We start from the raw sequence: 140528 nt of genomic DNA, 5'->3' as shown, positions 1-140528 counted from the left end.
GGCAGGACGCAGAGTGCTTCATTTGAGGGCACTACATACCCTGATTGATACAACAAAAATGTAGCCATCTATGCTGGCTAGTTTTATGTCAACTTGACACAAGCTAGAGTCATCAGAGAGGAGCGAGCTTCAATTGAGAAAATGTCTCCATAGTAGATAAGCCTATGAGGCATTTTCTTAATTAGTGATTGATATAAGAAGGCCCAATCCATAAAAAAAAAACAAAAAAACAAGCTGAGCACGGGGGTGTGGGGGGGGGCCCTCAAGGCTAGCCAGTGAGTAGCACTCTTTTGTGACCTCTGTATCAGCTCCTGTCTCCAGGTTCCTCCTGCTCTGTTGATCCTGTCCTGACCTTGATGGTGAGCTCTGAAGTGGAAGTGTAAACAAACCTTTCCTTCCCTGGTTGCTTTGGTCCTGGTCTTTCATGACGGCAGTACTAACCCTGATTAAGACACTATCTAATTTCAGAAGCTCCTGACTGACCAATAGAACAGTGGGCCAGGGAATACAGGCCAGACCTAGCCAGTGTCCCTTAGTGTTTCACACGTACGCATGCATACACACACACACACACACGCACACACGTGGAAGACAACAGCCATATCTTCCAATCTTCCGCTCCAAGCCCCTGCCCAGAGCTAGCACACAATCTACTGAGACAGCCCAGCCAGGGGGTAGGAGTGTATATGGCTAGGGGTGTGGCTCAGTTGATAAGAGTGCTTGCCTAATATGCAAAGCATGAAGCACTGGGTTTGACGTCCAATAACATAAAATTTGTGGTGGTGCACACCTGTAACCCCAGCAGAAGTTCAAGGTCATCCTCAGCTATATTACAAGTTCAAGACCAGCCTGAATACATGAGTCAAAAGGGGAGAAGGGGAGCTGGAGAGATGGCTCAGTGGTTAAGAGCACTGCCTCCTCTTCCAAAGGTCCCTGGTTCAATTCCCAGCTCCCACATGGCAGCTCACAACTGTCTGTAACTCCAAGATTTGACACCCTCACACCAACGCACATAAATTAAAATTAAAAAGAAAAAGAAAAAAGGGGGGAGGGGAAGGGGGAGAGAGCGCCCTGGCAGCCCAGTAGATATGGTATACTCACACATACGACGTGGCTAAGCCCCTGTCACCACTGTAGAAAGAGGCTGAAGGGGTTTGCCCAAAGTTACATGGTATATAAACACCCTGTCTCAGGTTCTTTCCACAGAAGTTTCTCAAATAGGCTGGCCATCCTAATGCTCCTGATTTTAAGATGCACCCAGATGGAGTGCCCAGACCTTCCCTCCGCTTTGGGAGCCCTTAGCCACTTTGCCCAAGCAGTGGAGACCCAGCAACAACTTCCCATCCTCATCCACAGAACATCAGTTTGTAACCAACTTGGGGCCTTTTATTTACAACGAAGGCCAGAGTGGGTGTGGGCAAAAGGGAAATGGGTGGGTGTTTAAATACTCGGATGGGAGGCAGAGAGGCAGTAGTGGGGCTGGACTAAGGATTGCCATCTCAGGGTCCTCACCCTCAGCAGGCACCCAATAAAAATAAGTCCAGATGGTAAGGACAGGATGAGGGCCATCAGAAGCCTCAGCCCGCATGCCCGGAGGGTGGGATGGCCAGTGCAGAATGGCATGGACCAAGGGCAGATGCTCCAATGCTTGCTCTATGGGCCTCACCTTTACTCCAGTGCTCTCCCTTCCCCGAGCCCCGCCCCCCTCACTGAACTTGTCTTCAGGACCCCTGGGTTCCAGACAAGGTCCTGAGAAACCTAACCTCCTAGGCTGGGACTAGAGTGCATGTCCGCCCAGAGGGGACCCTGGATGCTAGTAGGCACCATCCAGGCTGGTTGGCTCATGGCCCCTTGATGGACCCAGGCTCTGTGAGGCGAGCAGAGGTGTAGGCTGAAGCTCCCAAGCAGGCAGCAGGCTCACAGAAGCCTGGCAGCCCCCCAGGGCCTGGCAAGCCAGGTCGGCCACCCACTCCTGGAGCCCCTGGGGATCCTCGGTCTCCATCTTTGCCATTGATTGCCTGGCCAGGCCGGCCTGGAAGACCTGTGAGGAGGACAGGACAAACATTGGGAAATGGTTCAAGCAGGGAAAATTAGGCCAGGCTCCCACACAGAAAACCCAAGTGTCTGTGGACCATTAACCCCCAAGCTCAGAAACAGAAGGGCGGCTGGACAGGACCAAGGTGTTACCTGGGATCCCTGGGGGCCCAGGCATGCCAGGATGCCCGTGTCCCATCTCTCCTCGGTCACCCTTCTCGCCACGCTTTCCTGCAGAAAAAAAAAAAAGGAGAGAGAGAGAGAGAGTCTTTCCCCAAACTGACAACTACTTCTCCCACTATTTAATTTGTTTCACACACATCGAAATGACCACGGAGGGCTGGTTAGATAAAGGGGAGTCCAGATAAAATCTGGGAGGTTATGTATCAGATAAGGTTTACTATAGGAAACTGTCCAATAATAACCGGCATTTACTATGGACCAAGCTGCCGTTGCCCAGCTGGAGCTCCCGTCCCAGAGGAGCACTTACCCTTGGGCCCAGTGTTGCCAATCTGACCCACTGCTCCCACGATGCCAGGAATGCCTCGGGGGCCAGGGTGTCCAATGGGTCCCTGTTTGCCTGGATATCCGGGGGGGCCGGGGGGTCCTGGAAGGCCCACCATCCCAACTGCGCCTAGGGCTTCCCGCTTGGAACTCACAGCCACCTCGGCCAGTTGCTCTGAAGGGAAGAGGAGGAGGAAGGGTCTCACATAAGCCGGGAGAAGACAGAGGCCCTGGCCCCTGGGCCCTATGCTTACAGACAGAAAAGCCCAAGTTGAGTTTCCCCTTCCCAAGGCCCTGTTCTATGGAAGAGTCTAGCCAAGGCTCCTCAGTATCCCGGAAGCAGAGCTGGAGTGCGCACCAGGAACTCCAGACCCTCAAGCAAAGACGCATCCTGGTGAAGCATGGCTGGGGATTGGAGTGGGCTGGGGGGAAGGAGGGGCTGCGGCCCTCCCCTCACCTTGAATCATCTTTAGCACTACATCCACGATGTGCTGGTCACTGGCCGCTCGGCCCTGAGAGCAGAAGATGCAATTCAGGAGGAAGTCCTGGCTGCCAGGACCAGCCACTCCCTCAGCCCATTCCCTCAGGGTCCCATCTTCCTCGCAGCTGTCAAGCCCACATTCACTTGAGAGCCCAGTCTCAGAGAAGCCAGATCTCTGGGAACTGCCAGCTTTGGGCAGTATGCTGCACCCCAGAGAAAACGCTTTCCTAGAGAAGCCCCTAGCCCTGGGGTCCACTCACCACTATGCCCTGTCTCCCGGGTTGTCCTGGCACGCCTCGATCTCCCACCAGTCCTCGAGGCCCGGGAAGCCCAGGGTAGCCCTGCACTCCTGGGGCACCAGCATCTCCGCTGGGGCCGGGGTAGCCTGGCTCTCCACGGACTCCTTGCTGCCAGGGGACCATGTGGCGTGAGAAGGCATCCAGAGGGAGGGGACCGAGGGTGGGGAGGAAGGGGGCGGAGAGAGGGCAGAGCCAGAGGAAGGATATCTTCCACTTGGGAGGGAGGGACTGGGTGGAGGGAGGGGTGGGGCTCACCTGTCCCTTTGGCCCTGGTTCACCCGACAGGCCCTGAAAACAAGGGGAGCAGTCAGGACGCAGTGGGACCCTGGGCCAGCCCCCCTCAGTCCTCCGCCCGCTCCAGTGTCCTACTCACCCTCTCTCCTTTCTCTCCCGGAAGACCGGCCACTCCCGGGTCACCCTGCAGAAAGAGAACCTCCTGTCAAGCCTCCAGCCATGGTGGCGATGATGTAGGGTGCAGAGTCTGCTGGAGTGGGCAAACTCAACACCGGACGCCTGCCAGCTGGGCTGGGGGCGCTGGGACTCACCACTCCGCCTCGGGGCCCAGTCTTCCCTGGGGAACCCTGGGAAAAGAGATTGGAGCCTAGTGAAATGTCCTTGTTCCTCCAAGCCTTACCAACCCCATGGCCCACCGCAGCCCAGACTTGAGCCCTTTTTCCTGGTGTTTTCCAGTTTAATACCTTATCTCCTTTGATGCCTGGCAAGCCTTGGGGTCCTGGAATTCCTGGGGGGCCCTGTTCTCCCTTGGGGCCCTGAGGTGGGGGGGGAAATGGAGTAAATCAAACAAGGAATCCGGCTGTAAACCCACTGCCCCCTGCAGCTGGCCAGTGTTCACCTGTCGTCCTTGAGGGCCTGGCTGCCCCACGGGTCCCCTCTCACCCTGATCGCCCTGAAACGGAAAAAGGAGGTCACATCTGGGCACTCAGCAGGACGAGCCTTTTAAGTCAGGCTGGACTGCAGCAGGACAAGTGCCATCCATTCTCATCACCAGCAAGGGTCCTTCTTATTAGTTTTTTTTTTTTTTAACAGACATTCATTTGAGGCCTTGTCAGGGAGGACCCAGTGCCAGCTGTGGCAAGGATCCTTAGGGAGGGAGGGACCATTTACCTTCTGTCCCATGATGCCCTGTGGACCAATTTCTCCTCGAGGCCCTGGCTCCCCCTGGGAAGAGAAAGAGTAAGCAGCAGGTGTGCTGGACCCTCCTTCCCCAGGGCGGGGCTCAACCTTCCCCACCCTTGGATCGGCTAATTGGCTTCGATTTAAGGCGGCTGGCCCAGAAAGCAGAAAGAGCCTGCTTTTGGTCAATGGAACTGACTCAAGACACGCCCCAGGTTTGGGCCCCATCCCTCCGCCTCACCCTGGCCCTACACTTGAGGTCAGGCACTCAGGCCTAGGAAGAGCAGAGCTCTCCTTGGGAGAGTAGATGGGGTTACTCACTTCTTTCCCAGGGGGGCCGGAGATTCCGGGGAAGCCCTGCTGGCCTGGTTCACCCTGCAGGAAAAGACAGCTTTTATGTCAGCCTGGTAGCTGCCAGTCAGCCCTCAGCCTTGGGTAGACCCAGGAATCCTGAACAAAGTCTGCAACTAAATATAAGCAGTAAAGGGCGCAGGGTATCCTTGATCAAACTCTCTGGGCTCCATTGCTTTTCCTGAGTTTCTCCTCTGGATTCCAGGCCACATCCTGCTTCTTCTAAGCCAGGTTGAGTGGCAGCATGGTGACAGAAGGTGCTCTGGCCTAAGGGCCATGTGTCAAGCCTTGGGTGACAACCAGGCCTCACACCCCTTCAGCCCCCTCCCGTTTCTCACTCCCTGCTCCCCTAGTTCAGATAGAGCCGATTCTCCTGGCACAGGGTCACCTTACCTTGTCCCCAGGGCCTCCTTTTGTTCCAGGCTGGCCTGGCACACCCTAAAGAAAAAAGTTGGTCATGGTTTAATGGCCTGTCCTGGGGAGATGGGGGTGCACTTGCCACATTGCCTCCTTGCCCAGCCTACAGATTTTTCTCCCCTTTGGTGAGGAGAGCTAAGCAACCAAAGATCCCGCCACGGTATCATGAACTTGGCTGGTTTTCCATCCTTGCTCTGAGCCCTGATAGGAGAAGAATGGGCTTTGGGCAACGGCCTATCATCTATCAGACCCATGTCCATCAGGAAAGAGTAGCACACGTGTGCAGAGAAAGCAGCAGGCTTTGGCCACTCCGCACCCCCAGCAGGGATGAAGGTGGGCACTCACAGGCTGAGCTCCAGAAGTGGGGACGGAGTAGGGATGAGTCAACAAGAAGGCCAGAGACTAGCAGAGGCATGGTGGTGTGGAGATAGAAAAGCCACCGCCGTGTCGAGAAAGGAGGCCGGAGGGCCGGTAGCTGATAAAGAGGGGAAGTGGGCTGGGCTCAAATCATGGTAGTCACTGAACGCCAAGGTGAGCTACAGTCAGGTCCAAGATTGCAGCTGCCCCTTTATAACTGTTTCCTCATCACAGTGTGCGATCGATACCTATGAAGAACTAAACTGAGTGGTTTTGCTAGAGGCCACAGGGCGCCCCGAGGGATTCGCAGAGGGATGGTTAAATTCCACTCAGCCAATGCGGAGGATGTGGAACAGCCAAAGAAGACAGAAATAAGTGTCCAAATGATGCTGCAGGCTATGCCAGGCCAGGGGCTGCGCAGACAGTGATGGGGCGATGTGGTGACAGGACCTGAGTGAGTAGGATCAGCCACTCATGCCTACAGAGTGGTAGGCAACGGAATAGCTGGTTCTCTGAGGCCCCAGGAAGATCAGTTCGCCTGTGGGCAGCCCGGCTGGCGTCCACCGATACTCACCGCTAGGCCCTGGTGGCCTGGGCTTCCTGGCCGCCCCACCTGACCTGCACTGCCCTGGAGAGACAAACAACCGGAAACACAAGTAAGTGCCTCAACCCGAGGGCTCATGGCTCCCACCTAAGTGCAGGCCGGGAAACAGATCCAGAAGCAAGGAGACATGCCAGAAACAAACTGAGAGTTCCAAAGCCTCTAGGATTGGTGTGATGGGGCTCAAAAAGGCCTGGAGGAGGAAGAGGCCTGACCTTGCCCAGGCCCACCCCATGAGTGTTCCCCACTCTTGCCTTCATGCCAGGGATGCCCGGGGTCCCATCCTTGCCATCAATGCCTGGAGGACCCTGCACAGGAAGAAAAGTTCAAGAGAGACTTGTACTGGGAGGACCTGGGGTCAAGCCACGGATGCTAGCTATCACGTGAGCCTCTGTGGCAGCCACGGGGTGCAAGCAGACAGGCTCTCATCCTCTCAGGAAACACCAGCCCCCTGGGGACAGGGTTAAGAGGGACAAGCCACACCTTGCCTTTGTGTGGATGCTTTTGTTGAGAAGGCTCAAGCTTCCCACAATCCCTCCACGGTTCCCCACTACCCGCCGGTGAGAAAACTCTCCGGAAAAGAAAGCATGTTTGTCAAGTTACAGAGCCAGCAGCCTACCACAGAGTTCAGTCTAGACCATCCCCCCTCCCGCTGCCCCGGCTTCTTCTGCATCCAAGGATGCAGACAAGCTGACCAGGGCCAGGGCCTGGACTCGAAGCACTTACTGTTGTTCCCTTTGGGCCTGTTATCCCCTGGGGTCCTCGGACACCTTGGCTCCCCTGCAAAGTAAAAAAGCAGGTCACTTTTACAATGCTGAGCCTAACTCGCTGTGGAGAAAGGCACAGCTGAGACAGTGGCTTCTGGGTCCCAGAGTCCTTGTGGCATGGGCTAAACTGCAGAGGCTGAGTGGGAGGCATGCAAGATGTGCACCTCTGCCCTGACACTAAAGGAAGGCTGTCCAGATCAGCACCAAGCATCTGGGCGGGCCGGGCACTGCAGTGGCTTCTGGGAGGCCCAGATGTTCATAGACTGTGGTCACTCGGGTGAAGAAATAGTCACCAAGAGTGACGGGTGGGCTTCATATGGGGTGGGGCTTGATTTTTAAAAAAGAGCTATGAAGACAGCTAAAGGCAGATTAGCTACTTGCTGATGCTAAAGGATAATTGCAACCCTTTGTATTTTGGGGGTTTGTTTGTTTGTTGCTTGGTTGGTTGGTTTATTCGCATGAGGCATGTGCCACATCATGCTTGTAGAGGGCAGAGGACAGTTTTCAGGAGTTGGTTCTCTCCTTCCTCCATGTGGACCGTCAGCCCTGGAGTAAGTGCCTTTGCCCTCTAGGCCATCTCTCCAATCCTGATAATAAGGTGACTCTGTGAGGAAAAGTCTTTATTTATTCATTTTTTTGGAGATACTTTCAGAAGCACGTGGAGGCAAATGAGATGAGGCAAGTAGCTCTTGAAAACGTCAGAGGCAGGAGGCAGCGGCAGGCAGGTCTCTGAGTTTGAGGCCGCCTGGTTTACAGAAAGAGTTCGAGGCCAAGCCAGAGCTACACAGAGAAACCCTGCCTCGAAAAACCAAAAGGAAGAGAAAAGAAAGGAAGGAAGGAAGGCAGGCAGGAAGGAAGGAAGGAAGGAAGGAAGGAAGGAAGGAAGGAAGGACGGACCAGAACAAAGCAGTAACAGTGAAGGACTGTGGATGGGAAAGGGAGGTTGTGAGTGTGAGGTGGGACAGTAAAGGAGGTGTGAAAGAGGCAGTCACAGCAAATGTCTCACCAGGGACCTCAGAGATATCCATATGGGATTCTCTGTAGCAGTCTCTGCTTTTCTATGTATTTTTAAACTTGCAGTAAAAATACAGTTAGCTGAAACTTCTGTTTGTGGGTTTTCCCCCCAAGCAAATCGGCAATCTCTTTTCTTTCTTTCTTTCTTTCTTTCTTTCTTTCTTTCTTTCTTTTTTCGAAACAGGGTTTCTCTGTGTAACCGAACCCTGGCTGTCCTGGACTCTCTTTATAGACCAGGCTAGCCTTGAACTCAGAGATCCTCCTGCCTCTGCCTCCCAAGTGCTGGGATTAAAGGCGTGCGCCACCACCGCCCAGCATCTTTCCATTCTGCTAACATAGCACACATTTCCGCTCTACCTCAATCACCCCCCCACACACACACACACTTAATGATGGGTCTTAGCCGCTACCCACAACATTAAAGAGGAGATATCTTCTTATGATACATGCTGGCTTCTGTACTCTGTCACCACTACAAACAGTAATACAAAATTTGCCTGTATATATGTCATTTTGCCCAAATTTAAGAGCTGGTGAGACGGCTCAGTCGATGCAAGCCTGATGACCTGACTTTGGTTTTCAGAATCTGCAGGTGGACCGAGAGAATTGATTCCTGCTAAGTTGTCCTCTGGCCCCCATATGTGCTGAGGCACGCGTGTGCACATACATATCGTGCACACACAGTAATAATATAAATTATAAAGTTTAATCAGATATAATGGGCAGGGTGTGGTGGCACACTGTCTTTCATGCCAGCACTCAGGAGGCAGCAGCAAGTGTCTCTCTATGAGTTTGAGGCCTGCATGGTCTTGTAGGACAGCCAAGACTGTAGAGACTTTGACTCAAAGACGTTATTTTTGTTTGTTTGTTTGTTTAAGATTTACTCATTATCGTGTATATAGTGCTCTGGCTCCATGTACATCTGCAGGCCAGAAGAGGGCATCAGATCATGTTATAGATGGTTGTGAGCCACCATGAGTTGCTGGGAATTGAACTCAGGACCACTGGGGGAGCAGTCAGTGCTCTTAACCTCTAAGCCACCTCTCCAGCCCTCAAAACAAACAAAAAACAAAAAACAAAAAACCTATTACGTGTAACGAATTTTTTGGTTTGGTTTGGTTTGGTGTTTTTTGAGACAGGATTTCTCTGTATAGCCCTGGCTGTCCTGGAGTTCACTTTGTAGACCAGGCTGTCCTTGAACTCACAGAGGTCATCTGCCTGCCTCTGCCTCCTGAGTGCTGGAATTAAAGGTGTGGGACACCACTGACTGGATTAAGTATAATGGTTTTGGTCGGTTTGTTTGTTTTAAGACCCGGTTTCTCTGTATAGCCCTGGCTGTCCTGGAACTAACTCTGTAGACCAGCATGGTCTCGAACTCAGAGATCTGCCTGCTTCTGCACGCTGTGATTAATGGCGTGCACCACCATTGCCTGGCTAAGTATAATTATTCTTTGCTTGTTTGTTTGATGTTTGTTTGTTTTGTCTGTTTTTGGGGGGGTTGTGTGTTTTTTGTTTTGTTTTTGAGACAGGATTTCTTTGTGTAGCCTTGGCTATCCTGGGCTCACATTGTAGATCAAGCTGGCCTTGAACTCAGAGACCCACCTGCCTCGGGCTCCCCAAGTGCTGGGATCACAGGGGTATGCCACTGTGATTTGAAGATAGAATCGAGGTAGAATTTTATCACATTTGATAAATGTGTGATAAAGATCCATGTTTGAATTTTTATATCTGTTTTCAAATTGTCCTCCAGGTGGGGTATACTAGTTATCTCTGCAGTGACACAGGGAAGTGGGTTCCAGTCCACCCACTCTATTCAGGCTTTCCTCCCACCAATTCACAGAGATCACAAGTTCCAAGGACACAAAGGACCTCGTTCTTGCTAAAGATAAAGGTAGTTTTGTACCCCATGTACACAAAATGCCCAAAGAGGCCAGAAGAGCCTGGAGATGGTTGTGAGCTGCCATGTGGGTGCTGGAATTGAACCTGTCCTCTAAAGAACAAGTGCCCTTAGCTGCAGAACCATCTCTCCATCCCTCAGCCCCCCCCCACCCCCTTTTTAAAAGTTTTTTTTCAGACAGGTTTCTCTGTGTAGCCTTGACTGTCCTGGACTTGCTCTGTAGGCCAGGCTGGCCCTAAACTCATGGCGTTCTGCCTGCCTCTGCCTCCTGAGTACTGGGATTACAGCCCCCTTTTTAAAAGACATGGTTTTAACTGTGTAGCTTAAAGTGTGCTGGAACTCTCTTTGTAGACCAGGCTGGGCTACCTGTCTCTGCCTTCCAAGTTCTGGGATTAAAGTTGTGCACTACCGTACCCAGCTTATATATATATATGTGTGTGTGTGTGTGTGTGTGTGTGTGTGTGTGTGTGTGTGTGATTTATTTGTTTATTATTTGTACAGTAAGTATTCTGCTCACAGGTGTGCCTGCAGGCCAAAAGAGGGCACCAGATCTCACTATAGATGGTCATGAGCCACCATGTGGTTGCTGGGAATTGAACCCAGGACATTTAGAAGAACAGTGTTCTTAACCTCTGAGCCATCTCTACGGCCTCAGCTTATATATTTTTAATTTAAAAATTATTTGGCAATTTTATTCATGTATATAATGTATTTTAGACATTGTAATTATTATTCTCTCATCCGCCTCCCACTGCTACTGAACCTCTAACTCGTATGCCTTTTTGATTGGTGGGTGTTTATTGTTGTTGTTATTGTTATTATTATTATTATTAATTGGTGTCTGTGTTGGGGAACATACAAGTGTCAGAAGACAACCTTGTGGGGCTGATTCTCTCCTCCCTTCCACCTTTATTTAGGTGGGTTCTGGGCACTGAACTCCAGCCACCACCATCCCTTTTATTGTGATCAACTGGGTTTAATTAGAGTTGCCATGCATGAGCATAGCTGAGGCCATTTACCGGAATGTGGGCAACTTGCTAGTGGCTGCAACATGGAAGGAAATTACTCCCCTTCCCCAGGCAACTATTCAGGCTTCCCAAGCTACACCCCTTCCGCTTAGTTCTCTATGATGGTTTTTTGAGACAGGGTTTCTCTGTGTAGCCCTGGCTGTCCTGGAACTCTCTTTGTAAACCAGGCTGGCCTCGAACTCACAGAGATCCACCTGTCTCTGCCTCCCAAGGGCTGCAATTAAAGGCCTGTGCCACCAGGCCCAGCCAGTTTTCTATGATTTTAAAATTTCTCAGAAAGATGGGAGTGGTGGTGCACACCTTTAATCCCAGCACTAGGGAGACAGAGGCAGAGAGAGCTCTGTGAGTTTTAGGACAGCCTGGCATACATAGTGAGTTCCAGAATACCCAGGACTGTGTAGAAAGACCATGTCTCAAAACAAACAAACAAACAAACAAACAAAACCCTGCTCAGAAAAATAAAAGGGTCTATAAGAAGATGAAGAAGGAGGAGGAGGAGGAAGAAGGAAGGAAGGAATGAAAGAAAGAGAAAGAAAGACAGAAGGAAGGAAGGAAGAAACAAAGAAAGAAAGAAGAGTTAAGCGACTGTGACAGATGACTTGGGAACTTGACCAAATCCCATTAGTTGCATGGTTGATTTACGGGAAATTCCTTGTCTGACCCCAGTGGTGGCTACAAGATCAGATCCCAAGGCTTCTAGTGAGGTCTGAACACAGAATGCTGGCTAGGTTCTCACCACAGCTCATCAGACCCTCGCCATCCAGAAGTCACCCCCATCCTGACTGACAGATACATACACAAAAGCCTATATGTACACACACACACACACACACACACACACACATACACCCAGCCTTGGCTGGTGACAACCCCTCTTTAGTACTCTCCAGGGGCACTGACCACAGTAGGGATACCTGAGAACTTACCACATCCCCCTTCTCACCGGCTCGGCCTGGTGGCCCCCTTGGGCCTTCCTCACCCTGCCATGAAGGAGACAAGAGTCCAGGTCACATGAGCCTATGGAGACCAACACTCACTTTGAAGCCGTACAGCTCCAGTGTAAGGCCTGGGGACAAGAGCAGGCTTACCGGTGGCCCAGCAGCCCCAATGGACCCCACCATGCCTTTATAGCCACGAGGCCCCTGGGGAGAGGAAAAGATTGTGGATTTAGTCTCCTGGCTGGACTCTGAAGCCCAGAGTACTGGTCGCAGCAACATTTTCAGGGTACCCGTAGACTCACCATCTCTCCCTTGGGTCCTGCCATGCCTGGGTAGCCCCTGATGCCTTGGGGACCCTGTGGGGGGTGGGGGGGAAAGACAGTGAAAACAACTGCAAGGGCCCGATTCATCTATGCCTTTTCTGATCTCCCAGCCCTTTTCACAATGCCCCCTTTGAAGTGGGCAGGGCGCCCTCCAGCTCCTGTGAAGTACCAAGTTGCTCGGATGTAGAGCCCTACCAGGGGCATTTAAAGGAACAATGGCAGGCCTGGGCCTTAACCAGGCCTTCCGGTGGGCAGCTTTGGCCCTGTCCACTCTATCTCTGCAGCCAGCCTCAAGCTTTTACCCTACCCAGGCAACCCCAGGCTTTCACAGCTTTCTTTTTATAAGCTAGAGGTCAAAGCAGGTGAATTGTCTCATAAAAGGGCTCCCAAGATGATAAATAAAGGGCATAACAGTGAGGTGCTTCTTACCGGTGGACCAGGGATGCCTTGTTCTCCGGAGGCACCCACATCTCCCTTGGGCCCCTAAGAGCAAGAAAGAGCTGTCAGACTAACAGGCAAATACAAAACAAGCAGACAGCAGCAGCCTTTTCCAACATTGCCAGCCAAGCAGGGCAATTAGAAACCACGGAGGCCCAGTTCCACATGAAAGAGGGTCTCAGGAAGAGGCCCAATTGGTGCATAACCTCGGCCTCCTGCCTCTCAGCTCAAAGATCCTGTTCTCTCTGGACCCATAGGGAGAGGGAGGGGGGGCTGAAGGAGGAGGCAGATCTCTGTAGGGTTGTCTACCCATAATCCTCATGCCTGGCCCTTAGCTCCCTTACTCACCGGCTTCCCTTGGCGACCAGGCTCACCCAGGATCCCCTGTTTGCCTGGATGGCCCTGAAAGGAAGGAAGGCGGCTCAACCCCAGGTTCCCTCCAAGCACCTGTCCCACCCTCCCAGGGTAAGCCACTCCCTTCACCTTCACTCCTTGCAGTCCCTGGGGGCCTTTCACACCCGCTGGGCAGTTGGTTGGACACTGGAAAGAAAATTCTAGAAGGCTCTGAGGTCTCTTGCTTGGCCAGGGCCAGCTAGGCAATGCTTCCCAAAAACTCCCTCCCTGCCTCCCACCGAAAGCTCCCCTCAGTCTCTCCGGTCCCCCCGGGTTCTCACCAGGAAATCCGCACTCCCTTCCAGGCCCTGGATGGTCCCCGGGCGTCCCTGAGAGGAGAGGTGTAATAATAAGACCTGGCCTGACCCCTCCCCACTGCAAGGCACTTCCTAGGGAACACATGGCCATTCAAGAGAGTTGAGGACACTTACTGGTTTCCCAGGGGGCCCCGGGGGCCCTGATGGTCCCTCTGGTCCTGGATCCCCCTGGAAGCAAGAAGAACCCAAATTACAACACCATCCTGTCAGGGCCGTTTTCCCCTGCTCTTCCTCAACATCCAACCACTGTGGCAGCCTTCTGGAAGTGACCTAAAGGAGACTGGCAGGCGGCATCAGCCCTGTGCTCCCCAGGAAGACTTTCTGTAGTCCCAGGTTTGGCAGGAGAGGTTCTGCCCCAGGCCTGGAAGAGTTCCTTGTGGGCCAGAAGCAATCGAGAACCACCCAGAAAGCTGGCCGAAGACTGCCAGCCTAGGCAATGCAGGGCAAGAGGCTGAGTTAAGAGGACTGCAGAGGCTCACCTTGGGGCCTGGGGTTCCAATCTCACCAGGGAGTCCAACAGGTCCGGGTGGTCCCTGTGGGGCAGAGAGGGGGCTATCCAGTATGCCTCACAGCGTCAGCCACTTTAGATAGGAAGGTAGGGACAGGCACCAAAAGTCTCTTCTCCACTGTGACTATTTAAACAACTCCAGGGAGATACAGCAGCTTGTGGGGCCGTAAGGACCACACAATTCCAGACTCAGCACGCTGGCCTAGTCACGGCACTAACACAGCATGCTGGTTGTTCTTAGTGATGGAGGCTTTCCCAGAAGCCCTCTTCTCCTTCCCCAGTGCCCTGAGTACCCTGTCCTACCCCCTCAGAACTTACGGGAGGTCCAGCAAAACCGGGGCCCTGAAACAGAAGAAAAAGAAATCGGACTCATGGCTCCCCTCGGCTGGTCCTCTAAACCCCAAGAGGGTCCCTCCACACCCTTGTGGGTGGTACTCACTGGCAGGCCTGGGGGCCCTGGGAGCCCAGGCTGGCCCTGCAGGAGCAATGGAAGAGAGTAAGAGGCTGGAGCCTTCTGGGATACATATTTCTGTCTACCGCAGCCCCTCCAAGCTCCAGCTGCAGTTTGTCTTCAGTGAGCGCCCAGCAGCCACTTACTTACCTTGACTCCAGGGGTCCCCATGGGGCCAGGCTCTCCCTTGGCTCCCATTAAACCCTGGGGAAGAAGGAGATAGTAAGGTCATTGAGATGACCCCTGCCTTTAACTCACAGGGCATGGGAGTCTAGGGGGACTCTTCAGTGGGATGGAGACCTGGGGACCTTAAATTCCTCCTTGCCTTCCCCTGGTTTCCTTAGGGAGGCAGGCAAAACAATCATTCTTTGTTTCTTCTTTAAGGTTTATTTAATATGTATATTGCGTTTTGCCTGCATATACACCTGAAAGCCAGAAGAGGGCACCAGATCTCACTATAGATGGTCGTGAGCCACCGTGTGGTTGCTGGGAATTGAGCTCAGGAACTTTGAAAGTATAGCCAACGCTCTGAGCCATCTCTCCAGCACTTACTTTCTTTCTTTCTTTCTTTCTTTCTTTCTTTCTTTCTTTCTTTCTCTCTCTCTCTCTCTCTCTCTCTCTCTCTCTCTCTCTCTCTCTCTCTCTCTCTCTCTTTCTTTCTTTCTATGGGGGTCTTACTATGTAGCCTAGGCTAGCCTAGATCTTGCTATGTTGGCCAGGCTGGACTCAAAGAGATCAGTCCTGGGATTATGGCATGTGCCACCTTGCCTTGCAGTTATCCTTTGTTGTGTTGTTGAGATGGTAGCTTGCAACTCAGTGAGTACCCTAGGATGACCTTGAACCTCTGACTCTCTTTCCCCTGCCTCCTGAGTACTGGAATACAGGTTTGTACTTCCATGCCTAGCTGTGATGCTAACATTCCACCAAGCTTCATTCTGAGCCCAGTTACCCTCCTTTGAGAGACTAGAAACCAAGACTCAACGCCCTGTGGGCTCAGCCCCCGTCTCACAGCTTGAGTCTCGGGTACCCAGACATGAATCTGAGCATGGACCTGGTGCTCAATGCTTGCTCTTGGTAACTTCTAAAAGCCTTGGTTTTCTCATTGGCAAATGAATTAATAGCCTCACCTCTCTGGGTAGACATTAGCACTGGCATGTTAGAGTGAGGTGGGGAGTTTTGTAGTCTTTGCAGGGTATGGATGAGGAGTTGAAAGAGGCCCTGTTGTCTGAACCCTGGCCACACCTCTTGAGTCAGCAAGGCTGGCACAACTCAAAGATTTCAGAGTCTGCCCATGGACCCTCAAACTCCCACCAATTAGCTATCCCACCCTAAGAGGTCCCTGGGGACTCTGTAGTGATGTCCCTTCCCTGAGCTGAGCCAGAACTGCAAAGATGACAGAGGGAAAAGCAAGGTGGGGGGAAGGGGGGGAGGAGTAGGACAGGACACACAAAGGCATCCTAACCCCTAGGGGCCAGAAGTATGAGACTACCTCCTCACACCTGCCGACAAGTGAGACTACCTCCTCACACCTGCCGACAAGTGGGACTACCTCCTCACACCTGCCGACAAGTGGGACTACCTCCTCACACCTGCCGACAAGTGAGACTACCTCCTCACACCTGCCGACAAGTGGGACTACCTCCTCACACCTGCCGACAAGTGGGACAGTCCTGCACTTCACAGAAAGCAAAGCCCTTCTCTGGCTCCCAGATGCCAGAGATCCAAGGCTTCCAGACAGGGTCGATATGAGATAGGAGTGAGGTCACAGTTGTGTGACGTGAGGAGGCCTGATTCTCGCCACCCTTCTAACCAGACCATCGTGAGGAAAGCCAGGAGCAGCCTCCGGTACTCCCCAGCCTCCGGTACTCCCCAGCCTCCGGTACTCACGTCGATGCCAGGCTTCCCATCTGGCCCATCCGGCCCCGGTTTGCCAGGTTCCCCTTTGGGTCCCTGGAAATTAGAAGTCGAACAGATATTAGCCAGAGGAAGAGCATAGGAAGAGTCAAAGGCCTAAGAAAAAAAGGCACTCACCGGAGGACCAACTTTTCCTGGAGGCCCCTTGTCACCCTGCAAGACATAAGCTGGTGAGAAAGCATCTGTGGCTCACACTTCCGCCAAGAGGGTGCAGACTAGCCTGGCTGGCTGGCCCCAAAGAGCCTCTCCTCTCTCTTTTGTGCTGAGAACAGCAATTTAAAGGGGGCAGGGGCCAGCTTCCTTTGCTCAAAACAAAATTCAGCTGAGCACAGCCCTTTAGTTCCAGAGCTGGGGAGGCAAGTATAAGTCTGTAAGTTCAAGGCCAGCCTAGTCTAATGTCGAAATTTCAGGACAGCCAGGACTACATAAAGAGACCTTGTTTAAATTAAATTAAAACAAAAAATATATATAAGTGCATCAATACCATCTCAGGCAGCTGAGAGGAGCGTTTAGTCAAGTAGATTTTAGGCATGCTGATGTTGGTGGGGTTACTAGCTATGAAGTTCCCTGGCTTCGGGTTAGTTGGGAGAACTGATGCCTTAAGCAAATGAAAAAAAAAAGGGGGGGTGGGAGGCGAGCTTTTAGAGAAGTCTGAAGGGGAGAGAAGTAAGGTCGGTAGTGTCTCTCAGTCAGGAAAATCAGTGTCTGGGGCTAGCTTGGGGGTAGATTCAAAACTTTCTCAAAAAAAGAGTGCTCTCTTTCCCATGTGACAAAGGAGTCTGGGGGTGGGAGCCGGGCCATGGAGTAGTCAGATTTAGCCCCAGAGAGGGCCCCCAGGCATTCCGGAGGCTGGAGCCCTGAGCCGCAGCAGCGAGAACCTGGCAGGGGCCCAGCGCCCTGAGTTTGGGGGTGGGGGCACCAGACTGAATAGAAGTCTGTCCAAACTGTAAACATCCAGCCGACCTCCCGAGGGAGCCTCCAGAATGAGGTAGTTAACCCTCAGCGTACTGGGAGAGCAGAAGGCAAACCCGGGAGCTAAGAGCAAACCGGAGAGACAGGAGCGTGGCCCCTGCCGCTCAGCAGTCTACGCGAGGCTCCCCAGCTACCTTAAAGAAACTCGCAGTGCGCTAGAGAATAGCACCAGGGGTTAAGAGGAGGTTGGGGTGGGGGGTGGGGGGCATAAGGGAAGAGGAAGGGGGCCGGCATAAGGCCACGCTGTGAGCAGGGGCCCGCAGCAGAACAGCAGGCTCTTGTTGCAGTGCGCCTATGACAGACGCCCGCATTTCAAGGTTGGTTTGGGGTTTTCTCTGAACAAACAGTCTCCTTGTGGTCTCTGCAGGCGCCGCCTACTGGCAACAGGGGGCTCGAACTTCCAGGCCGTCCCCACCCCTGTGCTCACAAAGTTCTCCTTTGTGGACAGCCTTCCTTCCTCTCAAGTCTAAAGTTAGATAGATACTCACGTCGATTCCATCCGAACCAGGAACTCCTGGTGGCCCTGGTGGCCCTGGAGGACCCGGCTCTCCCGGTGGACCTCTCTGAAAACACACACAAGAGTGCAGCCCTCAGACAGTCCGCAGACCTTGCTCCCAGGAGCTGCTGGAGACCCCAAGAGCGAAGGTGACCAGGTCGGCAACTCCCCCCAAGGAAATGGTGCACCGTGGGGAGTTTGTTAAGCAACTACTGTGTGTCAGGTGCTGTGTGCCATCAGGCGCATTAATGAACTATTCAGGACTCTAGGGTGTGCTATTAGGGGTGACAGAAAGGCGGAGGGTAAGCAAACACACAGGAAAACGAAAGGTTCATGGTCACTGAGAATGAATAATAAAATGCAATGAAAATGGTTGCACTTTAGGTCCGCCGACTTCTCCTAGTCCGTTTGCTCAAATCACAGATGATGTGCAAGATGGTGCCTAGACAACAGTTGTCCTTCTAATTTTGTTTTCTAACCAACAACAGGTATAACAGTGAACTGGCACCTTTCTTTCCCTCGGCCCTGGTGAAATAAATGCCCACAGAGAAGGGAGATGTTAAAAAGGCAAGCTCGGACTCTTTCTCACTCAGTCTTCCCTGCGGCTGCTCTCATGGCGGGCCAGCCCCGACTCAGGAAGACATCCCTCGCGCGTGCCAGATGCCGGCGCCAGGTGCCCTCCCCAAGTTAAGAAGTGCCAGGCTGGCGCCCTACAGGCAATCTGTACCCCCACGCCACCACCTCTTGGAACGTGGGCCCAGTCGCACCAGGCCCAAGGTCTCGATTAGGTGCCACTCAGAGCATCCTTTCCCAGGCACCAGCCGTGTCTCTAAAGTGAGACGGGAGCGCATGGTCAGACACAGTGGGGGTGACAGACTGGGAAGTCTGGCTGAAGTCCGGGCCCCTTAGGAGACTCTGGGGGCGGAGGCTCCGCTGTCGACTGAATAGCCACCATTGTCTCTGCCACCACCTGGACTCTTCCCGCTGCCAGGACCCCAAGCTGGCTCCTGCCCGACGCTGCCTGTTTCAGGCAAGGACGAGCATCCCGGGACAGGGTACCTCTGGCTCCCGGGCTGGTCAACTTCCACTCACAGCGCGCTGCATGCCCAGTATGCACCCACCCAGCGTCTTTGTCCTCGGCTGCCCCTCGGGCAAGAGGCGGACGAGGTCCCAAGACTCCTGCATCCTAAACTCAGGCTCTGCACCCGGGGTCTTCGGTGCCAGAGAGGTGGATGGACTTACGATCTGAGCCAGGGCGAGCCCCAGCACCTGGACGAGAATGACTAGGCTGCGGAGCGCGGGCGCGGAGGTCATGGCGAGCGGTGGGTTCTGGAGCAAGGATGCGGGGTCCACAAACCGATGGCAGGGACTGCTTGCTCTTGGAGCCGCAGGCCAGACCTCCCAAATACGCGGCGGGGAGGGGCGGGGCGGGGACCTGCAAGCCTGTCACCTGAGAGCCCTTCTCGGAAGGAGGTGTCCAGCTCCGCCCGGCCAGGGGCGGGTCTTCTGCGCCCACCCTAGGTCTGCTTTCTGAGCTTGACTAGAAGCCTCAGCTAGGACGTCCGAGAGGCCTTCCGGGGTGCGGAACCAACAACGGTGACCCACTTTCTCTTCGAAGAGCAGAAGGCCATTCGAAGTCCCTTCCCACTCCTGCCCTCCCGGATCAAAGCCCTCTTCCTGGTCGGCAGCTCCATCCTTTACCTTGGCCGGAACCTGTCTGCGTCCTTTTTCCTCCGAAACCCAAGCTCACCGTCTCAGGTTCTGGAGACCTTGGAGACCTGGCCAGGACTCCACCCAACTCCGTCTTTTCTAACTGGCTCAGTCCTCTCCTTACCATATTAAAGCACACCAAAATCTTTTCTTAACTAGCTACCTCCGGAATTCTTCATCTGCGTCTCCTCTCGCCATCCATCCACTACCAATTCCAGTGGAGTTTTCTGTGCTCTCTAAACTTCCTTTTCCTCTTGCCCCCCTACTTCCATCAACCTAGGAGGATGAGCTTCCGGGGGAGGCCACCATCTTCCATCCTTTAGGCAGCATCTGGACCGGCGCTTGGAAATGCTGTCAAGTCTTCCCTCCCAAGCATCACCACGCACCCCGGTTGACCTTGGACAATTACACTAGTTAAAAATTAGTTTTTATTTACGTGTATGAATGTTTTCCCCTCGTGAATGACCATGCCCCGTAGGAGACCAGACACTCCAGAACTGGAGTTACTGAAGGATGTAAGCTCCCATGTAGGTGCTGGGGACAGAACAGGAAGTGCTCTTGAGCACTGAGCCATCTCTCCAGGTCCGTACACCTACGTATTAAGGAGGAATACACAGTCTTCGGAAAGTGTCCCTTAGACTCTCAAACATCCCAAAACGTAGTTAGCCAAACTAAAATGTACCTGGACCGTCTAACCCAGTGGAACCACCTGCATTATCAGGTCCTTTATCAGGCAAGTGTTAGGTGATGCGAGACCCTCCTGCCTTCCTCCTCGGCAGCACCTCATACACTGCTGTCCCCTGCGTGGGAGCTTCTTGCTCACCCCTTTTCCAACTGATCTTCCCACGTTCGTGAAAACAACCATTACTTTATTCAGCAGCTTCCCAAGCGCACCTACCTAGTCACCTCTGTCCAGAGTCCCTTTCCCTCTCCTCCCCTTCCACTCACTTGAGCAGCACAGTCTGTAGTCGCGCTGGCACTAACTACAGGTGTGACCACAGGCACCTGCAGCTACATATACGGAAGTCTCAGTTTCTCCCTCTGTAACTGGGAGCAATACGGTTCGTACCTTAAGGAACTTATGTAAAGACTGAAGAAGTTGCCCGGCAGAAGCTTGGGGTTACAGCAACACCCGGTGGAGCTTAAGACACTTTGGCCCCCACTGTCATTTACTCTTTCATCCAGCTGGCATTGAGTATGGGAAGCTGACCACAAACAAGTCAAGTGAACTGGCTAAGAAAGGGGGCTGGGACGATGGCTCCACGGTTAAGAGCGCTTGCTGCTCTCGTAGAGGTCTGGGGTGACCTCCCAACTCCCTATGTATCTTACGTTTCATGGAATCCAATGCCCTGGCCCCCACACAGTGGACATATAAACACACACACATATACAAAATGAATAGCTAAATGTAAAAATAACCCTTTACATCTCTCTCTCTCTCTCTTTCTCTCTCTCTCTTTCTCCCTCCCTCTCTGGTTTTTCAAGACAAGGTTTCACTGGAACTCACTCAGTAGAGCAAGCTGGCCTCGAACTCACAGAGATCTGCCTGCCTCTGCCTCCCCAGTGTTGGCATTAAAGTGTGCGCCACCACTGCCCAGCTTTTTTCTTTCTTTCTTTCTTTCTTTCTTTCTTTCTTTCTTTCTTTCTTTCTAAGTATGCCATGAAGCTGGAGAGATGGCTCAGTGGTTAAGAATGCCAGCTGCTCCTGCAGAGGACCCCGGTTCAAATCCCAGCACCCACGTATCAGCCCAAAACCACTTCTAACTCTAATTCCAGGGGTCTGGTGTCCCCTTCTGACCTCTAAGGGCACCAGGCATGCAAGTGATGCCCAGACATACATGCAGGCGTAATATATACACAAAAAATAAAAAATAAATTTAAAATATGTCACACAAAATAAATAAAGTAAAATGTAATTTTAAAAAAGAATCAGTAGTTCAAGGCCAGTCTTGGCTATGCAACAAGTTTAAGGTGGTGGTGGTGGTGGTGATGATGGTGGTGGTGGTGGTGATGAAGATGAAGATGATGGTGATGATAATGATTTGGTTGGTGGTGGTGTTAGATCAAACCCAGGGCCCCACATATGCTAGGTAAGTTTTCTACCTCTGAGTTACATTCCCAGTCCCTGTCCACAAATTAAGTTCTCTCTCTCTCCCTCTCTCTCTCTCTCTCTCTCTCTCTCTCTCTCTCTCTCTCTCTCTCCCTGTGTGTGTGTGTGTGTGTGTGTGTGTGTGTGTGTGTGTGTGCATATGCATGCATGTATGGTTTACACAGCATGCCTATGGAGGTCAGGGAACACTTTTAGAAATTGGTTCTCTCTTTCTACCATACAGATCCTGGAGACCGAACTGGTGATTTTGTCTGCTGAGCCATCTTGACCCAGATGTGTGTGTGTGTGTGTGTGTGTGTGTGTGTGTGTGTGTGTGTGTGTGTGTAAAAGTAACAGGGTTCCCCTATGCTGCCTAGACTGGCATCCAATTTTCAAACCCTCTGCCTCTCAAGTGATTTATAAATTTGATTAATTATTTAAAGAGGGTTCTGAAAGTCTCCAGCACTGATTGCAGAACTCTTTACATTTTGTCAAGTTTTAAAGATTAAATGAAAAACTTTAACTGATACATTAAAAAAAAAATGTAACTCTTCACTGATTTGCATGGCATCCTTCCACAGGCGCCATGCTAATCTCTTCACAGCCCTGGTTTTAGCAGATGTGCAGTTGGGGTGACAATCGCTTTTCACTTTTGCTCTGTGGAAGTGTCATGGTTTGAATAAGAATGCCCTCCGTGGGGCTGGAGAGATGGCTCAGTGGTTAAGAGGATGGTCTGCTCTTCCAGAGGTCCTGAGTTCAATTCCCACAACCACATGGTGGCTCACAACCATCTGTAATGAGATCTGGTGCCCTCTTCTGGCCTGCAGGTGTACCAGGCAGAAAATTGTATACATAATAAATAAAACTTAAATAAATAAATAAATAAATAAATAAAAAGAATGCCCTCCGTGGGCTCGTATGCTTGAATGCTTAGTCCTCAGGGAGTGGCACTGCCTGGGAGGGGTCAGGAGGTGTGGCCTTGCTGAGGAAGTACGTCACTAGCGCTGAGCTTTGAGGATTCCAGGGTCTGCGGCAGGCCAGGTCACGGTGTTCCATCACAGCTACAGAAAAGTAACTAAAATATATGATGGTCTTGAGTTCCCACCCTTCTGTCTCCATCTCTCAAGGGCTTCCATCACAGGAAGGCACAATCACTCCCTGCATCCCCGGTAAGTATGGCTGGTTTTAGTGTCAACTTACCACAAATTAGAGTCACCTGCATAGAGAGCCTCACCTGCAGAACTGTTCTGATGGCCTTGGTTGATGTGGGAAGGCCAGCTCCTTCTGGTAGTGTCCGAGTTTTTTAAAAAAAAAAAAAAAGGAAGAAGAAGAAGGAGAGTACACCAGAAAACTGCTTCTCTCCTCCTTTCTGGCTTGGCCTTCCTCTTGTTACTGAGTTGATTTTCTTGTTACTGAGTTGAGTTGTTACTGCCTCTGCTGATCTTTTTGCTGACATCAGAACCAACGTTTCCAAGCCTTTATGGTGGAGTAGTCTTCCGGTTCCTGGTGCCAGACTGGAACTACTGAGATGCCCGCTTCGTGGGCTAAGTATCTACTGTTTGCCACCCACCAACGAGAGGCGGCTGTTCTGGGACTATTCTGAGTTTTGAGGCTCACAGACTCAAAGACCAAGTGGATGCTGGTCTCTCAGGTATGATTTGGCCATGTTACTGTTTTGAAGCTCTGATAAATTCTGATTTTATATATACATTTATATATACATATATACATTTACATATATGTGTGCACATAATGTATACACATATATACATACACATGTATATATATACATACACATACACACACACATATATTATATATATATCATGGGTGTGTTCATCCGCTTGGTTGTGCTTCTATATAGAATCCTTACTAAAACTTTGTTTTCATTTTTTCCCATTCTGTTTATTTTGTGTGTGAGGGGAGGGGCTGCACTCCATAGCATGTGTATGGAAATCAGAGGGCAGCGTGTGAGAGCTGATGCTCTCACATGTGTGCCTGTCATTGAACTCCAGTTGGCAGGCTGGTGCCTCTTCCTGCTGAGCCATGTCATCAGCCCTGGATCTCTTTTCCCTTTTTTTCATTTTTATTTTTGGTTTTTCTAGACAAGGTTTCTCTGTGTAGCCCTGGCTGTCCTGGACTCACTCTGTAGACCAGAGTGTCCTCGAACTCACAGAGATCCACCTGCCTCTGCCTCCCGAGTGCTGGGATTAAAGGTGTGCGCCGCCGCCGCGGCCGCCACCACCAGGCTGGGTCTCTTATTTTAAATGATAGATCACTTTCTAGTTGTGGGCTACTTTGGGTTACCTTCCTGAGCCTTAATTCACTTCATTTGCTTAATTAACTCTCTCTCTCTCTCTCTCTCTCTCTTTCTCTCTCTCTCTCTCTCTCTCTCTCTCTCTCTCTCTCTCTCTCTGTGTGTGTGTGTGTGTGTGTCTGGTTATATGTATGTGTACCATATGCTTGCAGGAGCCTGCAGAAGCTGGAAAAGGGCATGGGATGCCCTAAAACTGGAGTTGTAGATAGTTGTTAGCCACGGATTTGAACCCTGGTCCTCTGCAAGAACAAGAAGTGCTCTTAACCACTGAGCCATCTCTCTAGCCCCGCTTCATTAGATAGTGTTGCTATTTGCTTTGACCTGAGTTTATAATTGTTATCTGTGAGTGGTTAGCATTATGCATTGTGCAGCTCACCTGGCCTAGACCAGAATGGAACTCTGCCCAGCTCAGCAACATAATAACCTTTCTGAGCATCTTCTAGGTGCAGGTTACACCGGGCGAAGCAGATGTGTTCCGCTGAGGTCATGCTGTGGCTGCAGGCCCAGCAAGACAGAAGTGTGCTGAAACTGGGAGCTTGGAGGGGACTGTAAGGACCTAGATACGACACCCTAAGAACACTTTGCTGGAGACCGTCCTTGTAGCCTACATCTCAGTAGTCCTTAATTCTCCTAAAAGCCCTCCCCCTTCTGGAGATAGACGCATTATTTATTTAGTTGTTTGTTTGTTTGTTTTTGAGACAGGGTTTCTCTGTGTAGCCCTGGCTGTCCTGGACTCACTTTGTAGATCAGGCTGGCCTCGAACTCACAGCGAACTCTGCCTCGACAGTGCTGGGAATTAAAGGTGTACGCTACCACACCCCACCGAGATACACGCCTTTCACTCTAGTGGCCATGCATAGTTTACTATGGTGCTGAGGATTCATGCTAATGTCCTTGCAACTTCCTGGTGAAAGCTAACACATTTCATCTGGAATTCAATTTCTTTTCTTTTAAGACTCTTTCTACTATGTTTATTTGTTTCCTTCATGTGTGCATGTGTATGTGTGTGTGTGCATGCATGCCTTTCCTTCCTTCCTTCCTTCTTTCTTTCTTTCTTTCTTTCTTTCTTTCTTTCTCTTGATACAGGTCTCCTGTATCCCAAGCTCACTGTGTCACTGAGAATGACCACATGACTTCTTGCCCTCTGGTCTCCACTTTCCAAATGCTGCTATGGTGTAAACAGTGCTGAGGAGATCAGACCCAGGCTTCACTCACGTCGGGTAAGCAGTTGGCATCTGTGCTAGATCTCCAGCCCCTCTTTAGGAAGTCTTGATTTTATATTGTGAAGCTTATACACATCCGAGGCCCTTACATCTTTTGTTCCACTCATCGGTCTCCCTGGGGGAACAACTGAGCACAGAGTCCCTGCCTCAGCCATGGTGAGTGCTGCCTTTAGCTCCAGCACTCCCGAGACAGCCAGCCTGGAGCTTGTTACTCCTCAGTGAGGTAGGTCCCTGATTATGTCTGGGGTTGCTTTCTTTCCTTTTTTTTTTTTTTTAAAGATTTATTTCTTTATTATGTATACAGATTTCATTATAGATGGTTGTGAGCCAACATGTGGTTGCTGGGAATTGAACTCATGACCTTTGGAAGAACAAGCAGTGCTCTTAACCTCTGAGCCATCTCTCCAGCCCCCATTCTCTTTTTTTAATTTCTTATTTCAGATTTATTTGTTCTATTATTATTATTATCATTATTACTATTATTACTATTTTGGTTTTTCGAGAGATGGTTTCTCAGTGTAGCTTTGGCTGTCCTGAAACTCAATCTGTAGACCAGGCTGGCCTTGAACTTACAGAGATCTGCCTGCCTCTGCCTCCTGAGTGTTGGAATTAAAGGCATGCATCACCATCGCCCCGACTAGATTTATTTGTCTTATTTTGTGTGTAAGAGTGTTTTGCTTGTAGGTATGTATGTATGTATGCCACAGGCACGTCTTGAAGCACACAGAGGTCAGAAGAGGGTGTCAGGTCCCCTGGATCTGGAGTTATGGGTGGCTGTGAGCTATTGTGTGGATGCTTGACTTGAACCAGGGTCTTCAGCAAGAGCAGCAAGTGCTATAACCACTTAGCCTTCTCTTCAGCCCTGATTTATGTCCTTTTAATACCAACTAAAACAGGCTTAGCAAAAGGGAGTTTCCCAAGGCCACACCCGTGCATGATGACCATTGTTTCCTGCTCAGAGAGGGTCTCAGTGACCTGCCCTTGCTCCCTTTCCACTGAGGCTGCAGCTCAGGCATATGGGCTATGTGCAGACAGGGGGCAGAGGGGCCACAAGATTGTTACAAGTTTGTAATGAGCTGGTCCTAAACTTTCAGAGAAGACTCCTTGGAATCTTATGTTTAATGCGAGGCCCGGGAATTTCTAGGAGTGTTTCAAATCCCTAAATTCTAACCGGCTAATCTCTGGAACTTTTCTTCCATCACTGGCGGGAGGACAGCGCTCATGCCTCCACAACGATGGCATATGGGGCTGGCTGCTGCTCTGGCGCCATCTCGTGGTCACCATTCATAGCACGTCATGCTGGTGACCAAGTTGTATAGAAAAGCTCATTTTATTGGAGCACGCAGGGAAAGAGCCAACCGCTGTGAGAACACAATTGGCCAGGGACTGGTGACATGGCTCAGTGGGTAAAGCATCTGTTGCCTGCCAAGACTGAGGACCCGAGTTCTGATCTGGGACCCACGTGGTGGAAAGAGAGAACCAATTTCCACGAGTTATTCTCTGACAACTCCATCCATGTGTGTGAGACAGCACACAAATAAATAGCCTATCTTTGAGAAATAACTCAGGCTGGGCGGGGGTGGCAGCGGCAGCAGCGATGGTGACACGCCTTTAATCTAATGCCAGCACTCAGGAGGCAGAGGCAGAGGCAGGCAGATCTCTGTGAGTTCAAAGCCAGCCTGGTCTGCAGAGTGAGTTCCAGGTCAGCCAGGGTTACATTGAGAAACCCTGTCTTGAAAAACCAAAGCCAAAACTCAAACAAACAAACAAACAAACAAACAAAATCCCAAAAGAACTCAAGTGGGGGCAAATCATGACTTTCAAGAATTAAGTGTGTTGGGGGGGTGGGGTGCAGCTGCCGAGCGATGACTAAGGCTAAGAGAGTTCGTTTCTCATACCCCACGGTTTTTATGGAAGACCCAAATTTGGTTCCCAGCACCCACACTGGGCAGCTGACAGCTTCCTGTAACTCCAGCTCCAGGGGCTCTGAAGCCACATCAGGCCACCACAGGTACACGTGTGCATAGGACGCCCCTCCCTCTTATACACACACTCGTTTTTATATCACATAATTAAAGATAATTTTCCAAAAAAAATATAGAATTTGGATTAGAATGTAATTAGATCCTCTTCTACTATATATTGGTTGAGTGACCTTAGGCAAGCCGCCCTTTGTACTCTTCTTTGAGCCTCATTGTACTCGTGTGTAAAGTGGAGAGCGTGTGCCTACCAGGCCCTCTTTATGCCTGTGTTTAATGTGGTGCCCAGAAAAACGTTATTTTCGGCAGAAGGCACTTTGTAAGCAAAGGCAGGAAGCAGGATGTGTGTTCAGAAGACAGTGGGAGCCGGGTGTGGTGGCGCGCGCCTTTAATTCCAGCACTCGGGAGGCAGAGGCAGGCGGATCAATGTGAATTCGAGGCCAGCCTGGTCTACAAAGCAACAGTCCAGTACAGCCAAGGCTACACAGAGAAACCCTGTCTCGGAAGAAGAAGAAGAAGAAGAAGAAGAAGAAGAAGAAGAAGAAGAAGAAGAAGAAGAAGAAGAAGAAGAAGAAGAAGACAGTGGGTAACAGCCGTTACCTCTTCCCTGCTGGAGTCAGTCCTATGTGGTCGGATGGGGCAGGGGGTGAGTCTCTTTGGGGATGTTTGTTTCTTTTAAAGACATAAAATTTTAGTGTGTGTGTGTGTGTGTGTGTGTGTGTGTCTGTGTCTGTGTCTGTGTGTAAGTGCAGGTGCATTCAGAGTTAGGAAAGGACATCAGATGCCCTGGCTGTAGTTACAGGAGATTGTGAGCTGCCCACCTCAGTACTGGGTCCCAGACTCTGGTCTTTTGCAAGGGCAGCAAGTGCTCTCAACTACTGAGTCATCTCTCCAGCTGTTCTTAATTTTTTTTGACACGGGGCCTCGCTTTGTTGCCCAGGCTTGCCTAAAATTTATAGTCCTCCCACTTCAGCTTCCTGAATGCTGAGATTTCAGGCATGCCAGCCACACCTACCTCAAAAGTATGTGTGTGTGTGTGTGTGTGTGTGTGTGTGTGTGTGTGTGTGTGTGTGTATTGCAGGAGAGGAGCCAGAGCCCTCCTGTCTCAAGGTCTCACAATGTGGCTCAGGCTGGCCTGGAATTCACTGTGTAGACCAGGTTAGCCTGCACCCACCCCAGCCTTCCTAGTGCTAAGAAGCATGCACCACCACATCCGGTTTCTCTAGATGTCTCTGAGTAGTCACACCTGCCTCTGGTTCCGTCTGCCCTCCCACAGGCTCCACCTAATTCTTCCTGGTCCTGAGCCAGCACCCAACCACCTGCAGGGAGGTTATCTTAGCTTTGTTCTTGTGTTTCCTTCCGCCTCTCTGGTTGTTCCTTTTAGGAGTTTCTCTGCTGCTCTTTCTCAAAGATCTGTCCTGCCCTGCCCTTCTCTTTATTTGCCATGCTCTTCTAGAATATATATATATATATATATATATATATATATATATATATATATATATATATATATATATGTTGGTTTTTTGTTTTGTTTTTTTAGTTTTTCTGAGACAGCGTTTCTCTGTTCTGGAACTCACTCTGTAGACCAGGCTGGCTTTGAACTCAGAGGTCTGCCTGCCTGCTGGAATTAAAGGTGTGCGCTATCACCACCTGTCATGGTTGTCTTTTTAAAGTTGTTTATTATTATTATTATTATTATTATTATTATTATTATTATTATTATTATTATTACGTGTGTGTGTGTGTGTGTGTGTGTGTGTGTGTATAATTAGAGTCACCCTTCCACTTTTTTTTTTTGGACCCAGGTCACCAGACTTTCATAGCAAGCACTTGTACCCCAATGAACCACATCAACTGCTCTCCCTAATGTGTGGTTGGTTGCTTGCTCATTTTGTTGTTGTTTTGCTTGTGACAGGCTGACCTCTCTATGTAGTTGAGGATGACTTTGAACTTCTGATCCTCTTGCTTTTTACCTCCTGGATTTTGGGATTACAGACATGCATCACATGTCTGTTTTTATAGTGCTGGAGAGGGAACCCAGGTATCTGAGCATGCTAGGCAAGCATCCTACTAAGTGAGAGGCACCCTTAGCCTCTCTCCCGGGGCCATCTTGTTGTTCACCCCACTGGCTTTAACTGTTGGTTGCTTTGCAGACTTACTTGTACAACTGCCCCTGGAATGTTCCACAGGTACCACCAACTCCCCATGCGCAGAATGAAGTTATCTTATTGCGTACAAACATACTGCTCTTCCTGTGTGACCTACACAGCCAGTGGCTCTAGCCTCAACTGATCCCTCTTTCCTTCGCCATGATCCATGTGGCTATAAGTCATAACCACATCTTTTTTGCTTGTTTGTTTTGGTTTGGTTTTGGTTTTTTTCGAGACAGGGTTTCTCTGTATAGTCTTGGCTGTCCCAGACTTGCTTTGTAGACCAGGCTGGCCTCAAACTCACAGAGATCCTCCTGCCTCTGCCTCCAGAGTGCTGGGATTAAACGTGTGCGCCACCACACCTGGCTTCAATACCCACATCTTTCTGACCCACTCACGTCTCTCCGTTCCTATTGCCTTATCCTCTTTGGCCTATGTTATTACCTGTTCCCCATCCCCTGAAATAGGATCTCAGGCTGGTCACTATGTTTGGCCTTTGGTCATCTGGTCCTGCTACTTCCACCTCTGGGCTAGAATCGGCACACCTGCTTTCAGGGACCCAGGGACCATCATGCTAGACAAGCCTTGTGCTAACTGAGCCACAACACCAGCTGCAACTGCCTCTCGACTAGATTCTTCGATCGCCATTTCATCTCGCTGTTTACGGCTTATGATTCTCTATCAAGGTCTTAGGGATAAGTCCATTTCCCACCTTTTCCAGTTTCTAGAAGCTTCCTAGATTCCGCCATTCAAGGGGTCCTTCTTCAGTCTTCAAAGTCAGCATGTGCCGACTTGTGTTAGATCTTGGAGGAGAATCATCAACGAGTTTACTCTCTGTGGACACGTGGAGCTAGAAACAAGCCCACAGCTCCCCCAAATACCGTGGTGAGCCAAGCATAGAACAATAGGCGTAACAGTCCCATGCAGAAAAAGTGCAAGAAACAGTTGCAAACAATGTCAAGATAAGGTTCAAGACTTAGGGAAAGGTCAGTCCCCTGTGCATCATGGGCATCCCCACCATAAGCACATTTCTTTCTTCATGAAAGGTAGCACGCGTGTGCAACTGCATAATTCCCTGTTGGTGGGATTTGCAGGAGTGAATTCCCTTTGGTCTCATACTCTCTCCGTTTTAATCCACACCCTAGTGGTTTTCCTGGCATTAAATCCTCTGTAACCCTGTGGGCCTCTTCTGTATGTCATGGGTAGTCACTCCATTAGATTCCCTTAGGGGTCTTCCCTAGGTGATGTCCCTGTCCCCTCCTGTTCCTTCCCCTCATCTCATCTTTTCTTCTTTCCTTTTGGATTTTGAGAATCTCCCTGTGCAGCCCAAGATTACATAGTCCTGGGAAGACTTGAACTTGTGATCCTCCTGCCTCAGCCTCCTGAATGTTGGGATCACAGGCATGTGCCATTTTGTTTTCATTTTTTTGAGACAGGGTTTCTCTCTATAGCCTTGGCTGTCCTGGACTCTCTTTGTAGACCAGGCTGGGCCTCGAACTCGCAGAGATCAACCTGCCTCTGCCTCCTTGAGGGCTGGGATTAAAGGTGTGCACCACCATGCCCACCAACCTGCCTGTTTTTAAGTGAAAGTATAGATTAGTTACAAGTCAGAGTAAAAGTATTTGAATACCTGCTACAGACAAAAAACTGGCTCAAGCTGACACGTGGGTTAAGGGTTGACAGCCCGTTTTGATTTTTGGTTTCCACTGAGATACCTGAGGGGTTTTGTGTGCTACACAATCTCAAAAGCATTTTCTCTGAGACAATGCTCTGACCTTTTGATCATGTTAACAACAGATCTCTGGCCTATGGCCTCCACTTTCTCTCCAAAACACACGTTCTTGATGGTGAAGCTTTCATTTTAAAATTAGTTGCAATCTGAACCAGCTGACCATTCCCCAACCATCAGGCCTGATGGTTTGTCTCCTGAGTTGTGGTCTTGCTATGTTGCTTAGGCTGGTCTCCAACTCCTGAGCTCAAGCAATCCTCCTGCCTCAGCCTTCCACATACTGCGACGAACTATGACCTCACAACACCATGCTTGGCTTTGACAAAGCAGAATCACTATGTGTTTAAAGCAGATACATTTTACATCCTGCATCTAAAATACTCAACAAGGGGCAGGAAATAGTTTTCATAATATTTATGTATGTATGTGTGTGTGCGTGCGTGCATGCGTGCGTGCGGGCCTGTCTGTCTATCTGTCTGTCCATGCTACACAGTGTATATGTGCAGGTCATAGGACAACATATGGAAGTCAGTTCTCTCCATGTGAGTTCTAGGAACTGGATTTAGTTTGTCCAGCTCGCTGTCCAGCACCTTTATCTGCTGAGCTATCTTGATGGCCTAGGCTACACTTTCAAATGCACTACTTGATCCAGATGTGGAGGTGCACACCTGTAGTGGCAGCACTCAGGAGGTGGCAGAGGCAGGAGGAGCTGAAGTTCAAGGTCATCCCCTGCCCTATGGGTAATTTGAGACCAGTTTGGGTTAGAGAGTTTGTCTAGAACAAGCAAGCAAGCAAGCAAAGAAAGAAAGGAGCCACATGTTTTCTAGTGAAGGCCTTCGGGAGGGGTTAGCCAGATCACCAAACAACCAGTGAGTCAACACCGGAGTCACAGAGATCAAATTTGGCCTCCTGTAGCTTTTTGGAGATTAGTAAAAGTGGCAGAGGTCAGTGTGTTAACCTGAGGTCCCCACTCAGTGACAGTGTGAGCCCGTGACCAGCTCAGAAGAGGCTCAGGAAGACACACTCTCTCAGACTCTGAGAACTAAAAAAGGGGTAGGTACTGATGGGTGACACATCTGTTTCCTGGGAAGACGCAGAGCCCACAGCAGGGCTGTGCAATTGGTGTGCTTGGTGATTTGCAAATCTGGGCCACTTCCTGTTCAGAAACCCCTTGTGAAATATGTTTGGGCGAGTTGCTCAGCCAGCCAGTCACGGGAAATTCTCATCTTCATTTCAGGCCTACTAAGGAAGTTCTTCGCAGTTTTATTAGGTCCACTCAGCTGAGTAATTTCAAGAATAGGGCCCCCTAAGAAAGGGCTGAGCCCAAGAGTTAATAGGAAACAGCCCCCACACCACCACCAGTGAAAAGATTTAGTCAGGTGAAGAAACTTCCTTTTTCTTTTTAAGACTTTATTATTATGTATGTATATGCAATGTGGGGAGGCACGTGGGTGCCAAAATCTTGCCTTTTAAAAATCTCTCTCTCTCCATATCTATCTATGTATCTATCTATCATCTGTTGATGTATCTATCTATCATCTATCAATGTATCTATTTTTCTGTGTGTGGACGTGGGTACCACAATGTGTATGTGGAAGTCAGAGGACAACTGTGACATTATGGTATTAGTAAGGGCCTTTTCTAGTACCTTCCCTAGCTCCCAAAAGAGACCTATTAGAGTTATTCAATAAGCTTTAAAACACTACAGCTGGGCAGACAGTCATCTATTCTAATCCAATTATGCTAGTCTGGCTACCTCCCAGCAGGTGTTCTTTTCCTTGCCAGCTCAGTCCTCAAGGGAAACTTCTCCTGATCCTCCTCATGGTGACTTCCTCCTTTCGGTCCCTCCCTGAGACTCCTTGACGGAGACGGAGACCGGAAGTCCAACCTCCCTGTCCTCTCTGCCCAATCATTGGCTCTTTAGCTTTTTATTAACCAATTGGGGAGCAATGTTTACACAAAATTGATACAGGAGATTCTTCACAGAAATGAAGATGTCCAGGTCCAGACTGCAACCAGATCTTGCAGCACAGAAACCAGTGCACAAGACCATCCCCCAACAAACAGCAATCAATTCTCTCCTCCACCATTGTGGGTCTTGGGGATCAAACTTGGGTCATCATACTTGGCAGCAAGCTCTCTACCTGTTGAGCCATGTGGCTGGCCCAGTTGAGCGCTCTCTCTCTCTCTCTCTCTCTCTCTCTCTCTCTCTCTCTCTCTCTCTCTCTCTCTCTCTCTCTCTCTCATAGGTCTCATGGAGCCCAGGCCCTGCTTGGCAGATCTGGAGAGAGGGAGGCCTCCCATTGCTGACAAGTTTCCAGGTGATGTTGACACTGTTTGGGAATCATCGAACAGGAGCAAGGCACCACAGATTAACAGCACCCCGATGCTGATGGCCTTGTCAGGGAGCTGAGTCTATGTAAACAACTACCTTGCTTCTGAGTTTCCTGTTCAGTGAGACTAAACCACTATTGGTTTAAGTCCAGTTGGATTTTCTTATAACATCCATTTAGAAGGTTTCTGAACTTGGAGCTGGGACTGCAGCTTGATTGGTGGAGTGTTTGCCTGGTGTGCTCGCCTGGTATGCACAAAGCATTGGGTTCAGTGCCCAGTGCTGCATAGTAAGACAGCTTGGTGGCTCATATTTGTAATCCCAGTATTTGGGAGGTGGAGAGAGGGGATCAGGAGTTCAAAGTCAATACTCAGAAACCTAGTGAATTCAAGGCCAGCCTGGGCTACTTGAGACCCTGTTTGAAAACAAAAATAAAACTCAAACCCGAAATGAACTATAAAGCCCAAAAGAGGACCAGTGAGGTGATCAATGAGTAAAAGTATTAGCCTCTATAGGCCTGACCTCCTAAATTCAATCCCTGAGAGTCACGCAGTGGGGAGGGAATGAGCTCACTCAAATTGTTCTCTGACCTCATTAAAAACAGTTCAAGAGAGGCCGGGCGTGGTGGCGCATGCCTTTAATCCCAGCACTCGGGAGGCAGAGGCAGGCGGATCTCTGTGAGTTCGAGGCCAGTCTGGTCTACAAAGCGAGTCTAGGACAGCCAAGGCTACACAGAGAAACCTTGTCTCAAAAAACCAAAAAAAAAAAAAAAAAAAAAAACCAGTTCAAGAGGACTGGAGAGATGGCCGAGCAGTTAAGAGCACTGGCTGCTCCTCCAGAGGCTGTGGTTCAATCCCCAGTGCTCACACAGTGGCTCACAACCATCTGTAACCCCAGTTCCACGGGACCCGATGTTCTCTTCTGGCTTCCGAGGACACCAGGCACGCATGTGATGCACATACACACAGGCATGCAAAACACTCCCACACATAACACTTTTAAAGAAAAAAAAAAATGTAAACCTCAAGACGCTTATGTATAGGGCTTAAAATGCCAGTCCAGTCCTGCCCTGGCCCTACCCCTACCCCCTTCATCCCTGCTCCTTTGAAGTAACTATTTTCAACTCTTAAGGAGCTTTCTTTTGTAACTGAGGAATTTGACTAAACAGTATGCTAAATTACCCGTATTTACCCTCCATCTTTGTTTATCCCTTCCTGCTAAGCAAGATGAAGACACGTTATTATTTTATCCCTGGAGTCTCTCTGGCTACTGTTCACTGTTCATGTTGACCGATCAGACTGTCCTCACTGGTTAAGCCTCTGTTTTCTCTGGAGCCAAGTGAGTCACTCTGTGCTGAGGTGTGATTAATTCATTTCTTAATCCTTGGGAGGGGATGATTTTTTTCTTTTTCTGTTCTCCCCCCCCCCCCCCCCATTTTCAGTTAGGGTTTTGCTATGTCACTCAGGCTAGCCTCAAATTCACTATGCTTACTGTGTGGCACAAAGCCTGCCTCTTCCTGCCTCCACCTCTGGAGGGCTGAGATTAGAGGGCTACACTGTCGACATCCAGCTGGGTGAGAGTTCCTCTTAATAAATTCTGACACATTAGCTAATCTGTCAGCTTCACTCTCTTGGTTCTGCCCATGTGAAAGCTTCTGTCCCGCTGGTGCATTCTTCATGACCCTGACCCTGGGATCGACCTTCATATAACCAGGAAGAGCCTTTATCTCTGTTTTCTATAGTTGGTTTATCTCTCCATATCGACTGTTGTGTTTTTTTGGATAGTGTAGGCTGTTGTGGTTTCTTTTCCTCTGACCTCAAGCTCTCAGAATAATGACTCATGAGACTCAAGATAGATTTTCATATACCTAGGCTATATAGCATGGCTCTTTTCTGACTAGCTCATAACTTAATATAATCCGTTACACTCATCTATATTTCGTCAATGCCTGGCTACCTTTGCTCAGGTACCATGTATCTGTCCTCCTCCTATCTTGCTAGCCCAATCTCTCATGCCTGGCTCCATCCTAGAGTCTTTTCTGCCTGCCGGACGTCCCAGCTCCTATTTCCTGCCTCGGCTATAGGACATTAGCTTTTCATTGACAGGTGATGATGCTTCCATACAGATGAAAGAGATTCCTTCCACAGTAGGCCCAGGAGGTGGCTTGGGTAGGATCCAATCAGAAGCTCATGGCCGATGTGGAAGAGGCAGCTGAAGAGAACTCATCAAGAGGCGTGCTGTGTCTTGAGGCCAGCAGCAGTAGAAAGCTGTTATCCTCAAAGCAACATGGGAGGCTTCTGGAAGATCGTGGTTAAGAGCTGCAGCTGTGGGAGAAGCAGTCCTTGCAGGAATGCTGCTGTCGGTGCAGGAATGCTGCTGTCGGTGCAGGAAGGAAGTGCCTCTGGCAGGGGGAAAACAAGCAGAGAAAACAAGTAACTCAGCATCTCTCTGGTTTCCTGCCTGTACCTCCCGTTGGCTAATGGCTGAGCACAAGCAGAAGCCGGTCATCCTCAAGGGACGTGGCTGATTCTCTTCACCGGAGTGGACTCTGCAGCCCAGGGTGGGATGAAAGGCAGGTGGCGGGGAATGGGGTGTTAGAACATGGCCATGGGGGGGAGGGGGGAAGGAAGCTACAACTTTGAAAGCAAGTGTAGTGAACCAAACTGAAACAAACAAACAAAACCCCCAAAGCGCTCTTGTTCCACATGGCTTCTAGAACAGCAGGGCGGCTAGCTTGGAATTCTGGGTTGGCAACCCTTTTTTTCTCAGAATTTTGAAGGCACCGTTCTACCGTCTCCTGGCTTCCTCTGCTGTTGTCGAGAACTCTGTGTCATTCTCCTTCCTGGTCCTTCCCTTCTGGAAACTTCTGGTCTTACCTATTCCCCCAGTGTTTTGCTTCTTCAGTTGATGTGCTGTGGTATATGGGGGTGATTTCCTTTCCTTACACTTCAGAGTCTCTCCGGGAGGCCTTGGCCAGGTGTGCTTCCCCAGTCCCTTGTAAGACCCCGAAAATGCAGGAGCTATTGATACAGAGGGTAATGGGCGAACTCCTGTATGCTGTCTGTACTCGCATGTAGCTGGAGAGGATGCTGGTCAGATCACTGTGGCATGATGGTAGCAGCGAGCTGCTGAGCTACACTCACACACAGCTGGTCCAGCCTCCTCTCCCAGGACCTATATCACTGACTAGCTATGGAAGGTTTTAATAGGGGAGAGAAGGGAAGACAGAGAAAGACAGAGACAGGGCACAAGTTGTCCTAAGAAAAATGGCAGATTGGCATAGCAGGAAGTCCTGGCATCGGGCCTGGACTTCCATGTAGAAGGAAGAGGTTCAAAGGCCAGCCGACATATTCACAAGACTTCCCACAAGCGGGGATGGTTTGGAGTCCAGAGTGCAGTGTGTAAATGGATGAGAAGTCATTCTCTGTCTGGAAGGGACCAATGACTACAGAGCTTCTGGAATCCCGAGCAGAGTGAACATCAGGACATAGTGCCATGAAGAAAAGCGCTGACTGTCCGAGTGGGCACCTTCAGCTGTGACAAGCAGAGGCGCTTTCTGAGGGTCAGTCGCAGACATGGACACTTGGGAATTCAAGCAGAAGAGACAGGCAAGCAAGGCTCACGGCTGGCTTCTGTACAGCCGTGTCTTCAAGGCTGACAGTACAAAGTCATGGCACGTTCTCACCCCTAAAAAAAAAAACAAAAGCAAGAGTTGGCTGAGTGGGCCATGACTTCACTGGAGATCCCCCGTTCATGTACTGTGGCAGCTAACACAGATGACAGGAAAATAGAAAACTAGTTCAACTCACTTAATGACAAAACCATTTCATTAGTATTACCCTAAATTGGTATCCTGACTACCAGTGGGTTGGAAACTCTTTTAGTTGAATATGTGACTCAAGAGATTTTATCTCTTAGCTAGAAGATGCAGGGTTGTGGCAGTAGTGCAAACACACTCACCACAGTGCCTTCTGGGAGTTGTGTTCTGGGCATTTTGCTGCGGAGCTTACTCGAGCATGGCAGCTTAGGAGAAAACTGATTTCTGAGCCAAGTGGTGCAAGGTTCTCTGCTACAAAAACAAACAAACAAACAAACAAAAGGAGTGAATGAATAAATACCCCTCAAGTATTATGATTTTTTTTTATTGCTTTTCTTTTCTTTCTTTTTTTCTTTCTTTCTGTTTCTTTGCTTTGTAACAGGATCTTCTGTAATCCAGGATGGCTTAATATCCACTACGTAGCTGAAACTAGCCTTAAATTCCTGACCCACCTGTCTCCACTCACCAAGTGCCGGGATTACAGGCATGTGCCACCATATCGGGCTTTCATGAATCCTTTTTTTAAAAGATTTATTTACGGTGTTATGTCGGCATGTACACCTACTGGCCAGAAGAGGGCATCAGATCACATTATAGACGGTTGTGAGCCACCGTGTGGTTGCTGGGAATTGCACTCAGGACCTCTGGAAGAGCAGACAGTGCTCTCAACCTCTGAGCCATCTCTCCAGCCCTCATGAATCCTTTTATGCAGCGTCAGCTAGGTTACAAATTGGTGAGAAAACAACTCAGTAACTTATCACAAAGACTTCTGTTGCTCGTTGCTTCTTATCTCTCGTGGATTAGCAGAGAGCTTTTGCTTATCTGAAATAAGGTCAGGCTTTGGCTCTGTAGCCTCCAACAGGGGTCAGAGGCAGTCTGTGTTTTACAGTTGGTGCTTTAGTTCTGCCCTTTGTGGGTAGTGTGTCCAGGTCAATGTCCCAGTCAAGGCAACAAATCAAGGCTTCGGACATAGTGACGACATGTTTCTGCTTGGCCCATTGACTGTGTCTGACTGTAAGCAGATCATGAAATCAACCCTATCATGGGCTGATAGGGCCGAAAGCCAGACATATTTAGCCCTAGGTGTTAACTGTCTATCATTTCGTGCTAAGGGTTGTTCTACGGTGGAGATTTCCATCAGCCCTGCGACACACAATGGCAGGTGACATCACTTACCACTCCTACGTCATAGATGAAATGCCGAGGGGAGAAGTTATGCAGTCCGCCAAAGCCACACAAATAGTATTCAGACTGCAGACCTCAGCCCAGGTGATCTCACCTCATGGCGTGTGTGCTTTGTCTCCAGACTACGGGAGCCTCTCACCAAATAAGAGAAAATGCGAAGCTACCAAAGGTTCTCTCATCAGGGGAGAGACAACACATAACTCAACGTCACTTGTAACTTTAACTCCAGAAAACTGGACGTCCTCTTCTGGACTCCCAGGCACCTGGACTTTTGTGTGCAGACCCACATACATATAGTTAAAAATTAACACCATTGCAATGCCTCTAAGCCTAGCACTTAGGAGGCAGAGGAAGGCAGATCTCTTGAGTTCAAGAGCTACCTGGTCTAAATAGTAAGTTCAGACCAATTAGTGTTAGTGGCACTTTTTAAAATGTGTGTATTGCAGTTTCTCTGAACCAGGCTGGCACCCAAATCATTGAGACTGGACTATGCTATTTATTTAATAAGCTTTACAGCACAACACTGAGCAGTTATGACTCTATTTTTAACTCTCTAAGCTAATCTGGTTTCCTCTTTGCCAAAATCCCCCCTTTCGCCAAAATACTTGCATTTTATGGGTTTCTCTGCTCCAGCTGCTCTATCCTAATGTCTGCTGGACCTCTGTACACCAAATCTCCTACTTCCTCCTCTAACTCTGATCCTCCCCTGGCTGGCAGGAAGTCCAGCCCTATTCTCTCCCTTGCTCAGGGACTGGCTGTAAGCTGCTTTATTGGCATGTCAGGGGATAATTGGGGAGCAGTATTTACACAACTTTGAGACAGGAGATTCTCAGAACAAGGATTGCAACCAGATATGGGGACACAGAAATCAGCATTGGAATCTTTATACAGCGCACAATAAGATTATGCCTACAAACCAGGGCTACATAGTGAGACCCTGACTCAATAAAATAAATATTTAAAACTGGCTAAGATGATATATAGTCTAAAGCAGGGTGGTGGTGGCACATACCTTTAAATCCCAGTGCTTTGGAGGCAGAGGCAGGGGTATCTCTATGAGTTTGAGGCGAGCCTCTGCAAGCTCCAGGACAGCTAGAGCTATACTGAGAAGCCTTGTCTCGGAAAAAAAACAAAACAAAACAAACAAAACAAAACAAAACAAAAATCTAGTCTGATGGGTCTGTCTTAGGAAAATACTTTATGAACTTGGACATTTATGAAAGTAAATTCTTTGAGGCTTAGCTACAACGGAAAGGTTTTGGACAGAGGAACATGTTATTCTGATTAATAAAGTAACAAAAAAATTAATTTCCCTTTGATGATATAAACATTTTGAGGGGAGCCTGGTCTTGGGGAGAAAGTGGAGATGGACAAGAGTGCATGCAGTCTTGGAGGTCCCTGAGCACCCTGTCTCGCCAGCCTCCTTGGCCTGTTACTCCAGCCCTCAGCAGGCTCCCTCAGCATCAAAACCAGAAAGTATAGTTCTATTCCCTGCACCCAGTTTTCTATCCGTTTCTTAGAAGAGTTTGTTGAGTAAAGAAATGCTTTTTTTTTTTTTCTTTCCTTCAAAGAATGAGAAGAGGAAGCTGAGCGTGGTGGCTCATGCCTTTAATCCCATCACTCAGGGAAGCAGAGGCAGGGGAATCTCTGTGAGTTCGAGACCAGCCCTGTTCTACAAAGAGAGTCTAGGACAGCCAAGGCTACCCAGAGAAACCCTGTCTCAAACAACAGCAACAACAAAAACCCAACACCTAAATAAATAAATAAATAAAAAGACTGAGAGCTCAAGCAAGATGGCAACGAGTTAAAGATAGCCACCACACATTTGTAACAAAAATGGCTTTGGATAAGTAATACTTAATAACTACTTTAGCAGTTGCTTATTCCATGTTACCCTATAACTTGCTTTCCACCAAACAACTTTTTTTTTTTTTTGGTTTTTTTCGAGACAGAGTCTCTCTGTGTAGCCTTAGCTGTCCTGGACTCACTTTGTAGACCAGGCTGGCCTTGAACTCCCAGCGATCCGCCTGCCTCTGCCTCCCGAGTGCTGGGATTAAAGGCGTGCGCCACCACGCCCGGCCCCCCAAACAACTTTTAATGAAAGTCTCTATTAAAAAATTCTTTGCTTTGTGAGGATTTACCTAAGAAGGAGCCATGGCTTAGCAGGCGAGAGAGTTTGGTAATCTTCCACAGAAGCCTGGTTCAGTTCCCAACACCTACACCCTCTCACCCAGTCACATCACTCACCGGCTCATAATAGCCTGTAACTCCGGCTTCAGGGGATGCAGTGCCCTCTTCTGGTTTCCTTGGGCACCTCCACACATCTCACACACACACACACACACACACACACACACACACACACACACACACACAAATAGTAGGAAGTAAATGCCAGGTATAGTGGTACATACCTTTAACGCCAGCACTTTGGAGGCAGATGCAGGCAGATCTCTGAATTCAAGGCTACAATATGAAGTTCTAGGTCACCCAGGGCTACTTAGGGAGAACCTGTGAAAAGATGTGTGTGTGTGTGTCTGTGTGTGTGTAATTTTTTTTTAAAATAAGGAAACAAAAACTTCTGCCTAGACACTAGGCAGAACAGTGCTTAAAGAGGACTGTAGTCACAAAGAGAAGGCTAGTGAGTGTCAGCAGCAAGAGGCATTCCAAGTTAGAAGTGATCATGAAGGAGGGTGTAATGTCTCTTTAACTTGGCTCAGAGGGTGAGCCCTCTTGCCTCTTGAAGGAAAGACTAAGCTGAAGGAGCCTGGGATATTCACAGCCCTTCTGTTATATAAGAATAACAAGCACACATCTCATAAAGGCTGCTGTGAAGAGCACACTGTGATAATTGATATTAAGCGCTTAGCGCAGTGCCCGGCACACAGTATGAGCTCAGTAAATGCTGGTTGTTACCTTCACTTTATTCTCTTCAGTCTCCTCCTTCACCACCAGGCTTCATTCATTCTTTTCCAAGGACATGCAGGGGGCGTGTCCTCCTCCTCCTCGCAGCTCTCACCTAAGCCCCGCCCCCGGCTCTCCCCGGATTGGCTCCTAGGAGGCGGAGCCAAGGGAAGAACCCATTGCGGCGCGGTGGGCGGGGCGCATGCGCGGGTTGGGCTGGGTGGAGGAGGAGAGGAAGAGCTGCCGGAAGTAGGCGGTGGAGGTGGCGGCAGAGCTGGCCTCAGCTGCCAGGGAAACCGAGGCGGGAAGAGCGGCCAGCAGACCCTTAGCACCGGGGGTCAGGTGTGCGCTCCGCACGCCGGGGGACCCAGAGCTCGCTCCGCCTAGGCCGCGTCTTGGGTCCCGCAGCCTCCGTGGGTCCTCGCCTTGCCCGAAGCCCACCAGGGGGCGCCGCGCGGCGGGGCTGCGGGGCGGGGGTCGGACGGCCCTGAACCCCTAGCAGCTCGGGGCCGGGCGTCAGGACACGGCTCGTCCCGCTTGGAAGGTGCGCCAGGGCGGGGGCCTCGAGGCCTCAGCCCCGGACCGAGGCAGGGGTTCCTGGGGGGCTCAGAGGGCGCGTCGCCCTCTGCCCCCGCCGGCACCCTGGCTATGACAGGCAAGTCGGTGAAGGACGTGGATCGGTACCAGGCGGTCCTGGCCAACCTGCTGCTGGAGGAAGATAACAAGTTCTGTGCTGACTGCCAGTCCAAAGGTAGCACATCCGCGGCGGCAGCGTGGTGCTGGCCTGAGTGGGGAGGGGGTTCTGGAGCTCAGGCGCGAGTCCTCTTTGGATGACAACGCGTGCCACCCTCGCTCATGAGCCTGTTGGGTTTCCTGGGGCTCGAGGTTTGGTGTGGGCGAGTGTGTGTGTGTGTGTGTGTGTGTGTGTGTGTGTGTGTGTGTGTGTGTGTGTGTGTCGGCGTCAGCGTGATGGGGATGGTACAGTGGGGGTGGGGTTGCCCGGTTGCGTTCAGGTGAGGATGTCTGTGCTGCAGGCTCTGAATGGCTTCTGGGCTCGCTGTCATCCAGAGCTGGCAGCCTTTCACTTGGCAAAGCTGTGGGTGAGCTGCAGTGTGGTGGGGGTGGGGGTGGGGGTGGGGAGGAGGAAGGTGTGATGACGAAGAGGAAAACTGTCGAAATGCTTTTTTTAAAAGGTGGTATTCCTTGCTGCCTGCTATTTCATTAGCAACTCCTGTCATTTTACCACCTTGTTGAGCTCTGACAGAGTACTTGGGTGGCTTTCTTCACCCTGGACATGTGCACTGAGAAGCTGCCTTATGCAGTGACACAGTGCGGATTTCTAGAGAGCCTAGCCTGGCCTGTGGAGGCCTCATGCGTGTGTGGTGGCCGAAACTAGCAGACCTGGGCTGTAGTGCAGGACCCATTCAAGCAGGGAGAAATGGAAGCAAGGAATTCATTGAATTCGTTATTTCCTTTGGTGATTACACTTCTAGTGGGGAAATAGGAAGGATCATTGTAAATTGGCCACAACCATTTAGCCTCTGTTTTCTGTGCCTGTAAAGGTTCATGCTGTGATACAGTTAAAGGTCAATATGGTAGGAAAATTTACTAGTGGAATGTTTGTACTTGGCTTTGTAGATACAGGCAGCGGTGATTTGGGGCAGGGGGCTATTGTTTATTTACTTTAGTTCATGTCCCAGATTTGCTGTATAGCATATGGGCATGCGGTATAAAACAAATGCAGATGTGTGTGTGTTAGTTTTGAGAGAAACAGTAGGCGCTTAGCCATGCTCCGTGGGATTATGGTTCATTTTGGAGTAAGGTTACGTAAGGAGGGCACAAGAATGATGACGCACTGACTTATACTTGTAGTGATACATTTTAGTGACCTCTATCAGCAGGCAAAAGGAACGAAGTGTTGGGAGAGCAGGGCCCCCAGGTTTTTCTCCTGAGTTTTTACATTAACGGGAGTTCATTTAGAAAGGGCGTTTGTGACTGGTTTATGTTGAGTAGCTTAAATTTGTTGTAGCTTGATTCTTGTTAGAGCTGTTGGAAGGTTTGGCTTAAAATTTAGGAGCATCTTTGTTTTACTACAATCCCCCAATGCCCTCAGTTGACGGTTCTTATGTCACAGTAAGGCATCCCCTGAGTGAGCACTGTCACATTTAGGGAATGCCATTTTGATGATTTTTTTAGAACCACTCCTCCCCTGTTTCTTATGCTGTTATTACATTTATTCCAATAAAATATACCACACGGGAGAGGCCAGTTTACCATTCCTTCCTCCAAAGTTCCCGTCGCCTTTTTATTAGTAGCCTTACTGGGTATAGCCAGACATGAAGCTTTAGTTAACTTCTAATGAGAGCGAGGAACTGGGGCCCGTGAAAGGGCTCAGCGGGTAAAGGTGCTTGCCACCGAGACTGACATCCAGAACCTGATCCTCAGGACCCACATGGTAACCAGCTTTCACAAGTTGTCCCTTGACCTCCACGTAGATGCTGTAGTACAGGTACAAACTCCTACAAAGTCAGTAAATGAAATGTAAAGAACAAACAATAACAAACAAACAAAAAAAAAACTAGGAGCTGGCTGTCACCAATACTAAAACCTTGGATCCTGAATGTTCTGAAGTTAGAAATTCTTTTTAAAAGAGCAATAGATGCCCCTGTGTGCCGGGCCCCCACCCCTCCCCCCACAGTTCTGTTAAACAGGCTTTTGCTGAGGCCCCTGTTTATCTAGTTGGAGAACTGTCCAGCCCAGCCTGCCGGTTAGCCCCTCCTTTGTGTTCTTCCTCTTTTCCAGCTTCTGCTTCTGTAATAAACATAGGCAGTTCTAAGAGGGTGGGAAAGAGAGACCTTTCATCCGTAGACTGTTATCTGCTCAGCCCTGATAAAAAGGACCACAGTTGGCAGAAGAATTTGAAAACTATTTGCTGAAATAAGATTTGCGTTTGAGGGCCGGGCGTGGTAGTGCATGCCTTTATTCGGCAGGCAGAGGCAGGTGGATGGCTGTGAATTTGAGGCTAGCCTAGTCTACAAATCGAGTCCAGGACAGCCAAGCCTACACGGAGAAACCCTGTCTCAAAAAACCAACCAACCAAACAAACAAACAAAAGAAACAGATTTAGGTTTGAGTTTACTTCCCTCCTCGCCCCCCAACTGCCTGTCCTTGTTCAGAAAATTGAGAGCGCACCAGAGAGGGTCTGGAGAGTGTTTGTCTATTAGTATTTGGTTTACAGACCTATAAGTGGATACTTTTGTAATATTTTGTAATATTCCAAAATTACTCTTTGGCAATGACTTCTCTTTTTAAAATTTAATATTCCATTTTAATTTGTGTGTGTGTGTGTGTGTGTGTGTGTGTGTGTGTGTGTGTGTGTGTAAGACAGAAAACAACTTCCACCACCACATGGGGAGTGAACTCAAGTGCTCAGACTTGGTGGCAAGCACCCTTCCTTATCCCTTGAGCCATCTGGCCACCCTGATTGATTTATTTATTTATTTTTAGAAAAAAAAAAGCTTTCATAAAAATTTTATCTTTATTTTAAATCATATGTCTGTGTGAGTGCTGTATCCATGGACGCCAGGAGAGGGTGTCCCAGATTCCTTGGAGTTGGAGTTACAGGCAGCTGTGAGTCACCTGAAGTGGGTCCTGGGAACTGAACTCAGGCCTTCTAAAGAACTGTATGAACTCTGAACCACAGAGTAGCTTTTCTAGTCCCCTGACTCTTCTTTTTAACATCATGTTTAAGAATGACATCTGTTCGTTGATCCTTAAAATAATGTAACTTGAACATCAGAATAAAGAATAAGTAGGCGCCCTTCTCTCTTTGTTCAGAAGGTGTGTTGGACCAGGAGGGTCCCACAGGTCCCGGACTACTTTGTAAAAAAAAAAAAATGCCGATGCGGAATGGTTGTGGCCAGCACTTGGGAGTCAGAGGCAGGCGGATCTCTGTGAGTTCGAGGCCAGCCTAGTCTACAAAGAGAGTTCCAGGACAGCCAGGACTGTTACACAGAGAAACCCTGTCTTGAAAAACCAAAAAACAAAACAAAAGCAAAAACAAAAACAAAAACAGCCATAATTTAAACCACTGGAGGTGGCCACGCCTGCAATCTCAGAACTCAGGAGTTGGAGGCAGGAAGTTCAGTTATCCTGAGGCCAGCCTGGGCTGTACACTGTTGTTAAAACCAAATGCTATCATTTGCCACTGGAGAGTCTGCCTTTCTGATGACCTGCATACTCCTGTCCACCACTGGGACATTACCAGTGTCAGGGTTTGTGAGAAACAGAGAGCTGCTTCCTGAGCGAAGAACTGACATGGGCATATGATGAGCTTGTGTGGGTGTGTGTGACCCTGCAGCACCTCATGGCATTCTAGAGTCCTCAGAGCTTTGCTCGTTTTCCCCTTGCCTCTTCCATTACCTCCTGTCCCTGAAATGTTTCCCCTGTCATTACCTAACCACTGCCTCTGTTTCATCTATGATATATTTTTTCATTTCAGTTGATTTTTATGTGGTTTGAAATTTAAAAAAAAATCTAAAAGACAACAGAATGTGGAAAGTCATTGTCCTCAGTTGACCTGTGGCCACCTTTGTCCTCTTCCTGGATATGACCACTATTGGCTGTTTCTCACCTGCCTTTGTTCTTTGTTTCAAGCAGCGTCTTGTAGCCCAGGCAGGCCTTGACCTCTGTGTAGCTGAGTAAATGAATTCCTGATCTTCCTCCTTGAATTCCTGCTCTACCTCCCCAAAGTTTGCATTACAGGCATGCACCCCTTTACCTGATTTCTTACCTGTGTATTTGAGACAGCTCTGTATAGCTTTGGCTGCACTGGAACTTGCTGTGTAGACCAGAGTAGATGCAAACTTGCTGTGGTCCCCCTGCCTCTTCCTTCCAAGCGCTTTGCCTTTGCTGGCTTCCATTTTTAAATGTACATGTGGGGGACATGTGTGTGAGGATGTGTACATCTATGCCTTTGTGTGGAGCCTGATGTTGACATTGGATGCCTTCCTCTGTAGATGTCCGTGCTTTTATTGAGACACATCTGTCATTGATTCTGGCTTCCGTAGCCACCTTGCCCTGAGGATCCACTGTGTCTGCCTCCTGTACATTGGGGTTTTAGGCAGGCTGCCATGCCCAGCTGGCTTTTAGGTGAGCTTTGGAGATGTGAACTCCAGTCCTCACACGTGCAGGGTGAGTGCTTTACTCGCTGAGCCTTCCCCCAGCCTCCCTTACCTGACTTTTGAGAGGTACTATATGCACGGACAAACTATGCGATTGTCTTTATTTTGTGTATGTGTGTCTGTGGATATTAAACAACGACATCAAATGTATAGGTTTTCAGCGCTTTTGTGCAAATAACACATTACCTGCTGCTTTTGGTCTCTTGGATTTTTCAGTCAAGAACATAACATGGAGACCATGAAGACGCTCTGTCCATGTGCACTAAAAGAGCTCCTGCATTATCTCAAGGCCAGACACAAGGCTGTATTTCTATTAAGTTGAGAGAGATTCTTGAGTGATTTGTAAAACAGCTTCTCTCATGGAAGCTATCTTTGAAAAGTGTGCACAGGGCCCGCAGAGATGGCTCAGCAGTTAAGAGCACCTGGGACTTTTGTAGAAGACCCAAGTGTGGTTCCCAGCACCTGCATGGTGCTTACAACTATCTATAACTCTATTTCCAGGGGTCTCGTAGCCTCCTCTGGCTTCCAGGCATATACACTGTACACAGACATGCATGCAGGGAAAACATTCTTATAAAATAAGAAGGAAAACTTTTTTTTTTCTCCTGAGACAGGGTTTCTGTGTGTAGCTCTGGCTATCCTGGAATTCTCTCTGTCGACCAGGCTGGCCTGGAACTCTTAGGGATCTGCCTGCCTCTGCCTCCTTAGTGCTGGGATTAAAGGCGTGCACCATCACCACCGACATTTGAATACCGTCTATTAATAATGTATCTGCAGCACGTAGAAGGTTTTGATGAGCCAAGAAGGCAGTGGTGGGAAGGACTTCCCCTTGGGGACGGAGCAGCCAGTGAGACCCTTCACCTGCTTTGTGACCCTCCTCATGCTGCCCTCCCTCTCAACTTCATTTTCTTTCTTTCTTTCCTCTTTTTATTTTATTTTATTTTATTTTTATTTTCGAGACAGGGTTTCTCTGTGTAGCCCTAGCTATCATGGACTCACTTTGTAAACCAGACTGGCCTCGAACTCACAGAAATCTACCTGCCTCTGCCTCCCCAGTGCTGGGATTAAAGGCGTGCACCACCCCCCTCTCCCCAGCCACCTGGCTATTTTTCACCATTCTTGATCTTATTTATTTTATCTTGATTTTATTAGTTCCTTTTTTTCCCCCTCAAGACAGGGTTTCTCTGTGTAGCCTTGCCTGTCCTGGACTCGCTTTGTAGACCAGGCTGGCCTTGAACTCACAGCGATCTGCCTGATTCTGCCTCCCGAGTGCTGAGATTAAAGGTGTGCACCACCACCGCCTGGCTTTAGTTCCATTTTTTAACTTTATATCCTTAAAATACTCCGGTTACTGGAAGCCAAGGTTAGAATGACTCACAGTAATCTCCTGGTTCTTAAGCCAAAACCATTTCCTATATATGGGAGTTCTGGTGTTTTTGCAAATGTGCTTTACAGGACTCTTGAGGATAGCCTGGATGTTTCCTGCCTCTTCAAATATGTAGGAAAGATTGTACCTGGAGAATTTCTTTGTGTGGAGGCTTTCTAGTAGTAGCCCTAAATTTTAACCTTTTAAAATTAAAACTTTATTTCTTTTTAATTGTGCATCTGTGTCCCCCTGCACATACTACAGCACGTGTGTGGAGGTCAGAGGGCAGCTTGTAGGAATCAGCTCTTTCCTGTGCCCTGTGGATACTGGGACTGAGCTCAAGCCGTGGCAGCAAGGAGCTTTACCTGTTGAGACGGCCCACCAGACCCCTGCCGAGGCGGCCCACCGGCCCCTGCCGAGGCGGCCCACCGGCCCCTTCTAAACTTTTGTACATTACTCTTTAGCTCCCCTTCTGTTTGTTTCTTTATCAATGGCCATATCATTGTTTTGTGATTATCATTCCTTAGAACACAAACTTTCCAGTCAACTTTAAGTCACTTTTAGCTACATATCAGTGGCATATGATAACGCAGAACTGTATTTTTTTAACCTTCTTGAGGTTGAAATTCAACAGATGGAGGTTATGCTTCCCTGTGTAGCTTTCTCGCTGCTACGTCCTCCTCTATGGAGTCACATAGCTTTCTGAGCGTTTACAGTTGATTTATCTTAATTCTGATAGTCATGATTGTATTGACAAGTTTTACTGAAAGTCATTTATCAAAGCCACCATTAAATCGTCTCATAGTATCAATATGAAGGCTCTCCTTACTTGTTTATTCTGCTTTCCCTTTAAATTGCACCCTGTGGCAAAGAGGAAAACAGTACAGAGTTACTTTAGGGAGAGCTCACTGTAGACTGGAGAGTCCACGCTGTATGTATGTATGTATGTGCATATGTATACATATTCAGTAATGTATCCTCAAGTGAGAGGTGGTGGCACATGCCTGTAATCATATCAGCCAGAAGATCAGGAATTCAAGATCTTCCTGTGGGCAATGGTGGCGCACGCCTTTAATCCCAGCATTCGGGAGGCAGAGGCAGGTGGATCACTGTGAGTTCGAGGCCAGCCTGGTCTACAAAGTGAGTCCAGGACAGCCAAGGCTAACGCAGAGAGACCCTGTCTTGAAAAACAAAAACAAAAAGCCCCTCCCCCCAAAGCAAGCAGACAACAACAAACACCCTAATAAAATGAAACAAAAGTTTTAAGCACTCACACTGTGCCAGACAATGTGTAGGGACATATGATAAAATTCAAAGATGAGGCCTTTAATTTCAAAGGTGTTATATTCTAATGGTGAAGTAGATGTGTAAAGCACATAATCATAGCGTTATGTACAGGAACGACAAAAGCACCAAAGAAGGCAAAAAGGGCTTCCTCAGGAAGTCACAGCTTCAAAGAGGCAATTAAGCTGTGTCTAAAAGGGTACACAGGCTGTTACCAGGTAAACTTAGGGAGCTGCACTCTGCATTGTGCACTTGCGTGCATGCATGCATATGTATTATTTAGGGTGATTTGACTACATGTTGGATAGTGTGATGCTTAGAATTTGGTTGCTAGTCAGGGCCCAATAAGGATAAAATTTCACCTCTGTAGGTGACTTTTTATGGCTTTGAGATTATGAATATGCATTATGCTTTAGCCACTTTTGTATATATTTAGCATTGTGGGTCCATCTGCTTCTCCAGTAGGATTTTAAATCTCACAAGCATGAAATGCTTGGTTGTTGCCAAGTAGTAAGCGAGGTTTAAGTATTGAGCTGCATCGTCTGTATGGCAGTGTGCTCTCACGAATACGTGAATTTCTCTTAGAACAGTCTAGTGAAAGGCCAGCAGCAGCATGCCGTCGTCTCTGCAGCCACTGCTGTTGTTTTGGAAGCTGAACATGCTCTTATGCTCAAGCAGGCCATGTGTCGAGTATTTTCTGGGTCTCCTTGGTTGTATAAGGTACCTCCTTGGTAGCAAATCGTGTTTCCAGATAAATCAGAAAACTACCCCCTTTCTGCCTTTGTCATCTGATGTCATTATGGGATGTAGGTGGCAGCTTTCTTGGGCACAGTTGTCTATATAACTGTTCATCGCATGAGTCATTGTCTGTTTTTGTTCTTCTGCCTGCAAATTCCAACCTGAAAATAATATGCAGTCGGCGGCCATGACACACTATTCATTATGTACAGTGCGTGCTGTGTTAGCACTCCGGAGAAAAGGTAAGGACACTAGGCAGAGGTGTAGTCTTTCTCCAGTTGCTATCCCCCAGTAAAAAGGTGCCCAGCAAGAGTGTGTCACGCTCACATGCTGTGCGTTCTAAGCACGCGGTGCCTTTTGTTGAGCAAGTGGCCAGTTTCAGTAGATAGTAACACTGAGGATGTGCTGTACTGCTCCCGGAGGGAGGCAGCCTGGTACACAGCCCAGCAGAGGAGGGCGTCTCTGTAGAGTCAAACACCTTCCTATTCCCTGACCACATTCCTCTACTGTTGAGACAGCGATCCTGTAGTGACTAATTATTTTTGTGGTGCTCGGGGCTTGGCTTCTCACATGCCAGGCAAATACCCTACCACTAAGAGCTACATTCTCAGTCACCCCAACCCCGTTTTGTAGATAGGGTTTCCCTATGTAGTCCTGACTAGCCTGGAACTCATTGTGTAAGACGAAGCCTCAAACTTGTGAAGATTCCCTGCTGTCTCCTGAGTCCTGGGATACAAGAATGGGTCTCCACACCCAGCCCCTTTTCAAACTTTTTGAGATAGAGAGTTGCCCAGGTTGGTTTGAACTTTGAACTTCCTGCTTCAGTCAGTCAGTCTCTCTTTCTCTCTGGTTTTATGAGACAGAGTTTTCTCTGTGCAGCTTTGGCTGTGCATGGACTCACTTTGTAGACGGCTGGCCTCAAACTCACAAAGATCTGCCAGCCTCTGCCTCCCAACTGCAGGGCTTAAAGGTGTTCACCACCAAGCCCAGCCCGCCTCAGCCTCTTAAATTATTGGGATTACAGGCCTGTGCCACTAGACCCAGCGCTCCCAGCTCAGATCACTTTTTTCTTCCTTCCCTCTTTCTCCTCCTCCTCTTCCTTTTATTTTTATTTTCAGAGACAGGATCTGGTGTTTCCCACGTTATCCTGGAATCCAGCATGTAGCTGAGGATGACCTCTAATTTCTGATCTTTTAACCTCCACTTGCCCAGTGCTCAGATTATAGGCAATTGCCACCACACCAGACTTCCATGATGCTAGGATTGAACCCAAAGCTTCATTCCTGTTAGGCAAGAACTCAGGACTAGCACTACATCCCCAGTGCACAGTTAGCGTCTCAGATTGTGATTTGCCACATGTGAAGTGTCCACTAGGATGTAAACCCACAAGAACAAGGACAAGGGCTCTGCTCACTTATCTTCCAAGCAGTGACAGGGTTTGGTAAGGTCTGCCTAAGCCAATCAGTGAATGATGTACGTGTGGATTTTGTCTTCTGTACATAGTTTGTTTTTCCTTTCTTTTGGTTTTTGGTTTTTTGAGACAGGGTTTCTTTGTGTAGCCTTGGCTCTCCTGGACTCATTTTGTAGAGCAAGCTAGCCTCGAACTCATAGAGATCCACCTGCCTCTACCTCCCAGAGCGCTGGGATTGCAATGCGTGGTGGTGCACCACACCTGGCTCATATTTTGCTTTTTTACTAGGAGAAAAGTTTTTACAGGATATCTGGATAAAAAAAAAATCTTAAAAATATGTTTGATGGGCTGGAGAGATGGCTCAGTAGTTAAGAGCACCGCCTGCTCTTCCAAAGGTCCTGAGTTCAATTCCCAGCAACCACATGGTGGTTCACAACCATGTGTAATGTCATGTGATGCCCTCTTCTGGCCTGCGGGTGTGCATGCAGGCAGAACACTGTATACATAATAAATAAATAAATCTTTAAAAAAAAAATGTTTGACATACCTCTTACAAGGTTTCCTCAGTCAAGGACCAGTTAGGGAACCAAGTGGTCGTGGAATTGAGTACAGCTAAGTGGCTGCTGAGACACCCAAGCCTTCGTGGTATCCAGGAGCTACCTTGCGGCTAAGGAAATTAGAAAGTGCTGGAAGCCATGTGGTAAGATCCAGAGCACAGCAAGAGGGATTGTCTGGTAGCAGCTGGAGCCTCGGCCAAATAAGAGAACTCTGACTTCTTTCCCCCTTTTGCCATTTATCCTTACTAGACTCTCACTGAGGGAACCTGTACAGAAATCATTTGACAAGGGAGGCTGGGAATGTAGTTGGTTCCCTGCAATAGCACCAAGCGCTGACACCGCCAAGGCCCACAAACACCTGCAAGATGTGATCGTTCCCCCTTAGTTATTAGGGATGAGGGATGCAAAAGTCTCTCAGGTAAATGTGGACAAGAGACAGCAAGGGGGTTTTGGTAGAATCTGCCTCGTATGCTTCTAAAGGATCCTCACTATTGCTGAGGAAGTACTGAGACACTAAGTCAGAGTCCGTCAGGCTGTGTGACAGCTGGGGACTGCTTGCCGCCAGGAGCTGTGTATCAGTTCATCATTTGGTTACTCAGAAAGTAAGTTCCTACCCTTCCAATTTTGGTATTTGCAGTAAGTTACTTTTCCTTGTGTCATGGCACCTCTTTAGCTAGGCTTGTTGGGTGAGGGGTGGGGGCCTGGGGGCTGGTGTCTCCCAAGAACCTTAGTACTGAGTGGAAAAGGTGACATCACTCTCTGTGAGTTTGAGGTCAGCCTGGTCTACAGAACAAGTTTCAGGACAGCCAAAGCTGCACAGAGAACCCCTGTCTGGGGGTGGGGGGTGGGGTGGGGGGCGGAAATGGCATCACTAGATCTATTTTCTGCTGCACTAAACCTAAAAAGTATATAGTCTTGCAGGGAATGCCACTGCACTCTTTAAAGGCAAGGCTTGCCAAGCTATAGCTGCTAATTTTCTTCCTGATTATAAAAGCATTTGCGTTATGTGATTCCGGTTCAGCACTTTCTAGAAGTGCTTTTTTTGTCAATCAGGTCACCTGCATTTGGGCTCTGACACGTTAATGGCTTTGGTGGAACTAGGCCAGCAAAAGGATTGGGCTCAATGTGAGCATGTTTGTTTTGGGCTGTTACTTTGCACAGATTAAGGGAACATCGTAGTTTAAGTTGTCACCAACTATGAAAATCACATGGGTTTCATTGTTTTTTTTTTTTTTTACTTTTCTCTGAAAAATTAATTTCCTCTTGACATTCTTATAATTCACAGATACAATTAAATGCAATTTGGGTTTTTATTTACTTGCTTTTTAGACATGGCCTTGCCATGTAGTTCTGACTGTCCTGAACTCACTGTGTAGCCCAGGCTGGCCTTAAACCTGTGGCGGTCTTCTTATCTGAGCCACCTAAGTGGTAGCATCACTTGAGTGAGCCACCATGCCTGGCTTAGCTTTTAATTAAATAAGTAAGTAAATAATTGTAAGGAAGTAGAGATAGAGCCCCACGTGGCTCTGGCTGGCCTTGAACTCCCTATGTAACTGAGGACGCCTTGTCCTCTCGATCATGCTGTACCCGCCCGTGAAGCACAAGACCCACAGGCGTGCACCGCGGCAGCTGGCTTTGTAATTTGGTATTTGAAATATTTGACTTTTCCCTCGACTATGAGTTCTTTTCAGCTAGACTACTTGTCTTTAAAGGTACATCTTAAAGGCGCATCTATGCCTTTGTAAAGTGTTGTGTTTTGTAATTGTAATGATTTCTTACTGTATTTGACTATTCCCTTTCTCAACTTTCTCCTTCCCTACCCTGTTCTTCTGGGTCCTGTGTCTTCCCACAGGCTTTATGAATGCTGGTCCATTGATGGCTGAACGGCAGGTCCTTCCCCACTGGAAAGCCCTAGAGATGAGCCAAACTCACCTTCAGCTGTGGCCATCCGACAGCGTAAGGTTGCTGTGGGGTTGTGTTCAGTTTGTCAACTCTCCACCTTCCCCATGCTCCCACTCGTGTGGCTGAGACCTGCCCTGGAATCAATCCCACCCCCTAACCTGTGGCTTGCAGAGGAATAGGGTTTTCCATTGTTCCCACTGACAATAAACAGAGACCTTGAACAGTTTTTGCATCCCAGGTTGGTTTTAGATATGTAGAGTACAGTTTAAAGACATACTAGGTATCACAAGTCCACCTGCAGAAAGATTTTGTTGATTTTTTTTTTCTTTTGTGGTGCACAGAGGATAGAAAAGGACTCGGGAGGGAGGGAGACTGCACTGCTGGGCATAATTGTGTCCCTGCATAGTGACTAGCAAGAAAAGCAGCTTTCCCTTTCCTTTCTTCCAGAGCTGTTTCTCTCAGTTTGCTTTCTGTTGCTGTGATAAACACCGACCCTGAAAGCAGCTTGGGAAGGACAGGGTTGATCTACTTTACACTTCTCCTCATTGAGGAAGGCCCGAGGACAGCTGCTTCCTGACTGCTTTCAGGCTCACAGTCAGTTACCTTTTTTTCTTATGCTTTCCTGGACCACCTGCCCAGAGGTGGCACTGCCCACAGTGGGCTGGGCCGAGGAACATCAATCTACAATCCAGAAAATAGCCCAAGCTGGGCAGTGATGGTGCCTGCTTTTACTCCTAGGACTCAGGGAGGCAGAGACAGGTGGATCTCTCTGAGTTCGAGGCCAGCCTGGCCTACAAAGTGAGTCCATAACAGAGAAATCCTATCTCGAAAGACAAAAAAAAAGAAGGAAAAAAAAAAAAGAAGGAAAGAAAGAAAAATAAAAAGAAAAAAGAAAAGAAACGAAAGAAAAACAACCAAACAAAAACCAACCCAACAGGCATTTCCTCAATTGACGTTCCCTCCTGCCACACAACTCTAGTTTGTGTCAAGTTGACAAAAATCAACTAGCACACCATCTTTTGCATCAGTGGCTAGTGAAGGCTAGCCCATAAATCCCCAGCCTCTCCCCAGAGTATCCATCTGTAGCTGTGGGGTCGCGTGTGAACCCTCCTGTGTTGCCTCATTCACCTCAGCTGCCCCAAGTGCACACAGCTTGCCGTTGCTTTCAACTTCTTCCTCTTTTCTTACCTGACTGGAAGTCCCCGCATGTGTAGATTTAGAAATGGATTCTCTTGTGGTTTTAGCTTTGCGTTGACAATTGTTTTAGTTCTGATGTTGTTTTTCTGTTTTGTTTTGTTTTGTTGACAGGGTTTCTCTGTGTAGCCCTGGCTGGCCTGGAGCTCTCTTTGTAGATCGAGTTGGCCTCAAACTAAGAGATCTACCTGCCTCTGTCTCCTCCAGATGCTGGGATTAAAGGTGTGTGCCACTGAGCCCTGCAGTTTTATGCTTTTGAAAAAGCATTTCTTACGAGAACTTTCTATGCAGCTTGAGAGAGATCTCAGTCTGTTGCTGGGTCTTTCTGTTGCTGTTCGTACTTTAGCTCATGTGATAGCTGACGCAAATCTTTAGAAGCGAGCTAGCAAGGATGACTCTCCTCCCCCCACCCCATCCTTACCAGGCTAGAAGCAGTGGAGCTGTTGGAAACCACTTTCAGTGTGACAGCCGACTTGATAAAGAAAAAAATTAAAAAGATTCAGTCAGGCTCTCATGCCGGCCTGAAAGTGTGTTTACTCAGAGTAGCTGTTTGGCACAGCTCGGCTTTGTCACTCTGAAAGTGGGCACGGGGCATTTGGCAAGAGGAACTGCTGCAGACGGGGGAAATCTAAGAAAAGGTCTTTTCTGGAGTGGGGTGCTGTGTGTACCCAGCTCATCCAAGAGAGCAGGGGCCATCTTTAAACGAAGCTTTGGAACTGGGGGGGGCGGTGCACCCCTAAGCGTCCTCCTTGCTTCTGAGCCTTGTCTGAGCAGAAGCGGCTCAGCACAAGCGAAAATAGACCCTCATTTCATTAAACTGCTCCTGTATTTAAGGGGGAGGGGAAGACTTGTTGCCATAGGAACAGACTCCTGGAGCAGGCTTTTTGTTTTTTATTTAATCGTAGGAGATTTGTGGAGTAGGGAGGGATGCTTATTTTCTAAGCATTAGAAGCTGTTGCCTTTAAAAGCAGAGCTCTGAGCCGCCATCTTTTCTGACCGTGACACTTAGCCATATTCATGATAAAATAATTGGAATGTATGAAAAACAGAATCACACAGATGATAGTTCCCAGAATTCTCACTGCTCATTATGTACTTGAGTTTGGACTTCATTAATTTTTATGATATTATTGTTTCATTTAACATTTGTCATGGGTATTTTCATGGCATTAAAAACATGTAAATACCTCTGTTTGTTTATTTTTAAAAACATACTCTGTCACGGGAATATGTCATCTTTTACATAACACTAAATGTTGGCCATTTGGGTTTTCAGTCTTCATCATTACAGATGATAGTGCACTGCTAGACTGATAAGTTGTTTATGTGTTTAGCCCTGATCAGTTATGGGCTCTCTAATTTTAAAAAATTGGGTGCCATCTCCTGGGTTGGAACCACTTGGAGATGGTTTTTCTGCAAGGGCTGTCATTCTGAAAGGCTTCGCTGCTGTAGACTTGTTGAGGAAAAGGGTGGAGAGCTGGGGACTTGGGCTGCAGCTTTGTGTGTCACCTCACAGCAGGATGGGCCAGCACACCATACTCTACCTGTTGGGAAAGTATTGTCACACCATGATTAGCCCCTTAGGTGTCCACACAGTCTTCCGTCACTCAAACCTATCCACCGGGAAGGCAGGTTAGAGGCCCTACTTTGCTAAAAGGGGAAAAATAATTGCTACAATTTTTTTTTTAAAGCAAGGATTTTCTTAGACTATAAACAAAGACAAAAGACTGTGTCTCTGTGTGTGCATATCTGGTGCACACTGTCTGGCAGTGTCTCTGTGCCAAGCACAGGTAGCATTTTTTTTCTGTTATTAGGTGTTCAGATCGTATTCGCCTTTTGGTTGTGACAGTCCCCTTCACACTTTTGACTCAGGAAGTGAAGACCTGTGACATTCTAGGAAGATGGGAGGTGACTCTCGTGGCTGCTTTGTGGTAATTGCCTCTTTGCAGCATTTCATTTGTGTGCTCCTGGCATCTGTGCCCCATGAAGACTGGAGCCAGTTACACAGCTGATCCCTTGCCCGCTGTCAGAGGTTTCAGTGTGACACATAATCTGGGGGAAGATGTACCAAGGAGTGTGAAACTGGAGGCTGAAATAGCAGCCCTTTAGCCCTTTTGTGGGATGGGAGTAAATATTTAGACACCATTCTGGTGGAATTAATAATATCCTTACAGCAATTCTAGAAGCTTTCTTTGTCCCCACTGGAACAGGTTCAGTTAATTGAAGAATCTTACCTTGGCTCCTCGGAAGCTGTGATTATTTTCCTAGAGTCCTGTTCTGGTCTCTGCATACAGATCTCTGTGCAGAGCTCCCTCTGTAAGGTGGCATCTTTGCCCTTCCCTGTGACAGATCTTTCCATATGTAGATCTCATTGTTGTTTCTGATATGCCTGGCTTTGAAACGCCATGATGGCCGTCTCTGTGAAAGGACAAGCCCTCCGCCTTGTGATCCCCTCCCTTTGGGCAGGGCTGTTTTGGTGACTAACATTCAGGATGCCACTGGATGAACTGTTTGTGCTTTGATGTCAGAATTAATTTCTATGCTGCTGTTTGTTCAGAAATCAAAGCTGTCTGACTTGTCTAGATATGGTTGTGACTTAGGTAAATGGCACTGCTTTTCCATGGTTGGCTATTATTGGGTCTCCTCTGTGAGGAAAGCTGCTGTGCTCCTTTTGGGTCACGGAGCTCATCTGTTGGCTCAGAAGGTTTGGTATGGAGCTGCTGCCTGGGTGAAAAGCCTGTGCTTTGCAGAGAACAGCTGAGACCTCTCTTGCCTAGTTGCTCGGTCCTGAGATCCAGTATGTCACATCTGCCCTTCCAGACTTCCTTTTGAGGAAGCAGAGGGGTGTAGACGGAAAGACATAAGTATGTCTTCACACTCAGTCTCAGATGCTACGTTTCCTGTCTGCACAATCATGTTATAGTAAAAACAAAAACAAACAAACAAAGAAAGAAAGAGAGAGAGAGAGAGAGAGAGAGAAAGAAAGAATGAAAGAAAGAAAGAAAGAAAGAAAACCACACCTGGGCTGGAGAGATGGCTCAGAGGTTAAGAGCACTGACTGCTCTCCTAGAGGTCCTGAGTTCAATTCCCAGCAACCACATGGTGGCTTACAACCATCTATAATGCGATCTGATGCCCTCTTCTGGCCTGCAGGTGTACATGCAGATACAACACTGTATGCATAATAAATAAATAAATCTAAAAAAAATTAAGAAAAGCCACACACCTAAAGAGTGAGGTATTAATTTAGTGATTGTTGTTGAACAGCTACCATTTTAGGGGTAGGTAAAGACAATTCTAACCCCAGCTCAACTGATGGTCATTTCTTTAATGAAGGAACTCTTGGAGGCTCAGTTTCTCTGTCTGTGCTTGAACTGGAAAATCTCTAATGTTTTTTCCCTTTTAGAATTGCATATTTGTATCAGTCAGCCTTCTGTCACTATAAGAAACCCAAGGCAATTGTCTAAAAAAGAGAAAAGGCTTGGGGGGGTGATTAAGAGCACTGTCTGTTTTTTCAGAGGTCTCAGGTTCAGTTCCTAGCACCCAAATGGCAGCTTACACCCAGCTGTCTGTACCTACAGTTCCAGGGGATCTGACACCCTATTCTGGCCTTCATGGGCACCAGGCGTGCACGGGGTACACATACATGCATGCAGGCAAAACCACATACACATGAAGTAGCTAAGTCAATTTTTTTTTTTTTTAAAGGAGAAAGCTTTGCTTTGGTTCATGGTTCTGGAGGGCCCATCCATGACAAAGACAGTACATATGGCTGCAGCACCTTCTTTGGCAAAACCAGGAAACACAGAAGAAGATGAGACTAAGGTCTCACAGCCCTCTCTGATGGCAGACACACAGTGATTTGAAGACTTCTCACAAGACACCCCGCCCCCTTCTTCCTAAATGCTACATCACCTCCCTGGCATGTCACTCTGGGACCAGGCTTTTGACACGTGGGCCTATAGAGCACCTGTCAAGCTATAACTCGACTCTAGACACCTGTCTATCACCGAACAAGAGAAAACTTATCTGCAGAATTGGCCTGTTTTTCTATTTTGCCTGTTTCAAACTAAAGGCTTATGACTGATTCCATCTCTTGACCTCAGCTCTACTGACATTTTGGTAATTCCTTGTGGGGACTGTCCTGTGCTTTTCAGGCATTTATCAGCACTCCTTGGCCTCAAGGTGCCTAGCACATCTTCACCTCCTGTCAGTGCTGACCGTCAAAACTTCCAGAGACAGGGGCTGGAGAGATGGCTCAGAGGTTAAGAGCACTGCCTGCTCTCCCAAAGGTCCTGAGTTCAACTCACAGCAACCACATGGTGGCTCACAACCATCTATAATGAGCTCTGGCGCCCTCTTCTGGCTCATATGCAGGCCGAATACTGTGCAAATAATAAATAAATCTTAAAACTTCCAGAGACATCTGCTTTCCCCCTAAAGGAGAAAGCGCTTTGGTTGGGAACTTTAGGTCCAGAGGGACAGGAGTTGGACTGTTTGGATGTGGGTAGGTTTTACTGTCAACTTTTATGTTGTTTCTCTGTGGCTCATTACCTGTTCTATCAGCTAGCTTGTGTTCAGGGCTTATCTGTGCAGGGAGTGCTAGCACCCGATTGTGAGGGTGGCTGAGCTAACCTGCATAACCACTTCAAAGCCATCCCTCCCTCCTCATCTGCTTACTCAGTCTGCTGTTAGTGGCTGGTTGAGGTAGTGACAACAAGCATGAAGGCATTTCCTTGCAGACTGTCCCCAAGTCAGCAGTGTGAATCATGGGTCAGGACCAGGTGTTGTGTGAGCATCCAGTGCTCTGACAGTTAGTCCTTCAGGGAAGAAGTCAACTCGTCGTCGTCATGGGTAGATGGAGAGGAATCTGTCCTGTGGATAGAGGATGAGGAGCACCTCAGGAGTCAGTTTCCAGGTCATCCTTCTCCAGTGCTCCCCTCCCAGTGGGCGTGCTCTTTTTGCATTTTCTGGGTTTTTTGTTTGTTTGTTTGTTTTTGTTTTTGTTTTTGAGACTATAATATAATGGTGTCATTTCTTCCTTTTCCTCCAAGGAAACCCTATACCTTTCCTTACTCCCTTTCAAGTTCATGCTTGCTTATTTTGTATGTTACTTATGTGTATATTTTCAGGGCTAGCCCCCCGCCCCCCGCTTCTTTCCTTCTCTCTCTCCCTGAGACAGGGTAGCTTTGTGGCCTGGCTGTCCTGGAATCCACTATATATATCAGGTTGTCCTTGAATTTAGAAATTCACCTGCCACTGCCTCCCAAGTGCTGGGATTAAAGGTGTGGGCTGGCTGACCCCTCCTTTTTTTTTTTTTTTTTTAATCCACCTGCTTTTGCCTCCAAAGTTCAGGGATTAAAGACGTATAACGCTATACCCTGTGTTGTGTTGTGTTGTTTGTTTGTTTTTAAGGCTATGGGTAGATACTAATTATTAGTTACAATGAGAACAATTTTAACCCGACTTAATCTAAAAGTCACCAGAGTATTGAATGTCCCCAGAAGGGAAGACAGTGACTCCTGGCAAACCAAGTTAGCTCCATGACTTAAGTGAGGTCGTGAGCACTTTTTGTGCTTAATTATGACAGGTGCGTTATAAGGTCACATTTACAGGTCTGAACTTGCCGCACTTGCACATGTCCAGCTGCTAGCAACCCCTTGCAAGAACCAATTCCTATCAGCCTGCTGCTGTTTCTTCAAATAGTGATCAAACTGCATGAGATTTCAAGAGGTATTGGTCTCAAGAAGTCAAACTTTTCTTTCTTTCTTTCTTTCTTTCTTTCTTTCTTTCTTTCTTTGTTGTTGTTTTGTTTTTTCAACACAGGTGTAGCCGTGGCTATCTGGAACTTTCTCTGTAGACCAGGCTGGCCTCAAACTCAGAAATCCATATGCCTCTGCCACCTGAGTGCTGGGATTAAAGGCGTGCACCTCCACTGCCTGGCTAGGCCAAACTTTTCTACCTGTTACCTGTTGCTATAAAATGGCAGTTTAGGAATGACTTTGAATTTGCTCCCACTGACTTTCTTTAGATTCACTTTTCACCGGGTCAGATCAGATACAGACAGCATGGTTGTGCAGTCAGTGTTCAGGAGCAATCCTCACAGGGATGCACTGGGGCCCCAGTGCAATGACTCTGACACTTCAGCCTGTGTTAGTCCCTGCCCTGGGCTTCTGGCAGGCTTTGCTTCTAGTCCAGCTGAGCCTTCAAGCCGAACAATCGTTTGCACTGAGATAGTCTCGCTGTTTGGCTGCTCATGAACTAACCTCCTTCCTGCCCCAATGAAAGCAGCTATTTTTTATTTCCCCTTCCCCTTTGCAGAGAAGCATGTCTCAGCCACCCCTCTTGTAGCTTATTCATAAATACTTAAGCGGGGTCTTTGTATAGAGGGAATTAACTAGAGTCAAACTATTGTGGGCTAGCCAGGGGACAGGGAACATTATAGACATCTATGTGGCATGTTTAACTTTGTACCGTTCCTCTGTAAGAAGGTCATTTTCACAAAAATATTCCTACTAGGCTTTCATTTGTTTTTTATTTTTTGCTATTTTATTTGTTTAAAAAAAATTAAAAAAAAGTAACAGTCTAGAGAGAGAGCCGTTGAAGAGAACTCTTAAACATTGTGATGAGGATACTGAGGTGTAGCTCTCCACGGTCCATGGCTTCTGGCAGGGGTGCAGTGGGGAAGGACTCAGTTTTTTTTTAAGGGGCTGGCCACCAGGAGTTTGACTATGCTCTGGTGATCTAGGGAATATATGGGCAACACAAATTGGACTTTTCTTCTTCTTGTGATTCTTTTTTTGGGGGGGGGTCACAAGGATTGAGGGACAGACCTATGAGGACTGAGAAGCAAATGTAATCAGGGTTCATGATGTGAAATTCCCGAGTAATCAATAAGATATTTAAATGTGTATTTAAGTGAATATTCTGCCTGCATTTTTCTAAGTGTACTGCATGCATACCTGGTGTCCACAGAATCCAGAAGAGGGTGATGGATCCCTCAGAACTGAACCCATGTCCTCTGCACAAATTCTTTTCACTGAGCAGTCTCTCCAGCTCTGTTGTATGCATTGTTTTCTTCTTCAAGGTTTCATGTAGCCCAAGCTGGCCTTGAATTCTTGATCCTGTTCTACCCCACAAATGCTAGAATTGTAGTCATCTGGTTTAAGTTTATTTATTTATTTTCTGTGTATGGTGTGTGTGTGTGTGTGTGTGTGAGAGAGAGAGAGAGAGAGAGAGAGAGAGAGAGAGAGAGAGAGAGAGAGAGAGAGAGAACAAGTACACACGCATGCATGGGTGTGTGCATGCTATAGCACATTCTTGAAAGTCAGAGGTCAACCTCTGGATTGGTCCTTGCCTTCCACGCTGTTTGAGGGAGAGTATTCTGTTTACCTTGCAGGGATTCTCCTGTCTCCACTTCCCATCTTGCCGTAGGAACAGTGGGAGTACCCATGCACTCCACTGCACCCCACCTTTCATAGGTTCTGGGGATTCGAACTCAGGTCATTATCACACCTCTGCCTCCTGAGTGCTGGGATTAAAGACATGTGGTGCCACCACCCAGATGACGGCTTAGGTTTTTAAGAGTTATCTAAATAGAAAGTTTTCTTACCCCAAGGAACTGACATAATTTATTAATTAAAATAAAACGCAATAGTGGAACAACTGTGGATGAGGGCCCAGGAGGGGCTGTGGAAGTCAAAGGAGAAAGAGTTCCTGGGGAAGCAGCGGGGGCGCGGGCGTCACAAAAGGATGCAGAGACAGTGGCCTCCTAAAGGCTTCTGGGAGGATCTTCAGCCAGTTTCAGCCCGCGGCATCAGGGAGTGTCTGCACTGACCTCAGCCCAGGTCTTTTCCTCCTGATTCACCCTCTTTCTGACCCCAAATTTCCATCAGCCACTTAGGCAGCTCCAAGAACAGCAGGCAGACTTCACCTTCCAGCACAAATTCAGCCAGGGCCTTTTTTCTTTCATTTACAGCCTAGTTGGCTCATGTGTTAAGGTTCTTTCCACGTGCTCAGGTGTTGTTATTCAGTCCCTATACTCTTTATTTCTTGGAGATTGTAGTGCAACCTGCCCCAAGGGTGGCTGTTTCAAGTTCACCGTCCATTAGTCCCCTTGAAACTTCTTCATGGCTGTGCCACTTGTCAGTGTTCTGATGTCAGTCTCCGGGGAGTGAAGGGCTTTTGAGGCATTTTTGAGTGACAAGGTCTCTCCTATCACTGCATTAAGTGAAAATTTAGGGGTTCACTTCTGTTTGCCTGTTTTTGAGACAAGATCTGTTAGTTCTGCCTGGCTTGGACAAATCTTGACCTTGAACTTGTTATAATCCTCTTGCCTGTGAGTGCCACTGTGCATGGCTCTTGACTCTGTGTGTGTGTGTGACACTGTGTATGGCTCTTGCCTGTGTGTGCCCTGTGCATGGGGTGTGTGTGTGTGTGTGTGTGTGTGTGTGTGTGTGTGTGTATGTGTGTGTGTGTGTGTGTGTGTGTGCCCTGTGCATGGCTCTTGCCTGTGTGTGCCCTGTGCATGGCTCTTGCCCTTGTGTGCCCTGTGCTTGGCTCTTGCCTGCGTGTGCCCTGTGCATGGCTCTTGCCTGCGTGTGTCCTGTGCATGGCTCTTGCTTTTATTCCTTTTAAAAAGAGTGTGCTCAAGTGAAGGGCTGGGCCTGTTTAAAGTTTACTGTCTTTAGTGTTTCTCCTCTTTTGCCTAGTTTTAAAGACAAGGGCTTTCTGTTTGGCCCGACCTGACCTAAAGTCACAGTCCTTCTGCTCCAGTCTCTTGAGAACTGAGATTTCAAAGACAGAAATCCATGTCCGGCCCTTTCATTAAGTTTTACCATATTTTCTGGGCATTGTGGCACACATCTTTGATCCCAGAACTGGGGAGGCAGAGACAGTCAGACCTCTGTGAGCTCCAGGACAGCCAGTGCTACAGAAAACCTGTCTCAAAAAACAAAAAACAAAAAACAAAAAACAAAAACAAAGCAAACAAAAAAAAACCCCAAAACCAAAAATCAAATTCTACTGTATCCTGTGGTTTCTAAGTTTAGAAGTCGCTGCTGGAAGTAGTTTTGGGGCTTCCTTGGTTGAGCAATTCATCCAGTCTCACTGACTTCACAAGATCCTTCAACACAGACAGGAAGTCTTTTGACCAACGTTTGCCTCTTTCCTTAAAGCATGTCTGCTCTTTATTTAAAAACATAAAACTTCATAGCAGCACATACCAGAATTTCCCAGGGAAGTGCCAAGGGACTTGGGCCTTGTCCCAAGGTTTAGACAGCACTGCCACAGCCACACATGGCCACCCAGCTTGACAGGCTTTCTTTTTCCTTTGTTCAGGGGGTTAAGCCCAAGGCCTTATGCATTTTTTTTTTTAATTACAGCATTACTGACATGAAAATTGCATGCACACACACAAGTTACCATGGCGTTCCCACATGAATAGCTGTGGGTTTCTGTGGTGGTTAGGAAGCTCTTGTTGGGATCAGTACCTCGCCACACCCAGGGAGCCCGCTGCCTGATGAGTTCTGTCACAAAATCAGAAAAATGCCTGAGGTGCCTGTGGGTAGGGCTTACCCTCTGGGGCTCCTCTGCAGCAGGAGCATGACAGCTGGCACAGTCTGAGAGAAAGTGATGCCACTGTTGGGATATAGGAGTGAGAAGAAGGGTGGTAAGAAGGGCCCAGGCCAGGGCAGAATTTATGCCACACTTAGCTGGCAGTGGGGATCCAGGTACATAATCTCTGAATAGAATGGCAGGATGTCCTTTTCAGCACCAACAAAAATGCAAACTAGGACCTTGCCCTTTCCTTCTTGAAGTCTGAGGACTACATTTGAGTAAAAAAATGGTACCAACTGGTTGATTCCACAGTTATTTATCAATAAGTATATATACTAATTATCATCCTGTACAACCTAATCTACACTAAATCCTACTTACCAAGCAATAAGTCAGGGATATAAGACTGATATAGAGCTAATTTTTTTTGAAAATTAAGTATTTTAAATGTTTGGTTTTGGTTTTTGAGACATGATTTCACTTTCTAGCCCTGGCTGTCCTGGAACTCCTTCTGTAGACCAGGCTAGCTTCGAACTCACAGAGCTCTGCCTGCCTCTGCCTTTTGAGTGCTGGGATTAAGGATGTGCATCCCCACTGCCTGGCTTAGTACTTTAATGTTTTGTTGGTGTTGTGTTTTAGGATTTTATTGGGTGTTTGTGCTAGAGATTCCTCTCAGAACCTCAGGCCTTCTAGGCAAGCACTCTACCAGTGCTCCATCTCCTTAAAATCTATTAGTACTTGTTGCAGGGTGTGTGGTGTTCCTCCTGGCCCCAAGATCCTGGAATAATGACTCATGAAACTCAAAATATATTTACAAATACCTAGGCCATATACCTAGGCTCTTCTCTGGCTAGCCCACAATGTAAAATAACCCATTTATATTAATCTACATTCTGCCACATAGCTGGTTACCTCTGCTCTGGTACATGTGTCTGCCCTCTTTACATCTATCTTCCTGGGTGAATCTCCCTCATGCCTAGCTCTATCCCAGAATCCTTTGTGCTTGCTGGATGTCCCACCTTCTATTTTACCCTTTCCTATAGGCTATGGGTTTTTTTTATTGACAGGCAATGCATCCATACAATACACAAAGTATCCTCTACAATTACTATTATTTTTATTTTTTATTTTAAGACATTGTCAAGCTAAGCTATTCAGGCAGCCCTTGAATTTTCAATCTTTCCACCTCAGTGGCTGGGATTACAGGATTGCAAGTAGCTGGTATTATAGGACCACACTTGAGACCTAGCAGTTTAATGAATTTTAGAGGCATTGTAACTATCTTTCAAAAGAGCTAGATTTTCGAGATAATCTAATCTAGGCAAGGAAATTGACTCTCAAAGAATTGACTCGGCTTAAAGTCAAGCAGCACAGTGCAGATAACACTTATCTTTAGCTCTGTGGATTGCAGGGACCAGGCAGATAACTTGAGATGTGTTCAAACATGGTCCCGCACTGGTTCAGAGCAAGTACTGGCTTTCCTAGAATTCACAGGACATTCCGGTGATACTTCTTGGAACTTTGGCTGTTGGATTGCTTTGGACTTGTGTTTCTTTCTGCAATCCTTTTATGTTTTTCACTGTTATTTCCTTTTGTGCCCCTCTCTTGCCTGGAGCTGAGGAAAGTCAAGGGAGCTTCCTAGCCTGTAAGGAAGGCTACCACTTGAGAAAGACTAAGAATCCTTCTTTTCTTGCCCCAGACCTCAGTTGATTTCTTGACGGTAAAAGTTTTTGTGTGTTTTGAGAAAAGCCCTGTTGGCTGCTGGAACAGGCATAGGTTTACACTGACTTATCAGTTCGTCAATGAGAACTCAGCAGTGTTCTGTTTCGTTAGCCTCCTTTTCCTGGTACCTGATAGAGGTGAGGTTGCTCCACACCTTCACTGAAGTCATAGCACGTCCACTGCGCCATCTGTTCTCCCTGATTGATCGATCGACTTGATTAAGTTGATTCAGCTGGCTTGTAATTTGGTTGACTATAAGAAGCCTTGACCTTTGTCTCACACATTTTATGTAAATCTAGGAGGAGTAAAGAGCAAGCTCTGGTAGATGGAGTGGTCCAGACAGATGAGTGGAGCCCACCCTGAGCAAGCCCTCTGTAACAGCCTGTGCCGCTGAACAGTAGAGCTAGCTACCTTGTGAGATGTCCCCAACTTACTTCAGAGCCAGGTGGTCACCTGAAGCAGTGCTTCTCAGCCTTCTTAATACTGCAGCCCTCATGCTGTGGTGACCCCTAACCATAAAATAGTTTCATTACTACTTCATAACTGTAACTTTGCTGCTGTTATTAATTATAATGCAAATATCTGATGATATTAAAAAAATACCTGATATTCAGGATATCTGATATACAACTCCTATAAAAGGGTTGTTTGACCCCAAAGGGGTCATGACCACAGGTTGAAACCCACTGCATCCAGTGGGAAGCTGGGATTAGTAACATCCAAGGTTCTTTGTAATTCTGATCTTTTTAATGATTTATTTTTATTTTTATTTTATGTGTATTGGTGTTTTGCTTGCATGTATGCATGCATGAAGGTGTCAAATCTCCCAGAGCTGGAGTTTACAGACAGTTGTGAGCTGACATCTGGGTGCTAGAACTTGAACCTGAGTCCTGTGGAAGAACAGCCAGTGCTCTTAACTCCTGAGCCATCTCTCCAGCCCCTGCACCCCTGACTTTTTAACTCCGTAGTGTAGTGAATACTCCTTCATCCCTTAAGTGACCTCAGTTTCCATTTTCTTTGTCTTAGACATTTAGGAAGTTTAGTATCTACTTTTTTTTTTTTAACTTTGCACATATGGACCACGTCTCTGTTTGACAGACAGAAACATTCTTGCAAGGGACCGGGACTTCTCATTCTTAGAGCAGAGCTTGATTGAGCAAGCCCTATTTTAGTGTCATGGTTCCTTAAACTGCTGAGTTTACAGAAGTTACTGCTTACTTTTATTTTGGAATAGGGAACTAGGTGGATGGTTTTCTGAATAAATAAAAGCAGGCTGGTCAACATACCTCTTGCAGCCCTACTTAATTTCCCACATCAACCATTAATCAAGAAACTGTCCCATAGACTTACCTACAGGCCAGCCTTATTGGGGGCATTTTCTCAGTTAGGGTTCCCTCTTCCCAGATATGTCTGGATGTGTGTCAGGGTAACAACAACAAACCAAGACATTACTCCAGTTACTCCAGTTCTCAGTGCCAATTCCAGACTCATGAACTGAATTCGGCTGTTTTAGTCTCATTAACAATTATGTCTATAATTTGATTATTTTGTTTGGCATTTTAATTTACTTATCTTGTTCACACACACAGACACACTGTACATGTAAGTGCACACAAGCCAAGACATGCATATGGAGATAGAAGACAATAGCTCTCTCCTTCCATCCTGTGGGTTCCTCCTCAGACTTAGCAACAAGTGCCTATCTCCTGAGTCATTTTACACTCTCACATGGCATTTTTAAAATCACTGAGTGCTACTCAAGAAGCATGGAGTTAATCTTGTCAGTCTGAATGGACTAGGTAGGAGATTAGTAAAGCTTAGAGAAGATTAACTAAAGAGGGGAGACCGTGTGTGTGTGTGTGTGTGTGTGTGTGTGTGTGTGTGTGTGTGTGTGTGTGTGTGTGTGTGTGTGTGTGTGTAGCCTCGCCCTCAGGCTGTGCACTCAGAAAGGAAGCTCTCTATACAGGCATACCCTCTCCTCCCTAACCACCACGATGACCTAAAACCTGAAACGACGAGCCAAAATAAATCACTCCTAAGTTATGTTCCTGACAGACAATGACAAGCAAGGGATCAACACAGGAAAGGACCCCCCATGCCCCAAATTCGCTAGCAGTGCTGGGGATAGAACTCAGTGGTAGGCCCTGGCCAAGCATTCATGGGACTCAAGCTGTAGCTCTCATCACTGGGAAAGTCGTCCACATCCTCATCACCCCTAGCAGTGCACAGACGTGAAGCCTCACGGCTCACTGACTTCAGCACACGGGAGCACTCGCTGGAGTTCCCGAGAGCTGGTGTCTAGCCTCTGCCCCTGGTGGGACTTTACTGTTTCTGGACACGCTGCATTTGTTTTCACACAACCTTGATTGTTAGAAAGTTCTTCCCTGAGCGCGTTACAACCACCATCTACTCCCGGGTGAAGTACTTTGATGCCTCATCAGAGGTAGCTCATCCTTGCCTGTGACTAACTGCTCGGCATGCTGGAAGCTACTGTCTCCTTCACTGATGGGCAGCAAAAAAGAGATAGGCCAAATTAAAAAAAAACAAAAACAAAAACTAATCCCATTTCTCAGATATAACGTTGATAGTCTTTTTATTTACATATTTGCTTAGACACCTTTGCTTAATGGCCATATATTCACAGTATTAGAATGGGTTCATATACGCTGTTTTAAAACTGAATTTTAAAATCAGTATATCATAGAAGTAGTGCTCTTCTTTCTTTTTTCTTTCTTTTTGTTTTTGCTTTTGTTTTTGAGGTGGGGTCAAATGTAGCTCTGTTCTTTAACTATGTAGACCAGGCTGGCCTTGAACTTCCAGAGGTCCACATACTTCTGCCTTTTCGATGGGATCAAAAGTGTGCTCCACCACATCCAGCAGAGCACGCTGCCGCCGAGTTGTACTCTGAACACTAGGCAGAAAACATTTTATGCAGAAATAGCTGCACATGTGGACGCTGCTTAGGCTGCAGTGGAGGCTGGTGGTTGAGGAAAGAGCTTTTTAGGCCTTCATGTACAAGGCCTTCAGACAGGACAGGCTGGTGCCTTGAGGACATGAAGGGAGCTGGGGTTGTGTCTAGGCATGGGTGGACACACAAGACCTTGGAGGCCCGGTACTTGGGACACACCTCTAATCTCAGGACTCAAGAAACCAAGGAAGGAGGAATGCCATAATCTCAAAGCCAGCCTGGTTTCCATAGCAACTCCCAGGCCAGCAAGGGCTATGTAACAAGAACTGTCTCAAAAATAGCAACAAAGTAATAGTAAATTAAAAGATCCATAGAGACTATGTTAAGAATTTTGTTGGGCTGGAGAGATGGCTCAGAGGATAAGAGCACTGTCTACTTTTCCAAAGGTCCTGAATTCAATTCCCAGCAACCACATGGTGGTTCACAGCCCTCTGTAATGAGATCTGGTGCCCTCTTCTGGCCTGCAGGCAAAGCACTGTATATGTAATAAAAAAATAAATATTTTAAAAATTTTTTGTTGTTTTAAAATTTTTGATTTATTTTTAACACACACACTCTGTGGTGTGTGTATGAGTGTATGTGCGCACACATGCACATGTGCGTGCTCATATGCATAAAATGAAAATTAATTAAAAAAAAAGAAATTGATGGATACTGTTAAGTTTCTGTGTACACTGAATAGGGCTTAGATGGAAGATGAAGAGATTCTTGCTCCTCTCCCACCTGCTAGTAACAAGGCAAGAGGCAGTAGGGCTGCAGCAGTTTTCAGTATGTGTTATGGTTATTTTTATATAACTGTATTTCTCTTAACCAGGCTATCAACAAATGGCTTTACAACATAATCTTGAGTAGTTTAAGTCTGTTCTTAACCCTCTATGCTATCCTGACTTTATCTTTGCCAAATTCCCCCAAGTTACTTGCTTTTTAGTTATTTCTTTGCTCCAGCTGAATCTTCTTCATCTCTCCTGCACCTCTGCTTGTGTCTGAGTCCCCTACTTCCCCTTGTAATTCCTCTTCCCCTACCTAGCAGGAAATCCTGCCCCATTCTCCACTCTGCTCAGTTGGCATACAAGGGTACAGTTGGGGAGCAGAGTTTATGCAACATTGAGACAGGAGATTCTCAGAATAAGGCTTGCAACAGATATGGGGGATACAGAAATCAGCATTTGAATCACACAGTGTCCTTGTGCCAGTGAGTGTGTAATGCTGCCCGGAGTGGACTGTAAGCTGGACATTGCTTGCATGCTCCCCCTTTCACATATGGAGCCACCAGCCCTGAGGTATCAGAATGTGTGCAGTTGTCAGTACAAGCACAGAATTTTCCATACTAGGTGGATACTTTCTGTGCTTCATTTTTTAAAAATTGATCAACCAAATCTACATGCTTCCTTCATTTTCATGTGTTCTTCATTACAAAGTGACTCCATATCAATTTCAAACATGGCTCAGAACATCCTGAGCCTGAGCTTTAGCTCCTGTTGAGTGTGCTTAGCAGCTGTGACCTTGTCCTGTGCCCACACTCACTGTGCGTTTGTATCACCTTTTACTCCCTTGCTTTCAAAATTATTGAGATTATTGCTTTGCATCACCTCTTTCCATGCTGAATTTCAGGATGATGTCTTTGTATTTTCTCCTTGCCATGACCAATTGCAGGGACACCAGATGTAAGCAGGCTGGCTTTGCAGCAGTGGGATCAAACACTGTGGAATCTGAGCACCCACCACCCAGGCAGGCAGTGTGGGCCATCTGTGTGAGTGGGGGCACATGTCGGCAGAAGGGCAAGGATTGCATAGCAGAGGATTGCAGCCAGTGGAGGTTTAGATGATATATTTAAGACTATTTTGGAAGAAATAAAGTTGTTTGAAATTTTGTGTTTCTTGGAACACTGAAACTGAGTCCATCCCACTAGTAACCATTTTCATGTATTTTATAATAATCATTTATACCATAAAATACAATAAATTTTATTTAAAAATAAGTGGGGTGGAGGAAGCCAGGTCTCGTATGTGCCTATAACACTGCAGAAACAGAGAAGTGTTGCTACAAATCTGAGGCCAACCAGGGCTACATGGTAAAATCTTGTCTCAAATGGGGGAAAGCAGAACAAACCATCAACCCCTAGCATTCTGTAGCATTGTACAGTATTGGGATACACGTGTCAATCAGTCGGCTGTCCACTGAGTGCAGATGAGTGGGAAATGTGTTCTAGAATCCTCATGCTGTGCCATGTTCGTTCCTTTCTTTCTTTCTTTCTTTCTTTCTTTCTTTCTTTCTTTTCCCTGGAGACAGGGTTTCTCTGTGTGTTGCCTTGGCTGCCCTGGAACTCATTTTGTAGACCAGACTAGCCTTGAACTCAGAGATCCACCTGCCTCTGCCTTCTAAGTGCTGGGATTGCAGGTGTGCGTCACCACTGCCCATCTTGTACCTCGTTTTTATGTGCAGTTGTTATTATTAATCCTCTCTGTTCTAGGCAGTTGGAGGTAGATGTTATTGCACACATTTTATAGATGGGGAAACTGAGGCCTGGCAAGTATTCATTTCTGAAGGTCATATGGGTGACCACTGATGGAGTTGCTTTCAATGCAAGTCTTTTCTGCATTCACAGATTATACTTTTAGTAACTATACCTCTTCCCTACATTTCCCGCCATATGCTTATATGGGGGAGAGTGTTGAGGCCTGAACCTAAAAGCCTCGCATACCAGGCAAGTGCTTTACCACTGAGCTCCACCCCTAGCCCGTAAGTAACTTTTGTCTTTTCCCTGATGTCATGGTCTTTATGGATTATGCAGCTGGTGACCAATAAGCCTAGTTGCTCAAAACTGACAGAGAACTCAGGGTGTAGGGCAGTTTGGGTGAGCTCCCGCCTGGAATGCGTGGGGTCATTGGCTCAGACTCAGGTGCAGGGAGGGAGCGAGAAAGAGACCGAGGGAGGAAGAATGGGAATTGTCACTGTGTCGCTGGGAAGATGAGGGAGGGATGCCAGTGAGCAGCTGTGGGGTTGAGAGGAAGAAAAGGCTCTCATCTGGGTGCTTATTATAAGCAGTTGCCTGTGTTTCTGCTCTGAGGCCCTTTGCAAGTGTGTAGACTTGGGGCCAGAGAGACTTAATCCTGAGCATGGCTGGAGAAACCCCACAGTGGTGCTAGTGTCTTAGATGGCTGGAAACTGCTTCTCTCAACTTAGACCCAGGAAGCAGGTAGCCTAATAAGTCTATAGCTAACTTCTTTCCAAAATTTTTAATTCTGTTTATTAATTTATTGTGTATGAGTGGCGGGGTGCCACTGTATGTGTATGGAGAGGCCATTCTCTCCTTCCAGCGTGTGGGTCCCTGCTCAGGTCACCAGCCTCTGGTGGCAAGTCCTTTACTTGCTGTGTTATCACCGGCCCCATCTTAACTATCTTGATTTCAAGACTTTAGAATCTAGAACACAGGAAAAATGCCAAAGAAGCATGAAATATTGATATCTGGTCCCATTTAAAATCTTAAAGATTCTATGGCAGTTCTGAAAACCTTTCAGAAATACAGGAATTCAGAACCTGACAAACCTCATTCACACTGGCTTAGCTCTTTAATTTTGCATCTGTTTGCTACCCCACCACCAGAAACAAGTATATGAGTCACTGTGTGTCTGTTACTCTGTGGGAAACTATGCAGTCTGCTAGGGGTCTGGAGAGACTGAAGATCTTTTAGAAGATAAACCTGAGCCTATAAAATTAATAGCTGTAAAATCCAAGCAGCGAGCGCCCTCTTGTGGTGACTAGGAGAACTTGCATCTTCTGTGCTTCTGTGGTTTGCCATAATGAACTTTACCTGAATCAAAATTGTTTCTTTTTAATAATAATTATGGTTCAGATTTCTAAGAGCTCCTGCAGGACTCTAGCATCTGTCCATTAAGACTGCTGTCAAGAGTCCAGCGTGGTCTACAAAACAAGTTATAGAACAGCCAGGGTTACAGAGAGAAACCCTGTCTCAAAAAACCACACACACACACACACAAACACACACAGAATTCCTGAGATTTTATTTAAAAACAAAACTGAGCCGGGCGTGGTGGTGCACGCCTTTAATCTCAGCACTCGGGAGGCAGAGGCAGGCGGATCGCTGTGAGTTCGAGGCCAGCCTGGTCTACAAAGTGAGTCCAGGATAACCAAGGCTACACAGAGAAACCCTGTCTCGAAAAACCAAAAAAAAAACCAAACAAGCAAACAAACAAACAAACAAAAAACCAAACAAACTGTCCATAGGCTGGACACTCTCTGATTCCCAGAGAACTGGAGTTTTATTCCAAGCACAGGCCCTGCTAATCTCTGTAGAAAGTCAGCAGTATTGGCTTCACTTCAACACTTTACCGCAACCTCTAATTTTGATACTGTGCTTAATTTATGCCATCAGTTTCTGAGGAACGATGGAGAAGGAACTATGTCATACTTTCAGTCAGTCCTTGGCATTTGTCATATAAAAGCCCCCCTTTTTCCCATATAAAATTATGAGAAGTAATTTGGGGACTTTCCAGAGAAGAGGACTGTCAGGGCATTGGAGATTCTGTAACAGTTTTCTAAAGTTCACGTTTGAAATTTCTCTTTGTACCAATAAGCATTCAAGTAATTGCATTATTTGGCAGTTCTGAATCTAGATAATTCTGTAGTTGGGTAAAGTAGGGACATCAGCCCAGGGGAGAGGATCCTGTTAGGTTAATGTGGATGCATATTTTATAGGCAGGAGGAGAGGAGAGGGTAACAGGGTTTCCGTTTCAGCATGAGCCTGGGCTGGCCTGCAGTGTGCATATCCTTTTTCCTAGGGAGAAAGCTGAGTGCAGGCCCATCACCTTCACAGTGTTCCCACTGCTAGTGTACGGGGCCAGGGGCCAGGCCTCCACCGCTCTCCTGGGAGTTTTCTTTATACAAGTAACAAAGTACTGTAAAGTGCATTTTAGCACTGATTAGACACTCAAAACCTGTCCTATGTCTGAACATTGCATAGTTCCATGTATATTAGATGCCAAACTGGCAACTCCTAGGCAGGAAATAGATCTGTGACTGACTGCCAGGGACCGGGAGCAAAGGGTTGGTGGGAGGGAGACGCAGAGTACCTGCTACTAGGTTAGGATTTGAATGCTAAAACTGTTCTGGAATCAGAGTGGTGACCACTGCCGTGGTGTGACTGTCCTGAGAACCTCTGTACTGTATGTACACTCAAGTTTAAGCTGCAAACCAAATGTTGATCCACAGGAATGAATAAAGTCAACAGAAAGGTAATCGCCCTAAAATCTCTTGGTTTTCGCAGAAATGTTGCTGGCTGCTCTAAGATGGGCTGAGGCATTCTTTTAATTTGTACTTGATTGTCCTGTCTCTCTCTTCACAGGGCCTCGGTGGGCTTCATGGAACATCGGCGTGTTTATCTGCATCCGATGCGCTGGCATCCACAGGAATCTGGGGGTGCATATATCCAGGGTAAAATCAGTGAACCTCGACCAGTGGACTCAAGAACAGATTCAGGTGCGCGCACAGCCGGTAGCTAGCCAGCTTTCTTGTTCCTGCGTAACAGCACTTCCAGGTGAAGGCTAGGGGAAAGCAAGAGGGAAATTCAGTTATCAAACACATTTATCAAATGCTAATTTTTATTTTATTGATTTATTTGGGACAGGATCTCATAGAGTAGCTAGCCCTGGGTGGCTTGGAACTCACAGAGATTTCCCTCTTGTTATCCTCTGGGTGCTGGAGTTAAAAGCATGTGCCACCACACTCAGCAAAGTGTTGTTTTTATTGGAGTTTTGAGACAAGCTGGCCTCTAACTCTTTCTGTACTTACCTCCGCCTCCCAAGTACTGGCTGAGGTTACATGTATGTCTTCCTATTAGATAAAATTATTATTCTATCAAGACTGTGACTATCTAGACCTTTGGCATTTACAGATATAACATTTGTAGTACTTAAAACAAAGGAACAAAACCACTCTCTGGCTGAGGGTATAGCTCCGTGAGGGAGCATTTGCCTAGACTGAAGGAAGTTCGCTGAGTTTGATCCCCAGCACTAAAAAGAACCAAACCAAAAACCTTCCAAATCGTAGCTGTTCCTTTCTCTTCCTTGTTCTAGAGACTGAGGCAGGGCCTCACACACCCTAGGCAGATGCTCTGGGCTGTGCCTCTGAGCTACACTTCCAGCCTTAGTGTAATGCTACAGCTAAAATGCACCATTAATCTTGCTTGCTGGTAGCATGGTGGCTGGGCTGGCACGTAAATTAATGCCTGCGATCTGCTCCTTGGTGTGGCTTCATTGTTCTTTATTCTCTCCTGGTACTGACCGCCCCGTCCCCTTGTCATTCTTCCTTTTTGGCTAGGGGGACTAAGGGAAGAGGAGCCAAAGAAAACCACTTGCCAAAGTTAATGGTAGAAGTGGGAGGGTTGGTTAAATTTGTGTCACAAGAGGCTTCAAGAATGACCGTTGTAGTTCTAAAATGCTGAGTGACAGCACCCTGACCAAAAGGAACATAAAGGAAAAAAGAGGGGGTTATTTGGCTTACAACTCTAGGGCCGAAGCCAGTACTTGGGGTAAGTGCAGGCAGGCGTTTGAGCTGCTAATCACATCACACCAAGAGGCAGAGCAGGGAGAAAGGAGCATGCAGCCTCTCAGCTATCCTTCACCTCTCTTATACTGTTCAGAAACTGCTGCCTAGAGGACGGTACTGCCCATAGTGCACTGGGCCTTCCTACATCAGTTAGCAATCAAGTCAGTCCTCCACAGACATGCCCACAGGCAGTCAGATGTAGGTAACACTTCGGGTGCTACTCTTTTCCCAGGTGACTCTAGGCTGTATAAACTTGACAGTTAAAACTAACCGGTACAGAAGTCTGTTTAAATGCTTAATGGGAATACACACTTATCAATAATAGAACTAAGTAAGTTATCTAAAAGTATGAGTTAGAAGGGCCGAGGATGTAGCGTAGTGGTAGAGCATTTGCTTACCATGTATAAGGCCCTGAGTTCAATTCTTAGCATTGCCAAAGGAAAAATTTTGTATTAACTTAGAGTTATAGCACCTATTAGTGCTGGCCCTGTAGAAATTTGATGGGTAGCTATGCTATGTAGCTTTGGTTTTCAAATGAATTATTCCTGAACTAATGGTTTCTCTGTGTAGCCTTGGCTGTCCTAGACTCACTTTGTAGACCGGGCTGGCCTTGAACTCACAGTGATCCACCTGCCTCTGTATTTGTCTCTTACTAGACACATCTTTTAATTAAAACAAAAACCTATTCAGGGCCTCAGAGGCTGAGAACACTGGCTGCTCTTCCAGAGAACTCGGGTTCAGTCCTCAACCCTGGCGTAGTGGCTACAACCGTCTGTAAGTTCAGTCCCTGGGGACCAGATGCCCTTTTCTAGCCTCCTCAGGCACACAGACACACCTGCTAGAAAGCCACCCACACACAGAGGCAAGAGGAAACAATAAAGTAGCCTATGGACAGGGAGAAGCTGAGAACCGACAAGTTGAAGTCTTGGTTCTGCCACTCTCTGAAGCTGGCTCCTCATCTGCACCCTGAGCCCTGGGTGACACGCATGCACGTCCTGGGCTGACCTCCTGTCTCTGCACTCTCTTTCATTGCAGTGCATGCAGGAGATGGGGAATGGAAAGGCAAACCGACTCTACGAAGCCCACCTTCCTGAGACCTTCCGGCGGCCCCAGATAGACCCGTATCTTTTCTCTGGTAGCTGGGTGCAGTTGTGGTGTTTGGGAAGAGCCAGGCTACTTTCCAGGCCCGAGAGAAGACAGAGCCATCTCAGCAAGAACTCTGGTTCTCCTCTTGCAACCAAAACAAAAAAAGCGCTTGTGTGCTGATGTTGGGACTGTCATGTAACATCACATAGGGAAAGCTCGGGAATTCTGGCCGCAGTGACTTCACTGTGAATCCTCCCAAAGAGTGACAGCTCCAATAGTTTCTGAATCTCTGAAACTATTGTCTGATGAAAAGAAAGGCTTACTGTGCTCTGTTGAACCCTGGCGATCGGCAATACTGGCACTGCTTTTTTAAATATCTTGTGTGAGAGTATTGGCTATTTTTGACCTGTTTATCAGTATTGCTCTTTCTCCATCCCTCAGCCAGGGATGACGAACACAGAACAAGCCCATTTCAAGGTAGGTTTTCCCAAGAAACTTTGCAGACTACCTTCTTAGGGTTTGACTTGGGTGGGTGTTAGTGGAACCTGTTAGGTGAAAGAGATCTGTCAGTCTGGCAGCAGGGCCTACGCTTGTTTTTGAGAGGCTTTTAGGTACCTTTGAAGTCTGTTGATCAAGGGCCTTAAAGCAGATAGATGACTGATTTCTTCCCCTGCATCCTACAATAGCCACCAATGCCAAAGCCTCCAGGGAAGGGGAATCCCACTTACTGTTGTCGTCACTCTAAAGGGAACTGAGGAAATGGTGATGATGCCTTCAGTAACCTTGAAGGGGGGATTTGAAGGTTTTGGTCAGGGGAGCTGTAAGTGAAGAAACAGGAGGCCTGTGGGGGAAACCAGGCAGGAAAGAGGAGAGCATCGCCGTGGGGGACAAATCGATCTTTTACACTCCCACCGTTGCATTTATCCTTAATAAGTGTTTGCAGAGCTGTTGAAGGATTTATTCGAGATAAATATGAGAAGAAGAAGTATATGGACCGAAGTCTGGACATCAACGTCCTTAGGGTTGGTTGTAAATCTTTCAGTTTTTGTTTACACTAGTAATTTACTTTTTAATCAGGCCAGGAAAGGAAGACTTGAAAGACTTCCATTTAATAAACAAAATACCGGTGAAGTACCAAAATGGTCCCAAATGGTCAGCTAATAAAGGTGAAAGCAACCTGTCATGGCAGTGCACACTTTAATTCCAGCCAAGGCGGGCAATCTGTGTGATTTTGAGGCCAGCCTGGCTTACACATTGATTTCAGGCCAGCCAAGGCTACATAGTCAGACTGTGTCTCAGATAAATAAGCAAGATAAGGCTTCAATAAATAAATAAATGTAAAAGTAGGAGGAAGTCAGGTGTTGGGTCAAGGCCATGATATGGCACGTGCATTGAACACATGCGTTGAGCCTAGCTCATGGACAGGCAGGACAGCTCCCTGCTCCACACTGAGGAGTACTGCTAACCTCTCTTCAGATCCTTTCCGCCCTCCCTCCTTTCCTTGTCTTTGGAGTTTGTGGGCTAGGCTCTCGCTGTACAGCTCAGCCTGACCGCACCTTCCTGCCGCTACTTTCCAAGTCCTGGGACTAGTGGTATCCCATCGGACACTGTTTATTTAAGTGTGTGCGTGTGTGTGCGCGAGTGTGTGTGTGTGTGTGTGTGTGTGTGTGTATACACGCGCGCACGCATGTGAGCACATGAGCATGAATGTCATGGTTTACACATGGAAGTCAGAGGATAATTTATTGGAGTCATTTCTCTCCTTCCACTATATAGATTCCAGAGAGTGTACTCAGAGTGATCATCAGCAAGGCCTTTACCCACAGAGCTATCTTTCTTTTCTTCTCTTCTTTTTATTTTTTCTGTTTTGTTTGTTTTTGTTTTTGTTTTTGTTTTTTCAGTTTTTCAAGACAGAGTTTTTCTGTGTAGCCCTGGAACTCACTCTGTAGACCAGGTGGTCGGGAACCCACTGAGATCCACCTTCCTCTGCCCCTCATGTGCTAGGATTAAAAGTATGCGCTACCACTGCCCAGCCTCCTGATTATCTCTTGAGATGGACATGTTGAATGTAATAGGTCAAGTAGAATGAATGTATTGTGTTTATGTATGTTTTAATGTATGTGTACATAGAGTTTTGTTTATAAATGAAGCTGAAAGAAGCAGGTCTAGTTAAATCATCAGTGTTTCCCTTCAGTCTGACCAGCATGTTCATATGCTGGTGGCCGATGCCATTGGACTAATTGCCAGTGGGACATTTGCTTTTTCCTGAGAAGAGTTTCAGAGGGAGTTGGGTACCAGTTGCCAAGTGTGTAACTACAACACACAGGAAGGGATGCAACATAGTGTTTGGATAAGTATGTCCACTGTTGATGACTGAGGAGGAAGTGGTAAAGATGGTGCTGTAGACCTTAAGTCAGCTTTAGGTGAGATTCTTCAGAATAATTGCTTTTTCCCCCCAGTCACAAAATTACAAGAGTACAAAGCTCTGCAGTCCTAGTGCAGGTCAAATCCACCTGTCATCCATCTGTCTTCTAGTTTTTATTTTACTGCTATTGTATACACTTTCTATTTTGCATTGCTGACAGCTAAACCCAGGGTTGCGCGTGCTAGGCAAGCACTTTACTGCTGAGCTTCATTGTTTATTCTTCATTGATTTTCTACATTGTTTATTTATTTATTCCCAGCCTTTGTTTATTCTAATGGATGATATAATAGCCAGTGATGTCACCATGTTTGCATGCCATTTCATGTAAAAAGCCTTCCCAGATAATGAAAAGTTAAGCTAATTAGGACCAGCTGTAGATGGATGTTTGGCACGGTATGAGAAGTGCGGTTGCCTGCTGAGCCTCAACAGGCAGGTAAATGCAGGGTAGTACATGTAGTTAGGGAAAAGGGATTCCTTCCCAACTTAATATGAAGGACTCCTCACAGTCACGTGGGAAACGGGCTTGCCAGTTAACATAACTGGTCCGAGAAAGATTAACCCCTTGTTCAGCTACACCCCAGGAGCACTGTCCAAAAGGATGTAGCAGCAGGGTGGGAAAGCTAGCTCAGCAGTCAGCAGCATGTGCTGTGTCCCAGAGGGTGAGCGCTCGGTTCCTAGCATCCACCTCAGGCAGCTCGCAGTTGCCAGTAGCTCTAGTTCTGTGAGACCCAACACCTACTTTTATCCTGTGTAGGCTCTTTGGACTCACATACACAATATACCTCCCCACACATGCATCCTACACATACTTTTAAAATAAAGCAAATCTTTTGAAAAAGAGTTTTGAACCAAAGTACACACATTTTCTTTTATTTGTCGAAAATAAAGCTTTGTTCATTGTGCTGAGGTATATGAAATATAATCCAATGGGGTCGGGGGTGGGTGCTGTGGCAGGAAGACACTGTCGCTCGTCCTGGCGTTGCTGCAGCCCTGCCTCACAAAACAAGTGTTTTCACATGGAGAGGAAATACTTCTTTTTAACTGAAACTTTCATATTTTTATTTGCTATGTTTGGATGTTTTTACGTTCTTGTTATAATGGGAATTAGCAGTTACTCCAGTTTCCAGTACCATAAAGAAAAAGAATATTTTCAGTAGCCAGGATGATGATAATATACCTATAATAGCAGCCTCTGGGGCCTGAAGCAGGAGACTTGCCACAAGGGTGAGATCTACATAGACAGTCTCACCAAAAAAATTAAAAAATAATTTTAAAAATTAAAAATTAAAAAAAAAAATAAGAAGAAGAGAAGAACATTTGTTAAATGAAAACATTTAAACAGTAAGTAACTGGCTTTAAAGAGATCAGTCAGCTTGTGTGCAATGCTAGTGAGGTAACCTACAATGCTGTGTGCATTAGTGTTCTGCTGAGGCATGGCCCAGCCCACATGGCTGCTTTTGGTTTTGTTTGGGTTTTGTTTTGTTGTTGTATTTGAGACAGCCTCACTATGTAACCCTGACTAGCCTGAAATTAGTGCATAGGCCAGGCTAACCTCAAGCTCATAGAGATCCACCTGCCTCTGCATCCCTAGAGCTGGGTTTAACGGTGTGCACACTACTCCCTTCAAAGGTCCACTTTAAAAATAGACAACCTGTTTGCAGCCTCAGGATGCAGTGTTCTGCTACCATGATGGCACCCATCTGCAATCCTAGCACTTCAGATGTAAAACAGAGACCAAAAAAATAGTGCTCTGTACTCCAGTGCCACACTATACATAAAAAACAAAATTATTTTTACAAGAACTATGAAAAGTAAGAGGAAGAACTCACTACTCTCACTGTCTCTCCTGGCGACTCGTCTGGGTGTGTTCCTTCTTCAGAGGCACAGCCAGACTCCAGTTCTAAAGATTGTCTCTGCACGCCACCCAGCAAGTCATGCATGCATGAGCTGTATTACTGTGCTAACTGCTGATCGCCTGCTGGGCAGACAATCTGGTTCTTTCCCCTTCAGGACTATTGTTATTTAAGGTTTGGGTTGTTTGTTTTTTTGTTTTTTGTTTTTTTAGTTGGTTGGTTTGGTTTTGGTTTTGGTTTTTGGTTTGAATTGTATAACAGAACCCTGGCTGTCCTGGACTTGCTTTGTAGACCAAGCTGGCCTCAAACTTAGAGATCCACCCACCTCTGCCTCCCAAGTGCTGGAATTAAAGGTGTGCGCCACCACACCTGGCTGTTACATATGACTTTTTGCATTAGGAGGCTGGTTATTGCGGCAAGGTCTTGCTGTGTATCCCAGACTGGCCTGGAACTGACTGTTCCCACACTGTCCTTGAACTGGAGAGCCCCTGCCTCCACATCCAACTGTTGGGATCCCAGGCCTAACCACCAAGCCCTGCTGGATTGTTTCTGTCTTTTATCTTCCTTTCCTTCTTTCTATTGTCTCCGTGTGGCCCTGGCTGCCCTGGAGAGCTGTAGACCAAGCTGGCCTCGAACTCATAGGAATCAACTTGCCTCTGCCTCCCGAGTACTGAAACTAAAGGCATTCGCCACCATGCCTGCCTTATTGTTTCTAAAGATTATTATGAAAGTCAAACTCAGTATTTCTTTCTTTGCCAATATATTTTCTAGAAGTTAAACTGTTTAATGCTGTTTTCTCAGCATTGTGAAAGAACTCAAGTTTTATTTCATGTCTACAAGCCCTAGGTATTACTATCAGTATCTTATCTGTAAAATTAATTTTAAATTGAGGGCTTTGATCACTAGTAAGACTGAATATGTTCATAGGGGCACTGTATATGCCTGTGTCCTTTAAATTACTGTTATTTGTGTGTTCTCTCTCTCTCTCTCTCTCTCTCTCTCTCTCTCTGTCTCTCTCTCTCTCTCCCCCCTCCCCCCCTCAGGCCCCTGGTGTGTGTGTGTGTGTGTGTGTGTGTGTGTGTGTGTGTGTGTGTGTGTGTATGTGAGCCATGTGCATCCAGGAACCTGTGGAGGTCAGAAAAGGGCATTAGATTCCCTGCAACTAGCCTTACAGGTGGCTGGGAGACGCTCATGCGGGTGCTGGGATAGAACCCGGGTCCTCTTACAGAAGCAGCAAGTGCTCTTAGCCACTGCGCCATCCCTCTAGCCCCTATGTGCCTATATTTTTAAAGTTATTTTGAGATTTTGTTTTTCAATGAGACTTTTTTTTGGGGGGGGGTGTTAAATGTGACCTATAGCTTTATATTATAATCTATGAAAAAATTGTAAATTACTTCTTAAATGATTCTCATCTTATTTCCTTAAGTTTTATTTTCTAGTTGTTAATCTTGAAACTAAGACTTTGTTTTGTTTTATTGGAGACAAGGTCTCACTGTAGCCCAGGGTGGCCTCAAATTCAGATAAAGCTTCCTGCACTAATCTCATAAATGCTAGGATTGCAACTGTCAGCTACTATGCCTTGTTTTCTCTTTCCTATCTTTTTTTCCTATTTATTTATTTATTTATTTATTTATGGAGACAGAGTTTCCGTGTAGCCGTGGCTGTCCTGAAACTCCTCTGTAAACCAGGCTGTCCTGGAACTCAGAGGTCTGCCTGCCCCTGCCTCCCACGTGCTGAGATTAAAGATGTGCATCACCACCACTACCAGCCCTTCTTTTGTTTTGTTTGTTGTTTGTTTGGGTTTGTTGTTGTTGTTGTTGTTGTTTTGTTTTCTCGACAGAGTTTCTCTGTGTAGCTGTCCTGGACTCGCCTAATAGACCAGGCTGGCCTTGAACTCACAGAGATTTGTCTGCCTCTGCCTCCCTGAGTGCTGGGATTACCGGTGTGCCCTGATGATGCCCAGCTTGCCTGTGAACTTTTGTTTTTGTTTTTTGTTTTTCGAGACAGAGTTTCTCTGTGTAATGTAAGACCCCCAGCACGGTGGTCTTAACGTGGAGACCCCCATCAAGAACCAGCGAGACCAAGGTTTCGGTTGCAACATGCAAGAGGCTTTATTGCAGGGGGACGGGTACCCGGGCGTCTCAGTCTCTGGAGAGGCTGGCGCGCCGAGCGAGTCTTTCGGGGGGCCTTTTATAGGGATTTTAGCGGGAAGCGCGGGTACAGAAGCGAGAAGCATAGTTACAGGGCTCTGATTGGTAAATTTAAATGAGGCGAGGTTATGGCCCGGTCATCAGATGGGCTCTAGGAACAGGGGAGTTTACCTGTTCTCTGGGCCAGGTGGCCGACCATAAATATCTTGTTTGACAAGGACAAACTGTTTCTGTTATCTCGGCATGCTTTTATCTTTTTCCTCTGGGCCCCAGGCCTTATCTTATCCCGGGAACCTATTATTTTAGTCTTGCCTTGCAAGATAGCGTTACTGCTGCTATGCTTGCTATGGCGGGTGCACAGGGGAGGAGGGGGGTCTTACATGTAACAGCTCTGGCTAGCCTGGAACTCACGGATATCCACCTGCCTCTGCCTCCCAAGTGCTGGGATTAAAGGCATGTGCCACCACCGTCCAGCTGCCTGTAAACTTTTTAAATGCAGGCAAGTTTGTGTCGCCGCCCAGCCTTTAGCTATGTTTCCTGATTTAAAAAAAAAAACAACGAAGTGAAAGGGCTGGAAACATGGTCCACTGGTTAAGAGCACTTAATGCTTTTTTTGGGAGGGTGAGGGTGGGGTTTCGAGACACAGTTTCTCTGTGTAGCCTTGGCTGTCTCGGACTCACTTTATAGGCCAGGCTAGCCTTGGACTCACATTGATCTGCCTGCCTCTGCGTCCAGAGTACTGGGATTAAAGGTATGCAGCACCACACCCAGCTGCACTTGATGCTTTTGCAGAGGACCAGAGTTCCAAAGAGCAACAACACCTAAAAGGGACTTCCTCGTTTGGGCTTGTTGGCTGGAGGTTCTTTGTTGTATAGCTAGACTGCTCTCAAACTCAAAGTCTTCTTGCCTCAGTGGTCCCCGTGCCGGGGTTCAGGCTTTCGCCACCATGCCTGCCTTTAGCCCTTACCTTTTGTGTTCTTTTGGCTTTCTATAGTTATGTATAACACACAGGAGATAAAGGGCACAAATGGGTGGCAACTTTCAACTCACAGTGATGAGTAGATCAGGCTGATGAGAAGAGTGGGGGCTTAAAATGTGTGGTCTGCCTGCCTCAGTGTGGAGGTTAGTGAGCAGCTGTGGTCACACCCACACCACGCTGGCTAAACTGCTGCGTCAGGATCTTTAGGAAACTCTGATGTCGTGCTTGCATTTGGATTGTAGCTCCTGAAACACTAACGGTGCTCATGCTAGGATGTCATTGTCCTGTTAAATCATTTTAGAAAGAAAAGGACGATAAGTGGAAACGAGGGAGTGAGCCTGCTCCAGAGAAAAAGATGGAACCTGTTGTTTTTGAGAAAGTAAAGATGGTAAGTGGGGAACTTCTTCCCATGTAGGTGTCCTCGTGTTCACGTGTATGGAGGAGGGTGGGTGGGCGGCGGCGTGGCAGTGAGTGGGTGGGAAACCGTAGTGCACGTAGAGATCACCTGCTGCTTGTGACTCATGTGCTCCACAGCTTCTCTTGCTCTCTCACTTTCTATCGCCCATTGTCTTTCCTTACCCACCTCTTCTCCAAAGCCCTGGAACTCCTGCAGATCAGGCTAGCCTTGAACTCACAGAGACCTGCCTCCCACCTGCTGAGATCAGTGGTGTGCCACACTGCAGCTAGCTTACAGGTCTTCTCTGTGTGAGGCGGCTAGATGGAAGCCTGCGAACTGGATCTTTCCCTTCTGCGCAAGATACACATCCCCTGCCAGCGTGTGATGGCAGTGTGTTACCTTGTAGGCAGGTGTTCCCTCTGTGTTAGCCTCCATTAGACCTCTTAGCTCGTCTCCCCGTTGCAACTTGAGGGGTCCAGAAGTCAGGTCATGCTCCCTGTTTTCCCATGGCACACACTGGCTGGGTAGTAGATCCTCTAGGGGATTATAATCTTAAGAGAAAAGAGTCTCAGTTATTTTTTTAAAGGCTTATTTTTGTGTGTTTGCCTGCATGTGCATGTGCCCCACACATGTGCCTGGTGCCTGCAGAGAATAAAAGAAGGCATTTGTGCCCTAGAACTAGAATTGCCCTGTGAGTGCTGGAAACTAAACCTGGGGTCCTGTGTTCTTGGTTTGTTGGTTTGTTTTTCTTTTTTTGGTTTTTTGAGACTGGGTTTCTCTGTGTAACCTTGGCTGTCCTGGACTTGCTTTGTAGACCAGGCTGGCCTCGAACTCACAGAGATCCACCTGCCTCTGCCTTACCTCCCAAGTCCTGGGATTAACGGCGTGGGCCACCACGCTTATCTGGGTCCTGTGTTCTTAATCACTGAGGCATCGCTTGATCCTCAAGAGAAGGGTTTTATCCTGCTCCTGAAGGAAGAGCTTTTACATCACTGTGCATCTGTGGCCTCAGTCCATTGCGATTATGGCAGAGCGAATCGGGACTCTTTAAAGTGATCTTTAGAATAAAGTAAAAGGTTTCCTAAACAAAATGAGAACTTTGTTGGATCCTGACTTTTTCTTTAGATAAAAAATAAAACTGAAAAAAAAAAAACTGAGCTGGGCTAGCTCACGCCTGTAATCCCAGCACTTTGGAGGCAGAGGCAGGAGGATGTCTATGAGTTTGAAGCCAGCCTGGCTTACATAGTGATTTCCAGGATAGCCAGAGCTACATAGTGAGACTGTGTCTCAAAAACAAACAAACAAAAATGTGTTATTTATTTATTTATTTTGGGGGATGGGGTGCACGTGTTGTAACACACACGTGGAGGTCAGAGGACAACCTGTGGGTGTCCATCCTCACCTTCCACCCTGCAGGTCTGGGGACTTGAACTCGGCTTTGGCTTTAGCTACTGAACTGTCTTCACTGGCTGGCTCCTGACTTTTGTACTATCTTTTTGTTTTGTTTTTCATTTTAACCTGGGACCAAACACTGTTTCTAGTGGTGCCTGGCTCAACTAGTTTCAGAAAGAGAAGCCTCTCCAGAAAGCTAAACAAGCCGCCCAGGGCTGTGTTCACTTCACGCACTCCTGCTCGCTGCACTTCCTGAGTCTTGTTTCTTTTGTAATTGTCTTTGAAAAACAGCCACACCACAAGAATCCCTGTGGCTTTACAGTGATGGGGTGGTGTCAAAAACAACTGCTTGCCCTTTTTTTATATTTTTGTCACCTTAGCCACAGAAAAAAGAAGACGCACAGCTACCTCGGAAAAGCTCCCCGAAATCCGCAGCCCCTGTCATGGACTTGTTGGGCCTGGGTAAGAAATGGGTTTTTCAGCTCCTGAATTCTTGCAAATCTGTTGAATTCTCTGCCACTCTAAGAAGACTAGAGTTAGGGCTTACGTTTGTGTCTACTTCACTAAGATTGTTTGCTTGTGCTCTTCCTGCTTAGTTCTCAACAGTTACTCTAAGAAAGTGTTTGCTAAGCCTTTTCAGAGCAACAGCTCAGGGGAGCGGGTAACAGCATAGCCTTTGGAGCAGAGTCCCCGCAGTGCCGATCTCTGTCTGGGCTCTAGGGCAGTTTACCTGACTGTTGACCGTTACTTGCACAACTGTGGGCTGAGGTTTGTCAGTGTCTGCTTGAGATGCTGCTGGAAGGATTACCTCTGCGCTTCCTGGCCCTTCTGCTTCATGCCAAGCCCTCAGGAAACGCTGGCAATTTCAGGAAACAAAACCATTGATCCTCTGCCGCTTTCCTGTCCTCAACTGACAGGCACTGCTCCTATGCAGTCATTTTCTCAGAGGGCCTGTTATTGAGCAGTCAGTCCTCTCTGCCATCTGGCTTTGCCACTTTCAAAGAGGAAGCCAGTTCGGTCTCACAGCGCTGGTGGTTGGTTGTACCATCAGGTCTCTGCTGTGAATTCAGGCTGTTGACTGCCATGGCTCCAATTTCCATACCCCGTTTCTCTCTGAAAGTGAGTCCTGCACACCTTGTCCTTCCGATAGCCAGGAGGAAGCCAGTCAGTGCTAATGTAGCCTTCAAGCCCGAGTCTCTGCTGCCCTCTGTAGCCTACTCCAGAGCACTTGTGGGAATGTGGGGTGAGGCCTCTTCTGAAAATCCTATTCAGGCTCCCTGGACAGAGCCTGTGGTCTTCCTGTCTGCTTCTTGTCTCACACAGAGGACAGGTCTTTGTAGGTGTGCTGTTTAATTCTGTCTCCCTCCTAGATGCTCCTGTGGCCTGCTCAATTGCAAACAGTAAGACCAGCAATGCCCTAGAAAAGGATCTAGACCTTTTGGCCTCTGTTCCATCCCCTTCTTCAGCTTCCAGAAAGGTGAGTCTTCTGCACTTGTCAGGATTAAAGAACATTCTGGAAAGGTTCACAGCTTAATCGTGGAGTCCAGCCATGATTCTTGGTGGGGCTGAACTTGGTTTTCTCTTGATTTTCTCTGTGGCATTGTGTCTGTCAGCTTGTTGTGGCCCAAGATTACTGTTTCATACAGTTTGGTCTTTTGCCCCCAGAGTGACTACTTGAGAAGGCCTGTGTCACAGGGGTGTCACATTGTATAGGCTGACACTAGGGGTGGGCCCTTCATTCTGAACCTCTGCTAGAGTGTTGAACATCAGCAGCTCTTATTTGTGGAATGTCCCAGAAATGGTGTCTGTGTCATTTTATAAATTTTGTTCATACTTTCATATATCCACAAGAATGCCTCAAACCAGATATTTTGCAGATGAGGACTTCTTGGCTGTGGAAGCTGTTCTGTTTGTATTATGATAAATAAGTACTCTGGGATCTTTGTGTGAGAGAGAGCAGCTGGGAATTGAACCCAAGACTGCATACATCCTAGACAAACACTCTGCTACTGAGCTGCCTCCTGCCTGTACACTGACCCAAACTCGGTTCTCTGTGCTGCATCATTTGGGGGTTGTTTTCATTTTTTTCTTATCAAGTCACAGAGTTTGTCAAGTGTTTTTATGGTGACATTTTCAGGAAGATGCTGACTTAACATCAGCCATAAATTCTTTTCTTTCTTTCTCCACTCCCCTGTGCCCCAGTGTCTCGTGCGTTAACAATGTTGTCCTGGCTAACCTGGAACTCACTGTTAGCCCAGGTAGCCTCCTGCATTCTGGGATTAGAGATGTGAGCTATCACACCTGGCTCATGAGCCATTAGTTCTTATCAGAAGTGTCAGAAACAGCACAGAGAGGGCCGTTCTGATTGTCCTGCTGCTCTCTGTGCCCCAGGCTGTAGGATCCATGCCAACTGCAGGGAGCGCCGGGTCTGTCCCTGAAAACCTGAACCTGTTTCCAGAGCCTGGGAGCAAGTCAGAAGAAACAGGCAAGAAACAGCTCTCCAAGGACTCCATCCTCTCACTGTATGGATCCCAGACTCCTCAAATGCCTGCCCAAGGTAGAGCCATAAAGTTATGGAGGTGCTCCAGGGAGAGGCTGAAAACAAACATGCAAGAATTATTTGTTGTGTTGGAATTTTATTTAGCCATAAAGAAAAATGAAATTTGAAAACAGTGGATAGAACTGGAAAATATTGTGTCAAGTGAGATAACCCAGGCTCAGAAATACACATCCCACATGTGTAATTTTACTCTTACGTAAGTAACATGTGAAAAACTATGTGCTAGAATCCATATATGACAGAGTACTTGTGGTTAGAGTCCAGGAAGCTAGAAAAGGGCCCATGACAGGGGAAGGATGCTTTGGGAGAGAGAGAGATGAGTAGGTTCTATAAGCAGGTGTGATGTGAAAATGGAAGGAGGGGTAGAGGAGGCAGAGTACAGAGGGATGGGGTCCAGGGAGATGAGTGTGTATGGGGAAATCAGCCAAAAGTAAGTGTATGTGAAAAATGCCATAGGAAACATGTTCTGTTATATGCTAATTTATAAAAAGAATTATTTTTGTGACAGGGAATAGTAAGTGTCTTAGGGTTTCTATTGCTGTGAAGAAACACCATGACCAAAAAGCAAGTTGGGGAGGAAAGGGTTTATTTGGCCTACACTCCCACATTGCTGTTCATCACCAAAGGAAGTCAGGACAGGAACTCAGGCAGGACTGGAACCTGGAGGCAGGAGCTGATGGAGAGGCCATGGAGGGATGCTGCTTACTGGCTTGCTCCAGATGGCTTGCTCAGGCTCTTACAGAACACAGGACACCCAGCCCAGGCATGGCCCCACTCACAATGAGCTGGGACCCCCCATTGATCACTAATGGAGAAAAGACCTTACCGTTGGATCCCATGGAGGCATTTCCTCACCTGAGGCTCCTTTCCCTCTGATGACTCTAGCTTGTGTCAAGTTGACACCTACCTGTACAGTAACTCTGAGGTCTGGGACATAATATATAAAACAAACTTGAAAATGACATTTCTGGGGAAGCCAAAAAGTAGCAGCAGATAGATATATGTCACCAGAGCCACCCTTCTGTCGGGTCTAGTGTCACAGTTCTGTGGCATCAGACTCAAGGTCAGGGTCTGCTCCGCCGGGAAAAGGGATGACTCGCTCAGAGTGAGGCCCACTAGTGGCCGCAGAAAAGCTTGTCAAGAATTCATGCTGCTGCTTGGCTGTGGAGAACAGGGTTCTGAGTTGAGTAACGTGAGAACATCTTGCGGGAAAGGACCAGCTAGTGAGTCTCTGGGCTGACGTTTTATGCCTGCCCCTCTCTAACAGACCCATGCGTGTGTTTTCTTGACAGCAATGTTCATGGCTCCGGCTCAGATGGCATACCCCACGGCTTACCCCAGTTTCCCTGGGGTTACACCACCCAACAGCATCATGGGGAGCATGCTGCCCCCACCGGTAGGCATGGTGGCTCAGCCGGGAGCCTCTGGAATGGTTGCCCCCATGGCCATGCCTGCAGGCTACATGGGGGGCATGCAGGCTTCCATGATGGGTGTGCCCAATGGGATGATGAGCACTCAGCAGGCCGGCTACATGGCAAGCATGGCAGCTGTGCCCCAGACTGTGTATGGGGTTCAGCCGGCTCAGCAGCTGCAGTGGAACCTTACTCAGGTGAGCAGCCTCGCTGTACCTGGGATGAGACTTGAGAGGCTTCCTCAGTGTCTGACCTGGTGCCCTTTATCCCCAAGTCCTTTCCATACTAACCAACAAGCTAATGCGAGAGGTATACCCATGCTTATTTCCCTGAAGGCCTGGCTGAAGGCAGACTTTCTGAGGCTTCCTGAGTTCTTATACAATGAGGCCTGTAGACCAAGTCTGAGTGTCTCCACAGCTTCTCAAAAACAAAACACAAAAGTCTACAGATAAGCAAGGAGTACAAGTAAAGCCACTATTGCAGGCTTCAGGTGACATGATATTAGGCATAGGAATACCAGAATCCCACTGAGCCAGCACCGCAGAGGACATTATGCAAACAGAGAGGAAGCAGAGGCGTAGAGGTGACACAACCCAAAGGAGAAAGGCCCAGCCTGGTGGAGTCATACTGAGAACAGGCCAAGGTGTGGCAGAGTAGAGCTCTGGTTACCTGAGGCCATGAAGACACGGAACCTGAAAAACACAGGTGTCTAAGTCGGTAACTTGGAAAAGCATTGTGTTGGGGGAGGTGAGCATGACGTAGGAAGATAAAAGTCTTTGTTTTGATTTTTGCTCTTTCTTTCTTTTTAAAGATTTATTTATTTATTTATTTATTATGTATACAATGCTCTGCTGGCATGTACGTCTGCAGGCCAGAAGAGGGCATCAGAGCTCATTATAAATGGTTATGAGCTTTGAGCCACCATGTGGTTTCTGGGAATTGAACTCATGACCTCTGGAAGAGCAGAGGTGCTTTTAACTGCTAAGCCATCTCTCCCACCCTGATTTTTGCTTTTTCAAAACAGGGTTTCTCTGTGTAACCGTCCTGGCTGTCCTGGAACTCACTTTGTAGACCAGGCTGGCCTTGAACTCACAGAGATCTGCCTGCCTCTGCCTCCTGAGTGCTGAGATTAAAGGCATGTGCCATCATCACCGACAGGCAAATCAATTTTATTTAGAGAAACTGACCCATAGCAGGCAACTTTCAAATATCAACTTTTAAGACGTAAAGAACAAGAAAATTCTCTGGACTGAGGCAACCTCTGTACATCTCTCCACACACAAGTCTGTTAGTCGCACCTTAAACAGAAATCAACCCCCAGGCTGACATCAGCTGTAGATAAGAAAGAACTGAGGGCTGGAGAGATGGCCCAGCAGTTAAGAGCACTGGCTGCTCTTCCAGAGGTCCTGAGTTCAGTTCCCTGCAACCACATGGTGCGTTATGACCATCTATAAAGGAACCTTCTGGCACGAAGGTATACATGCAGACAGAGCACTCATACATTTAAAAAATACATAAGCATATTTTTAAAAGAAGTAATAAAAAAGAGTTGAGGCATTGAAGCAGTGTGCACTGTTGTAGCAATGTGACAGTTCTTGGGTGTGTTGGAGCGTGGTTCTGGGAAAGTGCTCTTCCTCATGTGTTGCCTCCTGACCTCCATGGGGTGCAATGGTGTGATTCCTGCATCTTGTGATGCTCCTCAAAATTAGTTTAAAGGTTTTGTATGTATATATATGCATGTATGAATACACAGAAAAAAATCAGGTTAAAAGTTTAACAGCTAGTGAATTTAAAGATGAAACATGGGTTTTGTTGAATTGGTTTTTTCCTAATTTTCAATTTTAAGGAAAACTGAAATTTTTTGAAAAAGTTAATGAGAGAATAAGAGTTTATACAGCAAACATACTGGGCTTAGGGAGCTTGAAGACATTGTTTTATCTAAGAAATTGTCAATCTGTCTTTCTAATCACAAGGAAATCCGTACTGGCCCAGCACGTGACCATAATCCTAGTACTTATGGGGCAGAGGCTGGATAACCACTGCAAGTCTGAGGCCAGCCTGGTCTACATAGTGAATTTTGAGCCAGTCATGGCTACATAGTAAGACCCTGTCTCAAATAAACATCAAAAAGAGGACTCTGTCCCACCCAGGCTGTGCCCCTGACTCTCTCAGCCTCCCTGTAGGTTGTTCGTCCTTTCTTTCCTTGACTGTTCAGTAGGAGGCCCCATCATCCCACCTTGCCCAAGCAAGCACGCCCAAAGCACTGACTCTGGCAGTAATGTGCTCCGCTGTGGGGAGGCAGAGCACTGTAGCAGGGGCCTGTGTGTCTTTGGACTCTTCGGAGAAGACTGGCCAGTTGACAGCAGGTCTCTTCAGTGAGGATATGAGGAGAGGGCCTGGAAAGAAGAGACGCTCATGGGAGGCGTTTCTGCTGACTAGACTCAGGGTTCCTTCTTCCCCTCCCACAAACAGGACTCCTCTCCTGCTCTGTGTGCTAACTGGCTACGTGCCCAAGGTCGGATCCAAAAAATCTCTGTTCTTTTCAGATGACGCAGCAGATGGCTGGGATGAACTTCTACGGAGCCAACGGCATGATGAACTATGGACAGTCAATGGGCGGTGGAAATGGCCAGGCAGCCAATCAGACTCTCAGTCCTCAGATGTGGAAGTAAAGCAAAGCACCTGTATGGCTGCCACTCTCTTCAGCCCTTGCTTTCCCCCTTTCTATTCTTTCCCCAGCACCCTCCTTCCCTTTCTCCTACCTCTCTCTGTTTGGTTTAGAAATTGCTCATAAGTCATATGGGGTTTGGCATCCTGCCCAACCCAGTCCCTTCCCAAACTCACAGCCCTCTCTGTTGCTTTATGTGGGTCAGGTCCCCTGATTCCCTCCCAACCCCACCCTCCCTCTCTCCAGCACCAGCACCTTAGAAATTACTGGCAGAAGAGGACACATGAAAGGCGAGAGGATGTACACACTGCTCGGTACCTTCCCTTGAGGTTGAGCCTCCTCTCAGACCCTCAGAAAGGTCTGTGGGGGACGAGTGCTTGGCAGAGGGGAAAGCAGAGGGTTCTTTATGTGTTGCAAGCTGTGTCTAAGTGTTGAGAGTTTGCTTGAAGAGGGAGGCATCAAGTTCCCAGCTTTGTGGGAATGAAGGAAGTTCTGCAATCAGATAATCCTTGGGTCTTGGGTCAGGTTGGCCCTGGCCCTAGAGTGAGGCAAGCCCCTTCCTATGAGGATGAGCAAAAACACCACTCTTCACTCTGAGTGCTTTCAGGGTCTGGAGCTGCAGGACTCGCCGCTTCAGTCAGCCTTTACTAGCACCAAAGACTCCACGGAGGCCCCACACAAACACACATCCCTTGCCCGCCTTCTGCCTACCTTAAGCAGCAGCTGGCCCTGTGGCTGGACGGCCAGCCCCTATGAGGAGATGCAGAGCTTATCATGTGTACGGTTTGTGTGTGTGTGGATGTGTGGATCCCACTTGCCACCTCCCCATCTGCTCTGGGTGTATCTTTGTTTTTTATAGTTCTAGGTTGACAACAGAGAGGAGTTAATTTATCAACAGCCTAAAACTGTTGCCAGGTTATCTTATAGTTTAAAACTTGCCATCTCATTGTTAGCTCCCTTCTCCTTTCCCTGTTCCCATCTGCCAGTCACTCTCTGATGCCCTGGTGTCTGAGTGCTGTTTGCCCACCTTTTCTAGGTGTGAGAGGCAGAGAGCCTGGGCAGCTTTCTCTTGGCCATTGTTCACCCCACCTGAAAACTCAAACAGGAAAACTTTGCTTCAAAGATCTCATGTGTGGGAACCACAGCGCCTGGTCGCCTTTCTCCTGTGTATGTGTAAATTCCTTAATAAATATTGCAGGGAAGGACCGTTTTGCTTGGCTGTCACTGTGTCACTCTTGGAAGGCAGTGAGGCACACACAAGATTTCTGCTTTCCAAGGGCACCTGCTGCCTTCACTTTGGCATTTTAAGGAATTCTGTTCTTGGTATACCAAGAGCAGGGCAGGCCAGAAGATAGAAAGGAGGACTCTCTCTGGTGGTATCCGGAGCAGTGAGGAGAGGCCTGGGGCGCAGTAAGGGTCGTGGACTATTAGAACCTGGAGTGGTTTTCCTGTAGAAGGGACGCAGTTCCCAGGCATATACCCTTCCTCGGCAGAGCTGGTAGTAGACTCCAAGAGTCTGCTCTGAGAACACTGTGTTCTTTTCCTGTGCTCAGATGAACAACTAGTTTAAACTCCTTCCTAGCAAGGCGGCAGTCGTTCCCTTTGGCTGCCTGGTTAAAGGTGACCCAGCCATCTCGAAGCACCAGGAGGAAGTGGATGACACGTCATGAAATAAGGCTGCTGCTCTGCTTGGCTGGGGAGGGTAGATGCAAGGGACGAAGGTCTGCAATGCATTTCCTCCTGGATCTGATGCCCTTTCTGCTCTCATGGAGGACACCATTTTCCCTTCCCTCGTCTTCCACCTTCACCGTCCTTTCATTACAGCACATGGTTGAATGTTTACAGGCGTAAGAGGGAGGAAAGTGCAGTAGCCACTCATCCTGAGGCCACTGGTACCCATAGCCTTTGTAACCAGAATTCCTGCCAACTATTCTTCCTAGAGGTCTCAGGATAAAACGGAGCTAATTGTAGTCTTAAGACAAAGTAATTCCTGTGGTGCATTTAACACAATATAGAGCAGTTAGCAAGCATTCAGATGTCAGTAAGAATTATGTGCCAGCCTTGTGTTCGACATGATTTCATCCAACACATATTTAACGTATAAACATTATGCCAGAATCTGTCTGAGTCAGTAGAGACAGCACAGTAAATAACTACTCTAGTTGTATGGGGTAATTTGGTAGCATAGATGGGCAATTAAATTAATTTCTGAGAGCATTAAGGTAAGAAGATAGTGGGCATGGTATTTGGGTGGAGTGCATCAGAGGAGGTTACACTTTAACAGGCCAGAATAAGAAGAGGACTGAGCCTTGGGACCCACTAGATTTTAGGACTTGGTGGAAGGGTACGACATGGTCCCTGACCATAAGCTTTGAACAACGCATAATTGCTGATACAATGGATGATGAGCTGGCATCAGGGTACCATCAGGATTCTTCCTAGGAACAGTGGCATCTGAGCTGAGTTTTATAGAGTTAGCAGTTAGCCAGTGGGTACAAGAAAGGGAGGGCTTCTCCAGATAGCACCATGGAAGCAAAGATCATTTGGAGAGGTGAGAGCAGTTGGAGAGTCCCAAGGGGTCAGTGGGTTTGTGGTGTGAGGTGGGACAGGTGGAGCCGGCCAGGTCACAGGACTGCTTCCCACACTCCAGGAAGGAGCGTAGCCTAAAACATGAACAGTGGATGTCATGTTACCATTTGAGTTCTAGATACCCGCACTTGTACCACTGTGAATAAAATGTCTGAGGAGGCAGGATAAGAGCCATGGGGCTAAAAAGATGGTAAAACTGAGCTAGGACCCTGGAATGGGACTAGGGAAGAGAGGACTGACTAGGAAGCAGTTTTATGCCTGAGGAGGCAGCCTAGATGCTACTCAGCATTCCTTAGAAACCCTAAGATAAGCTTGGAAAAGATTGTGTGTTATATCACCTCACATGTATTTAGAATCTAACAGCCACAGAGTGGCTCCAGAAAGCCTGGTAGAAAGAAGTTTTTCTTGGCTTTCTAGTACTTAGCAGCCTAACTCTACAGTAGAATCCTTTTTTTTTTTTTTTAATATATAATATCCATGGAATACAACTTGGGAAAAACAACCAGAAAAATATGTCAGGAGATAGAGCTGGAAGGTCAGAGCAGTGTCTAAGAAGTGAGATGGAGCCAACTGTGGTGGCGCACGCCTTTAATCCCAGCACTCGGGAGGCCAAGACAGGCGGATCGCTGTGAGTTTGAGGCCAGCCTGGTCTACAAAGTGAGTCCAGGACAGCCAAGGCTACACAGAGAAACCCTGTCTCGAAAAACAAACAACAACAACAACAAAAGAAATGGGATGGAGGGAGAGAAAGGAGTAAGAGAAATCTGAGTTTCTAGGGCCTGCCGGAGATTGATAGAAGGAGATCATCAGTCTGACTCCAGGTGTGTTGTATCGGGCGGCCTGTCATGTCTCCACGATTGGCTGGACAGCTGGCAATTGGCTTTGAGACTGAGGCGCAAAGAAGTTCGACTGAAGATGCTAATTTGAGAGTTACCCCTACAGAAGAAGTGGATGGGATCAGAAACGGTGTTCGTAAAACGAGAAGTGCGCACTAGGAAGAGAACCTCGGGGAGATAACTCATTCTGAGTAGGGGTTGAAGGAGAGCAGACTGAGTGGAGATGAAAACATGTAATCAAAGCATTCCTAGGGACAAACGTGAGGTGGAGAGACCACAGACGACAAGCCAGCAGGGAACCTTAGAGGAGGTGAGGGTGAGAAGGGACTGTCGATCCGGAGTGTGACAGCAGGCACAGCACTTTCATAGCGATGGTAGGGCTGGAAACCTGCCAGTGTGGGGCTGAAGACCAAACTGAAATAAGTTGAAAAGTAGAGAAGTGGGGTAGCTGGGCGTGGTGGCCCACACCAGTAATCCCAGCACTCAGGAGGCAGAGGCAGGCGGATCATTGTAAGTTCTAGGCCACCCTGGTCTACAAAGCGAGTCCAGGACAACCAAGGCTACACAGAAAGACCCTGTCTCGAAAAACTTAAAAAAAAAAAAAAAAAAAGTAGAGAAACGGACTGTGCTAAGTTAAACATACATAGTGAATCACATGTTGCTTGTAAGAAATAGGGTATGCGTTTCAAACCAATGAAGAAAAAAGCAATAGCTGTCTGCTTCACTCTCAACAACAAACGAGGTAAGACTTTTTGTTTGTTTGTTTGTTTGTTTGCTTTTTTAGTTATGGCTTTAAATTTTCATGAAGAAATAGAAGGTTCCTGGTGTCCGTGACACAAAGAAGCTGGACCTCAACAGTGGTAGGCCGCTAGGTATCCGAGTTTCTCAGCCGAGCCGGCGGCTTAGCTAGTGTGCCATGCCCCTTCCTCCTGGCTTCAATACATAAACAGGAGAAGACGTGTGCATATATACATATGTATGCATGTATGAATGGCTTGTCACAACATGGGAAACGGTGACCCAAGCATGTGATAAAGGCACTGTGTGTGTGTGAAGAAATCATTCCAAATAGGAAAAGACAAACAAGTCTGGTAGCATAGGCCTGTAATTGCAGCTACTCCAGAGGCTGAGGCAGGAGGATTTCATGAGTGAGTTCAAGGCCAGATGGATGGGGTTACAGCTTAGAGACAGAATGCTTACTTAGTATGCATGAGGCCCTGGGTTCCATCCCTGTTCCAGAAAGGGGGAGAAACACACACACACACACACACACACACACACCTACTTGCATGGGTACTTTATGGGATAACCCAGTTTACTAGCATATCCATATGAAGAAATGTCCAATGTAGCCATATACTTTAAGGTATTTTATTGGTTTCTTAGTTCTACCATTCTTCTCCTCTCCAATCCCTTCCAACCTCCCAAAACTAGGTAGGTGAGAAAAAAGATTAGAGAGGAAAGGGATTGTAGACCTCTTTAGACTACTTCCTGCTCATTAGGGGCCGCAGGTTCAGAATATTCGGCAATCCAGCAACAGCAAAAGAAAACGCTGCAGCGGCAGCAGAGGGAGCAGCATCTGCCACGGGCCCGCACAGGGCTCTCCTGTGTATACCTTCTCAGGAGTTCCCAGAATTAAACTATCTGCAACTGGCAAAAATCACACCCTTGCTAGAGCACGAGACACATTATAGTCAGCTGCTGTGGACAATGTGAAATGGCCCTATATCCCACACCTGGGATTAAAACAAAAACATAGCCACAAAATATAACACGAGAATCCCAGATTCTCTACTAGATGTTGGAGAAGTAGAAAGGAAAGTCACAGCAACGGATCTCTGAATAGGGCAGAAGCCTTAATCCCTGGAAAAAGAGGCAGGAAAATATCTGATTTCAAGGCCAGCCCTGCCTATGTAGTTCCACACAAGCCAGGACTACATAGTGAAAGCCTGTCTCATGTGTGTGTGTGTGTGTGTGTGTTCCAGAATGACTAAATGAGAAATACATTTCCAAGCATCAGAATGTGTAGCAACTCGAACAGGTGGGAATATAAACTGATCCTGGGAGAGCTCTTTAGCGTTAGCTATTAAGATTACTAATAGGCAACAATTCTGCCCTTAGGTGTATATCAAATAGAAATGCCTGGGTTTGAACATTAGAAGCATAAAAATGTTCAGGAGAGCATACACAATCTCACGAAGCTATAAACAACCTAAATGACCATTAGCAGAAAAATGGGCGACTAAATCATGCTATATTCATGCAATAGATTACTGGAGAGAATGGAACTTCTCTTATTGGAGCATGCTTACATGCAAAGAGCTCACAAAATGCTGAACACATTTTTCACTGGGTCATCTGAAAGAGTGCCAAACTCCTAGATATTTGAGTATATGCCTCCTAAGAACAATATCCTGTCCAAATCAACAGTAACGCCATGCCACCTAATGTCAGTTATAATGAGTTACTCCAGGAATATCTCATGTTTTGGGATCTAGAACAGTCTGGCCTTGAACCTGGAATCCTCCTGCTTCAGCCTCCTGAGTGCTTTGATTTCAAGGGTGTGCCAGTACAGCACACAGTTGCTTTCCCTTTTAAACCAAGAGCCAACCCTTAAGTTTATTATCAATACCTGTTTGGTATCTTTTAACTTGGAACAGTGTCTCTAACTTTTCTCTCCAGTACATTGACTTTTTTTAATGGCTCTGCCAATTTTTAGTAGGAACTTCAATTTTTTTTAAACCAGTAGAGAAACTGGAAGTTGGACTAGTAAGACAGTTGAGTGAGTTGAGGTAATAGCTGCTAAGCCTGATGACCCAGGTTCAGCCCACAGGACCTGCATGGTGGAAGGAGAGTCTACTGCAGACTGTGCTCTCATCTCCATAATCATGCCCTGGCCTCTGTGCACCAACATACAAACACATGTGCGTGCATGCATGCTCTCAAACACACACAAAACAAACTAACTAACAAGATGTTTTTAAAGGGAAAAAAGAAACTGGAAGTTAAGTCTTGAGATTTGAAGGAGGCTTGTTCTGTCATTGGGGGGAAATTGTGAGGGGTTTATATAAAATACCGAGGCTGTTCACTCAAGAGAAGAAACAACATGTATCTACAGTTTGTCGCTATTCACATGGACACATCTACTGCAGTTTTGGGGTTTAATGTACTAGATGTAGTAGCTGGGCCTATTTTTAAAAGTAAATTTTATTTTATTGTATGGGTGTTTTGTCTGCATGTGTGTCTGTGCATTATATGTGGTGCCATGGAGGCCAAATGAGGACACTGGATCCCCCTAGGACTGGAGTTAAAAACAGTAAAGGCATGAGATGGGTGCTGGGAATCGAATCTGGGTCCTCTGGAACACCAGCAATCTCTCCATCCCCAGCTGGGCAGTTTTGAAAATACGTATTATAATTAAGCATTTCTCCCTTCCCTTTCCTCCCTCCAAATGGGCATAATTTGATATCACTCTCTCTGTCACCCTGCCACTGGTAGGAACCCAAAGACATTTTGTTTACTAAACTCTTGAATACCACTTAGTTGTAATAGTGCTAGCAAGGCTCTAGGATGGTCTAGAATCTACAACTAGAGAAAGAATTATGTGAGCAAAAGTTCATCTTCCTGCCAGGCATGGTAGCAAACACCTCTAATCCCAGCAGGGAGACTGGAAGTTTCAGAACTACCTGGGCTACACAGTAAGATGGTTTCAAAGAAAGAAAAAGAGCAAAGGAAGAGGGGAGCTCAGTTGGCCGAATGCTTGCCTAGCATGCATGAGGCCCTGGCTTCAATCCCCAGCATAGACTGGGCATGATGGTGCACACCCGTAATCCCAGAACTCAAGAGGTGGGGCAGAAGGGTTGGCTATACATTGTTTGAGGCCATTCTAAGCTATATGAGACTGTGTTTAAAAGACAGGTATAGAATCTTTAAACATCATGATGAAATGGAGAGAGGTGGCACAGTGGTTAAGAGCTCTTGTTGCTCTTGTATTGGACCCAGGTTCAGTGCCCAGCACCCATATGGTGACTTACAACTGTCTATTAACTCTGGTTCCAGAAGATTCAACACCCTTCTTCTGACCCCTGCATGCGTGTGGTACACAGGCACACATGCATGTTGTCAAAAGAATTATTCTTTCAACATTAATACAGTAAATTATCAAGGCAGTAGTTTAGTAGTTTCCTTTAAGCAGCTAGTTCCCCAATGACTGACACAGAGACTATGATTATTTTTAAGCTGTAAGTACCATGCTGGACAGAATCTGAGCTACTCTAATCCTAGTATCTTTAATACCCACATAAAAACCAATAACTTGCCAATCTGATGACTCTGGGGCAGGTTCTGCTCCATCTGTCTGTTCCTACAGCCAGGTGCTCAACTATCCTTCACAAACATACGTATCTTCTTCCTAGCAAAAAAGCCTTTCTCACTTCCCTTCCCAGAATTCCTTTCTCCCTACCAGGAAGTTCCACCTTCCACTTCCTATCCTGCCCAGCAGATTGACCAATCAGATCTTTATTGACAACTGTTAAATCCACACAAGACATTCCTCCAGGCATGCATGCATACATGCATGCATTAAATTATTTTTAATGATACTGATGAAATTTATTTCCTATTTCCAGTGGAGTTGTGAAATTCTCAATCGTTGCCTTTAACAATGATCTGTCAATAGATCACCAATGCCTGAAACCCACATTACTCATAATGGATACCCAGGATAATTGAGAATAGGGTCCCAAATAAGTAGCAGATTACTAAAGTTCTACTTCATCCATGTAGCTAAAATTTCCCTACCTGTAGAGACAGATATTACTGAGATAGAAATGAAACCTTGGGATCTGCTGCTGGACCTGAGCGAGAGGACAGATTCTGAGCGTGCTCAACAAGGAAAGGCCAGCATCCTGAGGAGGTACATACATGCATCTCACTCCTGGTCTTCTCCAAAGGGATCCCATTGCCATTTTACCCAGTAACTCTACAGGTGGATACTAGCAGTTAGCTGTTGCCAAATCTTGAATATATGCGATGTCCTTGTCCAGTTATCAGATGAGACGGTATGGACCCAGGTAATGAAAGCCCTAAGAAAGCCCTTCAGCCTCTCTCATTCTCAAGTTCCTGAGTGGCGTCTACTTGGCATTCTTAGATCTTCTCCCCCAGGCCGACTGGATTTACTGGAAATACTTTTTCAAAAATGCACATAGTATTGACCAGATGGAACATTCTGGAAAGAAGGCTGGGAGTCTCAAGTTCTTGGTGAATGTTTTCATTTACCCTTACCCCATCTCATCTTCCATACCCAGCACAGAACTGGTCCTCCTCGGTGCCTGGTGACCATTAGTTCTGGGTCCCCTTTGAGATAACTTCTCCAGTCTCCTGGAGAGATACAAAGAGGACTGCTGTCTGTCCACAGAGCAGAAGGATGCTGGGAATCAGCACTGCTTCAACAGATGTCTGTCCAGAAGTCAGTGCTTAGCATCACTTCCACTCCCATCTTCAGTATACCCCAGCAGTCTCTCCTGGGGGATCCTGCAAGGGCGGACAGGTTCCCCCTGGCTCGTCCTGATGCTTGCTTAGGGTTCCAGCCTCTTCAGGACTCGTATCTATTTCGCACCCACCTCCCTGTTTTCCAGTTTCTAAAATGTTACTTTTCTCCTTTCCCACTGAACTTGTCTTGTGGATTTATGTCCATGAATAAAGACCCTGTCCAGAGAGGACGAGGTAGGATAATCCTGTTTACCCTCCTGTGCTAGTACATTGTTCCTTGGAAAAGAAAAAGCTCCCATAAAAACTGTGGGTTTTTCAAATAAGGTGGGAAGATGATCTATAAGGTGAATGGAAACTAGGCATGCCTGAAATCCCTGCACTTCTGAGTCTGAGGCAGGAGGGTTGCTGTGAGTTTGAGGTCAGTGGCAAGATCTTATCTCAAAAATAAGTTTTAAAAAAAAAAACTTGATTAATTCACTGGGATCAGAAGCCCAGAGCAGGCTCAGTGCAACTCTGAGGGACAGTTTTCACCAGAATGAACTTATCCTTTTAAAAGTTAACCGAAGTATGTGCCATGTCTAGGAAATACATGGACAGCTTGGTGAATGGTCTTTTCAGGATGTGTATGAGATCTCAAGGATACGAGTGTGTGTACAGGGGATGGGTTGGGGGTGGGGGTGGGGAGCAGTGTAGGCTGCTGAGGCACTGCTGCTCGCTGCCCAGGAGAACGTGACTTCCAGGCTCACTGCTCACACATCCAGGCACTGATCTGGGTTATCTCAGAAGCAGACCCTGAGACAAAGAAGGGCACACAAGCAGCTTATTGTGAAACTCAGGAAACACCAGTGGGAAGTGGAGGAAACCAACAAAGGAAAGGAAGACAGTGAGTAAAGTGTCTGTTATTATTCTTAGGTAGCTAGCTGCTTTTTTTTTTTTTAAGTGACATCAAGCCAGATGCTTTCATCCTTCTTCCTTTCCTATTTTCTTTCTTTCTTTGAAACCATCTTACTACGTAGGCCAGGCACTCCTGGGACTCCCAGTCTCCCTGCTGGGATTATAGGCCTTTGCTACATGCCTTTCAGGAAGATGAACTTTTTGTCACATCATTCTTTCCCCTCTAGGCCTGGCCAGAAAGGGACTCAGTTCCTCCACCCACAACTTCCACTCACGGCTTCCCTTTATTCTCTTTCTTTCCAACAACAACAACAAAAATCTTATCGATTTAAAAATTTATTTTTTATTTTAAAAATCTTTTTTTGTGTACATGGGGATTTTGCCTGCATGCTTGTCTGCTTAGCCACTAGGACAGCTCTTTAGCCTCTGAATAACAAATTTTAAAGTGGATCATTTAACTTAAAAGTGGGAATATTTTTAACTTTATTATTTTTAGGTTTTTTTTTTAAATGTACCTTGTAACATTAAAAAAGTTAAATCATTTTTAACATGATAGAAATCCTTAATATAGACATTTAACCTTTCTTTTCTGTATTATGTCAAAACAATATGCAGTTAAGAAATATGGAGAGAAAATAAAAATAAAAAAACAAAACAAAACAAAAAAAAGAAATTTGGAGAGGAGTTAGGGTGATGTGCAATTTAAATCCCAGCACTAGGGAGGGAGAGGCAGGTGGAGCTCTGAGTTTGAAGTCAGCCGGGTCTACTGAGTGAGTTCCAGGACTTCCAAGGCTATGGAGAAACCCCTGTCTTGAAAACAAAAACAAAAACAAAACAAAAACCAAACAGAAAGAAAGAAAAGAAAGAAAGATAAACAGGGAGAGGAGACAGAAGGCAAGTGTGAAGTGCATACAGAGGCCATTACACAGGATGCAGTCAGCATGGTAACTTGTGCCTCGAAGTGGGGGCCTGTAAAACAGAACATCTGTGAAGACCAGTTTCTTCCACCAGCAGAAACTCCCTTCCAAACTGAGAAGCAATTCCAGTCTCCTCACTGAAAAAAGTTTATGGTAGGTATGTCAACTGATTAGGTTTGCTATTAATGGTTTTATTAAAAAGCCGAATTTCTTGGCTACAATGTTTTTATTGTTTTATGGTATGTAATAATTTCCTACTTATAGGAGATAAATTGTTCTGTTCTGAATACATTTATTAAAATGAAAAAGGGAGCTGAAACATCCCTAGTTCAAACAGCATTGTGAGGTCATAGCTTGTTTTCATAGAATGTTATAGTTATCTTAATTTGTACATATTAGGAACTTAGTATGTATTTTTCCTTAATATATATGTTTTATGTAAATATGAGTATGTCCATATATGTGTATATGTGTATATATATGTATATATAATGTGTGTATATATATGTATTCCTGACATGTATGTCTGTGTGCATGTATGTCTATATGCACTTTCCCTGACATATATATTTGTGCGTATATAAGGATAGTGAGGTAATTTTAGGCTTAATCTTTTTTCTCTCTCTCTTTTTAAAAAAATGTATGTATGAGTTCTTTGTATGTTCTCATGCATGTCAGGAAGGGCATCAGATCCCATTACAGATGGTTGTGAGCCACCATTATGGTTGCTGAGAATTGAACTCAGGTCCTCTGCAAGAGCAGCCAGTGCTCTTAACCGCTGAGCCATCTCTCCAGCCTGTTAGGCTGAATCTTATAAAATCTTTTGTATGTCAAAACTGATAAATATTAGGAACTTCATATGGTTTAAATTAACACATTTCTTCCCAAACTTGTACCAACTTGCAATCCTCCTGCCTCAATATTTTGAATGCTGAGATTGCAGAAATATGCCACTATATATGACTCAAATAATCATATTTTTCTACAGGTCATTATTTCTTTCATTTGCTTTTTTTAAGAAAGGGTTTTAGCCCAAGCTGGCCTCAAACTTGCTGTGTTTCCAGATCTTCCTGCCTCCACTTTCCAAGTGCTATAGATCAGTTGTATCCTTAAAAAGTTTTCATGAAACCTTTTTTTTTATTGCATGATATTGTCAGGTATGTGACACTTGTCTGTAATCTCAGAAACAGGTAGCTGAGGCAAAAGGACCTACTTAAGTTCAAGGTCAGCCTGGCCTAGGGTGAAATCTTGTCTTAAAAAAAAACAACGGGGAAGGAAGGGGCAGGGGGAGATCCGTGCGTGTGTGTGTGTGTGTGTGTGTGTGTGTGTGTGTGTGTGTGTGTGTATGAGAGAGAGAGAGAGAGAGAGAGAGAGAGAGAGAGAGAGAGAGAGAGAGAGAGAGAGATGGGGTCGGGGGATGAGAGATTATAAACTGCTTTCCGGAACAGTTGGTGCCCACTTCTATTAGGGATGTGCAGGGAATTCTCTAATTCCCACTTGCAACAGCCAGTTCAAGTCTCACTCAGGCTACATTGGCCAGCTTGGGTTAAGTAGCAAGAGTAAAACTTAAGAAAACAACACTAAGGACCAGTGAGATGCTTCAGTGGAAGGTGCCTGCTGCCAAGCCTGATGGCGTGAGTTCGATCCCCTGTATGGAGCAAGGAGATACCCAACTTTCAGAAGCCATCATCCAACCCCAACACATGCACCATTTGCACCATTGTGGCATGTGTGTGCATATCTCTTAAATAAATTTCTAAAAGTATAATTAAAAATTTACAACCTAAGATATAAATAACATATAAAATAGGTTATAATCTTGTGAAGAGAGGCTTTTTATATTGTCCTAAATCAGTTTTATAAAAATCTCCCCCAATTTTGTCTTCATTATTTCATTTTAGACTAGTGGAAACTTCTGGCAGGTAAGGGATCTCTCAGATCCACTGTGATGCTCAGAACCACTGTTTTAAATATGTCTTTAACGAACCAAAAGGGAATGTAATGCAGGCTTTCACTCTAGCCCTTTATTTGCATAGAAGAGGTCTAATAAAAATGTTAGTTGAGTTATTCTAGAAATGATGTCTGCATTCCTATGGTAGAATAATCTAGTACTAACAGACATCAAAATTTCACAATGGATTTTGGACCATAAATTCCAACAATGTGAATATAACTGACACTAATGAACTATATATTTACAAGTTATTAACATAGTGTTGTGGCCTGAGGACATGGCTCAGTCAGTACAGAGTTTGCTGTGTAAGCATGTGGGATGAGTGAGATTCCCCAGGATACAAGGGAAAAAAGTTAGGCACAGCCCAGAATGCTAGCGCACGCCTTTAATCCCAGCACTCGGGAGGCAGAGGCAGGTGGGTCTCTGAGTTCAAGGCCAGCCTGGTCTATAAAGAAAGTTTCAGGCCAGCCAGGTCTCAGACAAACAAAACCAAACCCAAATGGTGCCCTATGCTTGTAATTTCAATTGCTGGAAGAGGCAGGGACAGACAGATTTCTTGGGGGACCCAGTCCTAAGAAACAGGTGATGGCACCTAAGAAATGACATACCTCAGGCTGACCCTCTGACCTCTACACAGGCATGCACAGGATAGTCTCTTAGTTTATCTTGAAGATAGATCTTTATTCATTACCACTCTGCTATCACCTAAAAAATGACTCACTATGAGTATTTCTTAATGTGTTGCATCCTTGCATCTACCCTAGGTTATACTACAGAGAGCAGGATCTGATTGTGCTAAGACAGAAGTTTGGGGCTCGCATGACAGGTCAGAGAGTAAAGGCACCTGCTGCCAAGCCTGGTGGCCTGAGTTTGATTCCCAGGACTCTCAAGTGGTTAAAAGAGAGAACCAGTTCCTGCAGTGCCTGCCTGTGCATGCATGCATGTATGTGAGAGAGAGAGAGAGAGGGAAAACGAAGTTGGGTCATACTGCTTCTCAGTCCCAAGCTTCTCACTGGCAGCCCATTTCCTTGAGAATAGTCTCGGTGTTTTCACCATGTTTTGCCTCAAGCCATACCGAAGTCTGCGCTGGTCCTTGCATATGACCACACATGCTCCCGTCTCAGGGACTGTGCTCTCTGCTAGGATGGTCTTTCTATCTTACAGGTCTCTGTTCAAATGCAATCACACCAGAGGGCACTGTCTTAGCTGCCTTCAACAAAACAACCCACACTCCACATAGCTATTCGGTTATATTTTATTCATTTCCCTCATTACTGATTGGAAGTTGCATATTTCTGTTCTTTCAGTGGTTACCCTGAGTTACAACATGCATTGAAAACCCTTATTAGGTTACCTACCTACTTATACACACACACACACACACACACACACACACACACACACACACATGAACCTTCTAACATTTTTTTAGAGTTTCCAGGTTTTGTTTTCTTTCTTTCTCCTTCCTTCCTTTCTTTCTTTTTGTTTTTTGTTTTTCAAGACATGGTTTCTCTATGTAGCCTTGGCTGTCCTGGAACTCGCTCTGTAGATCAGGCTGGCTTCCAACTCAGAAACCTGCCTGCCTCTGCCTCTAAGGCTGCCTCTCCATTAAAGATGTGCACCGCCACTATCTGGCCACATTTTATTTCTTTAAAGAAACAGTTTTTGCAGGTTGGTGCCACCCACCCCCAGGGAGGCTGAATTAGAAACCTCAGGCCGGCTGAACAAGTGCCCTAAAACCCCATGGAACTACACCCACAGCCTGCTTATCTGTAAGTCTGCACTTGACATTGTAACTGAAAACATAAATATATAGGCAGCCAAGGCTTACAATTATAATGCTGTCTGCCAAAGAAGATATATTTTATTTTTCTTTGAAACTAACTAGTGCTGTAAGACTGAGTATTTAGCAAGACAGAAGCTGGCCCTTAGATACGGACATTACATCACATAAGTGGCCCAGGAGATAAACCAGAGCTTTAGTTTTACTGGCTCCAAAAGCCTTTCATGCCCCCTCAGCAATGTGATCCCTTCTCCGAGAGCGCTGGATACAGCAGTTCGGCAGTGTTTAACAAGCTCTCTGCTGCCCACTTTTGCCTTTTTTTTTGCAGATTCTTTACATCCCAGATGCTGCTCAATAAATCAGAGATGACCTTGAGCCAAGATCACAGCCCAAGACAGGAGTTTTTCTGTTTCTCAGAAATTTCTCTTGTATTGTCCCACGTCAGTCCATTCCACTACCCTACCCACTGCGCGCGCGCGCACACACACACACACACACACACACACACACACACACACACACACACACACACCCTTAAGGGAACACCCAATCCTTTGAGGTCCTAATCACGTAGAGAGACTCTCCTATATCCATCCCAAAGTGTTATTCTCCCCTCTACCCCCCTTCTCTGAGTGCAGTACGAAAGTTCTATTCTCCAGCTAGCTGGGCAACAGCCGCTTCCAACTTGGATTAACTTTCTGGAGGCTGGCTTTCCAGTTTTTGCTCTGGCAAGTCTCTCCTATCTCACCATTTTTTAGATATCTTTCAATGGGTTCGGTTTGTTTGTTTTCTCGACGTCATGTGTTGACTGAACCTTTAAAGAGGACTGGTGGCTTTTAAGAGGAAATTTGGTCTTAGTGACACCAGGCAGGGTGAGAATGTGGGAAGAAAGGGGCCCTAGCTTCCAGGGCCATGAGAAAATAAATGCCCATTGTTTTAGCCACCCCGTGTACATTGTTATGTTTTGTTTTGTTTTTAGGGCAGCCTTAGCAAAGTAATACATGCCTTTAAGAACATTAAAAATATACATCCGAGAGTTCGGTCTGTGCAGCAATGGCGTCATGGTGGGAGTTGAGGTCCTGGGAAACTCCAGAGGCCTGAAAAGAGATTGCAACGGTGACTTTAAACTCCTATAGCTCAGCACAGGAGGCATCTGGTTAATGAATGACATACCCATTTAGGACCTGCTTAGATCCTGTGGATAATCCCGTGAATTGATTCATCTATTTGTAGCCGAGACGCGCCCCCCGAAGCTTTTCCCCTCTCGGCATTTTTTAACAGCCCACAGCTCTCCGGGTCTGGCTCCTGGTGTTGGTTTCCATATGCTGCGACGTAAACCAACACACCTGGAGCTCAAACTCGATGACACTGAAGAAGTCTGTGACATTCGAAAGGACTTGGAGACCCGTAAGAAACAGAAGAAAGCTGTGGAAGGTGTGGGAGGAAACGGTGATGGAGAAAGAGCTGCTGGGCTGAGCAGTGACCCCAAGAGCCGGGGACAAATAGTTAATGGTCGAATTGGTGATAAGCCCCAGCTCAAGTCCAACAGCCACACGCCTCAGTTTGGAAACTTTGAATTTTAGAGATGGATTCTCTTGCATGCCAGACCCCTGGGACAAAATACAATGATGGTAGAAATACAACCAGAATTAGAGAATTTTAACTGTGAGCAACCTAGCAGAGTGTTTTCTGTCTCCCGCGGGGAGAAATAACTTCTGCGTGAAATTACTGCTGTTCGACCTTTCTGATAAGCTAGAAGCCAAATTCTGGATTGTTTCTGCAAAATTGGGCTGTGGGAAGCATACCCATTAAAAATAATATATTTTTGGAAAAATGTGAGACATCCTTAAGGCAGTAGTTCCGTTAATCCCCAGCGTTGACAATTAGCTGCTACCAGAGTGACTTCATTCTCCTTGTCTTTACCAAAATCCCCAAACCTAGAACACTTGCACTTGGTCCCTTGGACTTTCGCTTAACTCGTTCATTCAGTGTTTGGCGGCTGCTGACCGTGCTTCGAGCAACAGAGATCCCAAATGGCAGTGCTGTCAGTTGTAATCCCGCTCTTGGGAGGCTGAGGTGGAGTCTCATGAGCTGGGAGGCTAGGCTGGGCTAAAGAGAAACCTTGTCTCAAAATGTCAAAAACAAAACAAACAAACAAACCAAGACAAAGATCCCTGCCCATGTGGAGACTGGATTCTAATGAAGAAACTGTCAAGAGTCAAATCCATTTATAGGGAGGCACCACACAATGAGGGAAGCATGGGCAGTCTTGCGGCGGGAACCCGACTGAGAGCCACTCTGGATACTCTCGCACCACGCCCCATTTTTAACCATAAAATCCAGGGACGGAACAACCAGCTGTGGTTCTGGAATCAAGTGTCAAAGAGACTCCTTGGCTGGGTTTTACCCGGGCTTTTGGGTAGTTCGTGAGTGCTGTGTGTGGGAAGGTGGCGATAGAGGCGGATTTGTAGCTTCCTCTTCCTGCTCCAAGCTTTTCTACAAAACCTTTATTCCAGTTTTACTAAGTCCTGTTATCTTACTGTGTTAGAAAACAATAAAACGCCCAGAACACAGGCTGGAAAAACAAACAAACAAACAAACAAACAACAACAACATATCCCAGAATTTTGGTCTTTTAAGTTTATTGTTTTCTAGGCTCCTGTTGCCTTTTTGGGTTGTCGTCTATTTTTCTACTTATCGATTTGACCAGAATGAGGTTAAGGGGGAGCAGGAACTGCGTGCTATTTAAAGCCGCATCCTGAAGCCGTGAGAAGAATGAAAGCGGGGACGGAGAGGCGGCTTCCCCAGGAAGACCCGCCGACCCACCAGGTCCCCGAGATCCTGAGCAGGCGCCAGTGGCTCCGCTGGGCGCCGCCCCTGGGTCTGGCTACCCCCGGCCGCTTCCGGCTTCCGGGATCTGGGACGTGCAGCACCCGAGAGGGCGGAGCCACTGGCAGGGCGCGGGCGTCGGCGCCAGCGGCGTGGGGTGGCCGGGTGGGCGGGTCCCCGGGTCCCGGGTGGAGGCTCCGGGCCGGAGTCGGGTCCTGAGAGGCGGCGTGAGAAGACCGCGCTCCGGCATCTGAGAGGCGCCCCGCGTCCTAAGCTGGGGCAGGACGCCCGAGCACGCCGAGCTCCGCTCCCGGGCACGGCGGGTTGAGAAGCCTGTGTCCAGACCCGAGGCCGACGGTGCCCTGCATCCCCACGGAAGTCTCGGTGCCCGCTGGGCGCCGCGGCGTGAGAGTGGAAGGCTGCTGGGAACGGATCCGTGCCGACCGGGACTGCTCCGGAGATCCTCCGGTGAGTCTCCGCTGCCGGGCTGCTGGCTGGTCAGCGTGGCTGGCTGCGAGGCTCTGAGGATGGGTCTTCAAGAAAGCTTCTGCGATTGACAGCTGCTTCGCAAGCACAAAGTTTCTGCGGTTAGTAAGGAGACGTTGTGCGTTTTCGGGGCTATTTCCACCAGCTCCGATCTCTTTGGACACACAGTCTTTCACCTTTCCTTCTCCTTCCCCGGGCTTTAAAGAGCTGCCCCCCCCCCACCTCCCCATCCCTGGTGTGGGAGGGAGCTGCTTTTGGGGTATCAGATCCGCTGGACCTGGTCCCCACATCAACAACTATTCGTATAATGAATGAGTGGACGATGCCCGTGGTGGGTTTGGGTTATTTCCGTTTCTGCTATGGTCAGTTCTGCAGTGGTTCAAATTGCCCTCGCCATACCGTATTCCCTCCATTTGCGCTCCATGGGGAGCACGCACCCCTCTCCCAGTTTTAATTGATGTCTGTTGCTGCTTGCTCATGCAGAAACGCAAGCAGCTACGTGGATTGTTTTGTCAGCCGAGCTATTCAAGCTGAACTTTTAAGTTCAGATTTCTAATTTAAAAACAAAAACAAAGAAGCCCAACTTTAAAAGGTGTTGCTGGTGAGATGGCTGGCTCAGCTCCTAAAGGCTCTTGCAGCCAGATCTGATGCCCTGAGTTAGACAGATCCTGGTGGAAGGGGAGGAACCAACCGACTCTCAGAAGTTGTCACGTGGCCTCCACCACAGGCCCCCCAAGCCGCGTAAAATTTAAAAAATTTTAAGATAATGCTATTTGTGAAGCTTTAAAATAAGAAGGTTTTAATTGTCAGCGTTTCCTGTAGACCTAACTAACATTGTCTCAACACTTCCTCCCTGTGCAGTACGGGTAGCCACACACGTTTTATACACAGGGAAACCGAAGCTCGGACTTGAGTGCCTCAGAGCTTTGTGTGCAGATCTCACGGTTCGGAAGTGAAAGATTCTTTCTTGACCCCCAAATCAGGCAGAAGGAGCTTGGGAAGTCAGGTCAAGGCGTGTGGACATTTGTACATTTTTGGGTGTTTGTGTTTTGGTGTCTGTGTGTTCTGCGTTGAGGGTCCCTTCTATACCTGGGACACTGTGCCAAGTCCTTTAGGCCTTTTTTTTTTTTTCAGTTAGAAATACATTTCTGGATTTCTTGCTGTATGGTGGCTGCTCTGGAGCTCTCCTTCCTTGCCTTTTGCCCTTCAAGCATACAAAGCAGACTAGTGGGATGGGCTCCGGAGGGAAAGGCACCTGCTGCCAAACCTTACAGCCTGAGTTCAAGTGGTGGAAGAAGAGAACGCGCTCCCCTCTCCCCCTATAAGTTGTCCTGTGACCTCTACCTGGACACACACACACACACACACACACACACACACACACGAAATTTTAAAAGAAAGTACAGCCAGCCAGGCGTGGTGCTGCTTGCTTTTAATCGCAGCACTTGAGAAGTAGAGGCAGGCAGATCTTTGTGAGTTCAAAGCCATCCTGGTCTACCGAGTGAGTTCCAGGACAGCCAGAGCTACCCAGAGAAACCCTGTCTCAAAACACCCAATGAAAAGAAGGAAGGAAGAGAAAGACAGACAGACAGACAGACAGACACACACACACACACACACAGAGAGAGAGAGAGAGAGAGAGAGAGAGAGAGAGAGAGAGAGAGAGAGAGAGTACAAAGGCCTCAAGCCATTTCTCAGGACTGCCTCCCAAAGAAATCGTTTCTAGAGTTCGGGTCACCCTGGGTCTCTGATGTTTCAGGGTGTCAACTAACTTGAAGATTATGGTCTAAGGAGGACCATACACCCGGGAAGCCTGTCATCCAAAGTTCCAGCAGTTTCCCCACCGGCTCCCCCAGTCAGGTGGGCGCCAGCATGCCTCAGCAGCTCCTGATGACCCTGCCTGCTGAGGCCAGCACCTGGGTGAAGCTGAGCCTTCCCAGGAAGACCAAGGAGCGGGTGTCCCTGTGGGAGGATGTGACGAACCTGTTTGAAGGACGAGGTGAGAACAGACTGACCAAGGTGGGAGAAGGGGTAGGTGCTGCCTTGGGGATAAATTAGGGATAAGAAGGTCTGTGTGGGGTTTGTGCTTGTGGATTTGGCATCGGGATATTTGTGAAGAAAATGCTGGGCTCCTGCCCCTGGTTCCTTGTGACTTTTACTGTGAGCCACTTACATTTCCCATCTCCAGGTACAGTGTGCTACAGGAAGACAGGCCACAGGATGTGCCCTCACACACACTGCCAGGCTCCTGCGTGTGAGGGTCTCACTCAGATTCAGGGAATCAAAGGTCTCTGTTCCCCGAGTCAGGTTTTCTGCAAAGCTCCTGGCCATCTTGGCCCTAATCGATATTTTTGATAATGATTAGTCTTTTCGTTGTCTTTTTCCTCTGAAAGGCAGGAACAAAATGCCTGGCTGCTCACTTTTTACCTAAATAATTGTGACTTCCAAGTGTTAGCCTGTTTGAAAGTAGTAGGGTGGGTAGGGGAGTAAATTTTCCATGTGATCTCTTTCTTTGTTCATGTCCATAAGGCTTTGCATTCAGCCAAGGGTTTGTTTGTTTGTTTGAATTTAACTGTCCTACCTGAGGGACTTTGGCTAAGCATCTTCTTCCCCCCCCCACCCCCGAGACAGGGTTTCTCTGTGTAGCCTTGGCTGTCCTAGACTCACTTTGTAGACCAGACTGGCCTCGAACTCACAATCTGCCTGTCTCTGCCTCCCAAGTGCTAGGATTAAAGGCATGCACCCCCATGCTCGGCCGCCTAAGCATCTTAACAGAGGAAAAAATGAAAAGTTCCCTGTCTTTAGTGGTGGTGGTATTTGGTCACAGCGTCTCATGCGTAGCCCAGCCTGACCTCCACCTTGGCTGGCCCTGAACTCTTTATCCTCCTGCTGCTCTTTCCTGAGTGCAGGGATTAGAGGTGTGCGCCGCCGTGCGTGGCACGAGTAATTTATCCTGGATGCTTATTAATTGCTGAGGGAGACACACAGATATCAAAATAATAGCAGATAACCTTTTTTTTTTTTTTTTAAAGTTCTTTGGCATGCAGTGGGCAAGGCACTGCCTCTAATTGCATGTATTAAGACTTTTTCCAAGCCAATAGATACTACGGAATCAAGTCTAGCAGAGTGTCATAGTTTTTCCTGGAGAAAGGATAGAAGAATTTGTAACTTAAGGAGTGGGTTTTGGAGTGAGCCATGGAGTGGGCAGTGTTCAGCCTGAGCAAAGAACAGGGTGCTGAGCTGAGTGTGCGGCTGAGGTCAGCCTGAGCTACAGAGTGAGGCTGTCTTAAAAAGAGCAAGCCAAGTGTGGTGAGGTGCTGTGGAAAATTGGCTGGTGGTGTTTACTGTTAATCCATAGAATTAAGTCCCAGCGTGCAGGAGGCGGAGGCAGGTCTCTGTGAGTTCCAGGCCGGCCAAGGCTATGTGCTCTTTCTGAGTGTGTGGGGGAAGGAGCCCCTGCCTGTGGGGCTGGGGGCAGATTTTTCTGTTTTGTGGTCTGGGAAGGTACACATCATGGTTCTTGTCCTTGTGCAGCTCTGCTGTCCCATGGGGCTGAGGGGACCCAGCGAGAGAGTTTAGCTGATGGAGCGACCTCTGGCATCCTTGCAGCAGAGTCCCAGGTGTGTTGAGTTTCTCCCCCCACACCCTCTCTCTCTCTCTCTCTCTCTCTCTCTCTCTCTCTCTCTCTCTCTCTCTCTCTCTCTTCCTCCTCCTCTTCTTCTTCTTCTTCTTTCTTTCTTTCTTTCTTTCTCTCTCTCTCTCTCTCCTCTCTCCTCCTTTTCTCTCTCTCTCTCTCTCTCTCTCTCTCTCTCTCTCTCTCTCTGTGACATTCCTTTTGTTTTTTAAAGATGTAAACTGCCTTTTTTGAGAAGCAGAACTAGGTTGAGACCAATAATTCACATCTGGGGAGGTCCACACAAGGTTACTTACACATCGAAAGCTAGGCTTCTGTGGTGGCAGTTTCCATTTTTATAGTGGCTTCATCCCAAGTGAACATTTCAGTCTAGAAAGCAAAGAAAGTGATAGTGTTCCACCCGGCTCCAAACCAACAGAATCAGTAAAGGGATGATTTGGAGAGGGGGCCCAGTGGATCAGAGTGTTGTTTGCTGCACAATGGTGAAGACTTGAGTCCGGGCCTCAGCTTTGGCATAGCAATATGGCTACGCTTGTAACCCCAGTGCTGGGGTGCGGGGGTCAGGGGTTGCTGGTTCTAGCCTTGCTGAAGAAACGAAAGCTCCAGGTTTAGAGAGATTACCTGCCTCAAGAGAGTAAAGTGGAGAGAAATAGAGGAGGCCACCCAGTGCCTTCCTGAGGCTCTCCACCTGTGCAAACACACAGGCACACACACACACATACTTACATAACAGATTAGTAACATAGTTTCTAATAAAAAATAACCATCAAAATATGTAAGTGAGAATTAAGTCTCCGGGTTCTTAGTCATCTGTGCACATGACTGTGGCCATTGGATAGCGTTAAAAAACACCCACAGGAGAAGTTAATAGAGGGGAAAAAAAGGCTGGGCCACGTAGCCCACACATTACACAGGTGGGCGGAAAACAAGACAGTAAACAACATTTAGGGAATTGTCAGAAGTAGGTTATCACTGCCTGATAAAAAATTTGGTTGAGACATAAGGAAATTCTGGGACAGGCACAAAAGGAATACTTAGAGTGGCTTGGGGAGATGGCTCAGTGGTTAAGCTTCCAGAGGACCTGGGTTCAGTTCCCAGTGTTTATATCAGGTAGCTCATAACCTCTTATAAGGTCAATTCCAGGGAGAGCCAACACCTCTGGCCTCCATGGGCACCTGTATGTACTAGGTGCACTCAGGTGCACACATTCACATGCAGTAGAGAAATAAATCTTTAAACATGTAGAAATATTTACCTGGAGATTATTGGAGGCCCGGAGAGATGTCGCTGTGATTAAGAGCATTTACTGCTCTGGCAGGGAACATGAGTTTGAGGCCAGCATCCATGTTGGGCACCTCAAAATTGCCTGTAAATTGGGCACGTGGTGGCACACACCTTTAATCTCAGCAGTTAGGAGGCAGAGGCAGGCAGATTCATGAGTTCAAGGCTAACCTGGTCTATAGAGTGAGTTCTAGAACAGCCAGGGCTACACAGAGAAACACTGTCTTGAAAAACAAAAACAAAAAAACTCTGAAAAAATAAAAAACAAAAAACTCCCTGGGACTGAATCTCCAGGAAATCCAGCACTCTGTTCTGAACTCTGTAGTCAGCTGCGTTCACATGTACCACCACCACCACTACCGCCGTACATGTGTATACACACAGAATTAAAAAGAAAATAAGTCTTTTTGTTTAATAGAGTTTGTTGGAAATGTGAGATTGCAAAATTTAGTGGCTCGGAGATTGTTTCTTCTCGTCCAGTAGTCTAGAGCAGTTTTTAAACAGTGACTTCTTTATAACTTCAATTCCCTCAGCTAAGCAGTTAACTGCTTATTCTCTTTGCGGCAGGACTGAGTTATCTACGGTTAGCTATGGTGTCACGGACGAAGCAATGCTAACAGTCCAGCTGCCTAGCATTAGCTTATTTTTATGATCCACATACCTGGAATCTCTTTACAGTCGTCAAAAATTGGATTCTCAAGCTGCGCGGTGGTGGCGCACGCCTTTGTGGATCCCTGTGAGTTCGAGGCCAGCCTCGTCTACAATGCAAATCCAGGACAGCCAAGACTACACAGGGAAACCCTATCTCAAAAAACCAAACCAAACCAAAACAAAACAAAACAAAAAAAGGATTCTCAATGGGCCTACAAGATGGCTTATCAAGTAAAGGGGCTTGGCTCAAAGCTTGATAATTTTAAGTTCAGCTCCTCAGATCAACAGGGTGGAAGAAGAGAACCACCTTCCCCAAGGTGTCCTCTGACCTCCAAGGCGTTTGGTGGCACTCCTGTAATGCATAAATAACAAATGTAATCAAAATGGTAAAGCCTAGGTTCTCAGCACCAGGATAGGATTGCACTTATATTAAAATATGAAGTGCAGGTGACCGGTAGGAAAATGCAGATGTGTAATTCAGGTGAGTATGGTGGCACACACCTATAACCTCAGTAGTTGGGAAGCCCTGGCAAGAGGGTTGCTACAAGTTTGAAAACAGCCTTGGCTACGTGGCAGGACCAGATCTCAGACAGACAAGGGCTGGAGAGATTGCTCAGCCACTCAGAGCACGTACTGCTTTTCCAGAGGAGCCACAGTGTGGGTGGCAGCGTCTCCAACTCCAGTTCCAGGAGGGTTTCTTCTGGCCTCTGCAGGCGCTGTACACACATGGTACAAAACATTCACACATGTCATATAAAACAAATCCTTTAAAAAGGCAAAATGAAAGAATTAAAAAGCACCCCTATTTTGTCATGTATATACTGTGAAAGCAAAGTAATAAATAGAACATTCCGTTGTCCCAGGAAGTCCCCTCGAGCCTTTTCCCAAACTAGCACCCCATGAAGAGAGTACATGAAACGTACATATTCTGTCTTACAGCTGTGTCCTATTTTTGTTACTTTGTCCTTCTATTGCCGTCTTTAGGATTGAATACTTCTTCAGCGTGCTATTTTTTGGCTTCTAATGATTTTTGGCTACTTTCTAAAAGTCCCATGATGGTGTTTTCATGTAAACCCAGCCACCCTGACCTTGTTTTCATCAGTCCAGTCTACCTTAAGTGCTGTTTGCTGCTCTTGCAAAGACCTGGGTTGTTCCCAGCACCCAGGGGTTGCTCATAGCCACCTGTAGATCCAGTTTCCTGGGATCCCTAGGATTCTGACCTCCTAGTGCACCAGGCACATGTGTGGTGCATATACATACATGTAGACAAAAGACTCATACATGTAAATAAATCTTAGAACAAAAACCCAAAACAAGCACCAACAGAAAAATGAAGCTGGGCAGCGGTGGCGCACGATGTTAATCCCAGCACTTGGGAGGCAGAGGCTAGGACAGCCAAGGCTACACAGAGAAACCCTGTCTCAAAAAAAAAAAAGTCCACTCCCTCACCTCCCCACTCCTGCCAAAAGAGTAACCTTGAGGTTCCATCCCATCATAGTCAGAAATAGCTACCATCAAGAACAGAGGCTGTAGGGTGTAGGAAAAGGGAACTCTCCACTCACTGTCTGTGGGATTGTAAATGAATACAGCCCTTACTGGAGTCAGTATGGAGCATTCTCAAAAAAGTCGAAGGAAGACTTCCATGTGACTGCTTTATACCACTCCTGGGCACAGACCCAAAGGATCTGTATCCTATCACAGAACACCTGCAGGTCCACGTATCTTGCTGGACTGTTCGCAGTAGCGAGAAGATGAGACCAGCTTAGATGCCCCATCAACAGGAGAATGGACAATGCCAAGGTGGAACGCACACAATGGAGCTTTATTAAGCTATTAAAAAAAAAAAAGAAGAAGTTGTGAACTTTTCAGGAAATTGAGTGGATCTTGGGAAATGTATGAAGTCAGGTGACCCAGATTCAGAAGGACAGATAGCGTGTGGCTCTCATGTGTGGATCCTAACCTACACATCTGTGTATAGATGGGGAAAGTGTGGAAAGAAATAAGGAGACGAGGGCTGGAGAGATGGCTCAGAGGTTAAGAGCACTGTCTGCTCTTCCAGAGGTCCTGAGTTCAAATCCCAGCAACCACATGGTGGCTCACAACCATCTGTAATGAGATCTGATGCCCTCTTCTGGCCTGCAGGTGTACATGCAGACAGAATACTGTATATGTAATAAAGAAAAAAAAAAAAAAAAAGAGACCATGAGAGGGACAAGGACTCGTTGCAGTGGGAGGGGGCAGCGAGAAAGGTGACGAGGCCATGGGTGCGTGGAAGAGAACAGGTGGCCTTCAGGGGCCTGAGGGAGAAGGCTGGAGAATTAAAAGGGTGCGTAGGTACCAGGGGTGCCTCCTTGCATGCCCTGCTTGCTCTGTTCTCATCCCCTCCCGTTCTCCCTTGCCCCGGAGCTGCCTCCATCCATGCTGCTCTTGCTCCTCAGACAGATGGTCAGTCATTCTGAGGCCTTTTGGACCATTCTGGAAAACTCCCTCCTCAGATTTCCACATGACCCTCCCTTCTAGCCAAACACATAGCGCCCCAAGGACCAGATCACCTTGACTCTCACTGGCTTTCTCACTTCTTTGTATTATTATTATTGTTGTTGTTGTTGTTGTTGTTGTTGTTGTTGTTGCTGGCTTTCTCACTTCTTTGTATTATTATTATTATTGTTGTTGTTGTTATTATTATTATTATTATTATTATTATTATTATCATTATTGTCCTGTATGTTTAATTACTTATAGCAGTAACTCAAGACAACCTCCAGACACAGCCAGAGGCTGCTCCTGGCCAAACTGATGTGGAATCTCTGAGCGTGGAACCTGCCAGAGGTCCTTAGACTTTGACTGGGGTGAACTCTGACTCTTCTTGGCCATTTGGTTTTTGTAGGAGTCGTTGACTTTCAAGGACATAGCTGTGGACTTATCCCAGGAGGAGTGGGGGCAGCTGACTCCTGCACACCAGGCGCTGTACCGGGAGGTGATGCTGGAAAACTACAGAAACCTGGTGTCAGTAGGTAAGGGCCGGCCAGCACCCTCGTTTCGTTTTTTGCTGCTGTGACAGAATTTCCCTACCAAAAAAAAAAAAAAGCAACTAGGGGAAGGGAAGGTTTATTTGTCTCATCATTTTGGGAAAGTTGAGGCAAAGAGTTGAGCATCAGATCTTCAGTAAAGAGCAAAGACTAGAACACACACCCTTGTTTGCCTGCTCACCCTCAGCTGGCTTTCCCTGCACTCGCATAGTCCAAAGCCCCAGACTAGGGAATGGTGTCGCCCACAGTGGACTGGGGTCTTCTCACGTCAGCGGAGACAGCCTCCAACACCAACTTGGTCTGGACAGTTCTTCGATGAAGAGTATGCTCAGGTGATTCAAGGCTGTGTCAAGCTGACAATTAGAACTTAAACGTCACTGGGGCCTGGAGAGATGGCTCGGACGTTAAGACCACTGGCTGTTCTTTCAAAGGTCCTAAGTTCAGTTTCTAGCAACCATATGTTGGCTCAAAACCATCTATTGCTCTCTTCTGTCAGGCAGGCACACATGCTGGTCTTAAAAACAAAAACAAAACCCTTAACCATCACACTGGCTGTCTTCCAGAAACCTGCTTATTGTTTTGTTTTGGGGCTTTTTTGCTTGTCTGTTTGTTGTTGTTGTTGTTGTTGGGGTTTTTTGCTTTTTTAGGGGGGGTTGGCTTTTTTTTGAGACAGGGTTTCTCTGTGTAGCCTTGGCTGTCCTGGACTCACTTTGTAGACCAGGCTGGCCTCAAACTCACAGAGATCCACCTGCCTCTGCCTCCCGAGTGCTGGGGTTAAAGGCGTGCACCACCAGGCCATTGTTGCTGAACTGTTGGTGCCGTGGGTTTTTTGGGTTTTGGCTGTGGGTTTTTATATTAGGGATGTCTTGTTCCTTTGAAGGCCAGAGCGTAATGGATGACTTCCTTAAGGGACAGCTTTTATTTCACAGAGATAGAAAAGAAAGACATGACTCTGTTGGGCATGAGAAACCCTGACTGCTGAAACTGTACTCTGGGGTGGGTGGTTACTAAGCAGCAGCTTCGACATTGATACTGTTTCCGTTAACTCCATAAGCAGGGTATCAGCGTTCCAAGCCTAGTGTGATTTCCCAGCTGGAGAAAGGAGAAGGACCATGGATGGCAGAGAGTCAGAGCCCAGAGGATCCCATTTCAGGTGAGACCAGGGTAGATGAGCCGAGCCCTTTGGGTAGATTGGCCAGAGAGCTCAGGGTCTTCGCAGGCTGTGGGGAAGGCTCAGGGCGCTGACAGGACCTGCACTGGGTCTCATTTCCCCCTCTCCCCATTGCTGCTTTCTCTTCCAAGTCTCTGCAAGACACTGTAGTTAGGAGGGAGAGGACTCTTGGCCCCATTAGGCTTAAACCCGATCCCCGCACAGAACTGGAAGTTCAGCTGACGTGAAATGCCTTATAGACATTTGCTGTCTTCTAAAACGGGTCTTTTTTCAGCACCACACTTCATTCCACACATATTTTTGTCTTTTGCTCTCTGTTTCTCCTTTTCTCACTATGATTTTCTAACCCCAACTTCAGTCTCGATTCTTTTAACTCGTGTATATAATTTCCCTCACACCAACTTCATTAAAAAAAAGTCCTGCAAGAGGGCTGGTGAGATGGCTTGGCAGGTAAAGGTCCTTGCTGCCACAGCTAAAGATCTGAGTGTGACCGCCGGGACCCGCAGTGTGAAAGGAGAGCACACATCTACATGTGTGCTGTGACATGTACATGCATGCGTGGACACACATACATAATTTTTAAAAAGGAAAAACTTTTCTCTCTTAAATAATGAGGAAAGTTAAAGAAATAACACTGTGTTCACCCAGTGAATTTACAGTGATGTTAAAGTGTCGGCAGAAGTGCTGAGTTCCGGGGACTCTCAAGCCTGGGGACTAGGACACACAACAGTGCCAGTGATTGGAAGGCGGTGTGGTATGCCCTGGCCAAATGACGGGGCGTCTGTCCCATGACCCAGCAGTGCTGCTTCAGCCAGCTCTGCTATCCATGTGGATGCTGATCAAAGCCTCTGTGTAGCCTCCAGTGTGCAGTTCGGGAGGCAGTGGCAGAAGAGTCAGGAGTTTATCCCTGTCCGGTTTACAGGAGACTCCACCTCAGAAAATAAAACGGGTCAGGATTTTCTCCGTAAAGGCCTCACACATGCTACATATCCTGCCTTAGGTTTATTCTGAGACCCTGCACTTTGCTACCATAGTATATTTTTAGAATTGTATTTTGTTTATTGCTACTATTGAGCATTTCTATTTTCATATATTTTAAACTTTTATTCATTGTTTTGGGGCATTTTGAAACAAGATATGACTATTCTGTAGCCCATGCTGTCTTCAAACTCAAGGTGATCCTCCTGCCTCAGTTTTCAGAGTATTGATATTGAGAGTCCAGGCCAGAGCTCTCACACCCTGCTTGATTTCCCAGTTAATATTCACATTGATCTTAAGCAGTCAGCCATTTTGCTTTACCCTGCTTTAAGAAATAATTGCTTGTACATCCTCCTGTGTTTTATCATCCACAACTGATAATGATGAGAAAAACACAGGCTGAGGGTACAGTTCATGGGCAGCAAACTGCCTGCATATACCAGGACCACAAAGTAAGCAACAACAATAACAAAAAACAAACAAACAAAATAAAAACAATGATGAAAGCTGCTCTGAGTGTTGTATTTAAAAACATATTTCTTGATGGAATCTTAAAAGTAACCTCATAGCAGGTTTTTTAAAAGAAGCGTTGGCCAGCCACTATGGTACGACTGCAGAGGGGCAGAGGGGCAGAGGATCAGCTCCTCAGGGTCATAATCACCTGTGGAGGAGGACTGAGGCTAGCCTGGGCTACTTGATAGAAAACTGAAGTACATAATAAGTATTTATTTAATTCAGTGAAATAACAAAATTCCAATTTCAAAGTTCAGTCGTGCTTTATCCTGTCCCTCAGCTGTGGAGTGGGCTCCAGCGACAGTAGCTTCCATCATCCCCTGCTCCTCTCCAGGACTGGAGACAAGGCCTGATAAATGTCGATTTCATTAGTCTCTATTTAGAGCTTGAAGTTTGAAAATGCTTAGGATCCTTCTACTTATAGGAAATTATACCTTCCATGAATACAAACCTGTTCCCTGAAATACTAGTTAGTAGCGGTGTAATGAATTACTAAGTAAAAATCACCAGATAGAGCCCACGTGGTGGCACACGCCTGTAATCCTAGCACTCAGGGAGGCAGAGGCAGGTGGATCTCTGTGAGTTCAAGGCCAGCCTGGTCTTCAGAGTGAGTTCAGGACAGCCAGGGATACACAGAGAAACCCTGTCTCAAGAAACCAAAACAACAACAACAACAACAAAAACCTAGCCAGACTTAAAAATAAATAAATTTATTTTGTTTTTTGACAGTTTCATACATGTATTATATGCATTCAAATTATAATATTTTAATCTCCTTTCCACCTGTTTTGAGTCTCAAAAAATTTAAATACATAAAAATTAAAAACCAAAAACCAAGTCAGAATTTTAAAGGACAATACCTCAGACCTAACAGCAGCAGCCATTTTGGGTTTCTTGAGAGTTCCCTTTGCATGAATGCTATATTATGAACGTAACTAAACCCAAGAACACAGTGAGCCCAGCTTGTGATGCTCCTGGGAGTGCTGTTCTTTAGGTCCCGTCTTCTGGACTAGCGGCTTTGCGCTTGGGTGGACGGGACATCTTTTTAGTCTTTAGTCTTTTCAAAAATAGTGGTCCGTTTAAAGCCATGTCCTTGAAGACATGGTTCTTCCGTCGCCATCCTTTGCTGTTATTAGAACACAGCTGAGCCACGTGTGTGACACACGCTAGCATTGAAAGGTGGAGGCCCGAGGAGTGGAGCTCAATGGCGCCATTAGCCATGTGAGGCCCTGTCTCAAAGAGAGACGGGGACGGAGACAGGGAGAATTGAATGTTGCAAATTTTACAACATATAAAATCAGATGCAAGTAACCGAGTCACTGTGTCTTTGCATGTTGGTGGTGTTGTTTATTTTTGAGATAAGGTCTTAAGTATCTCAGTTTTGGCTTTGTTTTTCGAGACAGTGTTTCTCTGTATAGTAGCCCTGGCTGTCATGGACTCGCTTTGTACACCAGGCTGGCATTGAACTCACAGCGATCCACCTGCCTCTGCCTCCCCAGTGCTGGGATTAAGCATGCGCCACCGCGCCTGGAGTTGGTCTTGAACTCACTGCCTAGCCATTGATGACTTTGCACTTCTGATCTTCCCACCTCCACTTCATGAGTGATGGGTATAGGCCACATTGTCTAGTTTATGCAGTGACCCAGGGTTTCACATAAGCCAGGCAAGCACTGCCAGCTGAGCAGCCTCGATCTCCGTTTTTAAATTTTTTTTTGAGGGGGGGTGTAGTTTGTTTGTTTGTTTGTTTGAGACAAGGTTTCTCTGTGTAACCTTAGCTGTCCTGGACTCACTTCGTAGACCATGCTGGCCTTGAACTCACAGAGCCCCGCCTGCCTCCCAGAGTGCTGGGGTTAAAGGCGGGCACCACCAGGCCCGGCTTTAATTCATTTCTTATTGCCTGCCCAGTCTGCATAACTGTATCTGAACACAGTGAAAACCTCATGCTGCTTTCTGTACTGTCATCTAACCCTCTTCTGCAACATTTACAGTTTGATTGTTTTGTTTTTCACTTCCTTCAGATGTGAAGAGTAAACAAGAAACCAAGGAGTCAGCTGCAGAGAATATTTCCCTCAAGTTCTGTCATGGCATCGTGACGGAAAGGCTCAGAAAGGGCGATATAGTCTGTTGTACATTGAAAAGAGCCTCCAGCTGTGGTGGCACATTAGCAAGGCAGCGGGACGCCTGTGGGAAAGGCATGAGACAAGCCTCCTTGACCCACAAAAAGAGACTCCAAGAAGTGAGCAAATCTGGGGAAAACCTTGAGAGTTCCAATGTTATTTTAGAACAGAACCACCACAAATACAAACCAGCCAGAAAGAGGAACAAATATAAATTAGGTTCAGTTAACCATCCCACGAGCTGCGTGAGGACCAGAATGTACGGATGTGATATATGTGAAAAGATGTTCAAACAACCCGTTCATCTTACTGAGCACATGAGGATTCATACTGGTGAGAAGCCTTTCAGGTGTAAGGAGTGTGGAAGGGCCTTTAGCCAGAGCGCGTCCCTAAGTACACACCAGAGAATCCACACTGGTGAGAAGCCCTTCCAGTGTGAGGAATGCGGCAAAGCCTTCAGGCACCGCTCGTCGCTCAGCCAGCATCACAGAACTCACACCGGAGAGAAACCTTTCGTGTGCGACAAATGTCAGAAAGCCTTCAGCCAGAACATCAGCTTGATCCAGCACATGAGGACTCACTCTGGAGAGAAACCCTTTAGCTGCAATGAATGTGGGAAAACTTTTCGGCAAATTAGGCACCTCAGTGAACACGTAAGAATTCACACGGGGGAGAAGCCCTATGCATGCACTTCGTGTTGTAAGACGTTTAGCCACAGGGCCTATCTCACACATCACCAGCGAATCCACACTGGGGAGAGACCCTACAAATGCAAGGAGTGCGGGAAAGCGTTTAGGCAGAGGGTACACCTTAGCAACCATAAAACTGTGCATACGGGAGTGAAGGCGTATGAATGTAACCGTTGTGGGAAAGCCTACAGACATGATTCATCCTTTAAGAAACACCAGAGACATCACACTGGAGAAAAACCTTACGAGTGCAATGAATGTGGAAAGTCCTTCAGCTACAATTCGTCACTGAGCCGACACCATAAAATACACAGAAGGAACGCTTTTCAAGATCATGTATAAAAAAAAAAATGATCCAGGACACGATTCTGAGCTTTAAAGTTTCAGGACTCAAGTTTGGCAACTTTTGATTTCTGTTAGTACCGTAAATAAACACTACATTGATTGCTCTGACACGCAAAATGCTATGAAAATTCACATTTATTTTTTTGCTCATTTCATGGTAGATTAATAAATCATATCGTTATGCACTCATTGATCTACAGATTAGTATTTGGGAGCTACTGATTGAAATGTTACCGCCTGGACTGGGGAGGTGTCTCTGCAGGTAAAGGCACTTGCTGCTAAGCATTGTAATTTACCTAATTTTGATCCTTGAACCTCATGTGGTAGGAGAGGTCTGCCTCCACAAGCTGTCCTATGGTCTCCATGGGTGCACACTGTCTATTTAACTTTAAAATATTAACTATGTCCTTTACTCAAGTCAACAGTTTTGAGTATCCTTTCTTATTATACCATATTTCTAAACACCTGTGTACTTTTGGGGGGGGATTGTGGGGGGTGATAACCAAGACAGGGTTTCTCTGTGTACCCCTGGCTGTCCTGGAACTCACAGAGATGCTTGTCTCTGCCTCCTGACTGCTGGGATTAAATGCATGCACCACCATACCTCAGTTACCTGTGATCGTTTAGGAATTAATTTATTGATTGGCAGTACTGAGTTAAAGCTAAAGTATTGTGGGGTGCTTTTCCTCCAATCCCTATGCTCCCAGAGTAACAACTCATGAGACTCAAAATATTTCTACAAATACTTACACATGTAGCTAGGCTCTCCTCTAGCTGGCTCATAATTTAACCCATTTATTCTAACTACATTCTGTCACATGGCTGGTTACCTTTGCTCAGGTACCATGCATCCTCACATCTTACCGGGAGAATTTCTAGCACCTCGGTCTATCCCAGAATCCTCTCTGCCTGCTGGATGCCCACCTCTTATTTCCTGCCTAAGCTATAGGCCATCAGATTTATTATTGACAAGTGAAGTTTCCATACAGACACAAGATATCCTCTCAACATTTCTCCCTTTGAGTCCAATAAAAGGCTCTTTTTCTTTCAATAATAAAGTATATACAATAACAACAATAATGAAAACTATTAGGTAAGATTTACATTCATGATGTCCAGCCTATCCTTTCTTGGTGTGTTCAGAGTTCTGTGCCTAAGTCATTTTCTATTATGGCTTTTATGTAACAACCGAAAAACACCTAGATCTAAAGACATCTTAAGTCCTAAACGATTTAAGCTTTATTGTAAGACTGTAGCTAGCTAATCTTCAACCCCCACCAGAGACTTGGTAAGGAAGTAATATTACTTTAGTATGTAGGAAGTGCAGGCAAGTAGCTTCCGAAATAGAACTGACAGCTGGCTGCCTGCACAGTCACCCAAATTTTCTCTATAGCTTTGGAGCATCATCTATGGCCTTCTGGCCCAGAATATCTGACAGACATATTTGTGAAGCAGGAATTATGAAGGACTTGCTCACCCTGTCTTGGCAGTTGGCTTTGCCTGTGTCCAAGTTTGGCCCATTTTGTATAGTATTTTATCTGCAGCCAAAGCAAGGCCTTTTTTTTTTTTTTTGGACTGGTGGGTAGCTTGTCACATTTGAAACCATTTCCTAATAGAGGTTCTTCGAAGCTCATCATCGTCTTTCGTGTTGAATGGGGTGCTGCCAGGAACTGACAGGTCTCATGTTCTGTAGGTCTCTTAGCTGTGTGAAGATCACCTGTCTGTATACATTACATATTGTGTATGTATGTGCACATTACATATTGTGTATGTATGTGCACATTACATATTGTGTAATGTATTGTGTAATTTGTCTATTCAAATCTGAATAGGCAAATGCTGCTTGTTTCTAGCTGTTCACTATCTGTCTAACCTAGGATATATCTGTGATAAACTAACTAGTATCTGATATGAACATGAGTTTGATCATTAATCTGCATTATTTAAATATCCTAAGCAGTTTGTTATAGCAGCTTTAAAAAGGACTGAAAGTAAACCTTGTATTTATAAATGAGTTATATATGTCCAATACCTTATATTAGTTGAAACATATAAACATATGTGTATTGAAAGTAACATATATGTATATATATGTATATATATACACAGACATATAATTTATACCAGTGTCAAAATAACATTCTTTATCAAGATACAAAAATCTATACTAATGTAAGCAAAAATAACCTTTTTCTGTATTAATATACACATTTATACCAATATTAGATTATTGGATTATGAAATGTTCTTTGGTTTGAGTAGATTCAATAATCTACCCTTTTTTCCTTTTATTCCTATACAATATATCCTATATTTCCCCCTTTTTCTTCTCAACTCCTTTCCCCTTACCTAAGAAAGAAAGGAGAAAAGGAAAGAGAGAAATCCCTGAGTCTAAACGCTTATAACTATTTCCTCCCTGATCAAGCCCAATTGATAATGTGTAATCAACTCCTTTTAATGACAAGCATCTATCACCCAATAGAACAACCAAAATCTACCCACCCAACCTTAAGGGAATGGGACATTACTCTCTTAATATTGCTTCCTGCTGATTTGGGGCAATGTATCCCTTTTGGGGAACTAAGAAAATTGAGAAAGTGGTTTAAGAAAGCTAGGTGTAATATTTATTGACTAATCTCTAAAGGCTGTGAAAATGCAGTCTTAAGTGAAGTCCTGTTTGGAACAGTCTGAAAGGCTGGACCAACTGAGCTAGCTGCTTTGAGGCTGTCCTGGAAGCAAGTTTTGATGAGACAGCAACTGAGGCTGGATCACGCAGGATGCTGGAGTAGATCTGTTTCAGCATCTCAACACTCAGGATGCTGGAGTAGATCTGTTTCAGCATCTCAACACTCAGGATGCTGGAATAGATCTGTTTCAGCATCTCAACACTCAGGAGTAGATCTGTTTCAGCATCTCAACATCCCGGAGGGTGAGTCTGGTCAAGGCCATCTCCATTCAATTGGTGTTTGGTCCTTTCGTTCTGTAAATATATAAGCTCTCACAAGTAATATACAGTTCTGCACTTATATATGCATGGGATGTGCAGGGTGCAAGGGTCAATTAAAGACGATTTCTTGATCTTTGAGCAGGTGAAAGACATCCGTCTTTCTTTAAGAGAGTCTGGGTTGTGTACCAAACTAGAATACCAATTTTTAACTATGCCACTCAAAAGAATGACATGGTAAGTCCTGAGGACTTTGTAGCCAACATGATTTATTGGCTACGCATAGACAGTTATGTCTCAGCCAGTCTCAGAGCTGTACAGTCTACAGTCCCAAGTAGAAGGGACAGTTTCTACACTACCTGTCTTGGTTCTGATTTGTTTCCTTTTGTGTGTAGCCAAGATCTTAAAGGGTCTCTCCCTGCCAAATCTGATTTTTATCTATTTGGATGGAGGACATAGCTTTTCTTTTCCTGTCAGAACAAAATCTCCTCCTCAACACAACACAACTCCTGTCTTCCATCTTGGAATTAGGACCTTTATATGCTGCTCTAATACAGCAGTCCTAGTGTGTGGTGTGTGTGTGTGTGTCTGTATGTATGTGAGTGTGTGTATGTATGTGAGTGTGTGTGTATGTGAGTATGTGTGTGTATGTATGTGAGTGTGTGTATGTGTGTGTGTATGTATGTGAGTGTGTGTGTGTGTGTGTGTTTCAAAACAGGGGTTCTCTGTGTATCCTTGGTTATCCTGGACTCAATTTGTAGACCAGGCTGGTCTCAAACTCACAGAAATCCACCTACCTCTGCCACCCTGGGTGCTGGGATTAAAGGCGTGCACTACTATGCCTGGCTAAATCCAGATTTTTTGTTTAAACAGTTGTCCTGCTTGTCTCATTGACAAAAAAACTCAAAGCCAACAAAGCACCATTTACTCTGTCCTTGGGATAGCCTTTATGCCCCTTCTGTTCTGTGAGCATCCTTTAAAACTACCTATCAGATTTCTTCACCGTTGCTTCCCCTGCAGTACCGCAAGATATATCTGTAACAGGTTTCATGCCATACTGGGCAAAACTGTTTTCTTTTACCAGAGACATTTGCCGAAGCATTGTCAGGCCCAGGTTGTAAATTGTACAGGTCTTTTCATAATTGTCACAACTTATAATAAATGTGCAACTTGAGCATCATCTTCAGAGTTCCAGTCAGAGGCCGTTGGAATTCTGAATATACATCAAATAGTATGATGCAGCCCAACATGTGCACATATCTTAATGCTCTACGTCATACACAATTAAACACATAATTTACCCTATGACAGTGCTATAGGGTAGCATCAAGAAGTACAATATGGACTCTCAATTCAATACATTGCCATCTTTGTGGATTGCCATCCTAATTCCTCAAGCCTTCGTAGATTTTTCTCATCTGGAACTCCCTCTCTTGATGTTATTGTAAGCTCCAGACTGGATTCATTCCCCTGAGGGTTCCCTATTTTGATCAGAAGAATCCATCAGCTTCTGTTCTATGTCTAACCTAGCAGATCATTTTCTGTGGCCGTACACTTGATTGAATTGATCTTACTGACACTTGACACCTCTTCAATTTCCATCTACATCTTACAAGTCTCTCTTAAGGTCCAAAATATGTTCAATAGGGATATTGATTATTCTATAATTGCTTCAAACGCAGTATGTTGTAAACTTGTACTATCTTTTTTAGTAAAAATCTGTATTCCTTAACTCAGAAAGTTGCACCACCATCAATCCAGCTCTCCGGCTGAAACCTGTTAACCCCCTCAATTAGCCGCAAAATGCCGTCCTAGGCCAGCCTCAGTTTGCCTTCTCTCCGTGTCAGGGTCAGCTTGTGTTGGATTCTTAGCACTTTCTTAGGTTGCCAGCTGATTTTCCTCTAGCGGGTTCTCAATCTGTGGGTTCCTTTGGAGGAAACATATCAGACATCCTGCCTATCAGATATTTGCATTACAGCCGGGCGTGGTGGCGCACGCCTTTAATCCCAGCACTCGGGAGGCAGAGGCAGGTGGATCGCTGTGAGTTCAAAGCCAGCCTGGTCTACAAAACAAGTCCAGGGCAGCCAAGATAACATAAAGAAATCTTGTCTTGAAAAACCAAAAAAAAAAAAAAAAAGATATTTGCATCACAATCCATAGCAGGTAGCAAAATAAACAGTTGTGAAGTAGCAACAAAAACGATTTTATGGTTAGGGGGTCACCACAACATGAGGAACTGTGTTAAATGCAGCATCAGGAAGGTGGAGAACCACTGTTCTAGCAAATCTGTCCTCATCTCTATGTTCCATATGTGGCTCCGATGACATTTTAGAACACACACCCCAATCAAACTACATTATTGCTTAAAATCCCTCCATTGTTTATGATTAAGTGGTGATAAAGGTCGTCTTCTCTAAGTACACAGCCATTGGTACTATTCCCACCCAAATATACTTTGGATTTGTCATAAAGATTTTGTGGTCCCCAATATCTAAACTTATCGCTAGATTTTCCTAGGGCTTTATACACTGAGCCCTGGCAGCATTAACAGGCTAGACTCAGCCACTAACCTTCGATATGCCCTTAATGAAAGAAGCAGAGAAAGGGGATTTATTCGATCCACTTTGAAAAGAGGAACAAACAGAGAGGCGCTGACATGCTTTTTAGGTTTAAACAGAGGGCAAGAGGGATGCACACCTAAGCTGTTCCTGTCAAGGGATGGTGCTGCCCGTGTCTTCTCAGCTTGTGTCTCCTGCAGAGTGGGCCCACAAGCTGTAAGGACCGTGTGGCTGGGAAACAGGTCTTCCTCTCAGTAGTCCTGGGGAAATGAATTTTGCTGGTTCCACTCCTTCAACAGTGCCAAAGGGATGGCCTCTCTCTTTTTATCTTTGCTCCCTCCACGACTGACTATGGTATTTCGTGAGGCTTAGTCCCCATTTGTGAAATCCGCTCGCCCTCCCCCCCTTCTGCCCAAGTTCTTTGGCATCTGTTCGACCTCCTACAGATCAGAGAATGACATAATTCACTTTATAAAAACCTGTTTCTGGTGAACTTTCTAATTCTTGGCTGAATTTACTAAATGAACCAAACAGCTAGGCTTTTGGACTTTAAATTCAAGTCTAAAATCCCAGTGCTGAGATTTTAGATGTGGCTCACCATGGGCTGGGAAATATTTCTCAAAAACAGAAACAAATGGGGCTGGAAAGGTGGCTCAGAGGACCTGAGTTTGTTTCTCCCTAGTTAAGTGGCTCTTCGAGGCCCTCTTCTGGCTTCTGCGGGCACCAGGCAGGCAGGTACCACAGACATACAAGCAGGAAAAACATTATACACACAAAATAAAAGTAGTAGCAGTATAGTAATAATATAAATAAAATAATAATAAAATAAAAAACTTAAATAGAATAAAAAGGCCTGGGTATAGGGGCCCAATGCCTGTAATCCCGGCACCGAAAAAGCAGAAGCAGGAGTATCCAGAGGCCAATAATAAGGCTGAAAGAAAACAAAAAAGGCACTGACACAACCAGCGTCTTTGAAACTTGAGTTCGTAATTGTTCTGTAAGCTGGGAAAGCTGCTAAGATCCAGATTCGGGGTCCAAGGGTGTCAGAGGCCAGCTGCACTGGGGAAGCCAGGTGACCACCAAGACCTTCCTCACAGGGCGGGCAAGAGACGCGAACAATGACAGCAACATCCACGCTAAAATAACCAGGTACTCGGGGTCAGGCGAAGAGCACCTGGCTTTATTTAGATGGTCAACCTTAGTCTCGCGAGAACCAAGGACCACGGGGCGAGATGCGGGGGAAAGGGGCGGTCCTCGAACCGCCGCCGGGAATTCTGGGATTGGGGTGAAGAGCTGAGGGGCCGCCCCTCTCGGGCGCATCCTCCTTGCGAGTTTCCCGTTCTGTGTATTTTGAACCCCGCATGACCCGGGAATGCCTCCAGGTGCCTGGGCTCACTTGAGGGGCGAGTGGCACCCCAGGGGGACAGTGGCTGAGGCGGGGCGGGCGGTGAGCGGAAAGCACACCCCTGCCCGCGCGCGCGGAAGCCGGTAACGAGTGAGGATGCTGCAAAGGATAAAAGCCCTGGCGGGCAGCGGGAACCCATCAGTGAGCTGAGGCGCTGTTGGGAACCCGGAGGACAGCCAAGTGCAGGGATTGGCTCCGGTGGCCCCTTCCTCGGACTGGGAAGAAGGAAGAAGTTATGGAGACCTTCCCCTGGAAAGGCCAGTGTTAGGAGGATTTGTGACAGCTGTCTGTCACTGCAGCGTGACGCAAGTGGAAACACCATCGTGTGAGGGAGTGCTCAAGTGAAAAAGAACAGAGAAGTCTACATTCTATCGGAGCAAGGCTCCAAATGTCTGCTCATCTCCCCTCGCTCTGCCATTTTAATATACGCCCTTCCCTGTAAGGAGGGGAGTCAACCAAGGCGCAGGTGAGTACGAGTTACTTTTCAGAGCGAGTGAATGCACAAGAGACCCATCCTTTCCTTTGGAAGGGGAAAGAGCCACATTTATTGTGTGTTAGTATGTGTAGTGTGTTTTAGCTCGGTAGGCATAGAAGGATTGACCTACCAGTTCTTCTGCATTTTAAAGATGTGCCAGTAGCATCAGGAATTTCTTTTTCTTTTTTTTAATGTGCCCAAGATTATTCAAGAAACGAGTAGCATACCAGCAAATTCTACTGGACTTTCCAAGATTAGATTCAAAATCTGTTTCTGCAGGATACCTAGACTCTTGAACATCTCATTCTTTCTCACCTAATAATTTTTAGCTATACCTGTGAACGTTAAAACATACGTATTCATATAAAAATATTTAATATAGATATTTATATATCTATAAGAAGTGAGAAGTGTGCCAGGCAGTGCTGGTGCATGCCTTTAGTCCCAGCAGAGACAGGCAGATCTCTGTATTTTGAGGTCCACTTGGTCTACAGATTGAGTTCCAAGACAGCCAGAGTTACACAGAGAAACCCTGTCTTGATGCCTCCTGCCCCCGCCAAAAAAGTCCAAAAAGAAAATCTTATAAAATGAGGCATTTGGTTGATGGTGTAGGACCTTTATAGTTAATCTACGGTGTATCTGAAAATGCTGGTCCAGGCAGCAGGAAAAGTCATCTTGTGTCAACAGTTCATTGTATCATTTTCCTTTCTGAACTTTTTTTTTTATCAGAGTAGGAATGTCTAGGCTGTGCATTTGTACCTCAGTGTGGACTGTTGTCTTCTTTTAAGTGAATGTGAAGCTCTTGTCTGGTCTCCGTGTACTAATTTTTTCATTTTTAATTGTGCTAATAGGCCTTATTTCATTGTAAGCTAATTTCTTACTGAGAGCACCAGTGTAGTGGCTAACACAAATTTGTATTAAAAACGATGATTTAATAGGTCATAAGGGTAATTTTTTTATGTGTGTGTTTTCCTTGTTTTGCTGTTGTTTTGAGATAGGGTCTAGTGTGTGGCCCAGGCAGGACTCAAACACAACTTGGCTGTGTAGCTGAGTATGACCTTGAACTTTGATGCCTCCCACTTCCATCTCCCAAGTGCAGGGAGTACAGGTGTGCCCTGTCTCTCGTGGGTTGTAAGGTAAATTAAAATTCGTCAAGATCTTTTTCTTATCTTAAGTGTATCTCAAGATCTATAATCATTAAAGATAGTGAAATAGTATTCCAAATCTGTAGAGTTTTGAAATAAAATAGGCAAACCTCAATGAAATCAAGGCCAAGAAAAGCCAGATTTTCCTAGAGTTATCCATGATATGTTAGTGCCAGATCCACAGATAAAACAAAATAGTTCTTTTAAAATTCTGCTAGGCTACAGTGGCAGACCGCTTAATTATCTTGTGCAATGACCAGGCGGGGGTGCAAGGGGGGGGTGGTGCAGATGAATGGATGATAACTACAAAGACTTATTTTGTAAAGTGTTCCTGTGTTTAACTCATTGACAGTACTAATTAGTCATAAATAGATTGGCTTCCCAGGGCTGGGGCTGTGGTTCATCAGTAGAGCACTTGCCTAGCACATGGAAGGCTCTAGATTAGGTTCTCAATACTGAAATGAATGAATGAGTCAGTCAGTCAGTCAGCCAATATCATGAGTCTTTTTGTCTCACAGGAATTTGCGAGCCTTTGACGACGTTTGGTCTGTTGTCGTGTGTGTCCCTCTTTGTTCAAACTAGAGCTGTGCCATGGCTGAGACTGGGGAAGAGGGGACGGCATCAGCAGAAGCCTCGGGGTTCTCAGACTTGAGTGACTCGGAGTTGGTGGAGTTTCTGGACCTGGAAGATGCCAAAGAATCATCCGTTTCACTTAACGAGCCTGGCCCTTCTTCCGAGCTTCCTGGGAAGAATGGCCAACCCACAAGCCTGCAAAACTGGAAAAAGGGATTGGATGTCTTGTCACCCATGGAGAGGTTCCACTTGAAATATTTATATGTCACTGACCTGTGTACTCAGAACTGGTGTGAACTGCAGATGGTGTACGGGAAGGAACTTCCTGGTCCTTTGACGCCTGAGAAGGCAGCTGTTTTGGACACTGGTGCTAGCATCCACTTAGCGAAAGAGCTGGAACTTCATGACCTTGTGACCGTCCCCATCACCACTAAAGAAGATGCTTGGGCAATTAAGTTTCTGAACATACTATCAATGATCCCCACCCTGCAGTCAGAAGGGCGCATCCGAGAGTTTCCAGTGTTTGGGGAAGTGGAGGGAATATTTCTTGTTGGAGTGATTGATGAGTTGCACTACACATCCAAGGGGGAACTGGAGCTGGCTGAACTCAAGACACGGAGGCGCCCTGTGCTCCCCCTGTCAGCCCAGAAAAAGAAAGACTGTTTTCAAGTGTGCCTGTACAAATATATTTTTGATGCCATGGTACAAGGGAAAGTGACTCCTGCTAGCCTAATCCACCACACAAAACTGTGTCTGGAGAAGCCCCTGGGGCCTTCAGTGCTGAGGCATGCCAGGCAAGGCGGCATCTCTGTGAAATCTCTGGGTGACCTCATAGAACTGGTCTTCTTGTCTCTTACACTGTCTGATCTCCCAGCTATTGACACCCTAAAACTTGAGTATATCCATCAAGAGACTGCCACTGTATTGGGCACAGAGATTGTAGCCTTTGAAGAGGAAGAAGTGAAAAGCAAGGTGCAGCGTTATGTGGCCTACTGGATGGGCCACCGAGATCCCCAAGGCGTTGATGTGGAAGAGGCGTGGAAGTGTCGGTCCTGTGACTATGTAGACATCTGTGAGTGGAGGAGGGGCGGTGGAGTGCTCAGCTCTTCGTTGGAGCCCAAAGCCAAGAAGTTGAAATGAATGAAAGAAATGTTGAGCATTTCTGTTCTTAATACACCTGTGTAAGAGGTCCAGCCTCTCAGCTTGGCTTTTGTGGATAATGTTTTTTATTTTTATGTCTAAACCTTTAATAACATGGCAGCCCAGGGCCAAGGATCAGGAATGAATGGAGAGATTTTGGGGTGATTTTGACCTTGGAGCTTTGAGATGAATCACAAAGAAGACAGATGTGCATCACATCTGCTGCAAGGGTACCCTGTGTCTCTAATCCCTGCTTTCTCAAGAAGATTTGTTGGGTTCAAGTAAATCTTTATTTTTTTTCTTGATAATTTTTTTTTTACTTTTTCATAATAAAAATGAAACACTACCTAGAATAGTTGAATTGGTGTGTGTTTGCCGATCTCAGTACTTTAACGACAACCACTATAGTATACATAATTTTATGGCATCAAAATCCTTTGAGTTCGTGCATAAACATTTTAGGATAGAGCTAATACAATAAGCAGACCATGAATTTAAAATAAGCATGAGATGATGTCAGAAGTCATAAAAGTGAAAAGTGTTAGATGAAAAATATATATGAAGTAATAGTATTCACACACTATACAATCCAGCAATACCATTCCTGTGCATATGTCAAGGAAAATTCATATATATGCAACAAGAAATATGAAAAAAATAGACATTCACAAATACAGAAACCTGGAAACTACGCGGATGCCCATCATCAGGTGAGTGAAACGGTACAACAACCCAATCGTGAGCCGAGATGGTCAGCAACAGTACGTGTGGATCTTAGCAACACACGGCGTGCAAAGGGTAAGTCCAAACAGACTGCAGGCGGTGCGTCATGATTTTATTGTGAAGCGAAAACAAACATTTTAAGGACAATGAAATGGGGAGGGTTAGATGATAGGCAGGCAGATCGCTGTGAGTTCGAGGCCAGCCTGGTCTACAAAGTGATTTCAGGACAGCCGAGGCTACACAGAGAAACCCTGTCTTGAAAAACAAAACAAAATAAAAAGTTTTCTTCTATTGGTGTGTGTGTGTGCACATACCATAATGCATGTGGGCATCAGAGGGTAACTTTATGGAGCTGACTCCTGCCTTCATGTGGTTCGCCGGGATTGAACTCAGGCCATCAGGTTTGTGAGGCAGTCACCTGTGCCCTCTCACCAGCCCTCTGTGTTTTGTTTTTGTTTGTTTGTGGACAGGGTTTTACACTATAACCTGAATAACCTAGGGCTCATTATGTAGCCCAGGCTGGCCTCAAACATGCACCACCACCCCCGGGAAATTCTTACTAAAACTTGCTTTACAACTGACAGTTTGAGATGGCGTGGATTGCTTTTGTGTTGGAGAACTACTTTATGTATGTGTGTGTCTCTGGGCATATGTGCACCACATGTATGCAGGAGCCCATGGAGGTTAAAAAAAAAAAAAAAAGTATGAGATTCCCTAAAACTGATCTTCCAGGCAGTTGGGAGCACCATGTGGTTCTGGGAACCAAAACTCGGTCTTTTACAAGTGCAGAAGACACTTTTAAACCACTGGTCCATCTTTCTAGCTTGGACACATACTTTCAATTTACTGTTCTAACGTGTTGATTTGAATATTTACCTCTGACTAAAGCTTGTTCTATTTATCAGCACACTAGGACTCCTCTCCTGCAGGGATAATTCAGGGTGAAGCCTGTGCCCTGACTGAAATCCTTGCTGCACAGTAGATAATTATAAAAGGTTTCAAAGTGTGGGGTCAGCAAGATGGTTCGGTGGGTAAAGGCTCTTGCTGCCAAGCCTGATGACCCCGGATTCAACCCCTGGGTCCCCACAAAGTGGAAGGAGAGAACCAGCTCCCTCAGGTTGTCTCCTGAGCTCCACATACGCTGTGGCATGCGCACCTCCATAGATGCACCCAGAGAGATTTCGGAGTGTGGACTGTGGAGACCGCAGCACACACATCACAGCGGTACGGCTTCTCACACACAGATTCTCACTCAGCAAAAGGCTACCACTCGGTGGACAAAACGCACGCAGCCCAGTGGCACAGAGCCCAGTCTCTGGGAGGTGCTGAGCACAGAGCCCACTGGGAGTCTCTGGGAGGTGCTGACGCTCAGGTGGAGAGCGAGCTGTGTGCTCTAAGAAAGTCCTCACCACACACTTCATATGTATTTTTTTTTCCCTCACACCAGCTCTCATCTCTCAGGGTTTCCACCCCATGTGGACTTGGTGAATACCAACAGTCTTGTAATGGATGCTAAGGCATCCGATGGGCTTTCTTCTGTCTAAATTCTTTGATAGACTCGGAGTGCTTTAACTCAGTACTTAACTCCAGCTCCACGCTCAGGAACTACACCCTCATACCTGAAGCCTCTCTCCTACGAACGTGGTGATGAGTGTGGAGGTCTGCGTTTCAACAGCTTCCTTCAAAGACGGAAGTCCTTGCTGTGCTTACTTAGCACCTTGCCACCATTTCTTTCTTGCGTGGGCTCTGATGGCCGGCTGGATTAGAGCTCTGATGATACAGTTTCTCCGGGTGATCTCGGAGTTGGTGCTGTAACTGAAGCCTTGGTCAGAGGTGGCACCCAGGTTTCTTCTGCCCAGTGTACACATTGCTGGTATGGAGACTGGAACTCGGAAGCCCTAGCCGCACTCCTCACACATCAGAGGTTCCGGCACGGTCGGAATTTCTTCCCTGTGCAGAGATGGGGAAGCGCTGAGACTGAGAAAATGCCTCCAGTGATGAACCTGTGCAGACAGCCATCTCAGTGGACGCTGCGAGCAGTGGAATGAAGGGCGTAGAGCACCATGTTAGTCATCTAGATCAGCTTGAGGCCTTGCAAGAGACGGGGTCTCCCTGTGTAGCCCTTGGCTGTCCTGGACTCACTTTGTAAACCAGGCTGGCCTCGAACTCACAGAGATCTGCCTGCCTCTGCCTCCCTGAGTGCTAGGATTACAGGCGTGCACTGCTGCACCCTACTTTTTAAAAAATTACTTAAATTATTATTATTATTATTATTATTATTATTATTATTATTATTATTATTATTATTTCAGATTGCATCCCGATTATTATCCTCTTCCTTGTATCTACCCATTTCCCCCCTCCCTCCCTCTTCTGCCCCTATTCCCCTCCCCTAGACCTCTGACAGAAGGGGACCTCCTCCCCCACCACATGGCCACAGCCTATCAGGCCTCATCCAGATAGCTTGTATCCCCTTCCTCTGTGTGCCCATAGGGCTTCCCGGCCAAGGGGAAGTGATCAAATCGGGGGCCACCAGAGTTCATGTCAGAGGCAGTCCCTGCTCCCCCCACCCCCACCTCCCAAAAGACCCAGCTATACCGCTCTGGGGCATAAACCCAAAAGGTCCACTTATAAGTGAGTATACTGCCTGTCTTTCTGGGTCTGGGTTACCTCACTTAGGATGATCGTTTCTAGTTTCATCCATTTGCCTGCATATTTCAGGATTTCCTTGGTTTTTATAGCTGAGTAGTATTCCATTGTGTAAATGTACCACAGTTTCTTTACCCATTCTTCAGGCGAGGGACAGCTGGGTTGTTTCTTCAGGATTTCAGTGTATACTGAAGACCAGCTGAGGCATCCAGTCTTGTGGACTGTTATAGATTCTTGGACCTTCTGTGCATAGGCAACAGTTGGATTAGCTGAACCACATCCTGTAAGTCATTCTAATAAGTTACGTGTGTGTGTGTGTGTGTGTGTGTGTGTGTGTGTGTGTGTGTGTGTGTGTGTGTGTGGAGAGAGAGAGAGAGAGAGAGAGAGAGAGAGAGAGAGAGAGAGAGAGAGAGAATTCTATAAATGTTGTTACTCGAGAGAACCAATTTACACTGCATTATGAACTTCATGAAAGACTCAGCCTATTGCCTGCCTGTCAATTTTTTTATATGAATGTTTTCCTGTGAGTGTGTGGTGTCTGTGTGAGCACACACATGCACCGCATGCATGCATTCCTGGTGCCCAAGTAGATTAGAAGAAGGTTCCAGACCTCCTAGAACTGTAGTTACAGATGGTTCTGAACCACCATAGAGGTGCTGGAGATCACATCTGAGCCCTCTGTAAGAGCAACAAGCGCTCTTTTGTTGTTTGTTTGTTTGTTGGTTTTGTTTTGTTTGTTTGTTTTTCGAGACAGGGTTTCTTTGTGTTAAAGCTCTGGCTGTCCTTGGAACTTGCTCTGTAGTCCAGGTTGGCCTCAAAGGCACGGAGATATACTTGTCTCTGCCTCCCAAGTGCTGAGATTAAAGGCGTGCGCCACCACCGCCCGGCTCAACAAGTGTTCTTAACCATCACTTCATTCTCAATTTTCTAACTTCCAATTCGGTTAAAATATCAATCTGTATTTTCCTGTTTGATTAATCTATAGCTTTACAGCCGGAGATGTAGTTGATAGAGTGCTTCCCAGCATGCATCACGCCCTGTGTTTGGTCTTCAGCATTGCAAAAAAAAAAAACAAAACCCATGTGTGATGGCCCCACACTGTAATCCCTGGCACTCAGTAGGCGGAGGCAAGAGGGTCAGAACTACAGGGTCATCCTCAACAATATAAAGAGTCCTAGGCGACCCTGGGCTAGAAATCTTGTCTCAAAAACATTTTTTTTCCTAATCCCGCTTTGTTATTACACTGTGTGAGTTTTGAGTTACTGAAACTTGGAAGGATGTCTTGCCTACAAAATTAGTCATTTGATGTTGCTTATGTAAAAGGACACAGAGCTATGACAACAAGAGTGGGAAGGAGTTTCCCTGACTTTCCAGCCTACAAATCAGAACCCATCTGCCTGCTGCAGAAGAGGCTCTTGGCAGAAGAGCGGACTTTGAAACAGATGGGGTTACATGTATACTCCGGCAGCGCCGACTTCGCCACTCGCGACTCCTACGATTATGTAAGCCTTGTACAGGGGCGTTTCCAAACGTGTGCATTCCTCTCTGCTTCTGACCTAGGGGGTTCCCTCCCAGAAACCTCAGAGGGAAATGGATGCAAAGTGTGATGGCTTTTCCTGGTTGTCAAATTAACTACAGCTGGAGTTAACTAAAGCCCAAGTTGATTGGCACACCCGTGAGGGAGTTTTCTTTCTTTCTTTCTTTCTTTTTGTTTTTGTTTTTTGCTTGTTTGTTTTTGGTTTTTCGAGACAGGATCTCTCTGTGTAGCCTTGGCTGTCCTGAAATCCCTTTGTAGACCAGGCTGTCCTTGAACTCACAGTGATCCACCTGCCTCCTGAGTGCTGGGATTAAAGGCATGCACCACCACGCCCGGCTAGAAGAAAACATTTTAAAGGAGTAAGCATAAAACAATAGATACAGCCAAAGTCTCTTACCTGTCTTTTTAGCAACCCCTTAGAGCAGTGGTTCTCAGTCTGCTGTGACCCCTTGGGGGGTCTCATATCAGATATCCTGTCTATCAGCACTGTTTATAACAGTAGCAAAATTACAGTTATGAAGTAACTTTATGGTTGGTGAGGGGGTCACCACAACATGAGGCACTGTTTTAAAGGGTTACAGCACTAGGAAGGTTGAGAACCAGTGGCTTAGAGGCAACCATTATTCGTAAGTTGTTGTACGTGCCTGTGTGTGATTTTATATTTCTATCCCTTGTATATCCGTAGTATTTCCATGGCTACATCAGTAAAAATGTATGTGCCCTTTCTACAGCTTGTTTTGTTCATTGAGTAT

The 140528-nt window shown here is 46.6% G+C and overlaps 5 protein-coding genes and 3 long non-coding RNA genes across 12 annotated transcripts; 6 read left to right on the top strand and 2 right to left on the bottom strand.

Annotated features, from left to right (window-relative positions):
* Window positions 1-1364: 1364 nt before the first annotated feature.
* COL9A2 (collagen type IX alpha 2 chain) lies at window positions 1365-19076 on the bottom strand. The gene is made up of 32 exons (XM_084784881.1): window positions 18877-19076; window positions 17627-17701; window positions 16284-16319; window positions 16140-16202; window positions 14403-14456; window positions 14241-14276; window positions 14120-14143; window positions 13773-13826; window positions 13408-13461; window positions 13258-13305; window positions 13067-13123; window positions 12932-12985; window positions 12575-12628; window positions 12125-12178; window positions 11973-12026; window positions 11811-11864; window positions 6905-6958; window positions 6433-6486; window positions 6152-6205; window positions 5197-5241; window positions 4774-4827; window positions 4444-4497; window positions 4172-4225; window positions 4017-4088; window positions 3864-3899; window positions 3692-3736; window positions 3574-3606; window positions 3280-3426; window positions 2996-3050; window positions 2525-2713; window positions 2188-2265; window positions 1365-2041 (listed from the first exon to the last, which is right to left on the bottom strand). Exons 1-32 carry the CDS (start codon window positions 18946-18948, stop codon window positions 1842-1844), a joined length of 2067 nt encoding a protein of 688 aa, XP_084641007.1. The 5' UTR covers window positions 18949-19076; the 3' UTR covers window positions 1365-1841.
* Window positions 19077-33948: 14872 nt separating this feature from the next.
* LOC311599191 lies at window positions 33949-41224 on the bottom strand. Of its 3 annotated transcripts, none has more exons than XR_014779799.1 (4): window positions 41085-41224; window positions 37549-37701; window positions 37127-37235; window positions 33949-36853 (listed from the first exon to the last, which is right to left on the bottom strand). It is a non-coding gene; the product is annotated as an uncharacterized lncRNA (long non-coding RNA). The 3 variants fall into 3 exon arrangements; XR_014779800.1 differs by lacking the exon at window positions 41085-41224 and adding an exon at window positions 40583-40919; XR_014779801.1 differs by lacking the exon at window positions 41085-41224 and adding an exon at window positions 40310-40358.
* A 103-nt stretch (window positions 41225-41327) lies between these two features.
* Window positions 41328-93647, top strand: SMAP2 (small ArfGAP2). Its single transcript, XM_084784888.1, has 10 exons — window positions 41328-41823; window positions 74318-74451; window positions 76555-76640; window positions 77549-77627; window positions 84314-84400; window positions 86182-86263; window positions 87172-87278; window positions 88193-88358; window positions 89654-89970; window positions 92320-93647. The coding sequence occupies exons 1-10, from the start codon at window positions 41721-41723 to the stop codon at window positions 92443-92445; spliced, it is 1287 nt and encodes a 428-aa protein (XP_084641014.1). The 5' UTR covers window positions 41328-41720; the 3' UTR covers window positions 92446-93647.
* On the top strand, window positions 42219-45853 carry LOC311599192. The gene is made up of 2 exons (XR_014779802.1): window positions 42219-45206; window positions 45747-45853. It is a non-coding gene; the product is annotated as an uncharacterized lncRNA (long non-coding RNA).
* Window positions 64617-70747, top strand: LOC311600671. Its single transcript, XR_014780309.1, has 3 exons — window positions 64617-67862; window positions 67909-69211; window positions 69314-70747. It is a non-coding gene; the product is annotated as an uncharacterized lncRNA (long non-coding RNA).
* A 14298-nt stretch (window positions 93648-107945) lies between the features above and the next one.
* On the top strand, window positions 107946-108772 carry LOC311599454 (anaphase-promoting complex subunit CDC26-like). The gene has a single exon (XM_084785363.1). The coding sequence runs from the start codon at window positions 108227-108229 to the stop codon at window positions 108485-108487; it is 261 nt and encodes an 86-aa protein (XP_084641489.1). The 5' UTR covers window positions 107946-108226; the 3' UTR covers window positions 108488-108772.
* Window positions 108773-109431: 659 nt separating this feature from the next.
* Window positions 109432-124810, top strand: LOC311600118 (zinc finger protein 69-like). 2 transcript variants are annotated; one of them, XM_084786419.1, is made up of 6 exons: window positions 109432-110201; window positions 111979-112218; window positions 113754-113839; window positions 118673-118799; window positions 119872-119967; window positions 123495-124810. In XM_084786419.1, exons 2-6 carry the CDS (start codon window positions 112092-112094, stop codon window positions 124622-124624), a joined length of 1566 nt encoding a protein of 521 aa, XP_084642545.1. In that variant the 5' UTR covers window positions 109432-110201; window positions 111979-112091; the 3' UTR covers window positions 124625-124810. The 2 variants fall into 2 exon arrangements, with proteins under 2 accessions (XP_084642545.1, XP_084642544.1); XM_084786418.1 differs by having other exon boundaries at window positions 119869-119967.
* Window positions 124811-131402: 6592 nt separating this feature from the next.
* On the top strand, window positions 131403-135228 carry EXO5 (exonuclease 5). 2 transcript variants are annotated; one of them, XM_084787642.1, is made up of 2 exons: window positions 131403-132000; window positions 133737-135228. In XM_084787642.1, the coding sequence occupies exon 2, from the start codon at window positions 133746-133748 to the stop codon at window positions 134865-134867; it is 1122 nt and encodes a 373-aa protein (XP_084643768.1). In that variant the 5' UTR covers window positions 131403-132000; window positions 133737-133745; the 3' UTR covers window positions 134868-135228. The 2 variants fall into 2 exon arrangements, with proteins under 2 accessions (XP_084643768.1, XP_084643767.1); XM_084787641.1 differs by having other exon boundaries at window positions 133673-135228.
* Window positions 135229-140528: the final 5300 nt, after the last annotated feature.

Source organism: Acomys minous, assembly GCF_964271855.1.
Source record: "Acomys minous genome assembly, chromosome: 6".
NCBI lineage: Eukaryota > Metazoa > Chordata > Mammalia > Rodentia > Muridae > Acomys > Acomys minous.
This window is presented reverse-complemented; position numbering and strand designations above follow the sequence as displayed.

What these genes read in the sequence shown, in the direction of transcription:
- COL9A2 (XM_084784881.1), bottom strand. Translation starts at nt 18,948, where the DNA reads ATGACCTCCGCGCCCGCGCTCCGCAGCCTAGTCATTCTCGTCCAGGTG. An exon ending in CAGGACCCAAGGGAGAGATG is followed by an intron (nt 12,027 to 12,124) that starts GTGAGTCTACGG and finishes TCCTCTCCCCAG; the next exon opens with GGGCCTCGTGGCTATAAAGG. An exon ending in CGGGCATCCCTGGCATGAAG is followed by an intron (nt 6,206 to 6,432) that starts GCAAGAGTGGGG and finishes TTGTCTCTCCAG; the next exon opens with GGCAGTGCAGGTCAGGTGGG.
- SMAP2 (XM_084784888.1), top strand. Translation starts at nt 41,721, where the DNA reads ATGACAGGCAAGTCGGTGAAGGACGTGGATCGGTACCAGGCGGTCCTG. An exon ending in TGGACATCAACGTCCTTAGG is followed by an intron (nt 77,628 to 84,313) that starts GTTGGTTGTAAA and finishes AAATCATTTTAG; the next exon opens with AAAGAAAAGGACGATAAGTG. An exon ending in CTTCTTCAGCTTCCAGAAAG is followed by an intron (nt 87,279 to 88,192) that starts GTGAGTCTTCTG and finishes TCTGTGCCCCAG; the next exon opens with GCTGTAGGATCCATGCCAAC.
- LOC311599454 (XM_084785363.1), top strand. Translation starts at nt 108,227, where the DNA reads ATGCTGCGACGTAAACCAACACACCTGGAGCTCAAACTCGATGACACT.
- LOC311600118 (XM_084786418.1), top strand. Translation starts at nt 112,092, where the DNA reads ATGCCTCAGCAGCTCCTGATGACCCTGCCTGCTGAGGCCAGCACCTGG. An exon ending in CAGAAACCTGGTGTCAGTAG is followed by an intron (nt 118,800 to 119,868) that starts GTAAGGGCCGGC and finishes TAACTCCATAAG; the next exon opens with CAGGGTATCAGCGTTCCAAG. An exon ending in CCCAGAGGATCCCATTTCAG is followed by an intron (nt 119,968 to 123,494) that starts GTGAGACCAGGG and finishes CACTTCCTTCAG; the next exon opens with ATGTGAAGAGTAAACAAGAA.
- EXO5 (XM_084787642.1), top strand. Translation starts at nt 133,746, where the DNA reads ATGGCTGAGACTGGGGAAGAGGGGACGGCATCAGCAGAAGCCTCGGGG.